This window comes from Orcinus orca, chromosome 5 (assembly GCF_937001465.1).
Source record: "Orcinus orca chromosome 5, mOrcOrc1.1, whole genome shotgun sequence".
Classification (NCBI taxonomy): Eukaryota; Metazoa; Chordata; class Mammalia; order Artiodactyla; family Delphinidae; genus Orcinus; species Orcinus orca.
In genome coordinates, this window is record NC_064563.1 from 109224909 (window position 1) to 109369087 (window position 144179).

The window sequence follows — 144179 nt, forward strand, 5'->3', positions numbered from 1 at the left end:
ATCAAAATTAGATGCAGAGGCCCTGTACAAAGATGGATGGAATTAGAGCTATCATAGATGCATAGACTACAGTTTAATGAATGTTTTTATTATCACTATCATTATCATATTTGCTGAAAAATAACGAGAGGAGTGCTGATGCAGGACGAGAGGCATTAATCAAAAAATCTTGGATCAAAACAAAGAAATACTGTATGGTATCACTTCTGTGTGGAATCTAAAAAAAAAGGGGCTGATTTTATAGAAACAGAGAATAGAGTGGGGATTTACAGGTAGGGGCGGCTGGGAGAGGAAATGGGGAGATGTAATGAAAGGGTACAAACTTTCAATTGTATGACGAGTAAGTTCTGAGGCTCTAGTGTGCAGCATGATGGCTATAGTTAATAATACAGTATTGTATACTTGAAATATGCTGAGAGTAGATTTTGTATCCTCACCACAAACACACACAAAAAGTTAACTGTGTGAGATGGTGGATGTGCTAATTATCTTGATCTTGGTGATCATTTCACAATGTATATATATATCAAATCATCATGTTGTATACTTTAAATACATACAATCATATTTGTCAATTATTTCTCAATGGAGCAGGGGAAAAAATAAGATGCTCTTTTAAAAAAATTCTTCAGCCAGATGTTTTTCAAAAATCATAACCTGTTTTATTTGAGAAATGTAATGTGAAGCATATTTCAAATATTACATAACCCTCCCCAAGGGGTTTGGGTGGCACCATGTAATAAATCATATTGATATTTACATTAAGTGGAAAAAGCAGACTATAAATAGTCTATTGTCAGATTAATTCCAGTTTTGCCATAAAATAAGTTAGGTTCAGGTCAGGTTTTGCCCTTCCAAAGTATGTTAAGGTAACTCTTGGTTTTCTGAGATTTTGATTTTCAAAATTGCACACAAGGCTTTGTGGACTTAGCTGGGAGCATCGTGATGATTAAGAGTGACATCTAGTGGCGGGCACGTTGATCTGCATACAAATAAATATTTGCTAGTGGTTTAAATGCTGATAAAACTTAAATTTAATCAAGCAATTACTCAAATACTGTGTGTCTGGGAATATAAGAATAGATAATTTCCCCCTCCATAGAAGAATTCTTAGTCTACTAGTGGATGGAGTCAAATACAATATGATCAGTGGAATGGGAGAGACTCACAGAGGAGAGAGGCCCTTAGATGAAGTGGTTAAAGAGTTTCTGGAAGAGAAGACACCTCAGTGAGTTCTTGAAAGAAGAAAACGGATAAGACCATTTCTACAAAGTAAAGTCATAGAGGAAAGCAAAAGCAAGAAATCAAATTGATCCAGGAATTGATTTAAGACAAAGTTAGATAGGGCAAGGGGAATGATTCATATATAGTAAAATCCTGAATGCCAAATGGTAAACATATTTGTTGATTTCTATTTTTGAGTATTCTCTTTAGCTTAATTTCATTGCTCTTTATTATCAACCCTTCATAGAAAATAAAATTAAAACCATATATTATGTTCTATATATATCAGTCTCAGAGTTTTTGGAAATAGAAAACTTTTATTTAGAAATAATAAAAAGTAACATTTTACTTTATTTTATTAAATTTATTTATTTTTGGCTGCATTGGGTCTTTGTTGCTCCACCTGGGCTTTCTCTAGTTGTGGTGAGCAGGGGCTACTCCTTGTTGCGGTGCATGGGCTGCTCATTGCAGTGGCTTCTCTTGTTGTGGAGCACAGGCTCTAGGCACACGGGCTTCAGTAGTTGTGGCACGCGGGCTCAGCATTTGTGGCTCATGGGCTCTAGAGCGCAGGCTCAGTAGTTGTGGCGCATGGGCTTAGTTGCTCCCAGACCAGGGATCTGGGATGTGGGATCTTCCCAGACCAGGGCTTGAACCCATGTTCCCTGCATCGGCAGGCATATTCTTAACCACTGTACCACCAGGGAAGTCCCCAAAAGTAACATTTTAAATAATTAATTATTTGCAACCAATGCTATAAACTTCAAAATTATGATCAATAATCCAGGTATGAGTATAAAATGGGCCTCAATAAGAGAGGTAGCCAGATTATTACATAATAACAAATCACCATCAAGTAAGTTACTCTACTGATAGTGTCATAAATTCTTATTTCATAATTTGTCTTATAACTACCTCTTCTTTTTTTCCATTTTATTTGCTACCACTCTTGTTGAATCCCATTTTACCCTCAATTATTTTGAAATTTTGTTATGATATTAGATATTCTGACTCATGTTTCCCAAATTATAGTTTTATTTTCCATTTTCAGTATTTTCCCTATTTTATTTCTTTTTCTATTTGATTGAGAATCTCTAAGGTCACCATTCATGGAACTTTGATTGCTTTAGTTAGGACTCTGCCTGCCTCAAAACAGAATGACTCAGAGCCATTGCAATTCAGTGGGTCATTATTAAGATAAAAGAGAATTTGCCATGCTCCATTCTCTAGGTATGAGCACACTACCTGTATGTGGACACTCTCATTCACACACACACACACACACACACACACACACACACACCCCAAACAAGTGCAACTTTAATTTGATCTAACAATATTCACACTTATTAGATGTATTACAGTCTGATATTTTCTAATCTATTTCTCCTTTTTCTTTTTCTTTTTTTCCCTATTTATTTATTTATTTATTTATGGCTGTGTTGGGTCTTTGTTGCTGCGCAGGCTTTCTCTAGTTTCGGGGAGCAGGGGCTACTCTTCTTTGTGGTGTGCAGGCTTCTCATTGCAGTGGCTTATCTTGTTGCAGAGCATGGGCTCTAGGTGCGAGGGCTTCAGTAATTGTGGCTTGCAGGCTCTAGAGCGCAGGCTCAGTAGCTGTGGCCCATGGGCTAAGTTGCTCCGCAGCATGTGGGATCTTCTCGAAGCAGGGATCAAACCCATGTCCGCTGCATTGGCAGGCAGATTCTTAACCACTGAGCCACCAGGGAAGTCCTCTCCTTTTTCTTTTTCTTTTATTTTTACTTGTTTTTTAAATGCTATCACGGCCCTCTCTGTTGATTTCATAATACACTAATATATCCTGATTCGGAAAATACTGCTCCAGAAGAAACAGTAATTTGCTTGGTTTGGGGTTCAAAAGAGAGAGGTCAGAAAGAGGCCTTATTGAAGAAAATAAGTCTTGACATTGTCCTTGAAGGATAGCTGAGAATTGATTGTACAGAATAGGGCAGCATCACAGAAAAGACCAAATTTTAAAGACAAAAGGGATTACTTTTAAAAACTAAACAGATAATAATATTTGGCATATAACAGGTTTTAAAAAAATATTTGAATGAACAAACCCATGGATGTTCAAATGTTTAATTTTTAGGAATTAATAAAAGCGATAGAGAAAATTCAAATACACATACTCCCACAAAACTCCAAATGTAAATATTTCAGTTCAATTAAAAATATTGTTTATCTCTAGCCTAATTACAATTTGTATGTAGTTACTTCTATGATACACTTTTCACAAAGTGTGAAATCAGTGAAAAGAGAGGATTGGAAAGAAGCATAAATCTTAAAAATTCAAAAGAGAAAAGCAATCCTTGCCTGACAATTCTTGAGAAGGATTAAGAAGAATGAAAATACTCCAAAAGAGAAAAAGGAAAAAGTCAATTGCATCTCACTCTACTTATTGACAAACCATTAAAATCTTAATAAGATGAACCCTCTCCAATGGCCTTGAGGAAAGGGTTCTTCCAAAATAAGGGCATTTTTATCTCATGGCATAAGAATTTTTGAGACTCCCAGAGTTTTAGCTAAAAATCCTGCTTTGATTATTAGTTTTCATTGCCTTCCCTAACAACGAATACAAAATGACATCAAGATTTGGAATTTGATTAGATTTCTACTATGCATTCTGGGCAAACTATTTCCTGGTGATAGCAGGATATCAAATTGAAAATGACCAATAACTTCCCTAGTATTCAGGTCTAGATCTCAAATATGTCTTGCTCCTACTTCTGCTCTAACCAAGTTAAATAGCTGTTCTTTGACTTGAACCATTCCATCCATTTTACTAGCATGTTTCCCCCATGTTCTGCCTGTTGAAATTCTAATTATGCTTCAAGCCACTTTAATGAAAGACTGCTGAAGCGCTTCTTGCATAGCATCTCTAGGCTTTTGCAGTGGCTTTCAAACTGCCCTCTCTTCCTTCCATATTCTTCCACTCAACTCACTCCTCCTCCAAACCACTATAATCTGTCATCTAGAGAGTCAGGGTTAAGGAATGAGCACTGAGGGGTATCCAATTAAAAGCAGAAAGAAGAGAGGAGGAGCCAGGGTGGTGGGATCAGTAGGGATCTAAAAGGAAACAAAGGCTTGATACAGAATCCAAGCAAGGAAGGCACTTAAAGCATGTGATACCAAGAACGCTATGCACTGTGGATGAACGAAGGGCAGTAAGTTCAACAGAAAAATGGGAAATGGGGCTTCCCTGGTGGTGCAGTGGTTAAGAGTCCACCTGCCGATGCAGGGGGCGCGGGTTCGTGCCCCGGTCGGGGAAGATCCCACATGCCGCGGAGCGGCTGTGCCCGTGAGCCATGGCCGCTGAGCCTGCGCGTCCGGAGCCTGTGATCCGCAACGGGAGCGGCCACAACAGTGGGAGGCCCGCGTACCGCAAAAAAAAAAAAAAAAAAAAAAAAAAAAAAGGGAAATGGAGCCGGACTGCAAGGAGATGAGGACTGTCTCTTCATTCCCACCACACTTCCTTGGTGCCAGTCTTTCTACCATGCCATGTTCTGTAGTTACCTGTTCACAGACCTCTCTCCATGAGAGTATGAAAGCTTTATGAGAAGTCCAGCTTTGTTCACCTTCTTAATCCCTTGTGTGTGACAGTACATATGTATTTCATTTATTTGGATTTCTATTAACTTCAAATCACTTCTTCATTAATTTTCTCAGACACACACTTTGCCCCATTAATGACCCTCACACCCAAGCAACTGAATAGGGCTGTGCAAGTTAGAGCAAGAGCAAGATCATAGGGTTTTCAGCACAGCTCAGAGGCTGTAGCAACTCTATCAGAGGTCTCTGATTACTTTTTCTTACCCCTGAGGCCATGTGCCTCATCATAAGTACAGTGAAATATCAAAGAATATTTTTACGACATCTGCCACTCACTACTCATTAGTTTCGATTAAACATTTTTTCATTTGTGGAACGATCAAAACTATAAATTTAGCCAATATTTTGAGACCTTATAAAGTTTTTAATTCACATCCATCAAAGAGGGGATGCAATGTTATCCAGCTCTTCTATAACTGAGAACATTTTTATAATTGTTTTAATTGGAAAAACTAAATGTAAGTTGGTTAAAAGCCTAATGAAGATGGCAGTAAAATAGTCTACAAAATATCTATTGTGGAGTTGAAGAAATAAAGCATAGTTATCTAAAGCCATGAGTTAAACAGAAAAAAGAAGGAAGCAAAGGAAATTGAAGGCAAATAGGCCAGACTGGGAGTGAAATAATAATTTTAGATGAGTGGGTCTTTTCCAGTTCCTTGCATATGTAATTTTTAAATACAGGCTTCATGGATGTTCCCTTTCAAATGTTTTATAACAACTAAAAGAAGTTCTTAAAGTATATTCCCTTTAGATATCAAGACTTTCCTCTTTTTTCTTCATACATGAGCTTCTATGAAATTGCTGATTAGTAAAAGAGATGCACTTTCATTAGCCTTTTGATTGCTCCTGTTTGTTTCTCATCTTGGTGAAAAGTGGGATATGATTCATGCCCTGATCAGCTTCTTTTACGTCCATTAAAGTTCAGCATCATGTCATTGCGTTGGTTGTTGGGTCATGGGATCCTGATGCCTTTTAATTCCTCTGCTTTTCCCTTTAGGTGAGTTTTCTGTGTACTGTAGCTTGCCACTTGTCTTTTTATATTCTTTGCTAAGTAGAAATCATACAGCTTGCACCTACCCTTCTCATTTTCTTTGGATTGGCACCCTTTTATTTAATCCTACTTTGTACTGATATTACAGCATCTTTTATCATTTTCCTTACGGCTTTTATTTTTGTTTTTATACACGCAAGAATATTACTGGGCCCACTTTTCATCAATTTTGTGACAGCCCATTCAATAATTCAAAAAATAATCTGATGACTACCTGAATATGGCTTTTGTAATTCAACGAATCTTCATCTTCTTAATGTGGTCTTTCTGTCATTTCCTTTTAGGTCTTATGGATTTGGCTTCAATTCCTTTTGTCACTTTTTAATGTTTTAAAGAAATAGCTATCTTTTTACCAGTGTCAGAGTCTGTGTGTATTCAATAATCTTGCCTGAATTCTTTCCTTTTCAGCCATGTTCTCATTAAACTGTAAAACACAAAAAATATATATTCATGTAAAAATCACGGTCTTCCTTCCTCTAATGGAAGAGATATTAGATATGCCTGTCTCATAACATCATTAAAAATTTCTACAACTATACAATCTATCAGTGGAAATCAGATAGCTAATATGCAGGTGGTGTATAACCCCAAATCAGTTTTTGAGATTAGAAAAATATAGGCATTTATAAAAACTAAATATTTACCCATACTATTAATTTAAAACTTATCTAAGAAACTCAAAGCCCATCCTTTCACCCCTCCCAGTTCCACCTTTCAAGATTACAACTGATAAAAGTTGTACTACCTTCTCCACTTTCTCTTCTACTTATACAGATGTGTGTGTGTTCATATACCTACCAATATACATTCATGTATGTATGTATATTCATATTCTACTACTTATGTAGGATAGTATTACAAGAGGAATTGTTGGACTGTGAGATATGTATTTTTGTATTTCTATCTATCTTTTCTCCAATATTTTCTAATTTTACATATAAATATATGTGTAATTTTGCCTTTCTCATATTTTTGTTTCCCAAATTGTATTCTCCCTCTTTAAACTTTTAAAATACATGAATTTTCACCAACTTTGCTCCCATATTGATTTGTGCTAACTCCTTTCCTTTTCATAGGAATTTTAATATCATCCATGCTTTATTGATTCCTGCAGCAATAGCCTTGGCATAGTTTTCTGCATATTAAAATCCAGTCCTTGTTTCTTCTCACCTTCTATCACTGTGAATGTCATATTGTCAAGGAAAGCCATGCCCACCCTCGGTTTATCTATCAGTCTCTGTCCTCCCCTTTTTTCACATTTATCCTTCATTTTTACCACTTCTATATTTGCTTGAGAATGATTCTCATTTAGCTAAGAATTACATGAACAGGCTCATTTCTTTAATTTCCTTCATCTGTCTGCACAGAGACCACAGTCACCCCTGGCAGCCGGTGTCCATGTTTAATCAACCATTTAGTGAAGAAGGCATTTGGAAGATGAAGGTTATAATTAAACGTTTCACTTTACCTGCCGTGGCTTTGATTACACTGGGCCTTTGGCCAAATCACCCCCATGAACTCGCTTTTTGGCAGTAATAGGAAGGTAATATCTGTGGAACAGAAATAAAACTGTTGCTTTTCCTCAGCATCCTTGAAAATTCAGACCTATAAACCATTCAAATGGAGCTTAATGTCCTGCTAAAGAAAAAAAATCTGTCTGTGAAACTCATAAGATTCAGGTCAATATATGTCCTTTTTAAAATTTTTTTTTAACTGCACATATATTATTTTCCACCAACTTTGGATTTTATATCTTATAAACAAACAAACTAAAAACATTTCTTATAGGTTCACCTTGCTGGATTTTAGTTCTAATGCTTGTGTAATATGGATTCACTTTCGAAGTCCATATTATCACTCTCTGGACTGTTATCTTTTTCTCTTAATACATGAACTATTTCCCCAAAGTTGATAAGTGGAAGTACCCTTTACTTGGGCAAGAATGCAAACAATTTTCTCTATTTTTTTTTTTTTTAGCATGTGCATGTTACCCTGCCACCTGCACACCTGCAATTTAAAGTAGGTGACTCTCATTTTAATCAAGAACACAAAATGTTTGAACTCCAGAGAGTCATTGAGAGATTAACTGTCTTATTTGATAATGGTGGGAGCCATCAATTTAAGATCAAGTTAGGGGCCAAGTGTCTTTCTGAGATAGATAAAACAAAATGCATGTCAAGCAGCCATCTCTTCAATTTTCTAAGCTTTGCATTTATATAACTGCAAAGTTACACACCAAGATTATTCACTTGTATTATCCTAGAAATGACTTTAATAAACGGTAATTTAAATAATGCAATGTAAAGAGTCACTCAAGGAAGAAACTATTTCTGCATCATCTACTAAAATACTCTCATTTCTATCTGACCCAAGGCATATTGTTTTATCTAGCTAAGACACAAATTTCTAGGAGGCAAAATTAAAGTCTTAGATGACATTACTTTTTTCAGCCTTTTTAATGTTCACCTTCTATTATTCTATAATGTTATATATTGGGTTGGCCAAAAAGTTCGTTCGGGATTTTCTGTAACATGTTACAGAAAATCCAGAACGAACTTTTTGGCCAATGCAATATTACAGATGCTCCATTCAGACTAAAAAAACAGGGCAAAATTTATATATTCTAAAAAACTGAGATGCTTCCTTTAATCAGACAATAGATAGAAAATCACCCACTGTGCTTTCTCTCCCCCTTGACTGTTACAAAACTCTCAGTCAAATTTTATGTTCAGTTGCTATGGTTTCCTTATAACAGTTTCCTGGCATAATATCTACCAACTCTTTAATTGGCCTAATTTTTACTTTTTCTAATAAATTTTTCCTACAGTATATGTATTTTATTCTCAGCCACCTCAAATCTTTTGGAATTTAGATATGTTATAAATATGTATAAACTTCGACCATCCAGCCGTATTGTTTGATTTTTAAAATTTTTTCTTGCATATTTTTGCACAGATTTTTAAAATTTTTGCCTAATTAAAAAATTCTATATTTTCAATATAAAAATTTTAGATAATTCAAAAAAGTACACAAAAGAAAATTAACCATTAGTTTTCTGTAAATTTTGTGGTTGTAAAAAAACATTAACCTACTCAAACAAGCTAAAGCCAGAAGGGACACTGTGGACAGATACAGGGACTTTCATGAAACCTAGAACAAGAAAAGACACATGAAGCTTTCAAGGGAAGAGTCAGGGGCTATAGGGGTCTCATTTTCCCTGTCTGTTTGTCAGCGTTATCTCCTTTCTCTGTAGATTGGCTCTTGCTGCTTTAGTACACATATAAATGTAGAAAATAACTGAACCAGTCTTAGTTTTATCACGAATTCTAGTTTCAAATTCCCAAGGACAGAGGATTTAGTGGCTTAGCTTGGGTCAGGTGCCCACCAGCAGATACATCTAAAGGCTAGATCTTCAAAAGCAGCTGTGGGTAATAGATAGTTTTCAAAGAAGAGGATATGAGTGGTTCAACTAACTCTCCAAGGGATAACTAGAATCCCCAACCTCCTTACTGTATAAATCACTGTTTATGTACATTTTCGTAGGTTTATTTTTTCCCTAGGGTCATTTTATGAATGTAAATAAGTAAGGTCTGGATCCTACAATGTCCACTTAACTAGAGCATAAACGTTTTCTTTTCTTATCATTAAAAACATACCAAAAACACATTTCAGGCCACAAAGTTTTCTATTACAGCATAACAAATTACTTCAAGTACAGCAGCACAAATTTATTAGCTGATGGTTCTGTAGTGCAGAAGCCCAGGTTGATTTACCTGGGTTCTCTGTTCAGGGTCTCACCAGGCTGAAAGCAAGATGTTCCTGGATGGAGCTCTTCTCTGGGATAATTCTCTTCTCAGCTCATTTAGGTTGTTGTTGGAATTGACTTCCATGCCGTTGTAGGACCGAGGTTCCCATTTCCCCGCTGACTCTCAGGGGACCTCTTTCAGCGACTGAAAGCCACCCCCAGTACCTCTTACTTGGCCTGCTCTGTCCTCAAAGCCAGGAAGTTGAACTCCCATGTTCCTGGGATGTTTCCAACTTCCTCTTCTGCTCTAGAATAAAATAGAAAACTCTGCTTTTAAAAGGGCTCATGTGATTAGATTAGGTCCACCTGGAGAATCCCCCTATTTTAAGGTCAGCTGGGACCCATATAACATAACATAATCCTGGAAGTGATATATCATCATACTCAGTTTCCAGAGATTAGGTATGAAATGTTGAGGGCCTACCAACATTAAAAAAAAATAACAGGATTATTTTAGAGAAGGGAACTTTTTTGAAAGTGATACGACATTTTATCAAGGAAAAAAAATGCAAGAATTTTCAAAACTATGCTAACAATAGTACTATATTAACTATAAACTTGTTTCACTGTAAGACTTTATAATGAAGCTATAAAAGTTAAAACAGATAACTTTGGAAATTCGGTGTAGGGACAATCAAATACAACAATACAGTATAAAACAGTGTGCAGAGAAACAGGTACAAAAATGTATCAGGATTTAACAAAACACAAAGAAATCACTTATGATAACTGAGTAAAATCTGTATTTTAAATAAACGGTTTTCCGAAGACTGAGAAGCCATTTGAAATATTTAATGAGTGAAGCTTTGTCCCTACTCACTGCCTGCATCCAAATAAAAATCAACTCATGTATTTATTTATTCAACACACGTTTTTGAGTACTTACTTTTTGTCCAGGCTCTATCCTAGGCACTTGGGATACAGTGACAAAGATTTAGAGCTAAAACTAGATAGAGTAAAACATTGCTTGATCTTCTTATACTTTAGGAGGAAAAAAAAAAAAAACTTTCTATGGCTGACACTAATTCAAGAGCCAAAAAGAAAAAAAAAAAACTATGCAAATAGTTTAAATTTCTTCTAGAAAAAAAAAGCAAATCAGGAATGTAATTACAAGGTACAGGAAACATCAGAATGGTAAAAATGTTTCCAGCCTTTATGAAAAAGGAATAATTTCCTAGGTACAAAAAGTTTTTTTAATAGAATATGAAAAGACTAACCAAAAAAAAAAAATACACAGTAACACACTAAAGAAGGTCAGTTTCACTCATATTTAAATAATGCAAATTTTAAAAATAAGATGCTGCCTTTTACTTGCTATATTGGCAAATATTAAATCATCTGAATGTGTTAGTTTTCTATTGCTGCTGTAGCAAATTGTCACAAACTGAATAGCTTAAAACAACATACATTTATTTATTATGTTACTGTTCTAGAGGTTAGAAGTCTGAAATGAGTTTCACTGGGCTAAAGTTCATCTTGGCAGAACTGTGTTCCTTTCGGAGACTTTAGGGAAGAATTTCTGTCCTTGCCTTTTTCAGATTCTAAGGCTGCCCGCATTCCTTGACCCATGGCCGCCAGCCAGCATCTATATCAGTACAACCACTTCTTCCCTCCTCAATTCTCCTTCTCTGCTCCTTTCACTTATAAGGACCCTTCTGATTGCATGGGTTCCACCTAGATAATCCAAGACAATTTCCCATCTCATGATCTTTAACTTGATCACACCTGCCAAGTCCTTTTTGCCATGTAAAATAACATATTCACAGGTTCTGGGGATTAGAACATGACATCTTTGGTGAACTATTATTCTGTCTATTAGATTGCTAGCACCCAAAAATGAGAAAGTTGTGAGGAAACAGAAAAAATTGATGCAATTTCTAATAGATCCATTTCATAGCCCTCAGATTAAACTTCCACAGAGTCTCTGACCCCATAGTAAACCATACATCCTCCTAGTTATGAATCGTACATCCCTATTATAGAAAGTATTCAAAAAATGAGTACAAGGAAGTTTAGTACAGCACTGCTTGTAATAACAAAAACTTGTAAGAATTAAATACCCACTGATCAGGAATTCATTTAATAAATTGTGATATATCCATGTAATAGTTTTTTATTGTATATAAAAAAATATTGTGGTATATCTTTATATCGTAATTTAGAAAATGTTTGAAATACAGAATTAATTGCAAAAGGGAAGTTAAATAATTCTATGATCTCAAATCAACAAATTGGACTACATCAAACTCAAAAGCTTCTGCACAGCAAGATAAACAATTAACCAAATAAAAAGTCTAAAGAATGTTAATTTCTGCTGCACAGCAAAGTGATTCAGTTATATATATGTATACATTCTTTTCCATTATAGTTTATTACAGGATATTGAATACAGTTCCCTGTGTTGTACAATAGGATCTTGTTATCTGTTATATATATAGTTGCTTGTATCTGCTAATCCCAAATGCTTAATTTATCCCTCCCCCACTCCCCTTTTCCTTTGATAATCATGTTTGTTTTCTATGTCTGTAAGTCTGTTTCTGATTCATAAATAAGTTCTTTTGTGTCATATTTTAGATTCCACATATAAGTGATATTGGCAAATGCCATTATTTCTTTTTTATCTTTTTTTTTTTTTTTTGCGGTACACGGGCCTCTCACTGTTGTGGCCTCTCCCATTGTGGAGCACAGCCTTCGGACGCGCAGGCTCAGCAGCCATGGCTCACGGGCCCAGCCATTCCGCGGCATGTGGGATCTTCCCGGACCCGGGCACGAACCCGTGTCCCTGCATCGGCAGGCAGACTCTCAACCACTCTGCCACCAGGGAAGCCCCATTATTTCTTTTTTTTTTATTGCTAAGTAATATTCCATTGCATATATGTACTACATGTTCTTTATCCATTCATCTGTCGATGGGCTTTTAGGTTGCTTCCATGTCTTGACTATTGTAAATAGTGCTTCAGTGAACACTGGGGTGCATGTATCTTTTCAAATTATAGTTTTCTCTGGATATATGCCCAGGAGTGAGATTTCTGGATCATATGGTAGCTCTATTTTCAGTTTTTTTAAAGGAAACTCTATACTGTTTTCCATAGTGGTTGCATCAATTTACATTCCCACCAGCCTTGTAGGAGGGTTCCCTTTTCTCCACATCCTCTCCAGCATTTGTTATTTGTAGACTTTTTAATGATGGCCATCCTGACTGGCGTGAACTGGTACTTCATTGTAGTTTTGATTTTCATTGATTTAATAATTAGCCGGAGCATTCTTTTTCTAATATGCACAAAGACCACCTATGGGGTGGATGCAGCCCCTAGGCACAAGCAGAGAGTGCCATTATGTGATTTAGGAAAAGACACCTGTTGTAGGTTGAATTGTGTCCACCCAAAAAAGATATGTTGACATCCTAACCCTTAGTAACTGTGACCTTATTTGAAAATAGGGTGTTTGCAGATGTAATCAGGTTAAGCTGAAGTCATACTAATTAGGGTGTACCCTAATCTAATAGGACTGGGGTCCTATAGGAAGAGAGAAATTTGGACACAGACACAGAGGGAGAATGACAACAGAGGCAGAGATGGGAATGATGCAGTTGGGAGCTGAGGACTGATGGCCACCACCAGAAGCTAGAAGTGGGAAGGAGTTCTCCCCTACATCTTCCGAGGGAGCATGGCCCCATCAACACCTTGATTTTGGACTTCTGGCCTGTGGAAATGTGAGATAATACATTTTTCTTGTTTTAAGTCATACACACACATACACATGCAGAATTCCATGATCTCATTTGTGTGAAAAAGTCCTGTTTATTTTACATACTTTTCTAAGGTGCTCTTTTTTTTTTTGTCATGAGCAAGAATTACTTCTATTACAAAAACCAAGTATAACACACTGTTATGTCTCTCACATTTCTTCACATGTTGTTAAGCAGAGCCATTGACGACTTTTTGTGCCAGACTATTCTTTCAAGGATATGTGTATAGCGAACAGCCTTAGAAGACAGAAATAATGTCTCTCTCCAAAGCACAGGGCAGGTTTACTTACTGTCAGTATAATAAAGATAACGTCTCTCTCTGGTGCAAAGATTGAGCCACTTTGCTTGTAGTCTCCTTATAAAAGATTGAGGTTTCTCAAACTCTGGATTCTCCAGTTATTGGAAAAACTCACTGCATGTTCAGCATCTACCTGTGCTAACCTGTACCTCATCCCTGTGGAGTGGGTGGCGGGAAGGGGGGAGAATCATTGATGCAAACATAATGCTCATCCTGCTTCCTGTGCCTTGAGTAAAAAAGTCCTTTGTCTGCAACCCCAGTGTCTTGTGCCTTCTGCCAATGTCCATGAAACTGTGGCAGGCTAAATTGTTAGCTTCCAAGTTTAGTAAAATCCCTTCATGGTTCTTGACAGAAAATTTAATTAAAATAAGATACACAAAATTGGAATTTGTTACACAAAAACTGACTTTATAAATTAAACAAAATATAACATTTGATATACAAAGTTAAATGAAATATACAGGATGATCAAATTGTCCATTAGGAGAGGAAAAAGAAGTATTTATCATCCAAGTTATTGCTGGTATTCCAAAAGAGGTTCACTTAAAATAGTATCTGACTTACTGTAGCACATTTTTGTTCGAATAGTGTCAGAAACCAACATCCCCACCTTCTAGCACTAGACTGGGGAAAAAAAAAAAAGAACTATGTTGTAGTAGAATACGATATATCAGTATAGTATTTGAAGAGTAGTAATATAATAAGCATCAAAATTTCATGTATTTCTACAAAAAAGACAATTCAGATTTTGGGGAGTTCCAGCAACAGATTCTTAAAGACTAAGCTTTGGGAAGCAGTCATTCTTAAAAAGCTATTTACAGAAACATCAAACAAGCAGCAGACCTTTTAGTATTAACGTCATTTTGTTGAATAATTGGCATTCTTTGCGTATTTAAAAAGCTTTCTGCTTTTATGAATAGTAGTAACATCCAGGAGTTGAGAGAATTAGAATTAAGTGGTCTCATTTACAATCTGCTTCCTTCCTCATCCATTTTACAAATTCTCAAGAACCTACTTAGGACTTTTTCCACTTGGCTGGTGCCAATCTGAGAGAAAAGGCACAGTTTTTTTCTTTCTTTTTTTTTTTTATTCAAGTATAGTTGATTTACAATGTTGTGCCACCCTCTGCTGTACAGCAAAGTGATTCAGTTATACACATATATACATTCTTTTTTATATCCTTTTCCATTATGGTTGATCACAGGATATTGAGTATAGTTCCCTGTGCTATACATTAGGACCTTGTTTATTCATTCTTTTTTTTAATTGGCGTATAGTTGTTTTACAATGTTGTGTTAGTTTCTACTGTACAGCGAAGTGAAGTAGAGTTCTCTGAAGGCTCAGTTTCTTATTCTCCACAGGACAAAAGAGACTAAGCATAGCTGCTGTGAATCGGGGTTCAAACTCTCCTCTGATTATGAGGACTACAGATTGTTTGTGCTTTTGCATGGGGTGGGGGGCAGTTGTCTGCAGTCACTGATTGAGCGAGCCCTCTCTTTCTCTTTTTCTTCAGCTTCTACTTTTTTGAGTCAGATCATCTCCCTCCTTGGTCCAAAGCCCCGCACTCGAAGATGGCCAAAATCTTACAAAGTCTTTAAATCACTTATATGGTCCTACATGACCTGGCCACCCCACTCCGCCTTCACTTCCATTTTCCCAAAAAGCAGAGCCTGAGACAAATGCTTATAAGCAAGAAGTTTATTTTGGGAAGTGATTCCACAGAAGCAGAGCGAGGGAACTAAAGACAGTAAAGTGGGGACGAGAAACCTGGCCACGGGGGTATTATTGAACTGGTTCTCTCTATGGGCAACTGCAGCTCCATCCTGCCAGGCCCTTCTGAGGTCATGGGTCCTCTGTACCTACGTGAGATGGGGGATGCTTTATTCACCAGTAGTCACACCCCATTCATCCTGGACTGCTCCAGAGGATGGTACCTTGGCACTTCCAGGTGTGCTTAGGAACAAGCAGAGCAGGACAGGTCCCACAGGCATCCTCCCACCAGGCAGCCCTAGGTGCACAATGATACAGCCCTAGGTGCACAGGGATAAGACAGAGAAAATGTTAGGCAGCACCCACCTCCCTCCACCCACAATAACTCTCTGAGCACCTCTCTGCTATTCTCCCCTCTTTGGTGGTCCTTGACCAAACCAGGTACCCCCTGCCTTAAGGCATTTGCTTTAGCTGTTGTTTCTGTGTGAAATGCTGTTTCCCTAGACTTTCTCAAGTCTTTGCTCAGACTGCATCTTCTTAAGAACAGATACTGACCACTCTCATTACACAACATGCCCTTCCCCCTCTGCCCTACACCCCAAACTGCTGGAAAAAAATTAATAAACAGAAACCTCAGTTAAATAGATTTTGGGGACCAGAAGGGGGAGCTCTCACACCCTGTAACCATAGCACAGCCCCAGAGGAAGAAGTAAGTCTCCCACATTGCCAAGGACTCAGCCAATGAAAAGTCACAGCCTCTATGTTTACTACAGCCCTTCCAACTTCCCTTTCCCCTTTGTAAGTAAGTGTTCTTCTTCCTTTGTCACGCAGGGATTTGCAGACCCCAAGTTGCAATTCTCTACTGATCTTGACTAAACCCATCCTTGCTAGAGAAATATCTGGCATCTGTTTGTTTCAGGTCGACGCTCTCAACACCCCACACCTTCGATTCCTCACAAACTCAGTCTCTAAACCCTTCTCCGTTTTCTTCTTTCCTTAGCAATTATTACCTTTATTTTTTGTTTGTTTGAATTTTATTTATTTTTTTATACAGCAGGTTCTTATTAGTTATCCATTTCATACATATTAATGTATATATGTCAATCCCAATTCATCACACCACCACCCCCTTTATTACCTTTAAATATACCGCATCACTTATTGTTTGTGTTTATCATTTATAACTTGTTCTCTCATCCCCAGTCTACAGAATGGGAGCTGTTTTGGGATCTTTGATTTATTCACTGATAATCATATTTCAAGCAGTCTCTGAGAGCAATTTCACTTTTTTGTTTCATATGTTTTGATTCAGATAAAAAAAATGACACTAAAGATAATTACTCAGGTTCAAAAAATGGAAATCAGGGCTTCCCTGGTGGCGCAGTGGTTGAGAGTCCGCCTGCCGATGCAGGGGACACGGGTTCGTGCCCCGGTCCAGGAAGATCCCACATGCTGCGGAGCGGCTGGGCCCATGAGCCATGGCCGCTGAGCCTGCGCGTCCGGAGCCTGTGCTCTGCAACAGGAGAGAGGCCACAACAGTAAGAGGCCCGCGTACTGCAAAAAAAAAAAAAAAAAAAAAAAGGAAATCAAGGGACCAAAGGGCCCACCTTTTTGCATTAACTATTAAACATCAATGCTCTTAGAGGAGGTAATCAAAGTGTTCAAGATTAGAAAATGCTAGTGCTTAAATTTAAAGCAATTTGCACCTTTATGAAAATTCTAATGGCACCAAGTGCAAATCTCTTGTAATTTAAATTGTTTTCTCCTTATAATAAACCATAGGTCACTTGATGAATACTTAAGGTTAAAAAGGTGACTGCATAGTCTAATAATAGCTAACCAGCAGTGGTAAGGAAGTAGTATCATGAATTTTGTTTGAAACTTTGTTTAACTAATTTAGAAATTCCTCATTTTTATTAACCTGCTAAACAGAAAACCCAATATAAAGATTGTCACTCTTTCTTTGAGAAAACTCGTTCCAATGATTTTGTGTCCTTGGATAAGCTTCATACATTGGTGACATTGGTCACTATATTTTAAAAACAGAAGCAGCAACATTTCCAAGGTGACAGCCAACATTAAGAAATTGTCATGCTAAACAGTTAAGCATAAGGAGAAAAAAAGATGCAGAAATTTCAGACCTGCTTCATGTTATTTTCCCAAGGGAGAGCAGTGCTAATTACAGTGTGGTCCACAGGCCATGCCAGGTCCGCTGACTGCTCATCACGGTGTTATGACAATTGAGAATAAACATTTGGAAACTCTTGTAGCAATTTGTCACTGCAGTGATATCAGAGTACGTTATCATTGCGCTAATAGAACTGAATAGGGCATAGAGTAGTTTGGGTCAAACTTGCCTGGTGAGTTGCATTCGGCACCAGCAGTGTAACTAGTCATGCACAGTAGGACAGGTATTGAGTAGTAGGACACACACTCCGGAAAAAAAGTCAGTAAATAAAACTGGTTCCTCACCCCCAGATAATTTGAAAATTCTGCTCTAGAGGACTTATTATTCTCTAGTCACTATATTTGAATTTTTCATGGAAAAAAAAGTTCTCAGTTAAATTTTGAAGTGAAGACTGCCTTTGATTTCTTCTTTGTCCTCTAGCTGGGACACTGTCCCATTCTGCTGATGTCTACACTATGGACAGTAAGTCTCTACAACACATTGACCCTGGAGAAATGATTAAATGATTATCCCCAAGAAAGTCTCTAAACTTTTTTTTTTTAAATTTATTTATTTATGGCTGTGTTGGGTCTTCGTTTCTGTGCGAGGGCTTTCTCTAGTTGTGGCAAGCGGGGGCCACTCTTCATCGCGGTGCGCAGGCCTCTCACTATCGCGGCCTCTGTTGTTACAGAGCACAGGCTCCAGACGCGCAGGCTCAGTAGTTGTGGCTCATGGGCCCAGTTGCCTCGCGGCATGTGGGATCTTCCCAGATCAGGGCTCAAACCCATGTCCCCTGCATTGGCAGGCAGATTCTCAACCACTGCGCCACCAGGGAAGCCCTAAAAAAGTTTTTATAATCTTCTACTGATAACATCAAGAAAGATCTTTTAAAAAGAAAAGAAAAAGGAGTGTATTCTTTTAACATAATTTACAACCATTTCTCTCTAATTTTTAGCAACCACTCAGCCTCTGGACCAGTGATGACAAACTCAAATTCTTCATGGAGCCAAAGTGTCAGAAAAATTATTCAAAACTTAGAAACAGGCAAAAGAGATTCCTGAAAGTGCACTTTTGATCTTGACACTCTATTTATGGCCTATTTTACCCCTATATAAGTAGAGAGATTAACTTATACATTTTTATCCAATACAAATGAAAACATTTCTTTCTGGGAAATGAAAAACCCCAAAGATTTATTGCTCTGAAAGACATTAACCAGTTACATATAAATCAATAAATCTTTGGGGTTTTTCACGAGTGTCTCTTATTTGCTAATAATCACATTTCTTTGCACATAGCACCTCTATTTTTCAAAAGCCCCTACATGGTGAGGGTTATTTTATACAGACGGTCCCTGACTTATGATGGTTCAATTTACGATTTTTCAACTTTACGATGGTGCAAAAGAAATATGTATTCAGTAGAAACCATACTTCAGATTTTGAAGTTGATCTTTTCCTGGGCTAGCGACATGTGGTATGATACTCTCTAGTGATGGTGGGCAGTGACAGCTCCCAGTCAGCCACGCCATCACAAGGGTAAACAACCCATACACTTACAATCGTTCTGTCCCCATACAACCATTCTGTTTTACTTTCAGTACAGTATTCAACAAATTACATGAGATATTCCACACTTTATTTTTATTTATTTATTTATTATTTTTTTTTTTGCGGTATGCGGGCCTCTCACTGTTGTGGCCTCTGCGTTGTAGAGCCCAGGCTCCGGACACGCAGGCTCAGCGGCCATGGCTCACGGGCCCAGCCGCTCTGCAGCATGTGGGATCTTCCTGGACCGGGGCACGAACCCGTGTCCCCTGCATCGGCAGGCGGACTCTCAACCACTGCGCCACCAGGGAAGCCCCCCCACACTTTATTTTTAAATAGACTTTGTGTTAGAGCTTTTTCCGAACTGTAGGCTAATATAAGTGTTTGGAGCACGTGTAAGGTAGGCTAGGCTAAGCTATGATATTTGGGAGGTTAGGTGCGTTAAATGCATTTTTGACTTAAGATATTTTTAACTTACAGTGGGATTGTTGGGATGTAACCCCACTGTAAGTCAGGGAAGATATGTAGGTAGAAAATAAAGAAACAGGAAGATTTACCAGCTTGATCCCAGTGACATTATTTATAAATAGAACAAAACTTCAAACTGATCCCAGTACACCCAGGTGGGTTCTGAAGCTGGCTTGACCTAGACCTTGAGAACTGATTATATATATCTCTTCCCAAAGGAGTATACTTGAAATCAGCCATAGTTGGAATATTTACACTACAGAAATTGGCAAACACCAGGACTTTTTTCCCCAGAAAGTTGGTTGTTAAACATTTACCACCGTACCATTGAAGGCAATATATTACCTCCTACATAAAGAAAAGGAAAAACCTGCAAAGACCGGTTGAAGTCTTTCTGTATAGGGTTTTAATATTGCTTATATCTTGTTTAAACAACACTAATTCATTAGAGTTTAGTTAATTTCCAAAATTTTATAGATTGTACCAAAGATTACAGTCAATAAATATTTTTTCTCATTTCCTGTTAGCAAAGAAGATTGAGTAATGGCTTATTTTCTCAGTCAAGTGAAGGTATGCCATTGTGGATTTTTGCCAATTTATGGCTTTTTATAAATGCATCCTTACTCTAATTTAGTCTCTGCCTTTATGTTGCGTTCTGGAGGAATGTATGAACTGAAATGGCTGGTGAAGCAGGTGCAACAAATGACACTAGAGGGATATCAAGAATTCCTCGAGAAAAAGTCATGCTGGGTGTTAAAATGCAAATTTTATGAATGGCCAGGGCAGGTGAATGTTTCAGGAATTGGTGGAGAAAACAGATGGCAGCAATAGCTTATTAGGGATCACTACACGTTGCCTTATATTGTAAGGGCATCATAAAAAATACTACAATTTGGGCAGAAGTAAATAACGCATGAGTGGAAGCTGAAAAGAACTATGGCCAAAATCTCAAACCCTGAGAAGTCTATGAGAAGGAAACACCAACTGTTCTGAGCAAATCTCTATAAGGTCTACACTCTAAAGATATCATGTGGACCATTATGAAGATCACACCCACCTATGATGAGTATCATCTGTTTATAGTTTTAACATTGTTATGTGGACAAGGAGACTTTGATACAGTTTGCGTAAGAAAAAACATAAGTTGCTTTGAGTGTTATTTTTCTCCTTAGGAAAGGAAACAAATTGAGGTCACTTAAGTGTTACTTAATGTTGTTAGTTGTCCTGGTTTGCCCACACTATAACTTGGCATTGTACTTCACTGAAACAGTCACCTGTACATATGGATAAGCAGAACCATAGGATTGCATTTCAGTTATTAAGAAGTTTGACTTCAAATATGGATGAAGTAAACTGAGTATGCTTTACAAGGAACCCAAAAGTGTCCAAAAGGTTAAATAACAACAGTATCAAGCAACTGAATAACAGCTTCTTAAAGGAAGCTTAAGATATTCTATGGGACATTGTATTAGACTTTATTTAACATATTTTGGTTAAAATGAAAATTTTTATTTTGGTGGAGAAAGAGCCATTGTGCAAAGAAGTAATGGAAGTCACGGCATTAATATAAATATAAAAATACTCCAATCACATAAGCAGTTTACGGTAATAGTTAAATATATTGTAGTAACTTATTATCATGTGCTGTCCACGTTTCTAAGCAAAAATCAGTTATAAAGCTTAGACCGTAGAGAGGAAACTCATGCAGAAATAACTGTCCTGCAATGTTTCATCAACTAAAGTGTTTTTAATTGTAAAAATAATATGTTTTTTAAGTGAATATATGTATGATTTTTAAGTGTTAAATAGTTGTCTTAGAATTTGAAGAAAACAATGGGAATATATGGAATGACGTACTACAAACTCCATTAATTTGATCCAATAACTTGAAAAACAACAAAAACAACATAAGCAGGGTATGTACAATGGGACAAAAATCAGGTTGACCTCAAAATGTATCTGTGAAATATCAAACAATAGAAGAAAATGAAACAATATCTATAAAAGTAAAAAATGAATGTTCAGTCATACATCACCTAGATGTGATAAAGATGCAAATATAGAGATCATTTTAATGATTAATTGCAATAAGGCCTGCTACAAACAGTGAAAAGTGAGTAAAAATTAGGAACCTATTATCCAGGTTATTATGACTGAAAGGATTTGGCTTTGAACATTAAATCAAGCAAATATATAGACCTAAACTAATTCATTGTAAATTCTCATGCCAAGTGAAATAAAAACTGAAAAAAAAAAAAGAGGAAATTGGATAATGATTAAATCCTGAGTTAAATTAATGAAATTATGTAAAGGGATAGGAATAGAGAGGGCACTATTATTCCAAAAGATGAAACAAAACTGCTATATTCAGAATCTTTCTTATAGGAGTTTCAAAATGATTGTTATACTTTTACACTTATAAGAAAAATTGGAACATAAAATAAGAAATGCAAATTTTATACTTATAAGAAAAATTGGAACATAAAATGTTTAAAGCTTTTTCATAAAGAAATATTGAGACATTTTGACAGCAGAAAAGGGCTCCTAGAATTTATCATTAAGAAATAATCCCAGGGCTTCCCTGGTGGCACAGTGGTTGAGAGTCTGCCTGCCGATGCAGGGGACACGGGTTCGTGCCCCGGTCCGGGAAGATCCCACATGCCACGGAGCGGCTGGGCCCGTGAGCCATGGCCGCTGAGCCTGCACGGCCAGAGCCTGTGCTCCGCAGCGGGAGAGGCCACAAGAGTGAGAGGCCCGCGTACTGAAAAAAAAAAAAAAGAAAAAAAAAAAAGAAAGAATCCCATATACAGAAAAGAAAGTGCATAAAGATATTCAGAACTATATTATTTTCACCAGCAGAAACTTAGAAACAAACTCTTTAACACTAGGGAAATGGTTACATAAATATATTTATCCGTAATATAATTTAATAAGTAGCCATTAAAAGTGATGGTGAGAAGTAATTCAAAATAATATAGGGAATGTTTAAAATTTTGGAAGAAAAATTTATGTATATGTAATATATAGGTGCATGCACCCACACACACACACACACAACACATCACATACACTAAAAAATCAGCTACCTAAACTCTGTAAAATGTATGTTGAAATAAATACAAAAAAAATTGCCTCCTGTTTGTGTAATGGCTATGGAACTCTAGGCTGTGTTTCCTTTCTTTAACACACACATATACAGACACACACAATAATCATTATGTTCTATAAAGTCATTGTGAATGCTAAATTAATGACTACTGGGCTATTTCTCCTGGGGAATATACAAAGTTAGGTCCTATAAGCCTCTGGTCACAATATTTTCATCAACCAAACAGTACATAACCTTGCTTTACGTGTTTCTATTTAAAGGCATATTATTTGATATATATATTTCTTACAAATAATTATATGCAGTATTTCTTTGTAATAAAACAGCAGTTATGAAAGGTTTAACATTTCCCTGATTCTGGGTACATGACTGTAAATTTCTTTGGCTTTCAGCTTCACAGTATTGATGTCCAGGACACCTTTTTCTAAAACCTTTTTTAAATTAAAATATATTTGACATATTGTGCAAACTTACGGTGTACGACATGTCAATTTGATGCATTTATATATTATAATATGACTGCCATTGTAGTGATAATTAGCACCTCTCTCAAGTTCCATAATGATCCTTTCTTTTAGTGCTTTTGATCATTAAGTATCATTCTCTTAGCAAGTTTGATTATTATAACGCAATGTTGTTGTCTATATTCACTATACTGTACATTAGATCTCTGGGGCTTATTTACTGCTCGCTTCAAGTTTCCACCCTTTAAACAAATTCTGGCCTGTTCCCCCAATGCCCATTCCCTGGTAAACACCATTTTACTTTCCATTTCTATGAGTTTGGCTTTTTTAGATTCCAAATGTAAGTGATACCTTGCAGGATACATTTTTTTTAATCAGTTGTCATGAATTCACAAATAGAAATTTTCTATTTTTCCACAGCATAATCAAGTACAATAGGTGTTAATTTAGTACTTTGTGGAGCAGCCTTGCATGCAAATAAATGCATTTTTTCTTCTTTTCCCTGGATATGTCATACTGTTGATTCATTAACATTGGACTCAAGGCTGTTAGCACTATGACTCATGCCTGAAGGAAGCTTATCCAACGCATGAATTTTCTCCCCCGTAAGACAGGTCAGTCTTCCTGTTCTTATGAACATTAGACAGCACTTCAGCCCTATGCTTGGGGCCCATTTTAAACAACAAATCACCAACAAAAAGCACAAAAATGCAAAAAACATGGCACTAAATGAATTGTGAAAAGGGCACTTGTTTACAGAATGAGAGCTGGAACAAGAAGGTAGAGTGTTACCTAACTTGACTCACCTGTGTCTAGTGGGGTGAATCAAATTTCTCCCATTCTGCACATGTCCACAAATGATCTCCAATGACTGTGAAAGCACCAGGAATATTGATTTGAGGGTTACCAAAAAAGTTAGCAAGTAAAAAACTCACAAACATAGAATCTGTGAATAATGAGGATCAAATATGTGTGTTTGTGTGTGTGGGGGGGGCACATATATGGCTTAGTTTTTTGTAGTCATATGTTTTTGTACCTAGAAAATACAACTGGCTAAGAAATAGAAGTAATAAAATAATTTGTCTATAAAAATCATCAGTTTTCTTGTATATGAAGAAAGAAGTCCCATTCTTGATGTCAAAAAAATGATAACATAAATCACAGCAAGATCCTTTTTGACCCTCCTCCTAGAGAAATGGAAGTAAAAACAAAAATAAACAAATGGGACCTAATGAAATGTAAAAGCTTTTGCACAGCAAAGGAAACCATAAACAAGACCAAAAGACAACCCTCAGAATGGAGAAAATATTTGCAAATGAAGCAACTGACAAAGGATTAATCTCCAAAATTTACAGGCAGCTCATGCAGCTCAATATCAAAAAAACAAACAACCCAATCCAAAAATGGGCAGAAGACCTAGATAGACATTTCTCCAAAGAAGATATACAGATTGCCAACAAACACGTTAAAGGATGCTCAACATCACTAATCATTAGAGAAATGCAAATCAAAACTACAATGAGGTATCACCTCACACCAGTCAGAATGGCCATCATCAAAAAATGTACAAACAATAAATGCTGGAGAGGGTGTGGAGAAAAGGGAACCCTCTTGCACTGTTGCTGGGAATGTAAATTGATACAGCCATTATGGAGAACAGTATGGAGGTTCCTTAAAAAACTAAAAATAGAACTACCATATGACCCAGCAATCCCACTAGTGGGCATATACCCTGAGAAAACCATAATTCAAAAAGAGACATGTACCACAATGTCCATTGCAGCTCTATTTACAATAGTCAGGACATGGAAGCAACCTAAGTGTTCATTGACAGATGAATGGATAAAGAATATGTGGCACATATATACAATGGAATATTACTCAGCCATAAAAAGAAATGAAACTGAGTTATTTGTAGTGAGGTGGATGAACCTAGAGTCTGTCATACAGAGTGAAGTAAGTCAGAAACATAAAAACAAATACCGTATGCTAATACACACATATGGAATAAAAAATTTTTTTAAAAAAATGGTTCTGAAGAACCTAGGGGCAGGACAGGAATAAAGACGCAGACGTAGAGAACGGACTTGAGGACACGGGGAGTGGGAAACGTAATCTGGGATGAAGTGGGAGAGTGGCATGGACATATATACACTACCAAATGTAAAATAGATAGCTAGTGGGAAGCAGCCACATAGCACAGGGAGATCAGCTCGGTGCTTTGTGACCACCTAGAGGGGTGGGATAGGAGGGGTGGGATAGGCAGGGTGGGAGGGAGACGCAAGAGGGAGGAGATATGGGGATATATGTATAACTGATTCACTTTGTTATGAAGCATAAACTAACCCACCATTATAAAGCAATCATACTCCAATAAAGATGTTAAAAAAAAGATAAATGGATTAAAATTCTACTGTTGGAAATTTTATTTTTAAAATTAATATTATTTTTTATCATTATAAATTTAATTGGTTAACTTCAGACAAAATTACTAATAATTTCTTTAGAAAAAATTTTTAAATGTTTTAAAGAAATCTGGAAAAATGTATATGAAATAGCCAAGTCATGTTTTCAAAAGAGGAATATAAAATTTCATAGCAAACATTAACACAAATTTTAGTCCACAGTAGCATAGACAGAAAAAAATGGAGCATAATAGATAAACCAGGAACACACCTTACCATATATAAGCACTTAATAAGTAATGAAGAGACATAGTAACTTAGCTGAAAGAAAGAAAATCAGTAAATAGTGTTAGGTTAATTGTCACTCTTATTTGTTGATGTGTGTGCGTGTTTACACATATATTTTAGTTTTTTTTTTTTTTTTTTTTGCGGTATGTGGTATGCTATATGCGGGCCTCTCGCTGTTGTGGCCTCTCCCGTTGTGGAGCACAGGCTCCAGACGTGCAGGCTCAGCGGCCATGGCTCACAGGCCCAGCCGCGCCGCGGCATGTGGGATCTTCCCGGACTGGGGCACGAACCCGTGTCCCCTGCATCGGCAGGCGGACTCTCAACCAATGCACCACCAGGGAAGCCCCCCAATTCCATTTTTAATGACAGTAAGTTGATCGTGGTGAGAATATTTATTCCAAGAAAATTGGCAAATGCTACAAATTACAAAATTAGAGGTTTTTTCCCCTAGAAAAAACGGTGTTTAAACACTTATCTACACACCACAACTTATACCTGTGTAAATGATATCTGTGTTATAATATCAAACATTTGGTATAAACATGAAATTAGAAATTGAGAATAGTATGGGGATATAAGATACTAGGTGTTGCTATTTAGGATATAAGATACTAGGTGTTGCTATTTTAGGCATGTGAATAATCTAGGGTAGTGACACTCAGCTCTGACGACACATTAGAATCATATGAGACGCTTGTTGGGACCTCAGTCCCCCAAAGCTTGTGATTTAATTGGTTTGGAATGCGGCCCAGGCATCAGTGTTTGTTTAAAAGTTCCTGAAGTGATTATACTGTGCAGTCAGATTGCCCTAAGGTAATCACCAGTGTTCTCTACATAATTAAGGAACTTTGCCTTCAAAATTCCCATTTATGCTGAGATGTGTTTGAGTCTAAATTTTTGTTTAGTTTTAAAAGTTGCACTTAAAAATTCCAGTTATAGTACCTAGGATATTTACAGATTGACAGGAGAGAACGTAGTAAATGAAGGAGCTTAAACTATGTCCTTTGGCTATAAAAAATCCAATCTGCTCCTTAGACTAGCAAAGAAAGCTATGAACAAAGTGGCTCTGATTCTAAGGCTGGTGTATGTAATTTCCAGATCAGTAGAGGGGAAAACTAGGAATAAGGAAAATTCAGCAATCCAGCAGAAACCACAAAAGGAGAAAAACAAATGATACATAGAAATAGCAGTGTTTTCAGAAACACCAAGATCATGGAGATAATTCCAAATACAATATAAAGGACCGTAAATATAAATGAACTAAACATGACCATTAACAGATGAAGAAGACAGACTTTATTAAGGAATATCTCAGTTATATGTTAAATATGAGAGATATAAGAGAAATATTAGCCATTTGCTTGTTTTTTCATTATTTCAAAAAATTTTTGCTGAGGGCCTGCTGTGTGCTGGGCAGTATTCTATGTTCTAGCAGTGCAGCCATAGATTAACTGCCCTCTTGGAGCTTCTGTTCTTGTAGAGTGGAGGCGAGGTCAAAAGATGAGAGACTATCAATAAAATAACAATGGTTTATAGTATGTTACTGGGAGCAAGACCCTTGCAAAGAATTGGCCTGCCTGGGAGCCTGCCTGGATGTTCAAGACAAGGAAGCCTGAGTGGGCAAAGGAGGCCTATAGATGTGAATGAAAACTATTGCCTGCTGTATCAGTAAACAAAGGACGTTGCAGCCATCAAGCCATCACTATAGCCTCCCCAATGGTGAACCCTGAGGGAACTCAGGATGGAGGCAGGATGCCCCCTCATCTAGCAGTCAGCTGCTGCAACCACCCCCGAGGGTGCACCTGAGGAAACTCAGTTTGAGAAAACACGGACTACTGGCTACAGATAGCTGAGGTGCATATCAAAGGAGTGATTTCAGTGAGCCCAGACTCTTGCATCTTCCCATACATAGAAAAGCACTAAATTCCTTAACTTGAAATATCTTGTTTTCTTTAATTAACAGTAATCTTTTGATGTTCCGACTACCTGGTCTTTATTGCAAAAACTCCTATATATCCTGGCTCCCCCTTTGCCTCTTCAGAGCAGTTCCTCAGAGTGATCTGAGAGTCCTGTCTCCCAGACTTAAGTCCTCAGTAAGTCCACCCAATAAAACAGAACTCTCAACTTTCAGGTTTTTTTATTTTTTTCAGTTGACAGAGATGAGGTCACAGAGGTATGACCATAGTGCAGAGCTTTTTGAGTCATTAAAAGGATTTTGACTTTTATTCTGAATGAAATTAAAAGCCACTGGTGTGTTATGAGCAGAGGAAGAAGCTGGCTTATAGTTTAAAAGAAACCCTCTAAGAGCAATGTTAAGAATAGAATGAGGAAGGACCCACCAGTTAGGAGGTTGTTGCATTGGTTGATGTGAGAAAGGATGGTAACTAGGCCAGGATGGTAGCAATGGATGTGCTAGAAGGTAGAAACTACAGGGTTTTCTGACAACTGTATGAGAACAAAGAGGAATCAGAGATGGCTCTGTTACTTATGACCTGAGGAACTGGAAGTATGAAGCTGCCATTAACTGAGATAAGAAAGCTTTTAGGAGTTGCAGATCAGAAAGGGAGGAGGTAAGATTTGAGTTCAATTCACTGTGAACTTGATAAGAACAGTTTCAATGGAGATTAAGGCTGCATATAGCAAAGTTGAAAAGGATGAGAGAGGAGGAATTAAAGACAGTTTATGCAACACTTTCAATAGTTTTACTGTAAAGAAAAGAAAATGAATGGGGCAGTTGGAGGGTAAAGTAGTGTCAAGAATTTTTATTCACGGAATATACAAGAGCATGTTTGTTTGATGATGAGGCAAACCTTGTTGTTGACAAAGGAGAGAGGACGCACTTGCTGATAAGTACAGACAGATCTGTAAGGCAACTGAAGTTTAAAGTTCAGGGGCCCTCATTCTCACTTTTTCCAGGGCCCTGGGAGGTGCCTTAGCAATGGATTGACATTTGCTACCCACATTGACTTCCCATCCATCCACACTCCCCTCTCATTAGATGGTATTGGAGGGGCCACAAGCATTTTAGGGACCAGGCTAAAGGAAAATAAAACTGGAGGATACATTTGCTTTGAGTTTAGCAAGGTATATTTTTGTAGTTCCCTGTCACTTCTATATGATTTGTTGTAGAAATGGCTTCCAGATGTTCCACCTCCTAGTCAACCATAGTACTGATTCACCTGGCATTCTGACAAAAAGATACAGAACCAGAGGTCACATTTCAATTATCATGCAGCCCCAGAGTTGTGTTAGTAGTGGGTGAGTAAAAAGTTTACAGTGGGTGGAACCAGAAGTTAGCCTTGGAATATACAAGAAAATTCTCGGAAATTCTTGGAAAATTCTTCAAATCATCAGGTGTCTAAAATTGGAGGTGGAGGATTTGCTTCTCACTGATAAATAATCACAACACAAGTGATTTCTTGTCTGGGATACACTCAATAAGTCAGAATATAAATCTATAATTGTACTATCCAATAAAATTATTTTTCTTATGTTTATATATTAAAGCAATATAAACTATTTCTGAAGAGCCAAACTGTTTCAAAATTTTTCCAATCATATCAAAACAATAATTCATTAAGTAAAGATAATTCATTAGAAAAGATTTTCTAATAGAAGTAATTAATATATTTTTGTATTATTTCAGAATCCAATTGATAAAAAGGAATGAATCATATGAACATAATGAAAATATTTAAATTTCTTGAAGATTTACCACAAAATAATGATATTGATTAAAAAAAATAACATGCACACTGTAGCATGACATCAATAACAAACAGGTTACTGTTATCTACTCAAAGAGTGTTTAAGCTTTGTCACTCACAAGAGTGAAATCTTATAGCTCATAAGTTAAAAAAAAAAAAAAGATTTTTCCCAATTTGACAATAATCCTAAAAATTTACAACATAACCAATATTTAAGTTGAAATAAAATTTTCTAAACTCTCAATAATAAATTCAAATTTTAATCAACAATATTAACAGAATAATTGGAGTACCATACTATTCACTCTATAGAATAAAATTATACAGATCTTATCATATGAAGAGACAATCAATGAATATGCAACAAAAATATGGGGTAAAAGAATTACAGTAACACATCAGGCTGTTAATTAATAAAATATATCATTTTTTCTGAATTAAAGATTCTTGTAGTATTTCCACATTTTTTATATTTGATTGAAATCTGTGATTAATTAATTAATTTATTTTATTTATTTTTTATTTATTTATTTTTTTTGCGGTATGCATCCTCTCACTGTTGTGGCCTCTCCCGTTGCGGAGCACAGCCTCCGGACGCGCAGGCTCAGCAGCCATGGCTCACGGGCCCAGCCGCTCCGCGACATGTGGGATCTTCCCAGACCGGGGCACGAACCCGTGTCCCCTGCATCGGCAGGTGGACTCTCAACCACTGCGCCACCAAGGAAGACCAATTTTTTAATTTTAATATTCACATTTATACCTAATTTATTATTTGCTATTTTGTACTGCTTTTCCTAAAGAGGGCCTCCAAAATTTATAAACTCAGGCCCCACAAAACCTGTATCTGCCCTGTTGGCAAGATGACTTGGAGCAGTTCAAAGAAATAGAATTGAGAATGTGAGAAAAGTGCTTCATTCACGGCAATTGAAGAGAAGGTAGAGTACATGAATGGACATGCACGGAAGGAAGTAGTAGAAGAGGTGGTGGAAGCTTTTGGAAGTTTTCTGTTTCCCAATGAAAGAGAAAGCAAGTTGGCTTATCAGAGAATGAAGATGAGAAAGAATGCATTAGAAGTTTGAGTGAGGAAATGGCATGAAATCAATGTCAAACAGAGTGGGAGAGTGAATGGACTGGGGAAATGCATGGTTCCTGAGCAGCACTGAGAGCTCACTTGAGGCTGGTGATTCTGAGTGTCAGGTGAAACCACTCAGCCTGGTCTTTGGGTCTCCCTCTCCTGGGAGGATGAACGGAACAGGCAAAGTGGCTTCATCTGTGTGCTTTCGTCAAATGAGAGAGAAGGGCAAGATAGTTGAAGAAGTATGCCAGAGAGTATCAGAATGCTTGATAAGAAAGTTCCTTTGGGTAAGGAGGGGAATGAGGACATAGGAAAGTGAGGGACAGTAAGAAATAGGGGTATTGATAGATTATAGCTCTTCGCGGGGCTTAAACAATGTTGGAGTTACCGGAAGTATAGTAGGTGATATATGGAAAGTTGGATATTTTGATAGAGATAAATGGAGATATTACCATCACTGCTAATAACATAATCTAATAAATGCCCACTAGTGGGGGAGGTAGGGTAGAGAAGAAATCGAGGAGCTGAGTGGCCAGTATCCTAGAATCAACTGTCAAGTTGATATTGAAACCAATACGATTTATGTCAGGAATAATGTTGGAGAGAGTGGCAATGAGTTCAGGACTCTATTTATGACAGCAATAAGGAGGGAGAGTAGATGATGTACTTAGATGGTGAGACATTTGAAGCTGAGGAGGTTTGGGGAGGTGGTGAATAACTAAACCGGAGTGAAGAACAAGGGGAAAATCCCTATCCCTGGCCCAATGACACCTGAGGTTTGGAAAAGAGAACTTGTATGCTGCAGAGGAAGTACTGGTCCCATGGGACATCAGTAGAGCATGAACGCCACAATAAAGGAAGTAAAATTATATGATAGAGAAAAATTAAAGAAAACAAACTGTGATGCTATATTAATTAAGCCCAAACTAAGGCAAATAAACAATGCCAGGGATGATTTTAAAACTTTTCAACTCCATCTATGCCTCTAGACGTTGCCATGATGATATTTCCACACAGGATTTGAAACTAGGGCCCAAGTCACATAACTCTCATTTCTTGTCTCCAGAGATTCTACCTGGTACCCACCACTGCACATCCTGGAAGTGTGAAAGAATTAACACTGGTGTGGCCACTCTTGACCAATGAGGATGGAAGTGCTTTTGTTTCCTGGGCAAACTGTTGTGAGATGCAGCACAGATAGCTCAGGACATCCTCTGGAACCTTGCATTAGGTGTCAAGACTGGTGACCAACCCTACAAAGCATCCTTGATTGGCTTTCCCCTTTTTTTTCACTCTGCTTGTCCCTCCCTCTTGCTCCCTGGCATCACCTCCAAATAAACCACCTGCCTGCAAGCCTTTGTATCAGGTTCTACTTCAGAGAAAGCCATGCTAAGCATGTGATTGCAATATTTTGTGGCCAGTTAATATACATACATGAATGTGTATGTGTGTATGAGTGTATAGATAGAAATAGTTCTTAAACAGGTCTTATTGTGATCACTTCTGTGTGATTTGTGTGCCTTTATAAGTTTCAAACACTTAAGAGAACCTGAAATATTAGTCATACAGTTTCAACTGCACATTTAGGAACTTTGATTAAATGTTTAATAGATTTATAAACTCAAAATATTAAACACTAAGCCAGGTAATGACAGTCTCTCTTTGTGTAGAAGACCCCTCAGATATTGAAGATATTGCAACAATTCTAATCATTTTTTAAGGGGCCCAGGGAAATTCTAACCTTTCTTGGGAATTTATAAGAACCCTGGAGATGAGCAATCCAGGAAGCTGAAGTGATGGGTCCTGGGCCTCTGCCTCAGAGCATCAGAGCAACATAGCCCAAGCCCTTAAAGGATCCTGAGGGGTGGATGTGCTGCTCCCGGGGCTCCCAGCCATTCTATGTTAAATTGGGTCTAGGGTCCCTTCTAACATATGCACACCTCACTGATCCTGTCCCTTTCTTAGTGTTTTGAAAGTCTAAATTTTCTGCTTCCTTGGAGTTTATTGATGAATCTCCAACTTCAATAGCATCATGTTGTGTATTTTCCCCCAAAGCCTCGATATTTCTTTTTATTCAACTTATTTTTCCTTATGCAAGGAAGTGCAGAACAAAGATTCTGAAAGCTGATTATATATTTAAAAATACCAAGTCACTTAATATTTAGCTTAAATTCTGCTAAATCAATTTAGGCCATAATATGAAAATATATTTCCTTCTGATTAAAAAAAAAAGCTTTTTCTTGCTTAAAAAGATAAAGTGGAATATATGTTATTTCTCTTTTTGCATTTCAGTGAAGGTAGAGAAAGGATGTGAGAAGTAATGACATGGTATAATTTATATGTTTATAATAATAACTCTGGATTATCAAGAAAATTGTAAATTTTGTTAAGTATTCTGTTTTATAAAAGCACATGTCTAATGATTATTATTGGAATCATTAAATATTTTCAATTGTCGAAAGAATAATAAATGTCATTAATCAATAGCATCTGCAACAAAAACAATCCTGGATCAAAAAAAAAAAAAAAAACCCAAAACCTGGTTATACTTCTTCTGAGAGAGAAGAGACAGTTAAAAATTTTCTTTTGAGGGCTTATTCATTCATAATGGCAAAAAACCCCAAAAGGTGTGTGTGTGTGGGATGCTCATTAATCAATTAGACAACATGTTACTAAGTAATGAATATTTTTTCCTATTTTGGAGTATTTCTTCAGGAGAAACTCCCAGACGTGGAATACTGAAGCAAAGTTAGAAAAAAAGTGCACTGTTTGAGACACGCTAGCAAACTGAACTTCTTAAGGTACTCACAGAGACCGATAAAGACACCAGTTTGTCTTCATTCTAGCCGGCACTGTTTTTTAAAGTTTGCTGGTTTAATAGTGAAAGTAAAAACTGACCACACAACCACTAGCATCCTCTCTTACACCCACTGATTTTGGATAATGATATTCTGTAATTTTCCTAAATTATGTTGTCAAAAAGTGGAAGCATCCCATTGTTTGTGCACAGTTCTCGTTAGAAACAAAAATTATTTTTCAATTATATCATCATCCATTGAGTATAGCCATCTGAGCAATTCAAAACCAGGGAGTCCTCATTATCTGTAAAAGCCAAGTGTAATCAATTAAGTTAAATGTTTCAGTGAAGCTGAAAGAATTGCCCCCTAAATATTTATTTTGATTACTTGCCAAGAGTATAATATATACATAGCTAAGGAGCCAGTTTCAGAATGAAAACCCTAAGCAGACCGGTCTTTCTAAATCTTAGCATCAAGCAGTTAATGATGACCACAAAATTTAATTAGTATCAGTCAATATTGACTAATAGTATAAACAGTAGATTCAAATGATTCAACATGTTGGGTAATGAGTAGCAGGAAGTTTTCTCTTTCCAAATCATGAAGTGCAAAGTTAAGTCCATGGGAATTACAGCTGAAACCACTTTCCTGTTAGTTCCACATTTAAACAGTACTTTTTTGTGAGTGTTCCTGTTTATCTCCATCTGGCCAAGATGTATGTATATGTTGAAAGACATGCAAAGTGTGTCTCTGAATTGTTCCACTCTATGCCTATAGAAAATCTGTATATGTAACCTTGATCTCCTTTTCGAATTTAGGTTTCTATATTCAGTTACCTACTGGCTGTTCTTAAGAGAATCAAATTCCAAATATTCAAAGTTAAATTTTCATCTTTCCACCTATACCTTTGCTTATGCCTACTGTTCCCTATCTCACTGAGTGGCTTCACCACCCTCCTAATTGCTTAATCCAGAAACCCAGAAACTCGATTACCATCCTTCTCCCTCAGATTCAGCCTATATGTTCAGCTGATTACCACCTTCTATCTATTCTAACTTCATGCTGTCATCCAACATTTATTGAGGATCTAAAGTGTGCTGGGCCAGTGCTTCACAGACTTTAATGTGTATACAAATCACCTGAGATCTTGTTTGGCTACTAATTCAGTAGTTCTGGAATCCTGCGGGGTTTTTTTGTGTGTGTTACTTGGGCCTCTCACTGTTGTGGCCTCTCCCGTTGTGGAGCACAGGCTCAGGACGTGCAGACCCAGCGGCCATGGCTCACGGGTCCAGCCGCTCCGCGGCATGTGGGATCCTCCCAGACCGGGGCACGAACCTGTGTCCCCTACATCGGCAGGCGGACTCCCAACCACTGCACCACCAGGGAAGCCCCGAATTCTGCGTTTTTAATAAGTTCCAAAAAGATTCCAGTGCTGGGGGTCCACAGACCATACTTGGAGTAGCAAGATCCTAGGAAATCTTCTAAGAGCCCAGATGCTACCGTGACCCAAAGTTCCTGGCCTCAAGTAGCTTACATTGTAATGAAGGGAGATGGAAAATGAACAGATATATCTGAGGAAAATAAGCATTATGAAAAGAATAAAGAGTAAATGGTACAGTATAAAGAGGGAAGAGAGTGCTAGTTAAGCTATTTAATAGGGTGGTCAGGGTGAACCTTTCTGCTAACTTGACATTTGAAACTTCGCATAACAAGTAAAGGCAGAAAAAAGGATCCCAGACAGAAGTTGTCTGTCTCCTTCTCTCCATCCCTACAGCCTGAGTTGAAGTCCCCTTCATTTCTAGCTTGGACCACTGCAGAAGACGTCCTTCCACTTGTACTTGTCTCTGACCCATTCTCTACACCATTTCCAGAATGATCTTTCTAAAGCATAACTTTAATCATGTCATCTTCTAAAACTCCTATTGGCTTTCATTGCGCGCACTATAAAATATGATTAAACACTGTTAACCACATTGCATTAGCCTCCTCTTTTCCAATGCTAGGATCGAACCCGGGCCTCCACAGATAAAGCACCAAGTCCTAATGACTGGACCACCAGGGAATTCCCTGGCTGAGTACTCTTAATGTACAACACATTCCTTTAATGACTGCTTGCTGTGTCATTGCCATTTTGTAGATCCTAACCGAGTCTTTTCATGCATTGTTGAAATGCTCAACTAAGTAAAAGACATTTTTCCCTTCATCAATTTCTGTTTTTACAGAGAAAATGGAGACTATTTCAACTCTGAATATTTGCAACAAAAGCATGCAAAACTGTCCTTTTTTATTGGAGTATAGTTGATTTACAATGTTGTGTTAGGTTCAGGTGTACAGCAAAATATGGAGAAAGAATCTAAAAGAGAATGGATATATGTATATGTGTGACAAAATCATCCTTTTATATTTCAAATTTTAATTTCTCTAAGAAATGAGGGCAATAACTTTAGAACTTGTTTAAACATGTGCAAATTCCCAAGATCCCTATTTGCTATGAGAAAATATTTGACTTGGTTGTTAGTAAGCTAGAAGCATACGTTTTTCTCAAATATTAAAATTTAAAGGAATGTCAACTATAGATATCTGATTTATCCTTTTGAAATTATTGTTTCATTTACTTGTGTTCATGTGCTTCTATCTATGATTAACTCATGGAGTTACAGCCCTAGTAGCCAAAAAGAGAATTGATGATGCATACATTCTCAGAATCTTAAAATCAATCCATAGATGCTTTATCTCCTCACATATAGGACAAGTTTTTCTGCATGAAAAGCATGTACAAAGATGAGAGCGCTGGAATACTGAGACCCTTCAAGTCCAAGGTAGTCCCTATTCATGTCCACTCAGATGTTAATCCACAGCCATTTCATGTGGGATACTGGTCAAGTCAAAGAAAGTCGGGTTCTTTTTCTTTTGTGGTTTTCCTATGACTTGGCAATTTGAATATAGGACACTAAATATATTCTAACAGAACACAAGGGTTGGAAACATTTGAGTTGTATAATGCAGGGCTCAGAAACTCAAAGGCTGATGTGGGTCAGACTAGTGTTTCTTCTTAGGAAACTTCCACAGAATACCAAAACGAACTATGAAGAAAGTGAACTTCTACTTCAAATACCCTCGGCTCAGAATTTTGGGCCCTTTCCCTGCCTCCACTGCAGTCTTTCCAATTCACTTTCTCAGCAATGTTCTGACACTATAGTTTAATTAAATAATGTTTCAATTGTTTTGCAAAACTTAGTGGAATAGAAGAAAAATGATTTATTGGTTTCATGATTTTTTTGGATTGGCTGGGTTCAACTGGACAGATCTAGGTAGTTTCAGTAGAGGTAATTTGTGTATCTGCCTTCCACTGAGAGCTGGACTATAGCTGGGTATTTAAGATGGCCTCAGTTACATGTCTGGTACCTCAGCTGGGGCAGATGAAACTTCTTGAGATTGACTGGTCTTCTCTTCCCAACAAGATTCAGCTTCTAACATGGGGCCCAGCTTTCCAAACAGCAAAAGTGGAAGCTGTCAGGTCTCTTATGCTCTTGTCCCATACTGCTATAGGGTCACTTTTGCCACATGTTTTGGGTCAAAGCAAGTCACATGGCAACACATATTAAAGGAAGGGAATATGAACTCCATCTCTTGAAGAGAGGGACAGCATACATGCACAGGAGAAGTTATTTCTGTCGCCCATTTTTGCATACAATCTACCCAAAAAGAATTCTTTTCTATAAGTATATTAAATTTCAACTTTATTTCTAATTATGAAATAAAAGGCATTACTGTGCTCTGTTAAAGAAATTCCAAATGTTATCAAATTAGTAGCAGAATTTGTTAGCAGTCATGGATGCTTCCTGGAACCATCTAATCAAGATATAGGTGTTACAGACTGATTATCTGTGTTCCCCCAGAATTCACATGTTGAAGTCCTAACTCCCAATATGGTGGTATTTGGAGATGGGGTCTTTGGGAGGTAATCAGGTTTAGATGAAGTAATGAGGGTGGGGCTGATGATGGATTAGTGTCTTTATAAGAAGGAAAAACAAGACCAGAGTTTGTTCTCTCTTCCATGGAAGGACCAGAGAAAGAGCATTTGTCTTCAAGCCAGGAAGAGGGCCGTCAAAACCAAATCTGTTGGTACTTTGATCTTGAACTTCCCAGCCCCCAGAACTGTGAGAAGTAAATATCTGTTGTTTAAGTCACCCAGTCTATGATATTTTCTTATAGCAGCCTGAGCTAACACAATAAGTAGGGCTAATCCTTCATCTAGAAAAACACTCAGGAATTTCTGCAATAACAACTCCATTCTTCACTATTCATGTATAAAATCTAAGTGACTTTTACCACCATCAAATTTCAGTAACAAGCTTCGTGATTTTTTCATGACTTATAGATTAATATAAGCTGAAATCACCAAAGATAAAGTCTCTGGCTTATGCAGAATATCATCATGTATTTGAGAGCTGTTGCTGAAATTCAGTGGCTTACAGGAACAGCAACAAGATTATACATTATAATATATGTAATAGATATTACAAGAATATTTATTTTTCTTGTCTAAAGATCTATGGGGCAGCCAGGGAAGCTCTGCTTCAGGCTGTGGGTCAGCTGGACTGGGCTCCGGTCTGTGGACTGGGTTCCGGTGTTCTCCACAGGTCTCATTCTGGGACCAGCAGCTATCCAGGGCATATTCTTCTTTTGAGAGCTAGTAAGAGCATAACAAAGCAAGTAGAAATGCACAAAATTTGTTAAGACCTTGTAAGACCTACCCATACTGCACTTGCTGAAACAAGTCACTTCACCAAAGCTAACATGCATGGGATGTTACAGGGCACTGTATTTCACAGACTCAAGGTCACTGCAAGTCACATGCAGAGGAGAGAAGTAAAGAACAGCAAACAATATTCCCATCTACCCACAGCAGGACAAATCCCATGACTGACCAAATGTAAGGACAAAATTAGAGTGACATATATGACTACTGATGCTTAACGAGGTGAAGATAACCGATGTTCGTAACAGTGATCTTGAATCATCTAGAAAACATTGCATAATGTTCAAGAATTTTAGTTCTTTAACAATCAAAATGTTTCTAAAACATTTTTAACACCAAAAATGATTGTCTCTAATTTCACAAAAAATTTATTTTTTGTTGAACACATCCTATTATAGTGCCATATAATTGACATCATTGTACTTAATTAAAATTTTCTTCTTCTATATCCTATTTAAGTCTATAATTCCTGTACTCCAAAATCATATTGTTCATTTTTTCTCTATATTCACACTCTAAAACTGTAGTAGAGCTGAACTTTAAGAAAGAGGTATTTTCTTTTCCTAACTTCAATTTAATCTAAGGAAATCCTAGAAATGTATTCTAAAATAAGCAAAGCATAAGCAATCAAAGCTGCCTGGCACTTCCACTCTATCATACTGAAGCAGCATTTAAAATGCTTTAACATATTTCTTTCCCTTTGAATTTGTAACTGTTAGAGAAGGTCATCAAGAAGACCTGAGTGCCGTTTGACACTCGAACTTGACCTGGGCACTTGGAGGCTCCTCCCCCATCCCCTGTCCTTGGAATGTAAGTTCTGCCACTAGGAGTTGCTTCAAGGACATAGCCGTGAAACAGTAATGTGTTGTTAAGACCATCTGGATGGTTTATGTGACTGAATCCAGTATTAAGGCCTCAATATAAACTTTTATACATAGATTCTGGAAGGCGGGTGCCAAGATCTACTCATCTTGCACCTGCCCAAGACAAACATCTTTTGTATGTAAATTCCCTTGCTTATTAAACCTGCCACCTACAAATCTGGAGTGATCTGCCTCTTTCTTCTGTCTCTCCTTACCCTCTGTGTACAGGGGCCAGTTCCCACCTGGGAAATTCCCAAGGTTGCAAACCAAGAGCAATGTAACTCAGTGTTTAAAAAATTGAAATGCCATAAATTTCATTCCAATAATAATTCATTATACATTTTACCAACCTCTTGAATGTTCTTAACAATTGTGGCCCTTGAAATTAATGTTCTTAACAATTGTGGCCCTTGACTTGTCTCTTTTGATATGCTCAGATAAAATACAGTTATGCCTAAGTACAATCATACGTTGTTTTGCACTTCACTTTATCGTGCTTTGTAGATACTGAGTTTTTTGCAAATTGAACGTTTGCGGCAACCCTCTTTCAAGCAACTACCTCAGTGCCATTTTTCCAACAGCATTTGCTCACTTCATGTTTCTGTGCCATATTTTCATAATCCTCCCAATAGTTCCAACTTTTTCGTTATTATTATATTTGTTATAGTGGTCTGTGATCAGTGACCTTTGATGTTACTATTGTTTTGGGGCACAACGAATCACGCTGCCCATATAAGACTGTTAATCAATAAATGTAGTGTGTGTTCTGACTACTCCACTGAACGGTCCTTCCCGCATCTCTCTCTCTCTCCTGGGGCCTCCCTATTCCCTAACACACAATAATATTAAAATTAGGCCAATTAATAACCCTACAACGGCCTCTGTGTGTTCAGTCAAAAGCTAGAAATGATTAAGCTTAGTGATAAAGTCATGTCCAAAGCCAAGATAGGCCAATAGCTAGGCCTCTCGTGCCAAACAGTTAGCCAAGTTGTGAATGCAAAAAATAAAGTTCTTGAAGGACATTAAACGTCCTACTCCAGTGATCCCATGAATAATAAGAAAGCAAAACAGCCTTATTGCTGATATGGAGAAAGTTTTAGTAGTCTGGTTAGAAAATCAAACCAGCCTTAACATCTCCTTAAACCAAAGCCCAATCCAGAGAAGACTTTAATTCTCTTCAATTCTGTGAAGGCTTAGGGAGGTGAGGAATCTGAAGAGAAGAAGTTTGAAATGCGCAGAGGTTAGTTCATGAACTGTAAGGAAAGAAGCCATCTTCATAACATAAAAATGCAAGGTTAAGCAGCAAGTGCTGATGTAGAAGCCACAGCAAGTTATCCAGAAGACCTAGCTGAGATAATTAATGATGATGGCTATGCCGAACAGCAGATTTTCAATGTAGACCAAACAATCTTATATTGGAAGAAGATGCCATCTAGTTCTCTCTCTCAAGAGAAGTCAGCGCCTGGCTTCAAGACGTCAAAGCACAGGTTAACTCTCCTGTTTTGGGCTAATGCAGCTGGTGAAGAAGTTGAAGCTAACAGTCATTTACCATTCTGAAAATCCTAGGACCCTTAAGAATTGTGCTACTCCACCTGGGCTGTATAAATGGAACCACAAAGCCTGAATGACAACACATCTTTTTATAATGTGGTGTACTGAATATTTTAAGCCCACTGTTGAGAACTACTGCTTAGAAAAGAAGATTCCTTTCCAAATATCACTGCACATTGACAGTGCACCCAAGAGCGCTGATGGAGAAGTACGACAAGATTAATGTCATTTTCCTGCCTGCTAACACAACATCCATTCTGCAGCCATGGGTTGAGGAGTAATTTCGACTTTTAAGTCTTATTATTTAAGAGATACATTTTGTAAGGCTATAGCTGCCAAAGATGGTGATTTATCCGATAAATCTGGGCCAAAGTAAATTGAAAACCTTCTGGAAAGGATTTACCATTCTATATGTCATTAATAACATTTGTGATTCATGAGAAGAGGCCAAAATATCAACATTAATAGGAGTTTGAAAGAAGTTGATTCCAACCCTCATGGATTACTTTGAGGGGTTCAAGACTTCAGTGGAGGAAGTAACTGCAGATGTGGTGAAAATAGCAAGAGAACTAGAATTAGAAGTGGGTCTGCAGATGTGACTGAATTGCTGCAATCTCATGATAAAACTTGAATGGATGAGGAGTTGCTTCTTATGATGAGCAAAGAAAGTGGTTCCTTAAGGTGAAATCTACTCCTGGTGAAGAGGCTGTGGAGACTGTGGAAATGGCAACAAAGGATTTAGATTATGACATAAACTTAGTTGATGCCGCAGCAACTCCAACCTTCAGCAACCACCGTCCTGATCAGTCAGCAGCCATCATCATCAAGGCAAGACCCTCCACCAGCAAAAGATTATGATTCGCTGAACACTTAGATGATGGTTAGCATTTTTAAGCAATATTTGTAAATTAAGGTATGTACCTTGTTTTATTAGACATAATGCTATTGCACAGTTAACAGACTACAGCATAGTGTAAACATAACTTTTATATGCACTGGAAAATCAAAAAAATGTGACTCACTTTATTGCAATATCTACTTTATTGCAGTGGTCTGGAACTGAACCAGCAATATTTCTGAGGTATGGCTGTATTTAAAAACTAGGGAAAATTGTATGACAAGCTCTACTAATATTATTTAAATGATATTTCATTGAATTGAAAAGTTATTTCTTTTGGAAGGGGGAAAGGAGGAATTTAGTTACAAGCTATAGGTTTTTATAGTCATAATGCAGTCATTACATTTCTATAAAATATAATATTTATTGCATGAATTATTCCTTATAAATTAGACACAAATTTACACTGTAAGTTGAAATACCAACAAACGCCCCCAAACTAAAGTATATATTAACATATTCATAGTAAAACTATAACAAACTCTGAATACACATACACGCATCAAAGTCATGCAAGCTATTTCCTTTGTCTGGAATTTTCTTTCCTTATCTTGCCAAAATTGTGAATCTTACTAGTTATGAACAAGTGGATTCCTCACCTTTAAAATTGTTACTAGGGCTTCCCTGGTGGCGCAGTGGTTGAGAGTCCGCCTGCCAATGCAGGGGACGCGGGTTCGTGCCCCGGTCTGGGAAGATCCCACATGCCGCGGAGCGGCTGGGCCCATGAGCCATGGCCGCTGAGCCTGCGCGTCCGGAGCCTGTGCTCCGCAACGGGAGAGGCCACAACAGTGAGACGCCCGTGTACCGCAAAAAAAAAAAAAAAAAAAAAAGAAAAACAAGTTGTTACTAATAATAAAGCCTCTAAATTTAGTTATCTTAAACAATGGTCTTTCATTTCTCTGAATTCCTAGAGCATTTATGGACTGTGGCTTCTCTTTTAAATTTAGCTGATATTGGTTTGTATTTTAGTTATCTTTGTAAGTGCAATGTCTCTCCCCAAATACTATACGCTCTTGGATGTTAGGAACTGAGTCTTAGAACTGTTTGTATCCTCTGAGCCTCACGTGGTATCCATTTTGATTATTGGAAATCCGAGGAATTCATTACTGATTAATGAATTTTGAGGCTTCTTTAAATTGTATGACGATCAATAGGGAGAAATCACAAATACACATGCACATACATTATAATTGTACTTTTGTTTATGCAATCTCTTCATGTAATTTGAGGGAAAACATACACATAAAATGTGTATTTTAGAGCTAGGTTGGTAAATTCGTTTTTTAAAGGGCCAGATAATAAATATTTTAGATTTTACAGGCTATATTATCTCTGTTGCAACTGCTCAACTCAGCTGTTACAGTGTGAGAACGCCCACAGACACTACACAGAGAAGTGAACAGAGCTATTTTCCAATAAAACTATATTTACCAAAGCAGGTAGTAGGCTAGATTCTTCTGCCCAAATCTGGAAGGATTTTCTAGTGTGTTGTTCTAGAGGGTTGACCAGGATATATTAAACCAAAAAGCATACATCTTATTTCACTTGTACTTAGGGCTACGGAATAAATTAACCAATGTTCACTCAGAAGAGTTTATTTTTCTCACATACTCCCTGATATTCAGCAAATTTTATGCTAGCAAACAAGTTTAATGCAAGTTTTGGTATTGCAAAATTTGAAAATACTTTGTAGTACAGCATAATTTTCTTTGTTTTGAAAGTATATTCCCTCATGTATCTATGGTTTCAGTGGTAAGATTATTTAGATAACATAAATGTTGTTACATTTTTCTCAAAAATTGAAAGAAACAATTAACATTTACTCATGATTCAGAGTTCATTTTAAACAGTTTAATCACAGAGTATAATTTTTTATTAATTAATAAATACATTTGGGAATCTCTTAAATAAATACCACTCTAAGGTTTATTCCTGGCACCAGGAAAACTGCACAACTATCTTCCTTCATCCTATTTGTTCTAGAAACACATTCAATGTGCATTCTTTGTGCTTCTCTTTTGTGTGACTCCAGATTTTCTGCAGAAAAGGGGATAGACAATCATCTGTATAATTCATAAGAAGACTTGGAAGTCAAAGTTAAGCTTTGACTTTTTACTTACAGTTATTACTTTAAAAATATTATTAGCTTTGCGCAGTGGCAGTATCGTAGCCAATGAGGTTTATCCGAGGCGCGATTATTGCTAATTGAAAAATATTATTAGACTTGTTTTTGTAAAAAGTTTATTTTCCTGACAATAGTCAATAGTCCCAGATAAATTTTAACAATCCCTTTTGTTTTCCTGGCTCTAGATGTGTGGTAGTGCCACCTGCTGGTGTACTTGAAGCAAATGTCAATATCATGAACCAAAAAAAAAAATAATCTACATGGTGGACATAGTATAAAAATGCATTAGGCCGATGCAGGGGACACGGGTTCGTGCCCTGGTCTGGGAAGATCCCACATGCCGCGGAGCGGCTGGGCCCGTGAGCCATGGCCGCTGAGCCTGCGCTTCCGGAGCCTGTGCTCCGCAGCGGGAGAGGCCACAGCAGTGAGAGGCCCGTGTACCGCAAAAAAAATTAAAAAAAAATAAAAAGCATTAGGAAGAGCTAGAAAATTAAATAACCTTGAATACTATTTGAGGTGCATAAAGTTACTTCACCTAATTTGTATGTATTTTATTTTTTAAAGATTCATTTTTAAATACAGTAAAATTTTTCATCTCAGACCTTTAGCAAAGTGTTTTTTATAATTGTAAAACTTTCTAAACTTCCTAATGAGGAGTTTACAGCTTTAGCTACTAAAATTGTTTTTTGTTTGAAATTTTTATAAAATTTCTCTATACTTCTCAGCTTTCTCAAACAGAATATTCAAAACACAATTAATCTGATGCTTACTCACCAATGGCAAGCATGCCCTCAATCAACTTTCCACTCTATTTCCCAAGTCAACTGATGAGTTATCACTGCCTGACAGAGTATTTCATAATACTAGCCACTCTGTTTCCCTCCAATTTTCTTTTTATAACCTCTTGTATGCATGGAAATTACCTAAACAATAAACAACTTTTAAAACTGCTTTTAAAATAAAAATGTTAAACAATCGGAATGGAAGTATTAGTATCAGCTTGCAAAAAAGCTTGCAATTTAATACTAGAGTATTTGTAGAGGGAGGAGAGAAGACAGATCTCTACCTTAGAAAGTTTTAATTTAATTTTCTGTAATAGAGGAAGGAACCAAAAGTTTTAGCACCACGTATGAACTCTCAGCAACTGACTCTTTCACTCACCCCACTCCTTCAACATCTTTTGAACAACCATTAACTGCTCTTTTCCTGGAGCAGAAAGATAAGTAGAGGAAAAATGGCAGAGCAGATTCACCCTGAAGGTGAATAGCGTAGCAGACAAGTTTATATAAATGTAGTAGTTTCCTCAAGTCAACTTTCTGAGCATTTCTAGAATCCCCTCTGGCAATCATCCCCCATTTAGTAAATATCTATGCCTCATCCCCCATTTAGTAAATATCTATGCCTTTGTGCTGCTGTCCAGTTACACAGTGACCACCACTAAAGTATTGATACTTGGGACATTTACGGTCTCCATTAATGCAGTCATCAATATGTCATCAGCTTCCTTGGACCAAAGACTATGGTATCACTCTCTGCCTTCCTTTTGCTACGTGGCTCTCAATATTTTTTGCTCCCTTTTTAATAGTCAAATTTTAAGTGCTTTTGCCATAAGCTACTTTAAATTCCCTTAGAAATAGTCTAGGTATAAAGATTAAACATATTCAATAAATAAATACCTGTTGTGGGGTTTTTTCCCTTGAAGACCTTTTTCTAAAAAAATTATCCATAGAACTAGTGACTTAATACATTCCTGGTTAAGGCTTTGCATGGTTGACCCTTTTCAAAACTTTGCTTAAACCAAAAGAAGTCATATGAATGTGAGCTTTTTATCTACCTGATATGTTAGTGGCAGGTTATGGGGAAGAAACAAGGTCTTGTGGACCCCTGGAAGTCCACAATTTGTTTACTGCTTTTAGAACCCCAAATCAGAGCTGACCCTATGGGAAGTTAACGGTAAAGGTGCCAGGACACATCTCATCTTGGTTTCTATTAGCATCGCAACCCATTTTGACAAAAAAGAATCAAGCAGAATTTTCCAAACTTCTGTAGGCTTGCCAATGTAAACCAAATCTAATGTGATTTCTATAACAAAAAATATTTAATGCTTTGTAATGCTTATATGAAGCATTAAATCTACCAAAATGCAGCAAAGCCATGCATTATCACCTATCACTGTGGAGACACATTACTTGACCTGAAAAGAGAATGCTGTGTATTGATTCAAAGCATTAATCTCCTTTTAAGGAGAAAATTCACGCTCTTGTCCTGTGTTGCTTTATTATTAAACAGTGGTCAGTGCTGGCCATCTGCTTGACGAGCAACAGGAAAAGTGACTAATTCTATTTGACACTAATTTGTTGAGGATTTGAGTTGGCACGTCATTGAGGAAGCCTTCTTTCCTTTCCTTAAAAACTTATCTCTTTATGTAAGTTTGCTAAAAGTACTTTTTCTGTCTCTAAAGAACTATTTTAAGAGATAGTTTTAGTCTGAATTAAAAACTTCAGCTTATCCCATTACACTTAAAATTCTAAGCCTGTCCTTGGAGACTGACTAGCCCATCCTCAACACCTCGCAATGTAGAATCTCTTCGTGAAAAACCACTCTGTAGGAGTAAAGTGGATACCTTTTCAAGATGCATGGATTACCCAAACTAGCAGAATGAGATTTAGTATAAATGAATACTAATTTAGTGAGAAATGTCTGCATATATGACAGAAGGTTATTTGCTATAAGGAGATGATGACAAATTTTCTGTTTGTGTGTTATTAATGCTTATTGTGACTAACTAGTGGTTGTAGATTAATTCAAAGATAGGAAGGTTAAGTGCAAGAGTGCCTATAGTAGCGAATGTCCAGTAAATATCCTGATGGTCAAACACTAAAACTTGGGACCTTGGAAAGCACACTAAGTTTTTCCCAAGTCATAAAGATCCTGCACTAGGAAACACAAGGACTCAAGCATTGACCCTTTTGCCTACCTAAGCTGTGATCAGTGCTGGTATAATTTACCATGCTGGATACTGACTTGGTATGTAAAGTTTTAACACCTAGTTATATTACTTACTATGGAGATTATAGGTAAATATAGAATCCACCAAACTTAAAAGCAATTTATGACATTGTGGTAAACAACCCTTGATTTTGAAATGACTTACGTGTTTTCTCAAGCGTTTAAATCAACTTGTTTGCAGTTTAAAACCGCCAACTCACCTAAGTAGACACGCACATTAAAATAGTAAAAATTATTATGTTTACCATGAAAGTCAGTATTTAAGCAAGTTTCTTATTAATAGTTACTTTAAAAAATATTTTGATGGAATATTTACAAGATGGAGAAATGTGACAATGTTAATTAATTCTTCCCTCGAACAATAACTGTGCATTCTATAAATATGCCTATCCTCTTTCTGACATCTGTGTCAGGACATTTCCTGAGTTACATTTGACATAGGCAATGCTTTGGCAATATTTGCAATTTGAGAGGAAACTGCCAAAATGTTTCAAGTAACCACACAGATGACTTGAGTCATACCTTAGGGAAGAGGATGAAAAACCAGCTTTAGACAATGTTTCGTTCTAGGCACACATTTGTAAGATCAGATTGTAGGATATTATGATAACATTGGTGGTCTGTTTCTTTTTTTATTTCAAATCCTTTTTCACTACAATGTTTTGCCTTAAGCTTGTGTTATCATGAAAGCATCTATTGCCTAGTTCTACTATAAGATTTGCAGTTCTCCAGATGTGATATGACTTAAGATATTGACAAGCAGCAGAAGTAATCACATATCTGATCATCTGGAATATGTCACTACCCGTGTTAGTGTATAAACTTGGAAACCATTTATGGACAGATTATGGAGAATTCTTTATCTTCAATATAATACAATACAATTTGTGATATATTTAATATGTGCAGCTAGTACATTCAGTTTTACATTTATACTCAAGTAATCTTAGTTATAATTTTACTTTAAAGTCTACTTTAAACTCTTTGAAATCCTAAAATCAAAACATTCTGATATAATCTCATAGGTTGTATACTTTCTATGCATTTTACATCTTCCAGTTCTGGATAGGGATATTACATGAACGAAGGTATTGTTTTTACAAATAGTAAGAATAATTCAGCTAGCCAATAATCTTGAACACTGATGATTAATAGCTGTATTAGTTAGGGTTCTGTAGAGAAACCAAACCCATAGAATTATAGTGTGTGTGGGTGTGTGTATTTAAAGGAATTGGCTCCTGTGATTATGGGGACCAACAAGTCTGAAATCTGTAAACATCTGGCCTATTGGAAACTCAGGCAGGAGTTGGGATTGAGTCATGAGGCAGAATTTCTTCTCTGAAATCTCAGTTTTTACTCTTAAAGCCTTCAACTGATTGGATTAGATTGATCACATTATTAAAGGGTCATCTCCCTTTCTTAAAGTTAACTGACTGTAGGTGTTAACCACGTCTATAAAATACCTTCACAGCAGCCCCTAGATTGGCACTTGATTAAATCACTGGGTACTACAACCTAGCCAAACTGCCATAGAAAAAGAACCACCACAGAAGCTAATGGAATTAATTTCTCCTTATTACCATTTTTTCTCTATTACTTTTCCAAAACCTTTGAATGAAAAGACAAAATGGCATCGTCATAAGGGGAGGTTGCTACTTTTGAAAAGCTGCTACACTTAAACGGTTGTTAAAATGAAATTACTTCCCTTAAAGAATGAATTTTTACTCGCTTTTTGTTTAACAAACTGGTTTGGGCAGAAGTGAAAAATAGAGAGGAGTAAATGCTCTGAAAATGGAATGACTAATGTAAGAGACAACATTGCAGAAAGAAAGAAGAGTATGTTTTTGAAAGAAAGAAGAGTATGTTTTTAACAAGTTCAAAAAACAGAAGTTTTAAAAGAGCAATTATTCAAATGAAGGACCTGAACTGGTTAGTGATGTGAATTATAGGACATATACCCTGTTTTTTTCCTAATGTATAGTTTTTTCTTATTGGGGCAGTAGAGATTTGGGAACATTTAGTTAAACCAAGCAAAATCTTGAGAAATATATGAGTTTGTTTCACTTTCTAAATAAGGATTTCTAATTCCTACACTGCACAGATGGAATTCCTTACACCTGCTCTGCATTATTATGATGGTTTAATTCAACTGGCACTCTGCATATGTGCATGTTGCAGGATTCACCAGTGCAATGTCTCTGAGACAGATATTGTGAGCTTTCGTCAGCATCTCCCAGACAGTAGATTGATTTACTGTTAGAGCACAGGTAAGAGAATATTTCTGATACTATCACAACCAACAACAAAAAACAGACAGCAAACTACCAATTCTCCTTTCACCCGCATTGCAACCCCATTCTGCCCAACTTTCTTTCCTCTTCCTCTTCTTCCTTTCATAACTCCTATGCTGCAACCACATAGTTGGCTATTAACAGGCATGACAGATAACATCTATAGACCCTTTTTAGAAAAAGAACTGTAGGCCTAGGTTAGACGACTCCTGAAAAACCTTCTAGAACCAAGAGTTTATCATGTAAGGAATCTGCTGAATTCTCAGCAGTCTATATAACTTCAAAAGTCCCTTATTGCTCTAATGTTCCTAAGCAATGTCAGCATGATTGTGCCCATCAGACATTTTTAATATTTCCTTCCTGAATGGTAGCCTTCAAAATAAGTTATATTTATATCAATGGAGAGGGAGGATTGATGAAATTGCATATATAATAATATTCACATTGAGTTTGATATTCTTCCATGTTGGTCTCTTCAGATCACAAATTAAAAGAGGTCAAAAAATAATTAAATAGTTGAAAGGTCAAAAAAAATGACCAATAAACAAAAAAATAATAAACATTCTCATTAGTAATGAAAAAGAATCAAATTAAAGAGCAATAATCAGATACTATATTCTTTCCATCTCTCTATACATATTGTTCAATACTTCAAGGGTATGTTGAGACCTTCACACTCATAAATAGCTAGTCAGAGTGTAAATTTTAAAATCCTTTACAGACTGTAATTTAGTAATCTCAATTACCAAATTACAATCCTTAAAATATTCCTCTTTTGAAGAACTCATTTTCATAACAATTCATTTTTAGTAGTCTAGTCTAAAGGAGCAATCATAGATGTTAACAAATGTATACAAAGATTTTCATTGCAGTATTATGTGTAATTTGTCAAATATTGAAATTGTCCTAAATGTTCAATAATAAGTTAACATTAACAAATACAATAATATAAAGGGAACCCTCTTACACTGTTGGTGGGAATATAAATTGGTACAGCTACTATAGAGAACAGTATGGAGGTTCCTTAAAAAAGCTAAAAATAGAGCTACCATATGACCCAGCAATTGCACTCCGGAGCATATACTTGAAGAAAACCATAATTCGAAAAGATACATGCACCCCAATGTTCATTGCAGCCTATTTACAATAGCCAGGACATGGAAGCAACCTAAATGCCCATCGACAGATGAATGGATAAAGAAGATGTGGTACATATATACAATGGAATATTACTCAGTCATAAAAAAGAACAAAACAATGCCATTTGCAGCAACATGGATGGACTTAGAGATTGTCATATTGAGTGAAGTTAGTCAGACACAGAAAGACAAATATCATATGATATCGTTTATATGTGGAATTTAAAAAACGGTACAAGTGAACTTATTTACAAAAGAGAATTAGAGCCACAGATGTAGAAAACAAACTTATGGTTACTAGGGGATGGGGGCGGGGGGGAGAGGAGGGATAAATTGGGAGACTGGGATTGCCATATACACACTACTGTATATAAAATAGCTAACTAAGAAGAACCTGCTGTATAGAGCAGGGGACTCTACTCAATACTCTATAATGGCCTATATGGTGAAAGAATCTAAAAGGAAGAGTGTATATATGTATATGTATAACTGATTCACTTTGCTGTACACCTGAAACTAACACAACGTTGTAAATCGACTGTACTCCAACAAAAATATTTTACAAACTACTATAAAAAATACAATGATATATGATGAAACATTATGTAGACATCAAAAATATCTTTTCAAACTTTTTAAAAATATGGAGAAATGATCATACTATTATATAAAAAAGATGATATAAATATATATTGACAGAAATTATTAACCAAATTATATTTGACAAACTAAACAAATATTTCCTAATGTTTTTCATGTCTCTTCTGTCTTAGTCTTTCCTTTGTTATATGGGCAAATGTCATTTGGAAAAGAAAAGGCTATGAGACAGGGGACTGGAATGAAAGAAGTTAAAAATAGCCTTTCTGATCGCCAGAGAAGGGGCCCATGGTTAAAACAGTTGCTATTATTCCCAACATGCCAGACCTTGTGCTTTAACCAAGCACCTGACTTTCTAATCCTGCACAGAGAAGAAAGAAACCAATGCAAAAGCATTATGTTAAGTGGTTTTGCATCAATTATATATACACATATAAGATATGTAATATACAGTATAAGATATATAGTATATATAATAAATACACATATGTATATTGCAGCTATACATGTATATCTAAGGTTGTAAAAAATAACTAAGGGGTTTTAGTTTCTTTGATCGTTATTTTCCTTTATCCTTAACATTTTTGTTTGCTAATAATAATATTTAATTTTACTCTTAATAAACTATGTACATGTGTGTGTGTATATATATATATATATATATATATATATATATATATATATATATATATACATGTATATAAAATCTATACTACCCTTCTCTCCAGGGATAGAAAGTATACCTGTCTAAGAGATAGCAGGCTTGTGCTGTAGAGGTGGTCTTTGTTAAGGATGTGTGAAACCCTGAAATTACTGGGCAAATAAAATAGGTTATAATTAAAAATTTATGTAGATTTAAAATTAGATCTCAAATACTAAATTTAATAAAAATTTACATAACTATCACAATCTAGTTAATAAAAGGAAGAAACATACCTGTTCATTTTGATCAATATTTTACAAAACAATATTAAAAATCCTTCAATCCCTAAGGTAACACAGGCAATTCTTGATAATGGTTAGGTTGTTTTTATTTTGTTCCCATTAAGCTTTAGAAGGTGAATGTCATTGCCCTCTTCAATGCTTTGCCTGTGTTCTTAGCCTCTCAGTCACAAGCTGTCCCACCAGGATGCCCAAATTAAGTATTCCCACCATCCAATCCTAAAGTCCAAGTCAATGTATATCTGTTGTATGTCCACTTGGGGTTCTGTTCTATATAAATCTGACAAGTTATGGTTATGATGGGCCATAATTATGTTTCCTCAACCATGCCCGAGATGCATCACATAGAGCCCTATATCCCAGTTTACCCAGTTCACACCTGTTACCCAGGATAATTTTGAATAGAATCTGTTTGCTTCTAAAGGCTGTCCATATTTGGATGATAAATTATATGGTCACCTTAATCATAAAAGAAAAGGACTATTTGAATAAAGAGATAACCAGTGCTTATTATCAAAGACCTGTCAGTAGAGATAATTATCAGGGAGTAAGAAAGGTGTGGTCAGTAACATAATGTAAGCAGCTATATTAATTAGCCTTCATGTATGACTTATGTCATACATGACTTATGACTTATGACTTAGTGTCAGAAATTGAATTGCTCGGTGCATCATGATGGTTTACTCATCCTATTTTTGTCACTGATAAAAGTAACTTTTTGAACTTTGATTTCCTCATCTGTAACCAAGACTAATATCTCCCATACTAATTACCCAGAATGGATTGTGTAATTTAGTAAATTATTTACCTTAAGTTCATTGGAAGAGAAAATATGCAACATTATTTTACAAAGATTTGCCTCTTTTGGTCACATCTGCTCTGGTTACTTCTATTTTTAATTAATGCATCTCATTCTTTGTACTTTCATGAAGCATTATGCTTTATTCTGTATCTTCCTAAGAAGGCTGATTTCCTTCTAACCAAAGGGGTTAAGTTTGATTTTTTTAAAAACTTCCCATGAAATTATTCATTTCATTTTCAAATATAATCTTTTAGATTTTAATACTAAATATTAATTGAAGAAGGTGTAGATGTTCTTTCTATAAGCTATACATTCAGTAAATGGGATAATACAGCATCACAAATGAACAGTTAAAACCAACAGATGTCCTTATGCCAGCATCTAGCTCCTCCAAATGCAACGGATGAGGGGTCAGGGAGTAGGTGGAAACAGACATGATTCTTGCAAATCTCAAAGGTGTAATTTAGAAAATGTGGAAAAAACATTATTCTAAAGAAAAATACACATGAAGACATTTTAAAAGGATTATATAATAGTAATATTCTTTTCAGTTTTCTTTAAAGAATTATTCAACATGCTCCATCTCCTCTCCACATCTCAGATTATTTCTTTGCTTATTTACTTGGATAAAGTTACATTTGGGATTTTTAAAAGAACCAATATTTGAAAACAGTAGTGTAATTAGGATATTCCTCGAGTGGCCATGCAGACAGGAGGGAAAGCTGTCCCGATTGCTCCCTGCGTTCCCTCCAACATCCTCTGCTGCTTTTCTCGTTTGGTCATAGAGTTCTGCCAGCCTAATTGCCTTTCCTCCAGTTCAATTACTGCTTATTCTTCAAAGCTGGATTCCAGCCTCAAATTTTCCATAAATAATTTTCATAATGACTTCAACTTGAACAATATTCACAGTCTCCTTTAAGTAAGTCTTAGAATTTAGGCTAAAATACTTTTTGAAGAAGTTCATTTATATTTTTCTTCTTACTTTTTCCATATTTTCTTTCTCCGTCTTCTCTTCCCATCTCTTCAAGTGCTTCCATGACTTTTATGGCAAGGCTTTCTAGGTTATGTTTCCAAAAATCTAAGTACTTGTGGGGGAAGGGAGATGGGAGCCTTCAAACTCTTTGGGCTAAGAGAATACAGTGGTGTCGGTATTGAAGAGGAGACTAGCAGACAACTCCTTGGCAGGAGCCAAGGACCTCAGGAAGGATGGACACAAGTGCTTGAAGAGGTTTAATTCACACCCAGCGCTTCTGCACCAAAGATTTCTGTTTCTCAATAATGGCAGAAGTGTAACGATGAAGGCCTGAAGTGACCATGTAGATTGGAACAAAAAGTATCTAAACAGTAACCAGTGTGATCACATCTTCAGGGACTAAGGACCCCTGAAAAAAGAGCGGGGATGTAGATTTTCAAGAATGTCTTATATTACATTTCCCACAAGCCTTATGAGATGGGGGTCTTTGAGTGTAAAAAGACACTACTTATAGAAATTAACAAATATAGTCTTTCTTGTACAGCTGAATTTCTGAATGGAAATGTATAGATGCTTTGAAATTGTTTTATAGAGCCTCGTGGGAAGAAGTTATGTCCTATCATGATTCTTCATATTAAAGTAGAGCTGGTGGGAAGCAGTTTCTTACAAATTTCTTGATGCTTTAAGTCTCATCCTCGTACATCAGCTTTAGCGTTCAGACACCTCGGTGGTAATTCCAGGTCTGCCATTTCCTCATTGTGAGAACTCGAAGAAGCTGTCTAACCTCTCTGGACCTGTTGGATTTGATCTCTTGTTCTCTACAACATAGATAAGGCAGAAATCTCAGATCCCTTCCCCAGAATTGTGTTTTCCAACTTCACTTTTGGTACGTGGTTGGGTGGAGAAGGAAGTCTTTTAGAAGAAATATTCATTGAAGTTATGCTCTGGCATGTGATTGTTGTTTTTGAGAGAACTTGCTTTGCCTTGTAGATGCTCCATTCCCAATGTCATAGGTACTGTTTTTCTATGTAGCAGGCAAGTGTCTCCTGGAGCATGACACCTTCAAATGCACAAGGTGGAGATGGGTCCTTGTGGTGAGAGTGGAGAGGAAGGGAAACATGGAACAGGGACCGCCCAAAGATTTGTAGGCTCCCATCCAGAGCAGTCTCTGTAAGGTTTGCTTTTTATGAATATCCCTACCTACACCAATTACCACTCAATTTCTTTGCTTTCCTCTACTCCAAATTTCTTTTGAAAAGTCTGAATTTCAGCTTCCAATTTCCAGTCTCTCTTTTACTCTGTTACTAAGTGATCCAGCTTTATATTGGATAACTGTTGATTTTTCCTGCCCAATGTCTTTATTTTCTTCTTTAATTAAGCTTCAATTTTTTTTTTGGATAGCTACACCTTTTGTTAATTGTGTGACTATATATAGTTTAGTGTGGTCACTAAACCCAAGGTCCCGACTATTACTAAGCAAGCATTCACTTTACCATACCAGCAACACAGGTCTGGTATAGATTCACCAATGTATTTATCCTTGTTTGTTTCTATTATCTAAAGATTTCTTTTTCCTTCTTTCTCTTTCTTTCTTTTTTTTCTTTCTTTCTTCCTTCCTTCCTTTCTTCCTTCCTTTCTTTCTTTCTTTCTTTTCCTTTCTTTATTTCATCTTTCTTCTCTCTCTCTTAGTTATATATGTTTAGAAAACTCTTTATTTTATGCAGCATTTCCATTTGTTGCAGAAAGTTTTCTGGGTTATATGAGTGCCATTCTTTCAGAACTGAAAGTATTAAAATTAGTGTATTTATGGTGATTTTGATATACAGACCTTTATATATGTATGTAAAGCTAAATCTGAAAGTCTTTTCTTTAAAAAAATCCTTTTATTTTTTCTTTAAAATTTCCATCATGAGATTAAAAAATCACCTATAAATTCTACTTATAAGACAACATTTTTAAAAATAATAGACACTTTAATCCACGTGTACTTATTTGATATATGCTCCAAAGTGAAGCTCTTTTTCCAACGTATTTTTCAAAAGGGAGCCAAATGTCACAGGAACATTTATTAAATAACTCTTTCTTTTCCTACTGATTTGTAAAGGCACCTACATCAAAAACAAAATTCTCACATTGATACTTGTATAAATTATTTTGAAATTATTAGTAGAATTTGACAAATCATTGTAAATATAAAAGATTAAAAACTGTCTTGTCAGAAAAGAATTTCGTTTTAATGTTTTTAAGTTAACAATCTTACCTTCTCTGTTTTATGTTTCAAAGTGTTACAAGTGACCTTTTACAGGTGATGGGTATTGATTTGAATATGCTGATGAAATCGCTTGGTTTGCAAGATGTTTGATAAAAAAAATGAAACCTTAAACTACCAACTGTGTTTGAACAGATGATGTTTTTCTGCTTAATGCACCAATATTCATTAAACAGAAGTATGTGTCCAAAGTTCAGGTATGAATAAAAATGAAATGGATTTTCTTGGTGCTTACATGTTAATCTCCATTAGGTCATCGTTTCTCAATATCTTTATGATTTGTACTTTGTTCTTCAATATAAAAAGAGCAATTAAAATATTACAAAGCTTCCCTGAACTCTGAAGAACTTTTGTTCTCATTACTAATCATTTTTAAACTGGAATTCTGTAGTTAGCTTTACAAACTTACGTAATTGGCTAATTCTAGGAACTTGTTCTATTCCTATTTTCATCCTTCTTATTTCCCTAAGTTATCTCTCCAGATTATGGATATCAAATACAAGTAAAGGATGTACTAAGAAGAATAATTTAAAAAGACAAAATTCTTTGTAATATTTTACATGGTGCTTACTATATCAGAATTACTTGAATTAGATGATGTGGTATATTTATATTTTATATCTATCACATGTGAAGCATGACCAGAGTTTCCTGCTATATATGTCTCATGTATCTGTTCCTACCTACCATTACACAAGATTCTCAGTGGATCTTTTAAACACATGACATATCATTAACCCTCTCTGGTCCCTTCATCTCCCTTCCCACAACTCCCTCTTGCTTTTCCCCTTCACTTTTCCCCTCACCCTCTCCAACCTATTTGACCCCTTGGAAAATATGTAGAGTTAAAGTAAGGCAAGTAAGAAACATGTTTATTTCACTGTGTATCAACTAGTCAATACCTTTGTTTATTAAAGGGAAACGTATTTTGCAAAATAATTGTCATGTGTTTTTTATATTCTGTAAATATTATCAATATTTTAATCACTCATCATTCATGATGTCTGATTCATTGACTCAATTTTTCATTAGAAATAGAATTATTATATTCACTTTAATATATAATGTATTTTTAAATGATCTTATTTCATACAGTGAAGTAATTAGGTGATTCTGGCCATATTCAGTTTCATAGATGACTCCATTAAAACTCACTTTTTAATTTTCATTCTTCCATGATCCTAAGAATATCAATGTCTTTGGTTTTATGACATTTATTGGTTTTATTTATTTTATCTGTTCAACTTTATTGTCATAAACATTTCCAAGTCAGTTATTGTTTTACTAAGATTCATTATTTATCATTATTTAAAATTCAAAATTTAGCTAATCTAGCTTTAAAAAATTCTGTCAAAACACCTTGTTTACACTCTACATGTTCTCTGAGAACCGTGGGAAGAACAGCTTTATCCTCAGAGATAGTTCCTTTCTTTAATGTACAACAGAGTGGTTTTCATTTGCAGAATCAATCTGGTTCAAGGCAGGTGTCTCAGTGAAAGAAATTCTAATTTTATTTACCCTTTATTGAACCTTTCATTTTTTCTTAATTAAACTTCTAGGCTCCTGTCAGGAGTAATGTAATTACCTTCATTTTTATTCAGAGACCTAAGATCTAGGCAGCTAATTATTCATAAAAAATATATATGTATACACATACATACACAGGACACAAACGTATATGGTTAATTGCTAAATTGTTTTAATCTGTTCTCTCCATTTTCCCCTGCAGAAACAAATGTACTTTACTTGCTTAATAAGACACCCAAGAAAGAATTGAAATTACCTCCACATACTTGTTCACTTACTACACTGAAAGAGTTCTTGTACTGGATGAAAATATATGTGGAGAGATTAAGATTTTTAAAGTAAGTACAAGTCAGAATATTTAGATATTTCTGTGATAGTAACACTACAAGAAACATAAAGGAAGTATTTTCAACTAAAGAAACATAAATAACAAATTTACATTTAAAATTTATATATCTAACAATGTCGGGAAAATATAGAACAGAGATCAGCATAAAATCACTTGGATATTGTTAAAATTACACTCAATTAAGTAACATATGCTGGGGTAACATGATATATTTCAAAACACTTAGCACAAATGGGTCACAGAGTAGATGTTCAATAAACAATAATTGAATCTGTATTCAAATTAGAAAACATTGTTTACAATAAAAGAATGTTCTTTCCTAATAATTGGGCACTAACCAGAAATGTGTGCCTGTGAGCCAAGAGCAGCCCTCAGAACTATTCTTAAATAATGACCCCCAGGCACTGGGGGTTTTCAATAAATTTAGATACACTGCTACTTAGTTCTCCCACATTCATCAAGCCATTCATTTTTCCCCCATTTTAATCAGTGACTGAAAATAGATATAGTCACATCTCATTCAGAATAATATAGATTTATGAAAGTTTAGGTTATTAGATCTGTTTCTCAAATGATCACACAAATTTAAAAACACTTTATCTGCTCATGACATTGCTGCCTGATAAGTAGGAAATATAAAAGCAGCATAAACATTGTAGTAAAAAAAAAACGAAAAACAAAGCATAGGATAAGCAGAAGAGGAGTAAATGGTATAGATAACATTTCAGGAGAGGTAGTCTTAAAGCAGAACATAGTATTAATTTGTCTTCTGAAAGCCTTCTAATTCTTCATTATGATCTATAATGCCTTGCTTACCGTCACTTTAAGAACATGTTTTTCTTCCAGTTTTATTGAGGTATAATTGACATATAGTACTGTATAAGGTTAAGGTGTACAGTATAATGATTTGACTATATGCATCATGAAATGATTACCACATTAACTTGAGTGAAATATTTTTTAGCAAATGTTGGGAATCACACATAAATAACTGAATTTTTTAGTTGACATATTCCAGCCCGCCTCAAAAAGAACACAAAATACTGAGGCAATCCCAAATAATCAAACTTAGCCTTTGATCTCTATCAGAGGAAATGAAACACCTTTCTTTCTCCTACTTTGCACCCCTGTTTACCTTGTCCCCCTTCTACAACCCCTACATTAGATTATCTTGTGTCCTGAACTAAGCCACAGCCAGATGATTATAATTAAATAATCTCACTGCAGTTACTAAGGAAAGCATTTGCTTCTTTCATCTTCAGAGATACCTAAATGAAAAAAGGAGTCAGACTCACTCGGCACAGTATCAATTAATTTGCTGTGTTCTGTATACATTTCTTGTTACACCACATGATATCCTTGTGTCACCCAATAAGACTACTAAGGAGCTAATCTTTTTTTTACACCATGAGTATAAGGAATAACAATATAATTTCTAATTTAGGTTCAAATAGCAAACACCTCTTGTGAAAGATTTACTCACTCCAGAATGTACCTCTATGCATCATGTATTAACGCTGTCTAATGAAACTTGGAGCAAAGATGTTTTCCAACTAAGTTAATTCAAGTGCAGCAGTCCATTGTTTAGACAAGACTTACTCTATTAAGTGAGTGAAGCAAATAATAAATCTACCCATGAACTGTAGTACAACAGGGATATGGCCCTTGTGGAAGAGCATCATTCCTAAGTCAATGTCTCACCTTGACATTTATTTTCCATAAGTACCAAGTTTACCCTTTAGACAGCATTAAGAAAGCATTCATCTTCAGCAAGGCTGCAAGTCATTGACATTATCTCTTCCTTGGGCAATAAAGAACCTTGATTTCTGGAAACGAAAGAATTTAAGCAAGAATAAACTGCATAATGTGCACATTCGTTGCTGCTTTCACAATCAACAAAGAGCTAAATATGACATGCATGACTGCTGCATGTTTTGAATAATGTCAGCTTCCAATGTAACAGAGTTTCTTTTCAAGACATATGTCTGTATAATCTTTTCTTTAAAAAGTGCTTTGAGTAAAATCTATCGTCTTCTCAAATGTTGAGTTGTGGGAATACTACATTTTATTGTCACTTACACTAACTGAATAAATTAATTTAGATTCATTTTCATATCCTGATGGGAATCCCCCATCTTAATTCCTTCTCCTCTCTCTCTCTCTCTGTTTACATATAGAGAGAACATATGTATATACATATATAAATTCTAATTAGTTCAAAGTGATTTGAATTACAAATTGGTAAAGAAAGAATATTAACATTAATTGAACATATTGAATAGGGTTAAATTATTTAGTAGTGCCAGTCCATTACCCCACAAGAAATAATATCTATATTATTCATGTAATACACCTGGGAACTAATATAGGTTTATACAGAGACCCATATGCTGAGAAGGTGAGAATACTACATCTTGTAGAGAATTAGCTCTTTTTCCATGTTTTCTCCCTGAAGTCATGTGACAAGCAAAAAGTCTAAATATAAAGATACGTAGAAAGAGTCAGGGAACTATAGTTAATAAATCTCAAAATCAATACACCTTTTCCTTATACAATAAAAGGCAATATTATGTAGCTTGTTTAGGCTTTAAATGGATGGCTTGGATTCCTATACCATCTCCGTTACTTACCGTATGACTTTTGGTAAGTCTTTAACCTCTCTATTCCTCAGTTTCCCAGTCTGTAAAACAGTGCCTAGGTTGCTGGATTAATGTGAGGATCAAAGAAAATAATTACCATAAAGCACATAGGCTTAATAAGCATAAATGTTTATTTTAAAATTCACATATTAATAATTCTTAACATTTATAGAGAACTTACTAGTATTATCTCCATTTTATAGAAAAAGTAAACTGAGACACTGTAAGGTGAAGTTACTTTCCTGTCACTTCATAGCTATTAAGGTGTCAAACTTGAGCTCAAGCCCAAAGATTTTGGCTCCAAAATCTATCTACATGCTGAACTATTACTTTATTTCTCAACTCATGCAAAAATGTAGAAAAATTAAGAAAAAAGATGTGAAAAAGAAAAAAAGATTTCACTTCTATTATCTGGAGACAAATAGATTTGAGTATTATTTCCTAATAACGTAACAGCAGTTTTTCTGGGTTTATATATTTTTGTCAAAATGTGATTATTCTGTCAAAACTCAGTTTATTTTTTAAAAAATAATTGTTTACTTAATTGAACAGAAGCTACAGTGAATGAACCAAACTAACAAATGTGCCTCACCAAGACGTCTGCTATATTTTCTATTATTACCTTAACTTGAAGTGGATTTTTCTTCTTATTTATCTGATAGTTTTCAAATTATGCTATAATTTTCATTAGTATCTAAGAAATTATAAATGAACTCTATTGCAGCATTATTTACAACAGGCAAGATATGGAAGCAACTTAAGTGTCCATCAATAGATGAATGAATAAGATACGGTGTATGTATACAGTGGAATATTACTCGGCCATAAAAAAGAATGAAATTGTGCCATTTGTGACAACATGGATGGATCAAGAGTGTATTATTCTAAGTGAAATAAGTCAGGCAGAGAGAGACAAATACTGTATGATTTCATTGAGATGTGAAATCTAAAAAACAAAACAAATGAACAAACATAACTAAACAGAAACAGAGTCATAATACAGAGGAAAAACAGGTGGTTGCCAGAGGGGAGGTGAGTGGAGGGAGAGAAATAGGTGAGGGAGATTAAGAAGTACAAAGTTTCAGTTACAAAATAAATGTCACAGTTGTGAAATATATAATATAGGGAATATAGTCAATAATTATGTAGTATCTTTGTATGGTGACAGATGACAACTAGACTTATCAATGTGATCATTTTGAAATGTATAGAAATATCAAATCACTATGTTCTATACCAGAAATTAACATAGTGTTGTAGGTCAGTTATACTTCAAAAACAAATAAAACTCATAGAAAAAGAGATCAAATTTGTGGCTACTACAGGTGGGGGTTAGGGGAAAGAGAAATTGGTTGAAGGTAGTCAAAAGGTACAAACTTCCAGTTATAAGAAAAGTAATACTAGGGATGAAATGTACAACATGATAAAGATAATTCACTCTGCTGTATGTTATATATGAAGTTGTTAAGAGTATAAGTCCGAAGAGTTCTCATCATAAGGAAAAACATTTTTTTTTAATATTGCATCTATATGGGATGATGGATGTTAAGTAAACTTGTTGTGGTAATCACTTCATTATGTATATAAGTCAAATCATTATGTTGTACACCTTAAACTTATACAGTGCTGTATATCAATTATATCTCAGTAGAAAAAAGTTTTAAATAAATCAACTCTAGAAACATAATGCATACATCAGCTTAAAATGTTAAGAGGAATTTTTTAAGGCTCCAAAATAAAAAACAACAAAAATGAAAACAAAACTTCTAGACAAAAGAGAATTTTAAAACTTAAAATCACTAAGAAATGCACAAAGGAAAAGATCAACATATTTAGTTCATGGACAAAACATTATATATGTCAATATCCAATATAAATTTAAAAGACAAACAAGAAATTTTAAAAAATTTAATCATGAAATGATGTAAACAATGATAATTAAATTAATGTTTTAATATACTTAAAAAACACGTACAAATTGATAATAAAAATAAATATTAAGTAAAAAGGTAAAACAACATCTTTTATTAATGAAACAAATACATATAGCTAATATAAATATGAAAATATAACATATTAACAATAAAAATGCAAATTAAATTAATAAAATGCTATTGTCTTAAGTGACTAATAGAGTTAAGTGTTTAAAATTTAGTTTATTAATACCATTGAGAAAGCAACAAAAATGTTTAAGTTTTACTCTACTGAGGCTATTATGAAATTGCAGAACAGCATCAGTCACATTTTAAGGGTGTCTTCCCAGGTAGCAATCCATCCTTCATTGTCTACAAATGCCTGAACGCTTCCAATGCAACCCAATCCATTCACAAATGTGGACACAGGGAACCACGTTGTGCTTCTGGAACACAACAAAAGCCATGGCCAATCAGAATGTTTCTCTCATAAATGTAGACTGAGAAATGGCAAAATAGTCTCTTTGGTTAAGAGCTTAAGGTGTGATCTGGAGATCTGTGAAGTGGCCATAGATGGACTCAACGTAGGTTGTGTTGTAGAGAGTTAAAAAGTGAGAGACACAGAGTAAAGGAGATAGGAGAGTCAGAGAGATGTGGCAGATGGCTCTCATTTCCTATTCAGTCCCTCCCTATGGCCTGACCTCTGTGAGTTCCAAGAATCCTCTGTATCACCTAATAATAAACAATTATTTTTTGCTCAACTTGTTCCTGGTATTTGAAACCAAATCATAATAGAACAAATTGTTTGAAAAAGAAACTTGGAAGACAAGCCACAAACTGGGAAAAAATATTTGCAAAAGACATATCTGATAATGGATTGTTATCCAAAATATACAAAGAACCCTTAAAATTCAACAATAAGAACAAACAGCAACCCAATTTAAAAATGGACAAACGATCTGAACACTTTACTGAAGAAGATATACAGATGGCAAATAAATATGAGAAGATGCTCAACATCATATGCCATCAGGGAATAGTAAATTAAGAAAACAATAAAATACTACTGCATACCTACTAGAATGATCACAATCCAAAATACTGACAACACTAAATGCTGAGGAGGATGTAGAGCAACATGAACTCTCATTCACTGCTGGTGAGAATACAAAATGGTACAGCCACTTTGGAAGACAGTTTGTCAGTTTCTTACAAAACTAAACATATTCTTACTATACAATCCAGCAATCTTGCTCTTTGGTATTTATCCTAAGAAGCTGAAAATTTATGTCCACACAAAATCTTGCACACAGGTGTATACCCCAGCCTTATTCAAAATTGCCAAAACTTAGAAGTAACAAAATGTCCTTCAGTAGGTGAATGGATGAACTGTGGTACATCCAAACAATGCAATATTATTCAGAGCTAAAAAGAAAGGAGCTACCAAACCCTAAAAAGATCTGGGGGAAACTTACATGCATATTACCAAGTGAAAGAAGCCAATGTGAAAAAGCTATATACTGTATGATTCCAACCACATGGCATTCTGGAAAAGGCAAAACTATGGAGACAGTCAAAAGATCAATGGTGCCAGGGGTTAGGAGGAAGGGGAGAATGAATAGGCAGAGTAAGGAGGATTTTTAGAGCAGTGAAACTATCCTGTTTGATGCTACAATAGTTGATACAGGTCATTAAATATTTGTTCAAACTAGTTGAATACACAGGAGTGAACTCTAATGTAAACCGTGGACTTTGGATGATAATGATGTACCATTGCAGTTTCATTAATTGTAACAAATGTATCGCTCTGGTGCAGATGTGAGGTGGACCGTGCATGTGTGGGAGCAGAGTACATATAGGAACTCTTAGTACTTTCTGCTCCGTTTTGCTGTGAACCTAAAACTGCTCTTAAAAAAAAAAAAAAAAAAGTCCTTCGAAAAGCAATTAAAGAATGTTTTCAAGAACTTTAAAAATATCATAAGACAAACTCATAATCCCACTTCTAAGAACCCATCATAAGGAGGGATATTCAAAAAATCATATAGATAAATTGTAAAAATGCATCGTGTAAAAAAACCATTTTGGACAAAGAGTTAATTGCACTGTTATTTATAAAAGTGAAAAGCAAAAAGCAATACAAACACCCAACAATAAATGGCTAAATTGTAATAGAGCTATATAGTTCAATACTATGCAAAAGCAAAACTGTGTACAAAAACTCATTTAAAAATCTGATAAATTAATAATTTACAGTGCTAAGTAAAGATTATAATGGGAACATCTACTTCCTGGCTTTACACAGTTTTAACTGTAACAGTCTGGTTTCCACTTCATAGCATAAATAGTTAAAAATTTTTAAACCATTATTAAGGAAATTATGTCTAAAATTGCAATTTTAGAATTTTAGATGGCAAATACTGGTGAAGTTCTTTGTTGCTCTTCCAGGCAAGTTTTACAGTGCTCCTCTTTATCATTTGGTTCATATACTTTACCGACATATTCCAATGACTCAAACTATAGCAAAATTATTAGGGGCAATTTTCAAGTACTATTCTCTCTAAATATCATTTAGTTTATTTTTACAATTATTGATGCCCTATAAACTTTTAATTTTCTTAGCAAATCTCTTTATAAAAAAATTCTCTTTATAAACACATCAAAAAAATACTTTTTTGTATAGGTGAAGTCTGAAAATTACAAGAATTCTGCAAAAGTAAAATAAATACGTTTGATTACCTGTAACCTTCTTCTCTCATTAAAGAAGACAAATGGAGCTTCAAAGAGAATTCAGAATGGAAAATATGTCATTTTTACAATAAATATTTTCAGGCAATATCTCATGATTTGGGCAACCTTATAACATCTTTTTCCTACAAAATATTTACTGGTTAATGACAAGCGTTCAAATTTCAAGTTTTTGAAAGTGTATTCTCATCAATATCAACATTAAATTTAGCACAAAGCAACCAATTCCAAGGTAAATATTCCATAATATAAAATTTCAAAAATATCTAATGGAGCATAAGTCCTTGCTTATGTCAGTAATATCTCTGCCTGTCAGGTTACTTCTGGTTCCTATATTATCCCTAGTATACATAATAAAGGCAGTATTGCATTCATTCATTTATATGTAGAAATCATGATCATTGTGAAATCATTATACTGATAATTATCTTTGAATCAATTGTTTATAGTATATTATTTTTTTCATAGTCTTATAATGTCAATATATTTTGTGTGGAAAGTTTGCACCCAGTGCAGGTTCTGGAGTAGAATGGCAAAGATCAGAGGCTCTGGCACAATCAAGGTTAGTGAGAATGGTACAGATCTCACAAAGATGTGACATTTGCTGACATAACTGTAGAAAGTGACTAGAATAGTGTTGACATCTAGTAAGAGCTCACTAAGTGTATGTTCTTGTTGAATAAATTGAAACCAAGGGAAAGATACTATCACTAATGTTCATCTTCTCTACAAATTACTAGAATTTTATTTAGTATTTTATCATTTTCTATTTGTGATATAGTAAAAATTCAATTGTTTTTCAGAATTATATTGAGTGTGAATCACTAGTTGGCAATATATTCATTCTCACATTTAGTCTTTTATGCTTCTTTCAATTTAAACTTTAAAATTCTGCTTCTTAAAATTATGTAGCGTGTACTTCTCTTGTTTTGTTATTTTTCAGATTTAATGAGGTTATGAAAAAAAGAAAAATATCTCATATGTATAAATTTATCATTTTGTTAGTAGCAAAAACACACCTAGTGTTTTTCAATTCATTGTAGTGTTATTTCTTTGAGGGCACTTTTTTTTTTTAAGCTCTTGATTCCTTTCTAAAAGGTCTGAATTACTGAAGTTGTTAAATAAAGTTTCATATTTCTCCTTGGCCTTCAGTCTGTACCCAAGAACCAGCTTCCCCACTTGGGCATGGATTATGTTTGGGTAAGAAGGAAGACTGTCCAGATTGATGAAGCAATACCCCTGGGAAAAGACGATTAACATGTATAAAGGGATTTCCCTGCAGTATAAATACCAGCACGCGTCCTCCTGGTGCTCAGAGCCTCCCTGATGTATATATGCAGGTAGTGAGATTTGAAACGGCCCTTTGAGATGGTGATATAATAAAACTCTGACTTGAGGAGCAGACTTCTCCTCATTTTTCTACTCTTTTGTGGGAATGAGTTGCCAACCTTTTACTTCGGCTGATACCTTTATACCTCTGAATTCTGAGTCTTCTGCAACTCTGCCTCTGATAATGCATCACAGCGCTGCCGAGTGCCTACCAGTCTCCAACCACGCCACCAACGTGATGTCCACAGGTACTGACTCCAATAACCGTCTACGTGTGGCTGGGCCTAACATGTCAGGGTGGACGCTTTGAATCTTGTTAGTTTAGAATCTCATTGCTTCTTTTATTTTCATTGGTGTTAAGTTAAATATTCAGGATATTGAAGAGGTCAAAATGCCTAAGAAAATTTTCAAGAAATATTAGTAAGTGTAGTAATTTCTATTATTGTTGGTTTTACTATAAAAAGAGATCTGTTTTCTATATAAGTAAACAGTGAGTCTGAGATTTATTTGGTTTTTAGATTACATTTACTACCATGTCTAAAAACAGTCATACACCTCACAGTAAACACAACTGAATGATTCCAAATACCAACAACAATGGGTTTCAAAGAATAAAATAATTAAGTGTTTAAATACTTAATTACTTTAATTACTTAAATACTTTAATTTAAAGTATTACTTTAAATACTTTAATTTTTAGCATAATTAAAAACTCAGAAATCAAATCTAGAGGCAATATAATATTTAGAGCCCATGGACTGAGTTGAATTTTCTCAAAATTGAGTTCTGAAGAGACTTCAAAGTTTTTATATTTTCTTATATAACTTTCTTAAATGAAAATTAAACTTGAGAATTCAAATATATTGTCTCAAACACAACCAAGCAAATAAGTATATTTTTTTAATGTGTCCACTTTTTATGCAGTAACAAAGTGTTTTGAAGTTGATTTATAAACAGTCTTGAGTTGAGTAAATGTCTTCTGCTTAACAGCACTTTCCACTTGTTTTAAAAGCAATCTAAATATGAACTAAATTTTATACATTTAAAAATCAAAATTTGAGTTGATACATTTATATGCTGATTTAAAGTATTTTAGCCTTATCTTTTGTTATAATTAAGCAGCTTTCAAACTTATACGTAAGTTTAGCATTAATCTTCAGCTGAATTTTAAAGTATCTAGAGATCATATATTTAGACTCTGGGAAAATTATTAATGTAGTGATTTTTTATATACTAAACATTCTCAGAATTTAATTTAAAATGTACTAATGAAAATATCCTCAAACATATTTTTTGGAAAATGTAATAAAGTATTTTTATCAAAGAGGTGTGGTATAAATAAATTTAAACAACCATCACATAGCTAATTGTATATTTTACATAATAGGCATTTATATAGGTTGGTGATGAGAAGGAAAATGCATTGTTTGCTTAATCTACTGTGTGTGGATAGTATTTGGCTAGAATAAAAGTAAAATTTGGAATTGAGGTTAAAATTAAGCAAGTTTAGGTCAAAACCCTATTTATTTATTTAAAAATAAGTAAATAATGTATAAATAAATAATTTATAACTAAGCTATAAATATTTATAACTAATTTATACATAATTATAAATAATTATGTATAAATAAATAATTTAAAAATAAATAAATAGTGTATTTAGTAAGTTAGCCTACCCTTTTACACTACTTCCCCACATCAGAAAGACAAAAGGTATTTAAACCTTGGAAGTAAAAACATTCATAATCAATAAAAGTGACCTAACGTGTTTTAAATAACAATAACATTGATTTTTATAATTTTTCCATCAAATTGTAATCATATACATCTAATTTTCTAAGTAAGGAATTAAAAATAGTGATTATAATGAGAAGAGCACTTAGATATTGAATGCGTTTCATGTTTATTTGTTTAATTTTGGAATGCATAGTAATCATTATAAAGTAAAATGATTTCAGTTCTCTCTGTGTCAGTTGTAAAATGAAAATTTATGCAGATATTTTAAAATATTAAAAATTGAGTTATAGTTAGAGAAAATATGTTTTACGTTCTGAAGAAATTTTGTCTTTAATCGGTAGACCATATATTTTCAAAGGATTCTAAATCTATTCTTTATAATATCTCATATTATTCAAGAAGATAAAACTTTATTTATGAAAATCCACCACTACATTCAGGATATCATGAAAAAAAGCGAAAATAAAATACATAAGAAAACGTTGGCTAGTGATTTTATTGTCAGTAGTCCATTGTTATTCATCTTTAAAGCTTGATAAAAGTTTAGTAATTCAAATTTATACTTTCAACATATACATTAATTCAATGAAACCTATAACTATTTATAAATGAGGTTAAGTTTATATGCTAGGTTCAACCTTTATAAACCTCAAGTTACTCAACAATCAATGAACTTATTTTTTGACCAGCTTCATCATTAGACTTGTTGAATTAATTGTGTGCATGAAGAAAACCTACAACCTCAAGGTTTCAACACCAGCCTAAATACATCGTACATTGTCACAGGCTTTTCATAAGCCTCTGAACTTAGTGGGGTTTTTTATTATTATATCCAGTAAAAGGCTAGTGGCTCTGCCATTTCCTCTTTGATAGAAAAAATTTGTTAGGTGAATAAGCAGAAGTAAAGACTGATCAGGAGTTGATTTCTGTATTCATTGTTCCAGAAAAAGACCAGAATTATACTATGTTATACAAGAATTTTAAGAAAGTATCCTCTCGTCAGTTCTTTGCAATGTCTATATTGAGTGGAACCTGCGAGAATTCGGCTACTTCCGATTAGCCAAGTTTCAAACTGGTCAATCACCCCAACACAGAGCACAGGATATAATTAATGAAGGCTCTAGTCCACTTTGATGATTCATGATCTCATTATTTGAGACAAATTTCAACCTCTAGTTTTAACCTACTCATCAGAGAACCGCCCCCAAATGAGAATAAATTATTGGCATATAACTTTAAGAATAGCTTAAACGTGTACTTTTGAAATGAAATGAATGTGTCTTGAATCCTCGTACATTTTCTTACCAGTCCCATCTATTTTGTCTTTGATCCAAACTCCTAAATGTTTGTGCACATATTTCTTGGTGACAACATTGGGAAACACAGCAACAGGACTTCATTATTCTGTTCCTTCCTGTCATTATGGAAACCAGTCATCGACCTATGGAGTGATGGCAGGTAAGAAAAATTGTCCTTACATATAAGATTGAGTTTGGGGACACTTGGATGGATTTCCTGGGTCTGAGGGAATCTTGACCAGAGTATATCATGAATTTCAGATCTCTTAACCTTGGAAATGCTGGTAAAACCACCGCTTATTGAAATGTTCTCTGATCTGTGATGTCTTCAGAGACCATAATAGTTATACCTGATTGCCCCTATTCTACCCAGCTCTGAGCTGCTATGCTTCTTAACTCTTGTGTTTGCTTTGTATGATTTTTATTTTAATTCTCTACTGCCAAACTGCTCATTGTCACTTGTTTATGCCATTAGTGGGCTTGCCTACAGTAATAATAAGGTAGCTGCTAGCCTTATGTGTCTATTTAAATTTAGATGTAAATTAACTAAAATAAGGTCAAATTTAAAATTCAGTTCCTCAGTTGCACTAGTATTTCATATTTCAAGTGCTCAGTAATCTTACGTGGCTACCAAAGCAGATAGACCAACCTCTAGAGCATTCTCCTCACCACAATATTTCTTCTGGCCATTTGGTCCGTAAAGATAAATAAGACATTGAAGGCTAAGAGTGATTTGCAGCTGCTTTAGCAATAGTTGAGTCTTTGGCAGCCCTGTCTGAGATGCTTCTGGGTCTTAGATGAGATTGAAATAGTTGAAGTTACATATCTTTTTTCCCTTTGAATGAGTAAAACATCACTAGATCAAGATAAGCTACTTGTTTATTGACACTTGCATGAAGATATTGATAGCACATTTCTTAAGGAAAAGAAAATATGACCTAAGAGATCCACTCATTACAAAATTCATGACTTAATTTTAGGATATGGCCATAGAAACAATTTTGCTGGGCACAGAAGTTTTTTGGGGGTATCCCTTAATCTTTTATATTTATTTCTGCTGCAGGGAGAGAAATACTGTGGGTAACAATAAACTACCAAGGATCTATGGGAGAATGTGAGTGTGTGTGTTTGTGTGTGTGTGCACGCTTGTGTGATATTGAGAAACTCTGGATAGAGAAATCACATATTAGGGAAATCTTTTCTTGTGTTTTGTTATCCAGAGTAGGTAATAAAACATCAAATATGGATTTATGCTTATACATTTGAAATAAAATTGAACAAAGAATTTAGTTCACCAACCTTTCATTTCTCAGAATTTCTCAGTTTAAGACTCAATAAAACATTAAAACTTTAAGATAAAATATTTCAGAACAAATTAGCTTCTTTTACCTTCTATTAGGCAGCATTCTGAATAAACTAGTATCCTCACCTTTATATAAAATGAAAATTGATGTTCTTAATGGTTACCTGTAAATCCTAATGTCTCTCTTTAATAAGTAAGAAATAAAGAAAGCCATATTTTTCTTCCTCTTTGAAAACAGATCATTTATGATTCATATACGTAGTAGTTAATCAGTATTCATGGTTAATGAGAACAGCCCTTGATGATGAACTATTTTCATTATAAAATAGAATAATATGCATTTAGCCACTAGAGGTGCACGCAGAATTCTTTCTGTGGCCTCCACCACATTTTGATTATGGAGACTGGAAATAACAAGCTCATGGCCACGTGCTGCCCTTTCTTGGAGGAAAAAGGCCTTGCTCTTCCTTCACAGTAAGTTCCAGGAACTCCGGTACAACTATAGGCTCCCTCTATACCCAGCAAGTGGCAGGAATGGATTGAGGTTGGCACAAAGATAAAACCAGCCACAGACCAAATACTTTTAGACGGACTTTGCTACCACCTCCCTCTCACCAGATCTAGGCCAGTGTCTGTGGAGTTCACAGCAGGCCTGAGAAATCCAACACCCTTCCAATTTCCAGGATTGGAGACAACAGGCCCAGGTTCACACTGAGAGTTCACAGGCAGCTCAGATTGTGCTGGTACAAGTTTCCCTGGCAGGCTCAGCAAACTCTCTTCCTCATTAAAAGTTAAAAAGGAGAGGCCCCTGGAAAAGCCCTTTAAAATGATTCAAAGCCTGGGTTGGTGATAATCACGAGAAAACTTGCCCTAAGATTTGGAGGTATTGTTGTAGTCTTAAAACAAAGTTAAATATATTTTGTCACTGAAAGAAATATTCACCATAGCAAACATAGAGATTATATTTGAATATTTTTTGAGAGGGATATCATTAAAATATGGTGTGCTTTATAATTTGTTACAATGTCACTATTTTGACATATATTTGGTAATTAGCCTTTGCATCATGGCCGATTAGATCTCAGAGAATCTGAACCTTTCTGCCATCATCCCCAGAGAAGCTACACAAATTGAGTTGTAAAACACAAGAATTCAGAAGTATTCAGGAATTCAGAAAAGGTATAAAAAACACAAGAGAAACCTGGCAATGTCATTTGAATTTTCTGAGAAGTCTCAAGGCGTTCATCAAATCAGCTGCTTCCACACAATCCACAGAAGCGTTTAATCATCAACAAAAAAGACAGATGCATTGTCACATACTCCATATAAAAGCGAAGCTGCAGAAAGAACCATATTTCAAAGGGTGTGAAATTGCTTTATTTGAATAAGGTTATTTTGTCACTATACTCTGATGCTTACATTTAGTTTGAGCATTTCATTAAATTAATAACCCATCGGAAGACAAGAGCTATAGCTAATATTTTGTTAAGGTTGGTAGGGAGGATTCTAATCATCAGATGAATTCACTGTGCTTCATAGACCAGGTGTGGGCATACCAAAGAGAATGACTGATTGGATGAAATGAATTAGCCACACCAGGAACTAATTACAAACCTTGTTCAAGTCAGCATCTCCAAGTGTCAGTCTCTTCATATCCAAGTTGCAGTGGGTACCACAGGTCTATCAGAGTTGAGTTGTGGCAACTTTGTACCAACTCAACCTGGCTTTCTCCTTGATCTTCTCTTCAGATACATTCTCAGTTACATTTCTTCTTCTGTCTCTTTTCTCCTGAGAACTTAGATAATTCAACAGCCTACAGTATAGATAATAGGAAACAGGGAATTATAAATGGTATTCAAAAATCTCTTCTGGAAAAACACAAAATAAAGCAAAATAACAACAAAAACCCTTCAAAACTCTGATTCCTGGGTATCTGACATTGTGTCTCTTCTCCAGTTTCTAAAGCTGGGTCCAAGTTAGAAAACAAGCTTAATGAGCTGCGTACTTTGTCCACCGTCCTGTGGAAACTGGGCAAATCAGCTACATGGTAATGATTGATAAATCCAGCAAGGTTATGACATAATGGCCACCCAAGATGTGCTGTAAGAGTCCTTGCTTAAAAATGAATTTTATCAGGAAAGCAAAATAGCTGATATTGGAGAATTAATCAAGAAGATGGATGTTCTTTTCTTATGAGAAGTGGATAATAAGAGAAAAGACTAGTATGGCTGCAAGTGCCCTTTACACCTGGGCTAAGGCAAAGGGTAACAGAAATCTGTTTGACAGTGACATAGAGAAATAGTCTACTTTGGGTCCATCTCTTCATTCTTAAGTTGTCTTTTTTTTTTTTTCTGTTTCATTTTTTTCTTTTATTTAGTCTTACTTTTCCCTAACTTATTCTGGTTGTGTTGACAATAAGGGAAGGAGTAATTCTGACCATCTTTTGCCTCTGGATCATGAAAGGACTTTCAGTAGCACTGACTCTATGTATTTTCCCTAAATTTTGTATCCTCTGTCTCAACTGCACAACTCGGTGATTGTAAAGCAGCCACAGGCAATATTTAAACAAACAGGCATGGCTATGCTCCAAATCAACCTAATTTATAAAACCAGGAAAAGGACCCTGTTGTACATGAATAGGATGTACAAATGCACAAAAGAGAAAAAAAAATCACAATTCAAATTTATGATTTGTTTCACGTTGTCATGCATGAGGACAAAAAAAAACCAAACAGAAATGGAGATATTCAAATGTACTTTGCTGTTCCAGTCTACAGCAAGGTGGGTGTAATTTACTGTGTCCCTTTGCTTCCCCTGTTTGTTCTTTTAAAGCTTCATAACCTCAGAGATGTTGTCAGTTAGCATCTGGCTGAGCCACGTGATGCAGAAGAGCCCCCTGCCCTGTATCACAGAACCTTGAGTCAGGTCCCCGCAAGGCAAGACCATGGCCTCCCCATCACCTGCTTTAAAAGACTCACCTCTGTTACTCTCCCTCCTCCGCCACCCAGATGTACATGCAGAGCAGTTCAGAAAGGCTGTGGTGGATTAATCTGCAGTGTGAAAATACATCTTGGGCTGTAAAGAATGTACAAACACTTCCAAGATATTTAGGTGTGCACTTGTTCTAGGCTTATAGACAATTTTGCTTTAGCAATGCTTTGGAAATTGTTCATGAAACTTCTGCGGCACACGACTCAATGTATCTTATTCTCCTCCTCCCCAATCTGACTTTTCAATAATCCAGGCTTTAGAAAAAAATTTTAAATATCTTGTCATGTATACCATACCAATCACTCCCCATTTTCTGCCAAATATAGGATCATATGATAGAAACCACAGGTTGTTTGGCTGTGCTTGTGACTGTCATGAATTTCTGTTTAAGGTTAGCTCCAGGAAAACCGTGTCCTTGTAGATAATTGTGGATACTTTCAATTAACGGAAAATAAAAACATGTCACACATTGTGCTTTCCTTTTTCCTCTGGATGCCAGACTTTTGAACATGGTATTTTCTGTGTACTTCTTATGGACTCATGTTCAAATTTATTTGTTAAATGTGCATTTCTCCAGAGTATTTATAATGTATAAACTAGCTTTAAAATTTTCCAGAAATAGAGATGGCACACTTCCAATATTTTATTAAATAAATATAATACTTTTGTGTGAAAGCGTTTGTTTAATGTAACCAAATATGTTTAAGATGCAGAAATCCTTAAAGTCATTTGATTTCCCTGAGTACAGACTACCTGAAAAATGGACTGATTATTTTGATGTGGTTTACTGCAATGTTCATTGGAATTCACTTCTAGTTTCAACTGTGTAGTGAATTCATCATAGCACCCAAGAGAGAGTTATTTAACTTGTTTTCATTCAAATTTTAAATTGTGGGTAAAAAATACATATCTTTTCTACTTCATTTGTTTATATAAGGATAAGAAGATGACAAATGTAAAATGAACACAGCATGGAGATTTGTAGCAGTGCAACTATTATCAGCAAGAAAAATTGAAAAGAGTGATCAAGATTGCTAACAAATTCAGACCTTTCTGCATCTCATGTAAACGATATGCAACAAATTACTTATGTGAAATAAAAATAATTTGACACAGATTACATGAGTTATCCAAAGTGCCTTAAAATACATTAAATATGCAAAATAAAACAGCAGCCTGATTTGTCTATGTTTTTACTGTTTCTCAGAGTATTTCATCATTAAGTGTAATAAGTGGCATTGCTCTTTCTGAATGATGAAAGAAGTGAAGATTTTTTCATATGTGTAAGATTCAACTCTGAAAGCAAAGCAAAAGAAAAGTCTTGAGATAAATATTAAGTAAATGTGAAAATAAAAGTGATCAGTTTTCTTTTTTATATATTAGTCCTTTCTTTTAGTTCAACTAGCAGAAATCTAAAACTAATAGAAAGCTAAAAATGAACCCTAAAGGTAATAAACATTAACAAATTGAGTTATGTAATAAATTAAAAATTGATATTAAAAAAGAATAAAACTGGATAATTTTGATTTTTAGAAGTAACATTAATTGCTCTAGACAGGAATAGTTTCTTTTGTATATTTTTTACATCTGTGAAATGGCTAAATTTATTTTATGCTATTTTGTTTAATTTCTCAATTGCGTGTGTATTTTGCTTCAGAAAAGTAATATAGTCTACTGGAGTACACTATATAATTACATATTCTCATGTAAATAATATAAGCCAACAATTTGCTGACTTACACTATTCTTTGCTCATTACGTGTTGATATATTAATGTAAGCTTTATATATCCTGGCAAAATACACTATTACTCATGTCTGACTTGTGAATGTATTTATAGAGAAATTATAGGTAGCATAAACTTGATGTATTTTTTCAGTAAGTTTCTAAGAATGATTACTGCAGGTATTCTGTAGTCATTTATTTTTAGTTTAAATACTTATTTGTACTCATAAGAAAGATCATTAATTATTGCATATTTTATTTACATCAAAATGTCTTGGTTATACAGGTGTCATTTAATATAAATTAAAGTTAAATCTCTATGAATAAAAATGTAAAGTACTGATGAAGAAAACAAAAATAAAATGTGCGGGAGTTTGGCTTATACAATCCTCTCACCCACGCTCCACGACTGAGGCAGACTCTTCTTTCCAAATGAAGAATGAAATCTAGAAGCAATTAAAAAATTAAATCTTTTAGTTTTTGGGGATTTATTTAACTCACTAAATGGATTCAATGCTTCATCATTTATGGGTGATTACCTATCATATCTAGAACTGCACCTTTCCTTGCCACTTATTTTTGCTTCCTAAATAATTGTCAAGAAGTGATTCCATTATATTTTATACTTTTCAAGAACTCTTGTTGCTGACTTTTTAATAGAACTTTAAAAATTACTTTTTGTTAATGTCTGTTGCTTGTTAATGTCAAATCTATTTAAACATATTAATGCATTTTGTGTTCTCATAATTTTATTTTTACCTGCCTTTACTAAATTAAGCATTTACTGAAAAAACAGTGGGGTTTCTTAATAATGTAAAATCAATTTTTCAATCCTACGAAAACTTCCCAGCATAGCCTTTAACCACGTGCCTGATTATAACAAACATCATAGATTATTTGTTCAATGAATTAAGAAAACAGAGATGAATATGTACATTCTGGTTAAAGTTGAACCTCAGATTCCCAGGAATAGATGTCTTTTAAGAGAAAAAAATGATGGAAAACTCACACTTCTGTGAAATTTGCTTATTTCTATTTTAATTATTTGCAAGTCCCTGCTTCTTCCCTTTGGCTTTGCAGTATCTTTGTTTTTGCTGCTCCCAGGAAGGTGGAAAATAAATCATCGCATTTATACTAAGTTACTCTTCTATTTCAGAAGACTGAATGTCAGGTAACCTTTCAGAATTGAGACTGGCTGTCACAATAATCTTATGGGCCAAACTCTTGCATGTATAGAAATGGGGGATAATTACAAACGGTCCTTTCCTTTTCTTGCTGTTACAGGGAGCTTAGCCCCTTGTCTTTATAAGTTTCCCGACCACACCTTGAGTCATGGCTTTCCTCCCATGCACCAGCCTCTCCTGGCAGAGGACCTCACAGCCGCTGATTTCAAGCAGGAGCTCAGGCGGAAAAGCAAGTTGGCTGAAGAGCCAATAGACATGGATTCTCCGGAAATCCGAGAACTTGAAAAGTTTGCCAATGAATTTAAAGTGAGAAGAATTAAGCTAGGTATGTACTTGTTATGAGCAGTGCGGCACACAACCTGCTCTGCAAATTCTTACTCTGTTACTGTTCAGTCTCTTACACTCTGCTCAAAAGTCCAAGACAGTTCTCATTCTACATATCTACTGTGGATGTAAGTTACTCGAATGATGACACACCTACAAAAACCTTCATTTCCCTGTAAATTCTTAGTAGCCAAAATACATAGATTTCTAAATTAATGGTACTCTTTTTCAGAGATAAGTTTTGAAGTGCCTTTTTTACCTATATTTTTTTTGAAGAGATACCTTTGTATGATTCAAAGGCTAAAAAGGTATAAGTGAAATATATCCCTTCTGCTTGTTTTTCCTGTTTATCAGTGTTGTGTGGCCTTCCAGAGGTATTTTATGCATATACATACAAGCAGATACATATATTTCTTCATACAGATTTTTTTTCATTTAACTATTTGTTTTGGAGAGCTTTCAATATTAGTTTTTTAGAAGCTTTCTGTAATGCATCTGCCAATTTCCATTTTATGAATATACTACCAGTCTCCTGCTGATGGAATTTGTATGGCCTTTAATCTTATGCTACTGAAAACAATACCACAATAATTAACTTCATAAATGTCATTTTGCACCTATATAAATACATGTGAAGGGAAAGTGTTAAAAGCAAAATTGCCTGATCAAAGAGTATGTGTGTTTGGAATCTCGATAGATGTCAAATTGGTCTCTGTGGAAGTTGTACCAAATTTTACTACCGCCATAGGTGTCTCTTTTGCCACCCTTCAGAATATGAGCTCCATGAAAGCAGGAGTTTTTTGTACTTTGTTTTTTGTTTATTTATTTCTTTTTTGTTTTCTCCTTAGGGGCATATCCTCAGCACTTAGAACAGTGACTGGCACATAGAATAAAAAAATAGTTGTTGAAGGAAAAAGATGCTTAAATCTTTTGGATCTTTGCAAATCAGATAGGTCAAAGTGGTGCCTCATGGTAGTTTCATTTTAAATTTCTCTTATTATGAGTGAAGAGTGAAAGATGTTCTTTCATGTGTTTGACAGTCATGTGTAATTCCTTTTCTGTGAACTGTCTGTTCTCAGCCTTTGCTCACTTTCTATTGAAAAGTGTTTTTAATGTAAATAACCATAATAATTAACCTTGATTTTAATGCATGAAATGTATTTTTTAATGGATTGAAATGATGGTGCAAACTTTTGCATTTGTGAAATGAGCCACTGGTAATTTTTAATGATATTTATTGATGGGCATCATATGTAATCATTTTGTGCATACAGGTATATAGCCTTAGGCCCTGAATTAATATGTAGTAACTATTTGTCATAAACACGCAGTAGGCATCTTTATAACATTCATTTTCAATTTGCTATTTATATTGCTGTGAATGTTTCAAATTCTATATTGATGTCTTATATCAACTTGTATTCTAAAAATGTTTGAGACAATCTATGAGAACTTTTTGCCTGGAGATAGAAGCATTACTGAATGATATCATAAATATGCTTGGAGGTATACATAAAATATTGTGTGATCAAAGTCTCATAATAAACATGTTTTTAGGGAAAGTAAACACAATTCTTAGTTTTATCCTCAACATGTTGAATCTTTCACTCTTAAAGTTGAGATAAAAATATTTATGATATACCACCATGTATTTTATGCATTATATTTAATATACTATAGATTTTGAGTATATATCATCAGATGTTTAATAAAAATGATTAAGAGAGAATTTTTAAATGTCTTCTAAAGTGTTTATGACACATCTAACCAATCTGGCTAAAAATTATGAATGGCAGATGTTCCTACATGAATTCTTTTGACTTCTAAAAAAGTAATTTATTAACTATAAGGAATTTTTTTTGAAATACTGAACAATTCTACACTGAACCTTACTGTTATTCTAAGTTGCCAACCAATATATGGTTAAAAGTGGTAATTGACAAAGATACACAAAATTGTACAATAATGGACCAAAATGAATGCTTCTTGAAAAACAAGTTAATGGCCTTTGTTGTTTTTTCACAGGATACACCCAAACAAATGTTGGGGAAGCCCTGGCAGCTGTGCATGGCTCTGAATTCAGTCAAACGACTATCTGCCGATTTGAAAACCTGCAGCTCAGCTTCAAAAATGCATGCAAACTAAAAGCAATATTATCCAAATGGCTGGAGGAAGCCGAGCAAGTAGGAGGTACTAAAGTTGTTTCTGGAGACTCAGTGATGTTCTAACCTGAACACAATGCCTTCCCTTGGTTGGATTAATGCTAAAGTGAGAGGCTTGAAGTTTGGTTTGGTTTTGCTTTTTCTCTTTGACGTGAAAAATAAATATCTTGTTTCATCACACTAAAAAAAGCAAGGCCAGAGCGAGTGTAAAAATAAGTTTACTGGGAATGTAAATTGTGAGAGAGTAAACGGTATACGGAGAACTTCTAGACAATATGGCATAGGTGTGAAGTGGTAAAATGATTCTTTTTAACACATCCAGATTGTTTTGCCTCTGGGCTATATACGGTAGTAATTATACATGAATCATTTTCATAACCTAATATAAGTGTAGCCAGAGCATTTGCACACACAAGCAATGGCTAGATGAGCAATTTATTGTGATAAAATTATCTACTTATATTAATGTCAAGGCTGGATAAAGAGCAAGGTTTGAGAGCATTCAGAGCAAGGGTTCCAACCAAAAGTAGGGATATGATTTAAAAGACAATTGTTTTTGCTAAGTTAATATTTATTTCTGTGTTAACATTTTAATCTAGGGCTTGTAATCTAAAATGATGTAGACCGCAAAACTTTAAAACAAAAATGTGTGGTAATTTTATTTTGCATTGTTTTATAAAGAAAATTTTGAATCCAAATCTGATAGTTAAAATAAAAAGACTTACTTTGTTTTTGTAATTATTCATCTTTTCCCCCTCACAGCTTTATACAATGAGAAAGTGGGTGCAAATGAAAGAAAAAGGAAACGGAGAACAACTATCAGGTATACTTTTGAGCTATTAAGAGTTACTGGAGAAGAAAAAGATATTTTACAAATGGAATGAGCATTTAAGCATAATATAGATTCAATATAACATAAAAATGAATAGAGTCAATTGAGAAAATAAGATAGGTGAAAAAGCATAACATTTAATAAATTACTGGTGAGATATAGCTGGAAATTTAAAATCTGATGGAAAAATATGTATTGTTTGATTCAAGAACAGTTTTACTCTGCAAGTTTTGGATAAAACAGAAACTGGACAATCACTTCTAAATAGAGTGACCGTTTCTATTGTCCTTTTTATTTTATTTTTTGCGGTACGCGGGCCTCTCACTGCTGTGGCCTCGCACAGGCTCTGGACGCGCAGGCTCAGCGGCCATGGCTCACGGGCCCAGCCGCTCCACGGCACGTGGGATCTTCCCGGACCGGGGCACGAACCCGTGTCCCCTGCATCGGCAGGCAGACTCTCAACCACTGCACCACCAGGGAAGCCCTCTATTGTCCTTTTAGACATAATTCTTGCTCTGGCAGTATGGTATCTATGTTATTACAAATAACAAAACTAGTCATCAGTATTTTAGCTGCTTAAAGTTCAAGGTAACTCCTTGCATTTCAAGCCAGATTGTTCATTGATCTTTTTGTAATTTCCATGAGGCTCACAGAGGAATTGCTAAAATACAGTTTTTGTTTTAGTGGGTTAGTTGTACACAAAACATTTCATTTATTGTAAATAAATGATTTCTGGGGGACATTTAGAAATGCCTACAGAATTATTTCCTTCTCAGTAAGTCAGTGCCCTCTTGTGGCACAAAGTGGGATAAACACAATGTCTGGGTTCCCCTACTTATTTCTTCCTGTGACTCTGGTATAGGTAGCCTACGTAAGACTAGCAAGCATCCAAATGTTCAACAAACTGCACATTTATCTTTGTTGAAGAGCTTTGAAGGTGTTTTCGGAGTCTTTAAATTTCCTTTTTATGTTAATATTTAGGAAATTTAACCTAACAATTTTGATCTGCCAAAAACATCCCTAAAAATATCCTATCTCCCTTTCTCTCCTGTCAACTCCCCACCTCCCAGTATTGCTGCTAAAGACGCTCTGGAGAGACATTTTGGAGAACAGAATAAACCTTCCTCTCAAGAGATCTTGCGGATGGCTGAAGAACTGAACCTGGAGAAAGAAGTAGTGAGGGTTTGGTTTTGCAACCGAAGGCAGAGAGAAAAACGGGTGAAAACAAGTCTGAATCAGAGTTTATTTACTATTTCTAAGGAGCATCTTGAATGCAGATAAGATTTCCTATTGTGTAATAGCCAGTTTTTCTATTTTTCATTCCTTTCTCTTCTCCAGCCAAAATACAAATTCCTTTTTTGGTTAGCTTCAAAAAAATCCTATCAGTAACTTTTGCAGAAGCTTTTCTTTTCTACTTTAAAAATAAATACAATTTAAATTATATTGATGAATTATTCTCAGAAGCCACGTTGTACTTTTTAAGCCAGAGACTAATAGGAATAAAACAGTGATTCTCTCTCTCAATATATCTCTCCCTCTCTCTTTATACACACACACACACACACACACACACACACACACACAGGGGAGTGGTCTTTTAAAGTTTCCTTTTCCAAAGGCTGTGTATTTGCTTTTTAATATTTTAGTCAGTAATGTCACATAAAGAGTATCACCAGAGAAGATCCAATTAGAAAATTCCTTAACTGATGTCCTGCTTACCATCAGCTCTAATAGTTTGTTTGAACTAAATTTTTTTTTAAAATTTATTTATTTTTGGCTGCATTGGGTCTTTGTTGCTGTGTGCGGGCTTTCTCCAGTTACGGTGAGTGGGGGCTATTCTTGTTGTGATGCACGGGCTTCTCGTTGCAGTGGTTTCACTTGTTGCAGATCACGGGCTCTAGGTGCACAGGCTTCAGTAGTTGTGGCACGTGGGCTCAGTAGTTGTGGCTCGCGGACTGTAGAGCGCCGGCTCAGTAGTTGTGGAGCACGGGTTTAGTTGCTCCGCGGCATGTGGGATCTTCCCAGACCAGGGCTCGAAGCCGTGTCCCCTGCGTTGGCAGGCGGATTAACCACTGCGCCACTAGGGAAGTCCTGAACTAAAAGTTTTGCACTTAAGAACCACAGGGGCCTTTGAATTTTATTATTGCATTTAGGAATAAATCTTAGAAGTGACACCATTGAAGTTAACATTTAGGGCATAGAGCCCAAAGAAGTGTTTCAAAAGAAATTTGTAGAAATATTGTTACGTTCTTTTTATTCTTCCCAGACATTAGCTTTTTTGATGTTTAGCTTTAGAAAACATGCTTTATTGATTCTTGAGCCCCACACTGCTATTTCTGTAAGCTGTAAAAGTGCAAGGAAGATGTCTGGCTTGTTTGCTGTTGTTTCTCCAGTGTCTGGGAAAGCCTGTGCTCACAAGGGGCATGCAGTCTTTGTTAAATGAACAAAGGGGTGTGCTCTTAACAATGGCTACAAACTTGAAGGGAGTCTAATTTAATAACATAACTTATTTTTGAAATCTCACAACCTAGAAAATCATCTGGGGTCCTATCAGAAAAGATGATAATTTTTTATGTAATTGGTTAGAATATGATTATTAATAAAAAAGTTTACTATATTGAGCTTTTCAATTCAGAGAGTTGTACCTTGAGGGACATATTTATTTAATTTATAAGAATGTGCACTGTACAGCACAGGGAATATAGCCACTATTTTATAATAATTTTAAATGGAGTATAATCTGTAAAAATATTGAATCGCTATGTTGTACACCTGAAATTAACATAATATTGTAAATCAACTATACTTCAATTTAAAAATAGAATGCACTTCTTTAAAACTTATAGGCAGAAGTAGACTGTAATGTGATAGCACTATCAAATAATGACTTTGTTTTGCATTTTGAATGTCAATCTGCTGGCAATGTTTATCTAACTTATTTTATGGAACAATTAGACTAAATTTTTTTATTTAGAATGCTTACTAAATAAACTATACTGTCCTGTCTCTTGCTTTTTATAATATTAATAAAGACCAAGCATTATACAGGTCATAATCTATGTAGATTATGTTTGTGCACATATAATCAGCATTAACTGGATGGCTGAAACTTTGATGTATCATGAACAACAAAAAAAAATAGTTTTCATGGGATTGACATATATACAGATATGTATAGATAACTGAGAACCTGCTGTATAGCACAGGGAACTCTACTTCATGTCGCTGTATGGTAGACACTAGCACAACATTGTTAGTTAACACAACACAACTATATCCCAATAATTAAAAAGAAATAGTTTTCAGTGGCCTGATCATCCATGCTTAAGCACACACCTAGCACCCAGGAGGTGTTAAATAATATATATAAATAATATATATATTTACTATATATATATAAAGGTTTTTCTTATTTGAGAGTAAATTCCAAATTATTCAGCTATGTGGATTTACAAGTACTTTCTCTTGATAATTCACCTGCTTAAAGCATACATTAGCTGGGGGGAGTGATTCTTTAGTTTGCAAAAGGCAGGGCAAAGTGTACATACATATATACACACCTAAAAATACATATATGCATGCCTTTGGAACTTTCAAATAGAAGCAAATGTAATGCAATATAAATCTAGAATAGTTTTTGCATTTAAAATCCAGACATTTTGCACTTAAAATATGAAACTGCTGGGAATGTTTTATCTGACATTATATAGCAAAAAGCATGTATACATGCTTAGTCATCATTACAGATGTATGTTTAGATCATATTATCAGACATTCATTTTGAAGGTCATTCTTTGCAACTTTAGATACAATTAGCATTGGAAACCAATTTTTCTCCCTGAAAATATTTTGAATCAATACTTAATATTGAAATAGCAATTCCTTAGTTATTTAGCTATTCATTGGTTGTAAATGCACTGGTATTTGCTATTAACTCATTTGTATAAATGAGTTTTGAGACTATATTTTCTAACTATATTGATAGCATTTTAACAGATACTGGCCTTTTTAAAAAATAGAAAATGGTTAATGTTATTTAGAATCCTAAACTGCAATTAAACAAATGACAAATGTGATTTGCTGTGCAGTATCTACATGTTCATACATTTGGGAATAAACGTCAAAAGCTGACTTTAGCCACACAGGCTTTCCAGCTCATGTTTTTGTGAGCTCTTCTGTGGTAAATCTTCAGGAATTCAGTAGAGTTCCACTAAAATGGGAAGATCTGTCACTTAGCCATTGGTATACTCAATTTTACCCTGTAGAGGTGGTTGAGAAACTCATTCATGTAATTTACCTTTCCATATCTAATGGTGGAAGTATTTATTTGTTAAAGGAAACATTTTCAGTGTTTGGGGACAGAGGGGTGTGTGTGTGTGTGTGTATGTATGTGCATGTGCACGTGTGTGTGCGTGTAGTGCGTTTTCAGGCTCTTAGGAGGATGGCTTGTGGGGGAGGAGGAAGTGTGTGTGCTGTTCCAATTGCAGGGTACCTCAAATCAGACTTCAGGATGCTCAGGCTTCAATCCAATTGACTCTAAGTTACAGGAATGGTCTTAAATACCTTTATGGGACTCAGCTTCTACAGAAAGGAAATTGGAAAAGATCTAGTTTTTTGTAGCTGCAAAACCCTATTCATGTAGAGTAATGGCATCAAAGGAGAAAGTCATCACAGGTCTCTTTTCAGATCTGCACATACACTATTTTAACATGGGAGTGTCTGAAATAGGGGTACATGTTTAAATTGGGCCCACTGGGATCAGGCTAGAAGTGTCACTACTGGGCTAGTAAGGAATGCACATGTGGCCAAGGGGCAAGGGCAGGCTTCTCCTAAAGGCATTCATTACAAAGAATAAAATACACATCACTGTGCAGGTCAAATAACATAAAGCTCACAGGCTACTAGATTCCCCACTCTGGTCTACAAGGTCACTTATCTTTTAAAAACAATTTTAAAATTTATTTTATTGAAGTATAGTTGATTTTCAATATTGTGTTAATTTCCTGAGCCCATTTCCACTATCCCTGCCATGACCAGGTGCTCCTCTCAGAGCACAGTCTGTGCAACACAGTCATGTGACAGATGGTCATTTTATGTTTTCTAAGTTGCGTATTGACATTTTTGTACCACATTCTACTTCTCTGAGACTCAGCAATCTCCTCCATCCATGACTTTTACATCCAGTAATAGAATAGGACATTGGGCTGCATCCCTTTCAGTAACAGAGAAATTGCTATATTCCTCTGCTCTCTTTCTACTGGCAAACTTTTGTTTGACTACAGCTGTTAAAGAAATCCTTTTGCCAAAAGTAGGAAATCAGGGAAATCAAGTTTAAAAAAAAAATCAGTATTTTCATTAAACTCAGTGTGTAAGAATCCTTATTTCCTAATCTTAAGGGTCTAAAAGGAAATTTTATTTTTAGCAAAGGATAGCGTAACATTACAAATTTATAGTGACTGTTCGTGAAAACTGCCACTAGAGCATTTTATAAATGTAGCCAAATCAGAATGACTCTACTTTTTCCTTTGGATCCCAAAGTCTTCTGTGGCATCCATTTTTGACTGAAATTTAAAAAATAAGCTCTAAGACCTATCTGTTTAAAAATGGTTATCCCCTGGAAGTTCTAGGAAAGAAACTGTCAGATAAATGTCATGTAAAACCACCAATTCTTAGACTTACTCCATTCACAAACATCAGTCTTGTATCAGCTGCTAATTCTTAAAAAGATAATTATTGCTAAAATGTAAGTAGCAGAGTTATCTAATTTTTCCTTCCAAGAAAGTAATAAAAATCAGTCTTTTGAAAAATTACCAGATATGCATAAAACTTTTAACTTTAGCAGAAACCAAAAATAGAGTTAAAGGAAAAAAAAGCGTAACAGCAATAAACCTTTATTGGGATTTTTTTTTTAACAAAATAATTTTAAAAACAAAACCCCCCACATGTAAACAAGAAAGTAAACAAGAAAGTTAGTTAGATTATTATGTACATCCAAGAATCAAAACAAGTTCTGGGTTAACATTCCATAATCCAGTAAAATGTTTTGACCCATCAATGTTCAGGGTAACTGCATTTAATATTATCAATAACGGAATCTTATCTTTGAACATTATAAAATGGTTTATGGATTATAAACTGGAAAGTTTAGGTTTTTGTTTTTCCCACCAATCCATATGCCACATGTCTACTAGTCCTAAAATGTATTGATGTTGTCCATATTAGTCCAAAATATCCATTATCCGAAATTAACCAGGTTACACCTATCTGATCTCCTCCAGAAGTTTTTATGGTGGGATGTGCTAGAACCCATATATGACAACATCATTTTTCAAAGCTAACCTAATTCTAAATTCTAACTAATCTGCCACTTCTTCACTTATTCTCACTTTCTATCCATACATTAAATACCATAGCAACTTTACCTTAAAAAATGCAGCTAATACATTAATACACATTCAGGCAGTAATTTCTGACAAAGTTATAGTTTATTTACCAAGAAAAAATGCTAATTTTTAAAATTTAGGTTGAGTACTGTCATAGTAGTGTTATTTAACTGAGAATGATGGCTTCAATTTAGAGGGTTCAGTGTACTCATTAATACAGTTCAAAACTAAGGAGATTAAATTATAACTCATATGGAGAAAATCTAAGTTCTTGGAAGAAAGATCAAAATATATTGTTTTATTACTAAAAAATGTTATTAATTCAGTGTCTCTTTTTGCTAATTATATTTAATTTACTTTTATAAGCTTTACAAAAAAGAGCCTGGATAATTTTTGTAAAAGGCTTCAATTTGAGTTTAAAATGTAATTCTTTTCTGTCAGTTAAAATGATTTAAAGATGTGCACAATATGTTTGTGCTATTTAAGGCAGGTGCCAAGCACATTTTGAAAGGTAAGACACTTACCAACTAGAATGTTCTCCCAAAGGAAAAAAAAAGAAAAGAAAAGCTCATAACAGTTTTTGTTTAAGACAGATGTTTAAATAGCACTCTTCTTTTAGGTAATTTAAAAATAATTTGGCAGGTGAACCACCTATGGTCATAACACATATCGCTTACAAAGGACAAGTTAACAGATACAGAATTAATGATATACTTTTAATATTTTTACAGGTCTCTTTAAGCTGGTGCCTAGTGGCTTTAACAAGATTTGTATTCAGTGAAAAAGATTTAGAACATAAACTACGCTAAGTAATGAATATAATTTCTCTATGCCATGCAGAAGTCAACATTTACACATCATCACTCCTAAACAGTTTTAATTAAAATCCAAACTGTTCCCATTTTTGCATCATTGTCATTCTTTGGCAAAAGATTCAAAACAGCCATGGGTTAGGAAACAACTGTTTACTCATGGTCTTCATTTTTGCAAAATAAATGTGTTTTGTAAAAGGAAATCTGCACTGTGCCTGGTTTATACTAAATAATTATAATAGGCAAAATATAATGGCTTTTTTGATTAATCTACTCCTAAAGCTTTAAGTTGCCGTTCAATCTCTTCATCGGAGATTGTAGCCTTTGAAGTAGAGGCAGATGGTAAGCTTCGGGCTGCTGATGGAGCTTTGGCCATCTATATTAAAGAGAGAAAAAGAGAAAAAATGTGTATTATCAAACTTTTGGGATAGGACATAAAGGATGTGCTGCAAACCGGTGTAATTTACTTTTCAAACAAATATTAAAAATATACAACCTAACATAAAGGAAAACTTAAAACAATTAAGTGACACAAACGATAGAGAAAATATTTCCAACTGAGAGAATAAGACATTCATACCTTTCCAGAGATTTCAATTCCAATTTCATCAAGAACTTGATTCACAATATCTTGGCTTTCTTCTTCATCATCAGAGCCATCAAAGATGTCATCAAGTGTGTCATTGACTTGAGAGGAGGGGAGGAAACAAAGCAGTTACTTTCAAACAGATTTCAGGTTAGGTTTATATTTTTAGAAAAAGGCCCAACTATGTAATTTACACAGTACAAATAAAATTTATGAATAGATGGAGAAAAGTAAAGATCTTAGGTAGTTTACACTTAAGTAGAACAGAAAAAAAAATAAACAGTTTGTGATAAATGGAAAGGTAAATGATTATAAAGCTTCAAAGGGAAGAGAGTATATCCACCTGGGGGGAAGTAAAATGTGAGATGGTCCTTGAAGAACACACAGGATTTAACCAAACAGAGATAGCGTAGTGTGAGCAAAGACAATAGGGAATATATATAAGAAAGAGTAAGTTCCTCTGTTTATTTAAGATGTATAAATGGAAAATGGTTGAGAAGGAAAGAATCAAAGCAACTGGCCTGTGATCATTACTAACATGATCACCGGGAAATGCCCCCAGAGAAAGGAAGACAAATAACCTAGTCTGATCTCTCTGTAAGCATGCTGCAAATTGGGCTCCTGGTAAACAGACTAATATTTGCTAGCAAGAGAGTCCTTGTTTATGGAATGCTCCTAGCAGGCTGTTTTTGCTTTGGTATTGCTATAGCTACTATCTATGGGTTTATATCCATGATTCCCTAGAAAATAACATAAAAGGTAGGTAACCATCTGAGGTATAAATTTAATATATTTCCTAAAATGCTCTTTTCAACATGAGATGATAAGCAGACCTATTGGACACATCATCTCTTATGCTAGGTCAAAGAGCTTATGTCTGATATGGAAAGAAAAGATTTGGAGAGTCATTTGGGATGTCCACCACTCTCCTTGTTTTGCATATGCATCTTAAGAGCCTGTATCCTTGACATTGCTACTAAAGCTTGATATTGGTTAAGATCTCTGATTTGTATGAGCACGGTTTGATAATTTAATTTTTTGTGTTAGTTTAATAGTATAAAGTCAATTGGAAAAAGCTAAACAGCTAAAGGCCAAGAAAGTGGAATATCATCTCCGAAGAAGTAAAATGAATGTTAAGACTTTAATTACAATCTCAATTCTTCCACTTAGTACCTGTGCAACTTTGGGGGAAGTCACTTTACCTCTCCGGGCCTCAGTATTCCACTGACAAAATAAAGGGGCTTGACCTGAAAATTGTTTCTGATTTATAATGTAGGATTTTATTTTGTAGTCAGAAAGAAGCCACTGTGGGAATATGATCAGCACACTCAGAGGTAAGCTTCTAGAAAAATAATTTAGCAGTGATACTCAGATTATAGTGAAGTAACAAGGGAGGTGGGGAGTCCAGGTCAGAGTTTATAAGGGCCTGAATGCAAAACGACTTGCAGAAAAAATGAAAGAAAAGGATGGAGGAGAAACACCAGAATGGTGTAATCAGGATGTAATAAAAATTTCCCAAAGATCTTGTTTCCAAAATCTAAATGTGAACAAGCGTTGGAGCAACACTGTACAATATAAATTCTAATTGGACAAAGACATGTCCATTTAAACCTTGAATTTATCTTTGGGTGAAAATACTAATGTTAAAATACCTTACTGAAAAAACAAGTAACCACCAATAACTACTATTCTTTCAGACTCACTTTCAAATTACTAAAACACAAACAAGAACTGTGACAGATACAAGTTTTAAGTACGAGCTTATTGATTCTCTTCATTATAGCTTAATGGAATAGTTAATCCCTCTGTTAAGATCTGCCCACACCTGTGCCACCACTGGAATCCACATAAACATATTAGATACCGTGATCATTATATAAATGACAATTCCCTCAGTCATTAAAAATTCACTAATGATGTCTTCGAAAAATTATATTTTTAAAAGTAAAGGTTCAAAGTAAAAACTAAAGTAAACAATTTTTGGAATTATCAAAGATACATGTACAGTATCATTAAACCTTAGAAGGAAAATAGATACTCTGAAATAGAATACTAGAACAAAAGTAAATTTAGTAATCCTAGTAATTTAATTAGATACTATTTTATGCAATAAATGCCATTAAATTAAAATGCTAGCAGATAAGCAGAACTAAACTGGCATATCCCAACATAGTTGTAAAACAATTAGAAAATATCTTTGCGAAATAATGATGCCAGCTTTGACATATACAAATAATGATTCAATGTTGACCAGGGTGTTGTGAAGGGTCACTCATTTATTATCGGTGAAATAAAGATGGGTATGGTCCTTCTGGAAAAAGTCTGGCAGTATGAATCAAAAGCTTTATAAAAGTTAATACTCTAAGAACATTGAAGAAATTCAGACAAAGAAACATATTTATCAAAGGATTATCAAATACATTGAACATTTTAAAACAATCTTATTGATCAATGTAAGAATGGTTCAATAAATTAGGGTATATTGATGTTACATAATATTAAAGCCATTAAAAAAAATAGACTTCAGAGAAAATTCAAGGTAATGAGTACATGTTTATGTTATACTACTGTTTTTTAAAGGCAAGGTAAGATTCAAAATTGTCCATGTTATATTATCTCATTTTATAAGATATGGAAAAATATAGGAAAGACATATACAATGTTAACCCTAACTATATCTGGGTGGTGTGATGATAAATTTTTTTTATAGCTTTGTTCATTTTATTCCTCATATTTCCACCACAGCCTGTAGTTTATACTCAAAAAGAAGAAAATTAAATATTAAATTTAGACTCTGGAAAGGGAAAAAGAAAAAAGAAAGAACTCTGTTATCTCTACCTCCAATATAAATAGATTTTCTATAGCATGAAATATATACATTAAATTTATATATAGATAGATATACATTAGATATTCTATAGTATGAAAAAATAAAAATATATCTTCTATATATATTTATAGATCTTCTATAGTATGAAAGAATCAACACAACTCTTAAACTATCTAACTTATACCAGGAAGAGTTATTTTATTCACAAGTTGGTTTTGGTCCTCTAATCAACAAAGTAAGACTGCTGAGGCCAATATGGCATAGAAATATGGCATCACATATTTTATATTTTTCCTTCAGTTAAATGTTAATAGAATTTTGAGCCTTATATAAAAATACAATGAAATTACAATATAGTCATCTATCTAGAAGGAAGCTGTATCATTTCTTTTCTCATCATTTGTGCCTTCGTGGATGAGAATATGAGGTTGCTAGTAAATAAACTTGCTAATTCAAAGAGAAAAACCTGTAAATTTCATTACAAGTTATTAAACTTACTCATTTCTTCAGTCATTTCCATTTTCATGTTTTCCTTCTGGAAATTCTGCATTGTTTGTAATGTCTTTTGTGGATCCATCTTCTTGTTAACTGCCTGCATTGTCTAAATATATGAAAAGATTCACGTTAGCTACATAATTATGAAAATTTTACTATGGAGTAAGTCCAAAGGGAGCACATCAATAAAAGGCAGGTTTCTTAAAGATATTCTACCATAATCAAACATAATAGCGTTAGTATTCTAGAAAAAAAATGAAATGCTCATTTGGAAACCATCTGCTTAACATCTATATAATAAAGACAACTGCAAAAAAACTCATCTGAACAGTAGGCAAAAAATTATATAATAAAAAACACTGGGGCTTCCCTGGTGGCGCAGTGGTTGAGAGTCTGCTTGCCGATGCAGGGGACACGGGTTCGTGCCCCAGTCCGGGAAGATCCCACATGCCGCGGAGTGGCTAGGCCCGTAAGCCATGGCCGCTGAGCCTGCGCGTCCGGAGGCTGTGCTCCGCAACGGGAGAGGCCCGCGTACCACAAAAAAAAAAAAACACTGACAACATAAAATCCACTGCTACTCAAATGGGAAAACTACATTTGCCTATAATGTGGCAAGCAGGTAATGTCTAAATTAAAAAGAATTGTTTAATTTTTTCAAAAAATTTCAAAAGTTTTAATGTCTAAATTAAAGGATATACTAGCATACATATTTAACCTATTAATTCATTTTAAACCATGATTTCAAGAAATGTTCAAAACATTGAGTTTTGCAAAAATACGTGAAAAGAATTCTCTTACATTTTATATTCACAACTACTTTTGTTAAAAGAAATTAATGCCACCTAGTAAGGCCAAAATATTTTATATATTATTATTATATATGTGTCTGTGTATATATTATATGTAATATGTCAGTTTCAAAGATACAAAGCAAACACGGTCTTTTATGCATGCTGCAGCCAAAGTAATCTTTGCAAGTATGACACTGTACCCCCCCAACCCCCACCAGCCCACATATACCTAACTCTCCAGTGGCTTTGCATTTCTTTTAGTATTAAAAGCCAAATTCCATAATTGACCTGTGATACCAAGCACCATCTGAACTCTGATTAACAAGCCAGTCTCATTCTACACCACTGTCCTCTAGACACACTGATCTAACATTTCCTTAAATGTGCTATGTTTCCTCCTGCCACAGGACCTTTGCATATACTGTCCCTCACCTGGAATGCTCTTCTTTATTTGCTTTCACTATCAATACTTCAGATTTCAGTTTACATACAACTTCCTTAGGGAAGTAGTCCCTGACACCCTAGGTTAGAACAGATACCCCTGTTAAATCCTACTCACTATAGATAAAATTTTATTTATTGGTGTAAATTACATTACTTTACTCGCAAATTACATTACTGTTACAAAAATATACTAAAAACAACAAGGATGCTGACAGTGATAATAGAGCAGCTAATGCCTATATATATTAGCTTTCTGTGTGCCAGGCACTATTCTAAGCACTTTACATACAATATTTAAAGTTAATTGACATTTAAACCTAACAAGTCTTTATGTGCTAGGTATTACCATTTCCCCTCCATTACAAATGGAAAATGAAGGTATAGGAAGGTGAAATAGCTTGCTAAGGTCACAGAGCTACCAAGTGAGATCTGAACCTAAGTAATCTGACTCCAAAGCTTATGTTTTTAATCACTGCACTAAACTACATCTCAAATGGGCTGCCTTTTAAATAGACTTTAACCTATTACAGGTTAAGCCCTTGCCTGGTTTTGCTTTCCATTTCATCTCCATCACTTATTATAATTCCTACTTAGGGGACCTAAACAAATATTTCCTGAATTAATAAATTTCTGAGAAATTTAAGTGAAAACTAATTCATACATTGCTATATGGCAGGACCACATTAGGTACCTTTTCCTCCCCTGTCACATGCAGAAAATTGCAAAATGAGTAGTCTTCCTCCTCAACATTATTGAAACGTTATCCAGTCCAGGTGTGTGATCTTCAGATATCTTTTCCTCAAATTAGACAGATATTTAGTTCTGTCAATTTGGTAAAACCAAAAAAGGAAAAAAAAGTTTTTGCCTTTAACTGTGTTTTTCACTGTAAGATGACTAAGATTCCTAGAGAGTAAAAACTAACAGAACGAAGGTATATTGAAATATTCTGTTTTTTTAAGGAACAAATGTGCCACTGTACATAAGATGGGCACATTCTATTTTCATGTGTTCTGCAGTCTAAAAGGCAATTATACTTGGTCCTCATTATTTCTGGATTCCTTAGTTTTGAATTTGCCTACTCACTAAAATATATTTGTAACAAGTCAACACTTGCACTACTTTTGTGCTCACTTGTGGACATGCGCAGAGCTGCAAAACATCTGAGTCACCCAACACACGTTTCCAGCTTTGTTCAAGCAAGGTGACACTCTGCCATCTTGACTCAGAACTAATACTGTAAATTAGTGTTTTCTTTGCGGTTTATTTTGTGCCTTTGGTTGGTTGAGGGTTAAAATGTACTGAAGTGTGGTCTAGCGTTTCTAAGTGCAAGAAGCCTGTGACGTGCCTTGGATCAAATGTGGAAAAATTGGAAAAAATACAAATGTGGAAAAAATACATTTGTTAGATAAGCTTTTTTCAGGCATGAGTTACAGTGCTACTGACCATGAGTTCAATGTTAATGATCAACTATGATAAGTAAGGTGTCTTTCAACAGAAACATATAAAACAGGGTTAGGTATAGACTGGTTGACAAAAATTCTGATCAAAGGCTCACAGGAACCTAAGCCTGCATTTCCCCTAGGAGCAATGGTTTGATATTCCCTAATTCAGTATTCCTGACTTTATAGAACATAACTACTGCAAATAATGAGAATCAACTGTTATGTACTATTTTCCTAATATAAACCTGTACTTTCTCTCCTCTGTAACTTTTTTTCCTTTTGCTCTTCACATTCATATTCTTTCTTCCCTTTATTTAAAGCCTATTGATATTTAAGACGTAGGTCTTCTGAAATGTCTTTCAGATCAAGTATAATTGCCTTTTAAACTGCAGAACACATGGAAATAGAATGTGTCCATCTTATGTACAGTAAGTACTATTCAGGGATCTGTGCAGTTTACTGAAACCTAGTATAGACTGATGTATAGTGAGTTTCCTTGTCAGACACATCTTAACCTCCTCCCATCCCCGACTGAACTACATAAGATCTGTGAGGGCAGAGCCTTTGTCTGGAATTTCTGATTTCTCACAATTCTTAATATACATCAAAGAGTTCATTACTTATTAAATGTCTGAAAGGCTCATAGTCCTTTAAGGTCTATAGTAAAAATACTAATTTTTTTAATGTAAAGACTGTAAGTTAAACTTAAGTTCCTGATAAAAATTAACTGATAAATTCTTCTCACGATACTGATGTGTCCTTCTGACACATTCATGAAAATGAATCAAGAGAAAATTATTATTCAAATTATTATACCAAAACTTACGGCATAATGAAATAAGGCCAAAAATCTTAAAATGATGTTTTAAGTCAATTTTAAAAATTTAGAAGCTACATATAATCTTGGAACAGTGGAACTGCCCTGGAACAAAAATTTTTATATTAAAACAAATCAATAAAAGAATCTAGTAATATTTATCTGGATTATGTATTATAACTCATTTTATTAAAAATTAGAAAGATTCTGTAACACATATATATCAGAGGGTGCTTTAAATTTAATTTGAATCTAATCTGAATACTGACATTTAAATATCTCAGATAAAATCATAAAGCTATGGATATAAAGGTTCCCACTTACTTTTGCTGTGGTAGACATTGCTCCTGCCATCTTCATCTGGGAGTTCATCACTTTTGTTTGTGTGGACATAGACGTGACTTTTGAACTTACAGCAAAAGTTCTTGTTTTCTGTTTCCTTAGATGTACAAGCTGTTTGGCTAAAACTCTGCAAGCTTCTTTATTACCAATCTTGGCCATTTTCTTAATTTCTAATTCCTAAGAGAGGAAGTAAAAAGAGGGGAACAAAATCATTAAGGGGAAGTCCTCAATGATTTAAGAAGAATAGACTGAACATATACAATATACCATTTCACCCTGATTATGAAAAAAGAAAGAGGCTAGTATAAAGTCACAGAAATAGTAATATGAGAGGGAAATTTATTCTACATGTTTACATGGAAAAGAGAGAACTAGTACCTTCATCCAGAAACACAAAACAAGTCTACAAAACAGTACTCACATAAAGCCCAGAAGAGAATTTAAAAACTCAACCCAAAAGCAGGTAGGAAAAAAAGGAAAAAATCAAACGAAGAGTTGGTAGGAGATAGCAAAATAGAAGACCACAGTGGTATATTTAAAGCTAGTAATATAGACAATTATGTTAGGTGAAAAGATCCATCTCCATCTCAAATAAAAGGCAGACTGTTATATTAGATAAGAACATAAAGGCAATTATATGCTATCTCAAGAAACCAAATTTAATTACCAAAACAAAGCTAAATAGAGCTAAGTAAAAGGATAGAAGAATATATTCTATATAAATACTTACTAAAATCTGGAAATTTGGAGTGGTTACATTAACCAGATCAAAAAAACTTAAGAAAAAGGAGTATTACCAGAATAAAAAGGGGTATTTCAATAATAATAAAGGAATTAATACATAAAGGTGTCAAAACAATCCTAAATGTGTACGCACCTAAAACAGTACTTCCAAATTTATGAAGCAAAAACTGATAGAACTGAAAGGCATAACAGACAAATACATAACTAGGATGAGGGGTATCAACAGCTCCTTTCTTAAGTATATTGCTGTACTTGTTAGGACAAGTGGACAGAAAATCTGTAATGATACAGAAGATTTACAAAAACACTATCACCAACTTGACCTAAGCAACATTTACTAAAAGCTCCATCGCCAACAGCAGAATACTCACTCTTTGCAAGTGTACACTAAAAATAAAAATCACCAAAATATACCATATTCTGTAACAGAAAACAAGGCTCAACAAATATAAAAGGATTGAAATCATATGAGGTATGATCTCTAACTACAGTAAAATTAAACTAGAAAGCAGTAAGAAAAATATGAAAGGAAAAACAGAAGCAGATATCAAACAATGTGGTTTGAAATAAGTCATGGGTTAAAGAAAAAAATCAGAGGGGAAATGAGATAATATTTTAAATTAATAAAATGAAAATGCCCCATATCAAAACGTGTGAGCTGCAGTTAAAAAAAATTCTTAGAAATGTATAGCATTAGAGCTTACATTAAAAAAATGAATATCTCGTCAGCTTCAAAAATAGAGAAAGTAGAAAGAAGAGCAAATAAAACATAAAGTAAACAAAAGGAAGGAAATAATATAAACAAGAAATGTATGAACTAGGAAAGGAAAAAATACAGAAAATTAATGAGATCAAAGGCTGTTTTTTTACAGGAAATTGATCAAATTGATAAACCATTAGCCAGTCAGAAGAGGGAAAAAAACCGAGACAGACAGAGAGAACACACAAACGATAAATATTGGGAATGTAAAGGGAGGCATCACTTTATATCCTAAAGATGTTAAAGAATAATAAAAAATATTATAAACATGATGTCATTACCTTTTAAAATTTAGTAGAAATGGACAAATTACTTGACAGATGCATACTACCAAATCTCATTCAGAAAGGTAGATAGCGTGATCCATTCTAATCTATTTTCTAAAACTTGAAAATTTTAGAATTTAAAAATCTATCCACAAAGATAGATTTTTGTGTAGCTTAAAATCTATCCACAAAGAAAACTGCACTCCCAATGGCTTTACTGATGAAACCTATCAAACTTTTAAGAAAGAAATACACAAACCCTTCCAGTAAATGAAACAGTAAGGCACACTTGCCAATTCATGCTTTAAGGTCAGCAGTACTCTGACGTCAAAACCACATAAAGACACTATACAAAAAGATAACTACAAATTAACAGCTTTTATGAACAGAGATGCTAATATTCTTATGAAAATTTCAGCAAATAGAAATAAAAGTATTTTTAAAAAATTCATCATTTCCAATGAAGTTTATCCCAGTAGCAAAAGCTTGATTCAGCTTTGGAATTCAACTTTGGAATTCATCAATGATGTAATTCACTATACTATCAGACTAAAGAAGAACTACATAATCATCATCTCAACAGATGCAAAAAAAAAAAAAAAAAAAGCAGCACTTGACAAAATTAATTCCTGATAAAAACTCTCAACAAACTAGATACAAAAGGAACTTCCTCAACCTGAGAAAGGGCCTCTACAAAAAGCCTACAGTTAATATCATACTTAATGATGAAAGACTGAATGTCTTCCCCTAAAATCAGTAAAAAGAGGTTATAAACCACTTTTAACATTGGAAGTCCTGGCCAGTGTAATAAGGTATAAAAAAAAAAAGCATTAAGATTGAAAAGGAAGATGAAAAATTTTATTTACACAGATGACATGACTGTCTATGTAGAAAGAGATAATAAAATAGAACAGAATCCTCAAACAGGTTACTAGAATAAGTGAGTTTAGGAAGGTTACAGGATAAAAGATCAATATACAAAAAAATGAATGTATTTCTAAATACCAGCAACACAAAATCAGAAATCTGATGAAAGAAGCACAGGATCAGTATAATTACAAGTACAAATACTGCTGAGAAAAATTTTAATCTAAATAAATAGATATAGCATGCTCATGGGTTGAAAGATTAACATTGTTAAGATGCCAAATTGGTTCAATGTAATCCCAATCAAAATCTGATCCTTTTTTGTAGAAATTGACAAGTTTACTTTAAAGTTCATAGGGAAATACAAAGCACCTAAAATACCCAAAACAATTTTAAAAAGAAGCACAAAACTTAAGGGTTAATGCTATACAACTTTAAGACTTAATTATTAAGTGTTAGTAAAAACAGTGTGGTATTGGCTTAAAAATAGTTATATAGTAAAGCAATTATACTCTAATAAAGATATTAAAAAAAAAAGAATAGTCATATAGGTCAATGGAATAGCATAGAGTCAAGAATGAGGCCCACGTGTATTTGAACAAATGATTTTCCGCAAAGATGACAAGATATTTGAATAGGGAAAGATGTCACCAACAAATGATGATGGAGCAACTGAATATCCAAATGCAAAACATGAAGCTCTACCCTTACCTGACAACACAGTAAAATTTAATTCAGTAAGATTCACAGTCCTAAATGTAAGAACTGAAATTATAATACTTCTAGAAGAAAATCTCAGAGAAAATATTAGTGACTTAGGGTTAAGCAAAGATTTCTTAGATAGGACACTAAAAGTACTAAATCACAGAAGAAAAAAATAAATAAATTTCACTTGATCAAAATAAAAATCTTCTGTTCCTCAAAAGACACTCTTAGGGAAATAAAGGACCAAGCCAAGAACTGGAAAAAATAACTGCAAAACATATATTCAATAAAGCACTTGCACTCAGAATATATAAAGAACTCTCACAACTAAATAATTAGAAAACTTGATGAAAAAAATAGGTAAAATATTTCAATAGACACTTTGGCAAAGAAAATATTTAAATGGTGAACAGGCACATGAAAAGATGCTGAACATCATTAGTGATTAGGGAAATGCAATTTAAAATGACAATCTACTAAACACCACTAGAATGGCTAAAATATGAAGACTGTAAACTCCAACTATTGGCTGGGATGTGAAACAATTTTATTCTCATATATAACTGGTGGGAACAGAAAATATTATAGTTATATATATACTCTCATATATAACTGGTGGGAACAACAACTTTGAAAAATTATTTAGCATTCGTATACAGTCAAACATACATTTAACCTGTGATCTACCAAGCAATCCCACCCCTAGGAAACATATGTTCAAACAAAGACTTCAACTGAATGTTTATAACAACCTTTATCAAAATAGCTGAAACCTGGAAATAACCCAAATGTCCACTGGCTGGTGAATGGGATAGACAAACTGTGAAATGTCCACACAATGAAATAATATTCATCAATAAAAAGGAGTTAGTATTCATACATGTAACAACACTGATTAATCTCAAAATAATTAGGAATGAAAGAAGCTATATAAAAATGAATTCACTTTATGATTCCATCTATATAAAATCCTAGGAAATGTAAACTAATCTACAATGACAGATCAGTGTTGCCTAACTATGGAGGGAAACAGGGAGGGATGAGTAGAAGGGACTACAAAGGGAAAAAGGAAACTTTTGGTGATGATGGATATGTTCATTATCTTGACTGTAGTAATGGTTTCATGAGTTAATACATATGTTAAAATGTATCAAATTGTATGCTTTAAAAATGTACAGTCAACTGCATGTCAAGTATACCTCAAACATGCTGGTTTTAAAAAATATTTTAAGCAACATACATTTAAAAGCATAACATAAAAATACAGAAAGATAGCCAATCTATTAAAAAAGTACATTTATTATCACAGACCCAATAACAGTTAAAATATCAAGTAAGACACCTATGAGTTAACATAATTATTTTCTTGTAACACTCTCTTGTTTTCTAGGACTATTTTATCTTTGCTGATAACTGACAAGAAGGTGGCTGCTTTAAGCAATATTTCTTCCTAGGCATTCATGTCTTTCACAAACTGAAGAATATAATCAGCAGAATACACAATACACAGAATCCTGATAAAAGTCAGCAGAATGACACAGTAAACAAAGGTAAGCAGAAATTGCAGGAAGACGTTAAACGTCATTTCTTAGTAAAGTAAATCACTTACCACCTGTCGTGTCTTTTTCCTAGTTAGCTAATTATTCCAACACTGATTTATAAATTTGTTTGAAAAGTTAAACTGAAATTTAATGTTTTACTTACCAGCTGTTTTTCTTGTTTCTCTAAAGCTGCTCGATCTCTGATTATAGCCCTCTGTGTACCTCGTAACTCTCGATTCTGTTCCTTTATTACATCTAAGAGAACCACAAAAGAAACCTAAATGTATGAGCTGTAAAATCTTCTTCAATACCATTTAAAATACTGGACTCAGAAACCTCAATAAAAAAAAACCAAAAAAACCTTAAATTACAAGATGTTATTTTTTTTGTTTCAATTCAATATACTAAAAATTAATCAAATGTTAAAACAAATTATAAATATCGATTATATAAAAAAGTACAGAAGTGCAAATATGCTATAGTTTAGCCAAAAGTATATATAAATCACAGTAAAATACTCCCTTAGAGAACTGATTATTATACAATGTTTTATATGGCATATATATATATGTCATATGCATACACACATGCACACACACACACGTGCACACACACACACACATGCACACACACACACACACACCCTTCTCATCTCTCCTTACTCCAGTATTACATGAAATTCCAAGAAGGAAGACAAGCAATGTGTTTATTAAATCTTTTTTTTCTACACTAAATCATCATAACAGAGTGAAGCAGCCGACCTTCCAATGAAGCAGATCTGGATTTGAATCGCACCTCTGCCACTTGATAATTATATGATGATACCTTGCAAAGTTAGTTAACACTCTAAACCTCAGGTTTCTTACAAAATTAGGATTGTTGTTAAGGAGTAAATAACATACACAATGCCCTGATATATTGTAAGTGTCCAGTCATTGTTAATGTCTTTCTCATTTATCTCAATTCATCTGGATCCACCGGTCTCACCTTTTTGTTTAAAAGATTGTTTTTTGATGTGGACCATTTTTAAAGTCTTTATTGAATTTGTTACAATATTGCTTCTGTTTTATATTTTGGTTTTTTGGCTGTGAGGCACATGGGATCTTAGCTCCCCGAGCAGGGGTCGAACCCACACCCCCTGCATTGGAAGGCGAAGTCTTAACCACTGGACTGCCAGGGAAGTCCTAGCCTTACCTTTTGAAGAATTAAAATATTAGTCTGAGACTGACAGACTATCATTTGGGTTAACTGTTACTAAATAGTGATTTCTTCAAAGGATCACAGATATGGATAGTAATGCTTGCCAAAACTGAATCTTGTCAGGAATCTTGCTAAGTGCTTACATACAGTATACAGTATAATGTTCACAATAATGCCATGGAGTTGGTTTTTCTATTATTTTATATATATGAGAAAACTAAGTGTTAGTAAGTTTAAATAATGTGCCCAAGGAATCCAAGTGTTGTCTCCTGAATCAGTGATCTTAATCATTTCACTAGAGCACCTTTTTAGTAAAGAGGTAGATTTAAAACCACCACCACCACAATAGAAAGAATAGTCTCTTCATCAAATGGCACTGGGAAAACTAGATATCCACATGACACACACACACACAAAGAAATCGGACCCCTACCTCACACCATATTTAAAAATTAACTCATAAAAGATTAATGACCCAAATATAAGAGCTAAAATCATAAAACTCAGAAGAAAACACAGGAGTAAATCTACATGATTTGCGATTTGGCAACTGATTCTTAGATATGACACTAAAAGCACAAGCAGCAAAAGAAAAAACAGATAAACTGGACTTCATGAAAATTAAAAACTGTGATTAAAGGACATTACCAAATGAAAAGACAGTGTAGAAAATGGGAGGAAATATGGGCTTCCCTGGTGGCGCAGTGGTTGAGAGTCTGCCTGCCAATGCAGGGGACACGGGTTCGGGCCCTTGTCCGGGAAGATCTCACATGCCGCGGAGCGGCTGGGCCCGTGAGCCATGGCCACTGAGCCTGTGCGTCCGGAGCCTGTGCTCCGCAACGGCAGAGGCCACAGCAGTTAGAGGCCTGCGTACCACAAAAAAAAAAAAAAGAAAAAAGAAAAAAGAAAAAAGAAAAAAAGAAAATGGGAGGAAATATATGTAAATTATATATGAGTCTAGTATCCAGAATATATAAAAAACTCTGATAGCTCAAAAACAAAAGACAAACAACTCAATAAATGAGTGAAGGCCTTGAATAGACATTTCTCCAAAGATACACAAATGGCCAATAAACACTTGGAAAAGATGCAAAATATCATTAGTCATTAGGAAAACCAGATACCACTTCACATCTGCCAAAATCGCTATAATCAAAAAAAGGAAAATAAGTGTTGATCTGCCAGTAGGAATGTAAATTATTTCAGCCACTGTGGATAACAGTTGGGTGGTTCCTCAAAAAGTTAAACATAAAATTACCAAATCACCTCACAATTCCCCTCGTAGGTATTCACCCAAAAGAACTGAAACAAGTACCTAAACAAATACTCTCTACACAAATGCAGCACTATTTACAATAGTCAAAAGGTGGAAACAACCCAAATGTCCGTGAACTGATGAATTGATAAACAAACTGTGGTATATACATATAATATAATGGAATATTGTTCAGTTATTTAAAAAAATGAAGTACTGATACATAGTGCAACATGGATAAACCTCAAAAGCGTGCTAAGTGAAAGAAGCCAGTTACAAATGGTCTTTTATGATTACACTCGTATGAAATATCCAGAATAGGTCCACAAAGACAGAAAGCAGATTGATAGTTGCCAGGAGTTGGAGAGAGGGCGGATGGATGAGTCACTACTTAATGGATATAAGGTTTTATTCTAAAGTGATGAAAATGGTTTGGAACTAGAGATCATGGTTATACACCATTGTGAATGTACTAAACGCTACAGACCTGTTCACTCTAAAATGATTAATGTCATGGGACTTTCATCTCAATTAAAACAGCAGCAAAGCCAGCAACCGTTATCCTTTCTAGTGATGGAGCATCACAACTTATATTCTATACATTTCTGTTTTAATGATACTTTACTCAGAATACAAATAACGAATTACACTGAGTAATAGGCACCATACAAAGTGCTTCACAACAACCCCCAAAGGTAGGTACTATTATCTCACTTGTTTCAGAGGGGGTAATTGATATTTGGTGAGGTAATCTGCCCCAGGGAGAAAAAGTGGTAGGATTCACATACAGCCATTCTGATTCCAAGGCCTCTGATTTTAAATATGCTGTTACACTGTGAAGCTTTTAGGAAAACAAAAAGTAAAGTTATCAGAGACATAATCCTTATAAATATTGATCCATATCAATAAAAATACTGTTAAAACAGAATGAAAAACATTTCATGTTATTATATAGAATATAACTAATCAACTACAATGACTTTCTGAATAAAAGTTAAAATAAGATGCCAGAGCTCCTATATCCTACATACAAGACATCTATTTCTCCTCCTTTTCTTACTCTGTCTCTCAATGAAGTTATATTGGTGGACATCTCATGCTCAGGATTTACTAAGAACACATTCTATATGTTCCTTAAATATAAGAATATGAAACCATAAAATATCTATATGGGAGGAGAAAAGAGAGGGAGCTCTCTCCCTCCACCAACTTTCTTCTGGATGGGAAACATGTTTCATTTAAAAAAGAGGGAAGGAGATATTCTACAGACAAATATATCTGGGAAATGTTCAAGTTGGAAAAAAAAATAAACCGATTTCTTTGCTTCAAGGCTTCTAAGAACATTTAACATAAGAATATACACTGTCAATCTTTAAGGGGAGAATATGTGATAGATTGTTTCCCAAATTTATTAAGCCAAGGATCCCTTTTGAGAAATCTCTATTAAAATTTCTCAGATACAAATGTTTCATGGAGCATTGGTTGGGATCTTATTCTAAAATAACATGCCTTATTAGTTTGCTAGGGCTATCATAACAAACACCACAGACTGAGTGCTTAAACAACAGAAATTTGTTTTCTCCTAGTTCTGGAGGCTGTAAATCCAAGATTAAGGTGCTGGCTGGGTTGGTTTTTCCTGAGCCCTCTCTCCTTGGCATGCAGATGTCCACCTTCTTGCTGTGTCCTCACATGGCCTTTTATCTGTGTGTGCCCATCCCTGGTATCTCTTCCTCTTCTTATAGGGACATCAGTCCTATTGGATTAGGGCTCCACCCTCATGATCTCTTTTAACCTTAATAATCTCCCTAAAGACCCTATCTCCAAATACAGTCACATTAGGAGTTGGGGCTTCAACATACCAATTTTAAGGGGACATAATTAGGTCCACAACACATGATATTTTTCCTCTGACATCTACAGATTCATACTAAACAAAATAACAAAGAAAGCGCTCATTTCCCCTTTCAAAACAGTCATTAGCCTTTTCATCCTCAACATTTAAACCCTCCAAATTTTTATCTTTTGGTCTTAGTTCCCTATTTTGCCCAAGGCAATGGATTGGTATGAAAACATTCACCACTTATCCTACTATTTTAATAGAAAATATGCCCTAAATTTAAAACTATGGAATTACAAATGAACTTTTAGAGTACAGCCCCTTTGTATACTAAAAACTCCCTGAACTCAACTAGGATAAGATGAAATATTAAAATAATGATGACGGTCTCCTAAAGTTACAAAAGTACTGGGCTGAAAGAGAAGTCACTGTATTGATAAGTTGAATTGTGACCAGGTAATTGGCACAGTGCAAAGCACTGTGAAACACTACTGAAAGCTTTGACTGCTAAGATCTAGAATGTTATCCACATACATTTGTTTCATTAGTTGGGTGGCATAATGAAAAATACATTATTTGGTCTTTGGCTTGAGTTCCTGGCACAAAGGTCCTAAAACTCTTAGAATTTCCTGAGTGATAGAAACATCTTTTGACTCAGAGAGGGGTACACCTAGATAGCTTCAGGATGGGGCTGGTTACCAGAAAGTCCAAATATTTGATTAGAAGGTGGGCAATTTCAGCCCCATCCCTCAGGGGAGGGGAGTGGGGCCAGAGGTTGGGTTATAATAACTCTTAAACAAAGAGATTGGAAGAGCTTCTGGGTTCGTGAACATATTGATGTTCTGGGAAGGTAACATGTCCAGAGAGGGCAGAGAAGCTCTGAGCTGCACCCCTCACCCCACCCCCCCTGCATAATAACTTGCTTCCGTTTGGCTGTTCCTGAGTTGCATCCTTATAATAAAATGGTAATACTAAGTAAAGCACTTTCCTGAGTTATGAGTTGTTCTAGTGAATTACCAAACCTGAAGAGGGAGTTGTGGTGACACTAGAATTTATAGCTGGTCGGTCAGAAGTACTGGTGGTAATCTAGGACTGTGACTGGCCTCTTAAGTGAGGACAGTCTTGGGGACAGAGCCCTTAACCTGTGGTGTGGGGTCTGTGCTAACTCTAGACAGTTAGTGTTAATATTGAACTGAACTGCTGGAGACACCCAGTTGGTGTCAGAGAATCAGAGTAAAGAACAGATATAGCCATCTTTCTTGAAAAACAAGTAGGACATGAAATTTTAACAAAACATAATTTAAATAGTTTGACTTCACTTTTCTTAATTTTATGGAACTATGTGTACCATAACTGTCACTGTATATAAGAGAAGGAAAATAAAGAAAATTAACTACTGCATATTCCACAGCCTATTGTTAATAGACCTATTAATATTTAAACAGTTCTAGGCTATAAACCAAGAGCATCTAATGTTATACTAAAACAGAGTCATAACACTTTAAACCACATTAAGGTAAGTAGGAAAAGACAGTAAAATATTTTTTCATATGAGATGACAGGTATATCTTATAAAACAAATTACTCTTTAATTTTCTTTAAAAACAATCCCTACACTAAACCCCCAGTTGGTCTTCTAGATAATTCAGAAGGAATAACATGAGAAAGATTCTGAGACAATTTTAATGTTTTTAAGGCCAAGTTTATTTCCAATCATATTTATTTCTTAGTAGGTCTGATTGATTCCTAAGATTACAAGCTCTTTAAGAGCAAGGAACACATTTTATTTTATTTACCTATCTGTATTCCCATTTTACTTCGTGTCAACAACTATACCAATATATTAGTTAACGGTAATCTAAGGCAGCACAAACATATGTATCAAAATGTAAAAGGATTTGCCTTATAGTCATAATTTATGTATAATAAAATCTATTGGTTATCAAGAAAGATGGCTGATAATTTAACAAATTATCATAGTAAGATCTGAACTATGATAGATACCTTTCTACGATGGAAAAATGTAACACTGAAATAATCAGATGTTTCTAATTTTTTGCTGTCCCCTTTTCTCCTTCTGAGTTATGACCATGACAGAAATATGTGCAGGTACTGCTGACCTAGGAGAGACGGAGCACTTGGCTTTGCCTAACCTGTGCTTCCCTGTCCATCCCGTTTCCTCCTCTAGTAAAGATCACTCCCTGAACTCTCATATGCCAGCACTTCTTCTACCTCGTGGGGCACTGTGAAGTGTTTCGTAACAGGTGGCTATAGGGAACTTGCACAATGTGAAAATACATGGGAGTGCCTGTGGCGTGCTCTCTCTGTTACCATTTGGTGAGGTCCAGAGGGTCTGGGAACTCCCCCACCCACCACCCTCTCCTCACCCACACCCAGCACAACACTGAGAAAAAGCCACTCAGGCCCGCTCCACTCTGGGAGCTAAAGCCTGTCTCAGGCCTTTCAGGCTCTTTTTAACTGAACAAAAGAAGGCATGTATACATAGAGTGATAAGATCACTGATGCAAATTTTGGACTTAAGAAGATACAGACAGAAAAGCTCATTCTGTACTCTTTGGTTCTGAGCCAATAAGGCCTATCTGCTTACAGAAAAAAGAAAGAAAAAAGCCAAAAAATAAAATCTAAAAGAGCCTCTCATGTGGTCTAGCTCACTAGAATTCTCTACTGGGATTTGAGGCCAAGGCCCAACTTGAACTATGGCTGTCCTTCTAGACCCTGCTCATTTACAGGCTATTTGCATATCTGAGGCTTAAAGCAAAAAGTGGTTACCGACTGCAAATACAGACATTCATTAATTTGTGAGTAATATCCTCTAAAGTGCCTATCATTTGAGAAAAGGGAGGGGGCCTGTCTCAAGCTTTCCGGATAGTTCAGGATTACTGCCCCATGAGCGCTAAGGCACAACTCACCGACTGTACCACTCAGCTGGATTCAAGCTGCTCTCTTAGACAGCATCCGCGTACCATGTACTGGGTTTGCCACTTTACTATAAGGTCATGATGGACTTTTTAATCTAATATATTTTTTCTGCTTTTAAATGTATTTCTTCAGAGAAAAATCATTTTGATTTATGCAACTTTATTGCCTACCAATTACCCTGAGTCTAATGATCACATGGGTTGAGAAAGGAGCACAAAATGCTCCCACATCCTGCTTTACCACCTCCATTAACTGGGTTTTGGAAATCAAGATCCAAGAGGAAAGTGAGCTTCCTCTTCAGATTTCATGTGCAAGCTCTGTAAGCTAGTATCAATGGAAATAGTGGGTACTCTGGCACTGGTATAGTGGGACAATGGATATTAGATAAACCCTGATCATGGCTATGAACAGAAGAGCTGGGAGTGTGAGTTCAGCTAAAGCAGTCATGGTGGAGCTCACCAATGAACAATAAAGGGGGATGGGGGTCCTGGCCATTTGGGGCTATACCATTTTCTTAGGTTGATGAGGAGAAAAAAACTGCAAAAATGCTCCAAACTCAAAGGTTAAGGGGTAAGAAACAAATACTAAAGGCCAGTAACCAGAAAATACCAGCTCTAAAAGCCAAATTTACTCAGAGGCAGAAGGACAATGACAATGAGAGAGTGGGTGAGGAGAAATCAGAATTTGATATGCAAAGCAAACTTGTTTCTCAGGCTTTGGACATGATATATGAGAAATCAGGGAGAAAAGGTATCAGCTTAATTAACCAGTTTTAAACACATGAAAAAGAAAAAATAAAAACAAAAATAAATAAACTGTAGGAAACAGAAAGGACAGTACAGAATCACGCCAACAGCTTTACTCTATACATAGATCCACTTAAGAACAAGACTGAAGTTGAAAAACTCAGCAGGACTCACTTGGGAGGAAGAGGTAGAACACTAAGAAGAGAATAGGAGTCTAGCCCTAAGGTAGGATAAAAGGAAGCAATAAGGAATGTTTTTCCCCCCACCAGTAAAGTCTCAAAAGTCACTCAAGCCCTGAGGAATTCATTGAAATGAATTTGTTCATTATTATTAAAATATCAGTGTTTTCAAGAGCTGAAGGAAGGTTTTGAGATGTCAGCTGTTGGCACATCTTTGGGTCTTATGTGGTTCTCAAAGACACAGCCTTTGGCATCATCATCAATAACAGCTTCAGAAAACTGTCAAAGGGCAGTTTTCAGCTTAGATAAGTAAGGGAATGAGGGAATGACCCTTTGAAAGAACAGTCTCACAGATATATGGATGGACTTGAAGGTAGAAAAATGGTAGCATGAAAAGAAATACCAGTCTTTGGTATCATGCTTGGGATGGAGAAATACAGAGGAAAGATATTTTCCTACAGAAATATCGGTTCCTAGGCTTCTGAAAGGGCCTCCTGCCTTGCTGTTCTCTATGCCTAGGAGGTTCACGTACCAGATCATCACATGACTATTTCTTCTCAACATTCTCTTTTTCCCTCAAATGCCACATAAGTAGGGAAATCTTTTTTCATCACTCAGGTAACCACTCTCCCACACACACAAACAACAACAACAAAAACAGCAATAATGGATTTGGGGGGGGCAATAGAGGAAATTTTGAATTTCATTCCATATTAAATAATGTTATTGTATACTATTAAATTTTTTGAGAGTCATCATGGCATGTGGTTATACAGGTGAACATCCTATTCTTGGAAAATATTTGGTGGACTATTCAGAGATAGTTTCATTATGTCTATAACTTACCCTAAATAGTTCAACAAGAACCCACATGTGTGTATATAAGTACATATAAAGACATACAAACATAGAGGAGGGAGAGAGCAAATGTGGCATAATGTTAATAACTGGTGCATTTAGGCAATGCGAAAATGGGTGTTCATTGAATACTGTCACTTCAACTTTTCTGTAGATTTGAAATTGTTCAAAATAAAAAGAGAATAGTCTACATTCCTAAAAATAAACAAATAAATAAAAGTATGAAAAATTTTTGCTCAGAAAAATGCTCAGAAGAGAGAATGGTGCTCCTGAATTCCTTATTCAATTATTTTTCTTTGGTGTGCCAAGAATTTAGGGACCAAACAGAAAGTAATTTGAGTTTTTAAATATTCATAATAATAATCACTCTGGGAACACACAACACGCTAGGAAAGATCTGGGTACTTACTGTAGGTAGCACCATAAGAATTTTGTATTTTACTTGGAAGAAAGCAGAATGTTTCTGAAGGGGATCTAATTTATATAGATGGTAAATTTTATTCCTTCTTGAGCTATAAAAAATGTGGCATCACAACTGACTCTTGACAGATTTACCCAACTTAGTCAAAACTTCACAGGTTCTGAACTCTGGAAAACTAGCATACACGGATACCACCCCAATGAGGCAAAACCCAAGAAGCTTTGTTCCTCTACTGTCAGTAACATTACTCAAATTATCTCTAAACTTGTACTAAGGTTCAAGGTGAGTGGCGATAATATCGATGTAGATTATAGTAAGCTCTGGATACTGGAAACACAACTTTTGGTTAGTAAATGCTACTATTTTGGAATTTACTCTCTAAATTCTAAACTGCTGCAGCTATTTTCATTTATGCTGAAGACTCTCTGCAACCTTGCAAATGTGGAATGAAGGAAAAACTTAGAAAAAGCATAATCCAACTTTGGAAGTGCGTGAGGATCTACTTTGATTCTGGCGAATGCAAATCGGGAAGCAGATGGGAATTCTATGCAAAAAGGCATCATAATTTAAAATATGTCAGCATGAGAAAGAGTATGGTATATGCAGATGAATATGAGAAGTGTTCTTGTAGAGTAAAATGACATGGCTAGAAAGGAAGACAAGGACCAGATCAAGCAGGGCCATACATACCTTATTAAAGAGCATTCACTTGATCCTTTTAGTGCTAGAGACTCAATAAATGGATATATACCTAGGAGTAGCATAGTAAGATTTGGATTTCATATATATCAATCACACAGGCAACTTTGTATTGAGTTGGCCAAAAAGTGTCTTTGGTTTTTCAGTAAAAATAAAAGACACATTTTTCATTTTCACCGAGAACTTTATTGAACAACGTATTCACCATTTTGTTCCAGTACCTTCTGCCATTTTTCCGGCAACTTCATAATTCCATCTTCCCAAAACTTTTTATTTTTTTGAGAAAAGAACTGTTCCAGGTGCCTTTTACAGTCTTCCGGGGAGTTGAAATTTTTTCCATTAAGAGAATTTTGTAAAGACCGAAGTAAATGGAAATCCGATGGTGAAATGTCTGGTGAATACGGCGGATGAATCAGAACTTTCCAGCCAAGCTGTAACAGTTTTTGCCTGGTCATCAAAGTAACATGCAGTCTAGCGTTATCTTGATAGAAGATTATGCGTTTTCTGTTGACTAATTCTGGATGCTTTTTGTCGAGTGCTGCTTTCAGTTAAGTCTAATTGGGAGCAGCACTTGTGGGAATTAATCGTTTGGTTTTCTGGAAGGAGCTCATAACAGAGGACTCCCTTCCAATCCCACCATATACACATCACCTTCTTTGGATGAAGACCGACCTTTGGTGTGGTTGGTGGTGGTTCATTTCGCTTGCCCCATGACCTCTTCTGTTCTAGTAGCCAATCACATGCAGAAATACAGTCAAGAAGTTTTTTTTCATTAAACTTATGTGGAACCCAAACATCAAAGTGATTCACATAACCAAGCTGGGGCAATGGATTTTCAACGCTTGATTGGGATATTTTGAGTATGTTGGCTATCTCACAAGTGGTATAACATTGATTGTTCTCAATTAATGTCTCAATTTGATCCCTATCAACTTCAACTGGTCTACCGGACCGTGGAGCACCGTCCAGCAAGAAATCTCCAGCAGCAAACTTCGCAAACCACTTTTGACACGTTCGATCAGTCACAGCACCTTCTCTATACGCTGCACAAATCATTTTTTGCATTTCAGTTGCGTTTTTACCTTTCTTGAAATAATAAAACATAATATGCCGAAAATGTTTTTTCTTCCATCTTCAATATTAAAATGGCTACACAAAAATTCACCAACTTTGATAAGTCTTTTTTTTAAATGCACGCTGATATGACAGCCATTACACACAATCTAACAAAATTGTTTTGAATGAAGTTAAAGACAACTAAGTGCTACTAGAGCCATCTTACAGAAAAAGACAAACAAACCTTTTGGCCAACCCAATAGATGAATGATTTAAAGGCTATGAAGTTACAGGAAAGAAACACAGAAAAGTGATGTAGTAAAGTGTAAGATAAATGGGATCTGAATAAGAGCAAGGAAGATCATATGTGCCAAACATTTAAGAGGCAAAAGGTACAGGACTTGGTAATTAATTGAAGGTAGAGGGCAAAATCAAGAAGTGCCAAACACTAGAAGAGAAGAACCCAGTAAAGGAACTGACTTGAAGGAGATGGTGATGAATTCTGTTTGGGATCTGTTTTAATTTGAGGTATTTGGGACATCAAGGCAGAGATACTTAGCAAACTATTGGATATATTGGTCTGAAACTCAGAAAAATATATCTAGAGATACACAATTGGGATCCATCAGCACTTGGGTTATATCTAAAATAATAAGAGTTTAGATAAGATCATGTAGGGAGAGAATGTACAATTAGAATAGTGGTAGTTCAAGATGGAACCAAGAAAAATACTAACATTTAAAGGGCAGGTTCAAATAAGAAAGGAAGAAAGGAGGGAGGAAAGAAGGAAGGAAGAAAGAAAGGAAAAATGAAAGAAAAACATAAAAGGAAAAAGAAAAAGAGTAGTCAGAAAAATTTGAGGAAAATTAAGACAGTGTTATGTCATGCGAGCTGCAAGAAAATTTCAAGGAAGAAATTATTGTCAAAATCAAATGCAAAACATAAGCCCAAGAGACGATCACTAAAAAATGACCACTGGATTTGGTGATCTAGAAGTCATTGATGATCTTAGCAAGATCTCATTCATTACATGAGATGTAAAACAAACTGCTGTACAATGGGGGGCATCAGAGAAGTAAAGAAGTGAAGATAGGAGACACCACCACTCCTTCGAGAGGTTTCGATGAAGAGCAAAAAGAGACTGGAAAATACTTCCTAAGAAAATGCTGGGTTAAGGGAGAGTCAGGAAAAGGAGGGTTGTTTCCAGTTCTACCACCATTAGAAATTAAAGTTCTAATACTAACTCTGAGAGAAAAGAGTCTGCCTCTCAGATAAAAGGTAGGTGTACATGGTACCTACCAAAAGCTGAGAATTCCATGTACTTAGCAAGAACAGCAAAATTAAACTGTGCCACAGGCCCTCCAATAAGAAGAAATAACAATGATAATACCCAAAGAGATGAGGTCCTGGCTCTGCTGTAGGCCCGTACCCAAGTGAATTTAGTAGCTGTGTGATCTTGGGCAAGTTACTTAGTCCTTTGCCTCTCAGTTTCCTCATCTATAAAGTGGGGATAATAATAGTACTTATAGGTTTTGTAAGAATTAAATAAGATACTGATACAAAATGCTAACAGTACTGGCTTAGAGTAATACCTCAAATTTGTCTTTGGTGAGGATAACAGACAAAAAGTATATAGTGCCTAAAGAACTTCACTTTTTAAGAGGCATATTTAGTTGTGCATTCATGACAAGTCCTCATGGCATCCTGATTCACAGGTTCATAATTAGCTTCAATAAATAGGTCACCATTAGTCCATTTAGGAAAAAAACAAAAGAAAAACAAAAAACAAAAAAACACTGTAGATAAACACATTGCCATATGTATGCCTTATATATATATGTGTGTATAACTTATAAATCAGTAAAAGTACTCAACTGTAATTTCAAATTCAAAAGAATCTCTTCTTTAGCACTGAGGTACAATTCTCATTAATTTTTGTAACAAAGTATACACTGCAGAGACTTGTTCATCTTTGTGTCAAAAATGAATTAAACATAACTCTGAATAGTAATAAGTGCTCTAATGTTGTCTCCCTTTTTAATTTACATGTGCAGTATTCTTTAATGATATAGTATGCAACTCTTCTAGACAATCCAAAGAGACAAAAAGATTCAATTATTCTCCAGCTCTATAAGCAGTTACATATTTTCTTTTATATCAGAAGTCATTATTGCTGAAACAGATAAAAAGACAGCATACAGTAAAAGATCTTGTGATCAATAATCAACGAGTCTAAGGATCTGGGAGAAATGCATAAGAATACATTTAATTTCATAATATATAGCCTCATTATTGCTAAGAAGAATGCTGTCACCTTTTAAACAAAACACCTGATTTTTGATAAAACAAAGAATAAAAACATCAGTAAATATCTAGATCAAAATAATGAAAGTACAGGTCGACAGTTAAGATGTCATTAAGTGATCTGAACTGACATGATAATTTAAGAAAACATCAAGTATGCAGTTTGGTAGTTATAGTAAATGTACACAGTGGCCAAATTTATATTCAGAAATTTCACACACAGATCTTTAAGACAGTAGTATAGTTCCTGCCAAAAGTCCTTAGGATCTTTTTCTCGCAAATAAGTGTATTTAGCAAAAACATTATTTCTTGGATGAATTAACCCAACTTCAAATAAATATACAGTTAAACACCCTCACTGCACAGCCTCATTGTCTTTTTTTTTTTCTGCTCTATACTTCAAGTACAATAATCCCTAGATTGCCAAAAGCACCAGGAAGCACAGCACTAAAAATATAGAACTGATATTCATGTCTTTGTAAATATTTTACAGATATCAAGCAATTAAAGCTAGGATGTTTGGCTTATAATGTTAATTTTTAAAATTTAATCTGTAACATCACAGTAAGAAAGATGCAACCCTTTTCCTCTGTTTAGTAAATTCTCACTCTATAAAACTGAAACAAAAAAAATGAACCTTTTTTTCCCCTGGAGTACTATACAATGACTGAAAATCGTATTACTGGTACTGAAACACTGAAAAACTAAAGTGCCATGCTAAAGATTAAATAGGATTCTCAGGTAAAACACACATAAAACTCATTTCACATAATTGTATTACTTCCTATTCCAACTTGGTAGTTATTTCAGGTGTTGTAAGTGGTATTTCGCAGTTAATAAAAGGTCAATTTCACCCACTCAGAATAAGCAAAAATATTATTATGCTCTGTGATAAATTAGCGGTAAAATGACATTATGTGTTGAAGTAAAGGGTAGGGTGGCAGGGTAAAGATGATGTTTTTGTCATCCTCCACAAAATAATTGTGCTGGCATTGGAAAAGTCACTACAAAGGAATGAAGGAGTTACCCCAGGTCTGGACTGAGCACCCTGTTTGTACCAATCACTGTCTAGCTACCACTGCTCCTTTTGTGGCAGAGTTAGACCCTTACAAAGAAGTGATTCTTCGACTGAACCAACAACAACCTAGATTCAACATGTAATGAGAAACACGATTTTTAAATAACTTGAATGAATTTGATTCCTAGTAGAGTCAATGAAAGTATCAAGACTAATTAAACAGTTATATAAACACATATCACAGTCATTCCTTATAAATACCCATTTGTATATTCCTGTACATTCACTTCTTTCCCCCTTAACATGACATTGAGCTAAATGTCTGAAGCAATGCAAGTATCTTAAAATATAAACTTCTATGCAGATAATGCATACCATATCTCTTTAGATAGCAAAAGATAATCATAAGGGAGAAAAATCTACTATGAAAACTAAATCCAGGCACTTCCCCTGGATTTCTTTAATCTTTCTACCGGTGTCAGTCAAGAAGCATTTTTTTCACGTCTCTACTGATGGGGTGTTCCTAGGGCAAGACCGGCCCGTACCCAAGTTAATTTTGTAACAGTAGCCTATTACACCCTCCCCCACCTCAACACAGGTTTCCGGTTTGGATGCCCAGAAGTAGTACGGCTCCAAACTGAAGGAGCAGTAAACCAAGCAGGGGAAACCAATAAGAAATTCATCAAATCACCAAATCTAATGACACTCAAGGGTCAGCCGCATCCTGCCTCCTTGTATGCTCAGGATCCCGCTAAAGGAGAAACCTGGGGGCGGGGCTGTTAAGGACTATGTTATCAGAGAGAGGAAGCCAGACTGCCCAGGTGAGGTTGAGGTGGGGCGAGTCAGAAGAGATAGGGTAACAGAAAAGTGACGCACGAGGTAGGTCAAGTGGTTACCTGTGGGGCCACTTGATCCAGCCCCGCCCCCAGGGACAGCAAAAAGAATCGCGGCCGGAAGCCCGCAAAATACGCCGGGGAAAGACAGAGCTGGGCCCCTTCGGCCCGGCCTGGAACTCACCATCCACGGTTTTCTTCTTGAAGAGGGACGCCATGGTCAGGGACCGCGCCCGGGCAGCCCGGCTCGGCCCGGTCCGGCCCGCGACTGGGAAAGAACCGGAGGGAAAGGACAGGCCTTTGGAGGGCTCGGGATGGCGGAGCGGATGGGCAAGAGAAGAGGGCGGGGTCTCCAGATAGGACCCGCGGAGGGCGGGTATCCACGAACCCTGCCGCAGCGGAGTTGCCCTCAGCTCAGGTGACCGCGAACTAAGACACTTTTTGGAGAAGTCACTTGCAGGAAGCGCCTGCGCGATCTGCGCGCGCGCCTGCGTACTGCGGCGCCTGAAGCTGCAGCCGGTGCCCTCAGTTCAGCTGCTGCCCTCTCTCCTGCTTGCGGCGTCCCAGTGTGGCGAATCGTGCGAGGCTAGAGGTAGTAGCAGTGCGTAGGAGACTGCGGGCTGTGTCAGGTAGCTTCTAGGTGCGGGTTCCGTGCTGAATGCTGACAGAGATGAGCCTTACTTAGCGCTCTTCTTGCCCCGGAGAAGCTGGAAGTAAGGGGGTCCCCAGAATCCTAGGACAAGCGTGGGTCGTCCTGGAACCAGTTGATTTACGACCATCCCCTTGCTGTCTGTATCAAGGCATTCATAAGTGCAGGGGCTGGTGTTAATGCTGAGGTCCGAGCCCCGGTGGTGTTTGTCTCGGGAGTTCACGCTCTTTTGGGCCCTGACTTGCTCAGCGGTCTCTCCGACGCCACCCACGCAGCCCCCTGCCGGACCCGAGGCGCTCACTGCGGCCCTGAGCCCGAGGCTCTGACCACCAGGTGTGGGTCTCCAGGGATCAGGTTTCTAGGCTTGGGAGTGGCGGGGGAGGAAGGGAATGGGGAGCAGCTTCCTTAAGGCAACATTTTTTATTTAATGTTCTTGGCTGGAAACATGAAAAAAATCCATACACATTTGTTGTATACCGGTTTAAATGTCTCCAACTCTATTTCTTTAATATCTCAATTTCTTGTAATTGCTCAAGGAAAATTTATGGCTACACTGTGAACCTATTAGAATGCTACATACCTGTACATTGGTATTCACTGTGGAAAAAAGCTCCATATTATGTAAAAGGAAAAGCATAATGAATTATTTCAAGAATCCTGTGTATAAGTGTAAATATGGGAAATACTGTCTTTGGATCAAGACCTTGAGTTCATCGTTCATTTTGTGAGTGTGTGTGTCTCTCTTTCTGTGTTTACACATCTCTGTTTAATATATTATTTTGCTATTTGGAATCTTAATTTTGCTTTGAACTTTTTTCTCCCAATCTATTAGTGCTTTAAGCAGCACTGCCTTCCACAGGATGAAAATCATAGTACCTTTTTTACAAAGATGTGATTTATGATAGGAAGACACCTCAATAATAGTATCAGTATTATTAGTCACCTCTGGCTTTAAGAATCATGTCTCAAGGATTTTTAAGTATTTGGGGTAGTCAGACTTTCCTTCCCCATTTTTCCGCCCCTTGAGACATCAAAGCCCTTAGAGCCACTGATCATCCCGCTGTTGCTGCTAAAATTTAGCTAAGAGTCTGCTCATGAAAACTTTCTGAGAATAACATAGTTGTATGCAAGATATAATTACCTTACTCCTTCTCAAGTTATTTGAGATATTGTGGGAAGGTGAAGAAGTAAGGAAACAGGAAAAAAAAAAACAAAACCATAAGCAGTAAACAGCCTCTGCCCCCAAGTCCCGGCCTTTCTTGGGGTAAGCTCTATAGCAAAAAGGCGGTTTGCCCTGGCTGCCTGTTGTAATGAATAGCATTGAGCTGTGCTTGAGTGCCTGAGAGGCAATAAGCTGTGATGTGTTTAGTGATCGTATTCCTCCCTGATGCAGTCACCCTTGTTTTATTACTCCCACACAATCCCCCCCACTGACCCAATTGTAACAGTTGGGAAAATGCCAAAATACTTAGCAACCATATGGAAGACCCTCCAAAAGTGCACAGCAGGAGCTAAAGGCAGGGCTTCCTCATTACAATAAAGACAAAATAGAAATATGCAGTATTTAAGCTCAGCACTCAAATAGTTTAATTCTCCCCTGGTTTGAAGCAGGCTGATATGCAGCTGATAAGCAAACTGGCATCCATTCTGATTAGTTGCTGGCCAAACTACTGGTTTATATTTTGTAGATCACTCCTTATGGAAGGGCATGTACACTTAAATATAACTGAGACTTAGGACACCAAGGTACCATAAATTAGAATACAATGGTATTTTTCATTTGTTCAAAACCACCATCATCGCATACAAACTCACTGAATCAACAAGACATATATATAAGCATAGTGGATAGAGAAGATGTTTTAATGTTATTCTTTTTAAACCTCATTAAGAAATAATGAACTAATATCCTATGGTCATTATGACCCAATAATAGTCTTCCAAACTGCTCAGGCAGTGAAAAATATATTTGTTATATACCTAATGACACATACCATGTTTTGTGTGAAGAAACAAATACAGTTCCTCCATCATTTTCTTTTACCCGCCTTCCTACCAGGTTTTTCATCTTTTATCATTTACTTGTTACTCTCTGACACGAATTCCGACATGTGGGATTTTTTTCCCCACACGAAGCCATTCTCCAACACCAGCTGGGTGTCCTACGACTCAACTCAATTCTGACACCATCTACTCAGAGATATAGCATCAGATCCACAGCATAAGGGCTCAGTCCCAAAAGATCATCCTCACTTCAGGTGCCAGTCGCAAGTCCAGGTTGTTACCTGTGCTTCTGACCAAGCATCCATAAATCAGAGGTTCCTATGACCCCCCTCCTTGGGTTTAATTAATTTGTTAGATTATCTCACAGAACTCAGGAAACCAGTTTATTCACTAGACTACCAGTTTATTACGAAGGATATTAAAGGAATCCACAGCCAGATGAAGAGATACATAGGGCCAGGTCCTGAATGCAGGTTCTTTTGTCTCCATGGAGTTTGGGACCCAGGCACAGTGGCATGTGGATGTGTTCTGGTTCACCAACCTGGAAGCTCCCTAAACCCAGACCTTTTGGGTTTTTATGGAGCCTTCCTTACATAGGCATGGTTGATTAAATCATTGACCCATGGTGACTGAACTCAATCTCTAGCCCTTTTCTCCCCTCCAGAGGTTGGAGGAAGGAGACTGGAAGTTCCAACCCTTTATTCACATGGTTGTTTCCCTTCATGACCAGCCCCCATCCTTAGAGGCTTTCGAAAATCACCTTATTAACATAAACTCAGGTGTGTTTGAAAGGTGTTTGTTATGAGTGTCAACATACATTTATTGCTCTTATCATTTATGAATTCCTAAGAGTTTTAGAAGCTTTGTGTGAGAAATGAGGAGGGAGACCAAATATATATTTCTTTTTTATAAATCATAATAGCACACTTGTCCATCACAGAGGAACAGATGTTAGCTCGGTATAAGAAAAAGAGCTTTTAAAAGCAGAGCTTCTCTAAAATAGGATGGGTGCCGTGTGAGACAGTGAGTTCCTTGTCACAGAAGTGTTCAAGCGGGAGCAGGTTATTGTAGAAAGAATTCCTTTGAAGAATCAAAGGTTTGATTAGAAGGTTTCTAAGGTTCCTTTAAATTTTGGAATTTTATTATGAATAAAATATAGCTCAGGACAAATATCTTGGCATATGGTGTCCCATATCCTACAGGTAATACCATCAAATCTTATTGACTTCACCTTTAAAGATATGGGAAGCCAAAAAAATATAGCATTTTATGCTGGAGAGGGTGGGAAGAAAAGGGAACCCTCTTGCACTGTTGGTGAGAATGTAAATTGATACAGCCACTATGGAGGTTCCTCAAAAGAACTAAAAATAGAATTACCATATGACCCAGCAATCCCACTACTGGGCATATACCCTGAGAAAACCATAATTCAAAAAGAGTCATGTACCACAATGTTCACTGCAGCTCTGTTTACAATAGCCAGGACATGGAAGCAACCTGCATGTCCATTGACAGATGAATGGATAAAGAAAATGTGGCACATATATACAATGGAATACTACTCAGCCATTAAAAGAAACGAAATTGAGTTATTTGTAGTGAGGTGGATGGACCTGAGACTCATACAGAGTGAAGTAAGTCAGAAAGAGAAAAATAAATACCGTATGCTAACACATATATATGGAATCTAAAAAGAAAAAAAATGGTTCTGAAGAACCTAGGGGCAGGACAGGAATAAAGACACAGACGTAGAGAATGGACTTGAGGACAGGCGGAGGGGGAAGGGTAAGTTGGGACGAAGTGAGAGAGTGGCATGGACATATATACACTACCAAATGTAAAATAGATAGCTAGTGGGAAGCAGCCGCATAGCACAGGGAGATCAACTCGGTGCTTTGTGTCCACCTAGAGGGGTGGGATAGGGAGGGTTGGAGGGAGACGCAAGAGAGAGGAGATATGGGGATAAATGTATAGCTGATTAACTTTGTTATAGAGCAGAAACTAACACACCACTGTAAAGCAATTATACCCCAATAAAGTTGTTTAAAAAAAGATAGCATTTTACCATTCTGAATCATCCCAATCCAAGTAACCTTCATCTTTCTTCTAGATCATTACCATCTATGTCAAGGTTCCCCAACCCCTGGGATACCAGTCCACAGACTGTTAGGAACCAGGCCATACAGCAGGAGGTGAGTGGCTGGCGAGCAAGCAAAGCTTCATCTGCTGCTCCCCCATCGCGATCCCGAACCATCCCCCCAACCCGCCCCCGTCCATGGAAAAATTGTCTTCCACAAAACCGATCCCTGGTGCCAAAAAGGTTGGCGACCGCTGATCTATGTTATTTTTCTGTTTCCATCCTTACCTCACTCTTCTTTTGTCGCAATATAGAGACAGAGTGGTCCTGTTAAAATGTGAATCAGAGCATCCTGATGATGCTTATCTGTTTCTCAGAAAGAGATCAACATAATCTCAATACTTATGTCTGGACCACACATACGTATGTGAATGTGTACCTACACACACACACACACACACACACACACACACACACATGTTTTACAGATTGAACTTCTGTTATTCATTCGTTATATGTTCAAAATTTTACCATCCAGATTGCCCTCCTAATTATTTCCCTTCATCATGAGTCACTCACATGGAACATAATTGTTTACATGCGATCCTAAAATTATGCCATCTATTACCTCCCTTGTTCTGTACATGGAATTTCTGATAGCACTCTCTTCGACTGCATTACCATTTTTGACTATCATGTTCTTTGAAATGCGTCAAACTTTTAGTCAAGTAAAACTTTTAGCATTTTTTAAAAATATAAATTCCTACTCAGTCCACTCATCCTATTCTGGATTATGGATAATATTAACCCAAATACAAAAGTTTTCATGCATCACTAGAGACATCCATTCATCTTTGTATTGATTCATTTATAAGTACTTCTGAGGCATTGTAGCTATCTATGAATCTATTTATACAAAATCATCAAGATTTTATTTAATTTTCATTTTTAAGATCATTTTGAAGATTTTTGTAATCTTTATTAAGACAGAAAAACTTCTGCTGATATCAAGGTACAATATGCCTGTTATATCACATTTTATCAGTTATAACAACCATAAAGATAAAAAAGATGAGTTGAGTTTGGCGTAATTTATTCCAGAGGAAACAACATTCACTCCACATGCTCAACAATTTGTTTTTCGAGTATTAATAAAACATAATTTAATAATCTATTTAAGAGTGTTTTCTGAAGTATTTTATAACATAGTTTCCTCTTTGAGAACCAGAATAGTTGCCATTCTCCAGTCTTTTGCTGACATAGCCTATAATTTTAATGGACACCCTCTTTTACTCGTTTGGCTGTTATACAACATCATGGTTGAGAGTGCTGACTTTGGACATAGACTGCCCAGGTCTATAACCAGCTCAGACACTTTCTAGCTATCAGACATGGGGCAAGTCATTGAACCTCTCCATGTCCATTTCATCACATGTAAAATAGGGATAATATTAGTACTACCTTCAAATGGCTGTTGAAAGAATTAAATGAGCTAATATATGTAAATACTCAGAGTAGTGCCAAACACATATTAAGCACTATAAGATATTATGTCTCTGTGTTAATATTCCTACACCTTACCTTTCCATGTTTCCTCAAGAGTAATCACTTCACTCTGAAATTCACTAATCTGTAATAGAGAAAATATAAATCTTCGATTTGTGTTTAATAATTCTGATTCTGGTTACCTTCATTCTGTCAGTCACCACACCTTACTTATCCCCCAATTAGCCAATTTCCTTCTCCTTAATTAAAAAAAATCTGTTTTTCTTGTCTTTGATTCTATTATATTTATAGAAGTTGACTTGTTATAGGAATATGTGTCTAACATTAGTATTTATTATATTGGGAGGATCCATTACAGGTTTGTTTGTGTTCGTCTCTTCTCACCAGCATCCCATCCTAAGCTCCTTGGATTCAGAGAGACTATCCTGTCATAAGCTTCAATCATTTCCTGTTGGAATATAAATATATCAATATTTAGTCAAAACTTAATAATGCAGTAGCATCTTCTATTACCTGTGTTTCTGTATTTTTAATGCCAAAGGGACATAATGTATATTTAGTACATTTGTATTAACTTGACATACTCAGTTTCGAGGCTTTATATATATCTGAAAGCAGCCAACATTATCCATCCCCATAAACAACATAGATCTAGACGGCCTGGTTCTGAGTCAATAAATAACCCAAGGATTAATGTGGATAACCCCTTTTTTGTTTCCTGTTTCACTTAGGTTCAAATTTGAGCAGACCATAAGCTGTTTTGCTATTTCACTAACTACCTTACACAATACATTCTGCCTTATATTTAATAATGCTACAGTACAGAATATACACACTATATTCTTACACACTATATCTTGCCTTATACTTAATAATGCTATGGAAAAATAACATGTCAACTTACGTAGCATTAAAAATTATTTTAGAGACAGAAACTTAGGACAGAAAGAGTCATCGGCAAAGTTAAAAAATCTCTTATTTCTTAAGAGATGTAAACAGTTGAGAGAAATAAAAAGGCTTTTCAAAGTCATATAGCTAACAAGGTGTTGAGTCAGAAAATGTGAGGACAGACTCCTTTGGTGAGTTCATAGTCAATGATGCTGACTCTGTTTGTCAATTACCATGTGACTGTGACTGAGTAGGTTGTGTGTGCTCAGGGGGCAGGACATCAAAGAGTGTGGACTGTCTAAGGTTGCTACTTCCCACATTTGCTCACAGAGAAATACAAGGTTTGATTTCAGGGCAAGGAAAGTTAGAGAAGGACCTCCTGTTTTACCTTTACTTCCTGGTTCCAATCTCTTGTCAGGGCTCAACATCTACACGTGGATCCCCCTCTATCAACTTCTCCAAATTCAGTGCAGAAGAGGCAGCACTTACTCCATCTGACTAAACAAAGGACAACATTCAAATGAGATTATCTCAAACACATAGATAATTTTTGTCCATTTCAAACCAAATAATGTATGCAACATTTTCCCATATTTTAGCATGTTCACCATGTTTTGGCATTAAAATTTCAAATTTTTCCTATAATTTCTGCCTCCATGCTTTTAGGGTTCTAGAAATTCACCTCATTTTTCTCTTTGTCAAATCTTGTTTTTAAAAATATCTGCCATAGAGAATGAGTCAAACAAGTCAGACATTCAGTCAATGAAAAGCTAAATGAGTAGCCTAAATGTGTATGGCCGCACATCATTGGTTTTACAGTCAAAAAGAGTTCGTGTGTTATTTAGAATATGTAAAAACATGATCCTTTTTGAAAAATAAACTAAACTTTGCCCTGAATTTCTCACAGTGTTAATGGAGTTGCACATGAGTAAATCAAGGCAGGATTTGTGCCCCCTAGCACAACACAGCATATGTATATATTGGTGGGAGTATTCTTGGTGCTTTCTCACATCAACTGTAGCAGATTTCTAGGAAAGGGAGTAAAAGACATTTGGACAAATCCTGACATGGGATTTTTCATTGGAACAGACTTGGTTTAATACTTTGTTCCAAATTCTTCCTTATGGATATAGTGCATATGTATTTAATCAAATTTTATTTAATTGATATTTAATTTTGGTCTCAAGCTGCATTTATAGTGTTGACAATCAACATATTTAAATGACTGACAGCCTTTTCCTTTTATCTTCCACATATGTCTGGCAAAAAAGGTTTCAATAAACATGTATTACATCAAGTCAACAATATTCAATCAACATTTAGCATATAATTTAAATACATTTCAAAAATGCATATTGGAGTAATGACACTCAATTTTATTGTAAGAAAGACAAATTAGGTAGAACTAGATCAGAATGCTCAATAATTTATTCAGTCATTTATTTGTTCATTTGTTCATTCACTTATGCTAGACTTTTAGAGGTGAGAGGGATCTTAAAAGTCATCCATTACAAGCTCTTCATTTTACAAATAGATATCAGGACCCCATAACAAGCAATTGCTGAAGCTCACAGTTCGTCAGTGGGAGTTCTACAAGGAACCCCAATGACTCAGATCTCAAGTCAATGCTTGTCCTGTCCTATAGATATGTCTTAATAAAGGAGCAGTAAGGACTTCCCTGGTGGCGCAATGGTCAAGCGTCCGCCTGCCGATGCAGGGGACACGGGTTCGGGCCCCGGTCCGGGAAGATCCCACATGCTGCGGAGCGGCTGGACCCGTGAGCCATGATCGCTGGGCCTGCGCGTCCGGAGCCTGTGCTCCGCAATGGGAGAGGCCACAACAGTGAGAGGCAAGCGTACCGCAGAAAAAAGAAGAATAAAGAGACAATCTGGAAGGCAGTCTCTGAGAAATCTGCAGGCATTTTTGATACGTTTACACATTTTGGCTTATGAAGAAATAACAGAATGTTCCCACCACTTTCAGTGCCCACGATATAATTCATGTAGCTCATTGAAACAGGTTGTGTAAATATGAGAGACCAGCCCTTTGGATAAGCTCCCCATTCTCTTAGGTACATTTGAGCTAGGAATTTTCTCTTTCAGCAAATTATTTCTGCCATTCAAAACTGAGATTCAGGAGAGCACTCGTAAATATTTTTATAAGTATATTCTGATTTTAATGAAGACAAAAGTATTTTAGATCAGAAGCATAAATGTCAAATTTGAGATCGATCAGTCCCTGAAAGGAATGATGCCAAAATGGGATTGTGATTATGGAAATGGGATTTTCTGAAGCCCTATCTACAATCTGCTAAAGAAATTAGAAAGTGATATAGGTAATTCCCATGAACAAGTCAGGATGTACACAGGTACCCAGCTCATCTTTTAATTTCTAAGCCGTCAGAAACAGTTCTTAAGTCTCACAGTTCCCTCAAACCCAATGTAAAGTTATCCAGGTTAGGGTGGTGAAATAGAGATTGGGAGAAAGTACTAGTATTTCTGTGGGACACATTCTTCACAGAAGAAGCAAAAGGCACAAAAATGAAAAGGCTTTAATTTACTTATTAAATTAAATAATTTTATTTAATTAAATTATTTAATTTAATAAAAACTAAAATTTTTTAATTTTACCTCAATTAAAATTACGAAGGTTCTTCCAGAATATGGTTTAAAATTACGAAGCTTCTTCCAGAATATGGTTTGACATAAAACAAAAAGTTTTATGTCAAAAGAATGCCAAATGACAAGGAAGACTTTTCCAAAATCAAGTCAGAAATGTTGGTCAGATAACTTATATGAATACAAATATAAATTATGCTTAATCTTAGTCATTTTAGTAATATCTGACATTACAAGAGAGGGCAGTTTCTTTTTCTGCATTTTGCTCATAACCCATTACGTAATAAAGCAGATCTAAGCACAGGGTTGTGTTACTAAGGGAGGTTGGGGACCCTCCCTTTGAGGGTCATAAATATAGTTTTCCATCTGCTGGAAACTGTTTAGGGGAAGCACGCCTGAAGTCAGGGGGCTGGATCAGATGATCTCTGGGGGTCTCTGCCAGCCTTTTGAGTCTTTGAGAGAAATTTCTAATCAGCATGCTAATGAGTACTTTAAATTTGTATTCTGGTTTCCTTGAAGATAATTACCAGAAACACTAAGCAGAGAATAGCATTTCTAAATGCCTGTTTCAAATAAGCAGAGAAAGAAGAAAGAAAAAAACGATTCTTTTTCAAAAGAAAAAATAGAGGTAATAAAATGTGACCCACTTGATGTCAGCGAAGGCAATTACCTGAGAAGATAGTATGGTTCAGTGGTCTTGTTAACGTCTGAGAAAGTCCAAGGTTGCTGGATCTTTTCCTTGTTCTTATGATGTCTTGCTGTGTGACCCAGGGCGAGTCACTTGACCTTAGTTTCCTCATCTGAAAAAGCAAGACCCCAGGAGTTGTGCTTGATTACCTGACTAATATCAAGCTACAGGAATTAAATGAAGAATGGAATTTCATTTTGGGCATCATCACTGCTGCAGAGATGACAGATGGGAATCATATGAATTAGGTTAGCCCCTGCGCTTCATTAACTGACAGAAAAAAAGTCTGAATGACATGGATGGTAAACTACACTTTGAAAACCCTTTAAGAAATCTTAATTTGGATATTATATAGATGATAAGTACAGCAAAGATGTATTTTGATTTCTACCTTATGGAAAATCAACTGTAATATTATTCTATATGTTCTAATTTAGTTACTCCAAAATTGGCCCCAGAAAAAAAGGCATGGGAAAAATACATACATTAGGCCAATATCTTTTCTTCCCATACCTAGTTTTTAGAGGGGGAAAAAACTTTTTTATTAATATTAATGTGTAGCTGCTTTATAAATAAGACCAAAAATGTATCAGTCCAAATTATTTTCCTCCTTATGTACTCCTTTTCTTTACCAGTAGTAAAATAAGTTTAATCTGAATTTTCATATGTTTCTGGCACAAAACATCATTTGCCTTGGGTGACTAAGCTGACAGGTTTCCAAACCTGGTACATAGGGTTAAATGCTTAGCTCCATGTTATTTCCAACAACACATTTCCCCCACCAGAGATCACTGCTTGTTTTAACGAACATGCTCCAAACAGAAATCAAACGAGGAAATAATTAAACTTATGCCTAACACAGAAGATGATGATTTCCAAAATCAGCTAAAACTTATCTCTGAGTACTACTGATAACCATTATCTACATTTTAATAAACAATATATTGCCATCACAGTGAAAGAACCAAACCCATTCTGAAAAAGTAGCTGGCATTTATAAAGATTACAATTATATGCAGCCCTTTGTTCACAAACAATAAAGAGAGGGCAGGGATATCACAGGAAATACTGCTCTACATGAGGTTTGGGGAATCATAACTTCTGGTTCTGACTCTGCTATTCAGGTTTTAGATGGCATTATACCTTAGTCCCACCATCTGTATGGTATGAATAATCATATTTCTCTAACTCACAGGTGTGTTGTAAAGAATAGACAATAAAAAGTAACTCTGAACATATAACCATTCTCAGAGCCCAGATCATAAGGAAAATAAATGGTTGAGAGATACAAAGCAAGTGAGTTGAACTTTCTAATAAAACTCTGAGAGTCACATTTAACCCGATAACAAATATATATTCTAACAGTGTTTACCTACCAAAATTTTTATATGGCTCAATTTTCTCTACAAAATGTGCATGATTTGGACTTTGGCATTTTATTCCAAAGTCTGTGAGGAACAACAAAAGAGAAAAACACAGCCCAACCCTACATTGTTTTGATATCTCTTACATGAGGGATCAGCTAATGGTACCTTCTCCCTGTAAGTCTATGCAGTATTTAATATCGAACTACATCTTTAATTGAAAGATTGAACTACTTTAGTTGAAGAACAGGGACTAGGGAAACTGTTAGGAGTTGAAGAAATGCCTTTTTATTCCAGGTATTGGCACTTATTAACATGACACGGGCAAAATGCCCAGCAAGACTTTGTGTTTCTTTCTTCTAAATTTTGAATTCCAAGGATACCAAATCTATATTCCAATTTAGAGCAGATATTTACCCCTAGATATTCAGAGACACTCAGAATAGAAAGGTTAGAGTATACATATGACCATTAAGCACGATTTTTGCTTATTAGTGGGTTATTTGCAAATATAGGAAAAATCATTGTGAACCAAGGAATCACCCCCGGTGCTGACTTCTAAAAGCATGTTACTAAATGTATATTACTAAATGTTATTAAAAGCCAATTAGCATCCTTTGGTATATGAGAGAAAGGTAACATGCTGACTTTCTTCTCTTCATGCTTGAAAGAACATTTCCTATCTCTGCTGCCTGATAAACACTTTTTTGTCTTAACTCCTTTACCCTCCATGGAAGAAAATCAGAGCTTAGAAATGTGGAGGTGGAAGTTGTGTGTCTCCAATTCCTTTCTTTGTATAACTTTCTGGGAAGATTTTGTTCTCAACAAACCTTTTTTTTTTTTTTTTTTTTTTTTTTACCCTTCTCCCTCAATTTCTTCCTTTTGTGAAACTTGAGCTTCATCCAAGAAAAATAAAATAAACAACACAAATAAATAAGTTGAGGATCTGTGGTTTAGTGTTAGGAAAGTCAGAAGGAAAGAGAATTTCACGGATGGGTAGTCAAATCTGTGAAAATCACATACAGTAGATGGAAAGTATGGGGCAGAGAAAAAGGCCATTTGATTTTGTGATCATCATTGGTGACCTTCAGAAGTGCAGTTTCACTAGTTTAGGAACAAAAGGTCAAAATGCTTAGAGATAAAGAGCAAATGATTGTGAGAAAAAAAGTGGAGTCATTGAATAAAGAATACACTTCAAAATTTTGAGAGTTAAATAAAAGGAAGTAGATTGTTTTCAAGATTCTTGAAATATAACCTCACAGCATCTGGTGGGGTGTGTGTGTGTAAGTCTGGGAAAACTCTTTTAGTTGGTGGACCCAAGCATATTTATGGAAAAAGTGAGAAATGCCTTCATGTTTTGTACATGGCTGTCTGTAGTCCTAGCCCTATCAACCTTGAATAGGTGCCCATGAGCACTTTTACTTTTTTTTTCATCATTCATAACTTATCTTTTTCATCCTTCTCATCTCCTCACCTTCCAAGGACCAAGGTCAAGAATGTACCTTGAACTCAGGGCAACAAATTTGGTTTTGGGGTTTCATCCTGTCCTGAGTTTGGAATAGTTTAGAGCATCTGGATTCTTTTCAGTGTAACATCTAAGAGGTAAACATTTCTTTACTAATATTGACAATCTTAAAGGAAGGAAGTGCACAAAAGGAACAGGAAACTTCTATTCCCCAATGAGTGTATTTATAACAACGTGAGAGCTCCTTGTGGAGCCAGAGATGAAAGATGGTAGCACCATTGTTTGTCGAACTGAGCTGAATCTACAATCATCTGTGGTGTTTATCTATGTCACTGATTTGCTAGAAAGATCAAAGGAAGGTTTATCTTTAGAAAGGAAAAGGAGTATCTTTGCCTCTGAGATTTAAGAAAAAAAAAATAGAGGCTGGATGAGCTTTAAGGAAAAGTGAACAAGTGAGCACATACATAGCTTACTTATAACATCTTGATTCTCTAAGTGATGAGGAAGTAAAGTCCTCTACTGAGAAAGAAGTAAATGGGTGGAATTGTGAGTAGACAAAAAAATAGAGAAGTTTTGGAATGGTCACCTTGCTGAACTCCCTAGAATTCAACAATATTTTGTTGTTTATACGGCATAATTTTTCTAACGATTGATGGCAACTTAAAATCAGTGCTGGCTAAGTCTTAATGTAATTCCTATTTCCAGCACATATGAGAATTCTATCATGGCTATCCATATTGTCACTTAAATTGAGTTATGTGCATTGCTGAAAATGTCATCAAGATGATTACTCTGTGATTCAGCATTGAAACAATAAGTTATTTTGTACTTAGAAAGGCATGGAAACAGAGCAGTGGGGCATGAATTTGATATTAATGAAGCAAATATTCATCAGAGTAGGAATGAACACAATTCTATAATTTCTTTCAAAGAACAACCAAAAGTTTTAATGAAATCCAAGAACATAAGACATGCATATTTTTATTACTGAGATGTTTGTAAAAAGATTGGCAATTACACACCAGACAATGTAACTGAAGGAAAGAGAAATTTCCACGTACCTCAGCGTAGATGAATGAACTTTCAAATCAATGAGAAGTTAGTGTGACCAATGCAACTGTAACACAGGATTATTTTTACAACATGTGATTCAGTTGAGTCAAACAGGATAAACTGGTGAATCCTGCAACTCTTTGACATGTCCCCAAATTAGACAATAAATACCAAAGCACTAAGAAGATGAAGATCATGAGGCTGGATGAAGAAAGGCAATGTATCACCATGAAGCTCTGCATAATTGCCAATGGCCAAATGTTCCCTCCGTGTTGCATTTTAACCTCAAAATATTTCTGAAAACTATCTCCTCAAAAATGCTACTCTATATTTTCATGCACATACATAAATGCATGTGCACATGCACCTACACACACACACAGATGGTTGGAAAATGACAGCTATTAGACTGGGCATATGTTTTCTGAAAGAGACACCTAGGAACCTTTCCTAATGAGTATCAATATTTTACTTCTTGATTTATTTAGTGGACATGCATTGAAATAGTTTAAACATAAACTTACCCCAAACTATAATGACTCAGTTGTTATTGCTACCAGTATGAGTGGACAACTGCAACCTCATGATTTTTCAATCAATTAACTATTTAAGGACTATTTAAAAAAGGGCATGAGCCCTTGTTTCTGAAAGAAAACTATTAACACCTGCTAGCAAGATTACTGAAGTGTCAGATATCAAAAACTGCCGAATGAGAGTCAAGAACTTAGATGAAAATCTTGAAGAAAATAGTGAAGATGTAAGACATAACCATGCATCAAAAACACAGTTAGCAGGACGGAAGATGATAATTAATATGAAAAAATGCTCATTGATGAAGGAGTCAAAAAAGAGTAGGCTCTGAAAGTGAACATTTCAGGAATTCCATACCAATTGAAATTGAGACTTAGAAAATTATGTGTCCTCCCCAAAGTGATATAGTTTATTATACTTTTCTTTAAATGCATGCATAACATTATATTTAAAAAATTTTACATCTAAATAAGTCTAAAAGAGCTCTTTCAACATGTGTAAAATAAAAAAAAATACATAAGTTTCAGGAAAGCATGTCATATTTTAATTGACAGAATTTTTTCCTTCTCAGTTGCACATAAAAAATGGTACTCCTGAGAACTGATGGCATCTTAGATTAAATAAAGGATTATAACAGGGATTTTTACAATGTTATTTGTCACTTTTTCTACGTATTCTCACTCATTCATCCATTTGTGCAACCCATAATAAGTAGCAATTTTGTTCTAGGAATTCTACAAAAACTAGGGATAAAAAGTCTTGTGATTAATGTCTTCATAGTCTAGCTGGGGAGAAAAGTAGAAGTAAATAACTGTAATATAATGCTATAAGCACTATATTAAAGTATTACAAAAAATGCTATTATTGGAGTAACTATGAAGAAGTCACTGGCTCTGCCTTGGAGATTCTGAGAAAACAGAAGAGAGACTAGGGATTAAATCATGGGTAAGTTTTATTCGACAACAAAAGGAACATATTTTGAGTAGAGGGAACAAAATATGCAAAGATCCATTGGTAGTGAAGTGTCTGAGAATATTCAACAAATAGTGCGAAGGTCAGAGTGACAGAAACACCAGTATCAGAGGAACTTAGAGGGATAAATTGGAACCAGATTTTGAAGTATTTTGTTTGCAATGAGAAGATTGTAGTAATTGGAATCACTGAAGACTTTTTTCCCAGCATTTGATTTTTTTTTAAGATTTATTTATTATTTATTTATTTGGTTTTTTTGTTTTTGGGTTTTTTTTGGCTGCGTCGGGTCTTCGTTGCAGCAGACGGAATCTTTTCATTGAGGCGAGGGCTCTTCGTTGTGGCGCCCGGATTTCTCTCTGGTTGTGGAGTGCGAGTTTTCTCTCTCTAGTTATGGTACGGGGTCCGGAGCGCGTGGGCTCTGTAGTTTGTGGCACGCGGGCTCTAGTTGAGGCGCGAGAGCTCAGTAGTTGTGGCGCGGGCTTAGTTGCCCCGCAGCATGTGGGATCTTAGTTCCCCGACCCGGGATCGAACCCTCATCCCCTGCATAGGAAGGCGGATTCTTTACCACTGGACCACCAGGGAATTCCCGATGCATTTTATTTTCAAATTTATTTTTATTTTGGTAAAGTATACATGACATAAAATTTACCATTTTAAGTGTACAGTTCCATAGTATTAAGTACGTTCACGTTGTAGTGCTAACATTGGATTTTTGAGACAGTAATTTTGTGGCAGGTAAACTGGAGTGCAAAGCCACTAGATAAAGAATGAATTGAGGGGCTTCCCTGGTGGCGCAATGGTTGACAGTCCGCCTGCCGATGCAGGGGACACGGGTTCATGCCCCGGTCCGGGAAGATCCCACATGCCGCGGAACGGCTGGGCCCGTGAGCCATGGCCGCTGAGCCTGCGCGTCCAGAGCCTGTGCTCCACAACGGGAGAGGCCACAACAGTGAGAGGCCCGCGTAACGCAAAAAAAAAAAAAAAAGAAAAAGAAAGAGAGACAGACAGTGTTAGCATCAAGAAAGGAAAGTATTTCAAGTGACAAGAGCATCTAATGGTATCAAATATTAATACTCAAACAGGATAAAGCTTTTAAAATAGTTCATTGGATTTGACAATTAGGAGGTCATTGGTGAGTCTAGAAAGGGCAGTTCTATAGGATAACTGGGGATGAGGTCATATAGTGAGTTGAAGAACAATAGTAGGAATAATAAGACTATGAAAGAATAAGAGTAATGACAGATAATATTTATGGAGCACTTACAAAGTGCTGGGCACTGTGCAAGTCTTATGTAACATTATGACATGTAATTGCCCTACCAAATTTTCACAGTAGGTATTAAAATTTTATAGACTTAAAAAAGTTACATAACTCACAAGGACATATAGATTTCTATAGCCTTCTATAAAGGCAAAAGCCAGGTTTATACTACTTTATATACCATTGACAAGGAGTAAATAGAAACTTAGGATGTTTACAAAAGTAAGTACAAAGTATTGTTTCAAGATTTTTGACCACAAAAGAAAGGAAGGAAGAAGATGAAGGAGGTAGTAATATTGAGGAAGGTTTTTTTTTTTTTGAGGGGTTTGGGGTGAGAGGCAGAGTTGTTTTTAGATTGAAGACGACTTGAGTTATTTTAATTAGTTAAGAAAAACAGAGTTTCAATAATGCAAAAGAGAAAGAGGATAATTAGAGGAATGAGAGCCCAGAGAAGGAAAGAATAAAATTTCTAGTTCATGGGTCAAAGGTTTACTCTCTGAGAATAGGAAAAATCTGAACTCACAGAAGGAAAGGAAAAAAGAATGTGTAGCATTATATATAGATAACTGAGTACGGTAATGGAGTTATGGAGTTATTGACTGATACTCATCTTTTTTTTTAACAGAGTAGGATATGTTTGAGGATTTGAAGAGTATAGTAAACATTTACAACAAATGTCTCAAGGAACTGGAAAATAAGAGTATTATAATAGTAAGCACTTTATTGGTGCAGTTTAAATTAGAAACTATAACTTGCATGAACTCCAATAAACATTTCCGTGTGATTCATCATTACCAGTGTGTAAGGCATTGATAATAGAAGAGAATTGAAGGTGGTTCTTGTATTGATACATAGATAGTGACTGGTTACTGAGGGTGCAGCAGAAAGATGAGAAAGGGAGAGAATTCAGGAAAGCGGTGAAAGTACCACTAGGGTGAAATCAGCACAGAGCTGCTAAGCAGGGTGTGGTTAATTATAGAATTGCTAGTTGGTGTCAAAGCAGAAATGCAGTGTAGACAAACAGTGAGAAATATGAAATAATAGGTAGTTGTGAGAAGAACACCAGAATTTCAGAGTTTAAGCTTTCAGGATCACCCCTGAGAGTTGACTAGTCCTAGTGTTCCATCTTGAAAGAATTTTGCTGAAGTAGGAGGAATGAGAAATCCCCAAGTTAAAATCATGTCTGGTAAAGTAAATAGAGTTTAAAGAATTTGAATTTTACTCCTGGTTGCGTAATTCTTCCAGCATATCTTTCAATAGCAGCTTTTTTTTTTTTACATCTTTATTGGAGTATAATTGCTTTACAATGTTGTGTTAGTTTCTGCTTTATAACAAAGTGAATCAGCTATACATATACATATGTTCCCATATCTCTTCTCGCTTGTGTCTCCCTCCCTCCCACACTCCCTATCCCACCCCTCTAGGTGGTCACAAAGCACCGAGCTGATCTCCCCGTGCTATGTGGCTGCTTCCCACTAGCTATCTACCTTACGTTTGGTAGTGTATATATGTCCATGCCTCTCACTTTGTCACAGCTCACCCTTCCCCCTCCCCATATCCTCAAGTCCATTCTCTAGTAGGTCTGTGTCTTTATTCCTGTCTTACCCCTAGGTTCTTCATGACATTTTTTTTCCCTTAAATTCCATATATATGTGTTAGCATACGGTATTTGTCTTGACAGAGAAAAGTAATTCTCATGAATACAGCGCTAACAAAAACACACAGATTCCTATGCCTAACTTTTGATTTCCTGAAAAGCGATCCTTTTTCCTCTCATCACTCTCTAAAACAGACCTTCTACTAGTACACAGGACTGAGAGTAATACCCATTGGACCACAAATTCTGGTTAATGTGGCTACTGCTGTTAATCTACTTCTAGAAGCCTGTATTTTCCTCAAGGTTAAAGCTTGGATCTATGAGAACAATAACCATTGCTCTTCTCCAAAGGTTAATCTTTGTGTTCATGATCAGTCACTGAAGATTGGCAATCATTTTTGAAGAAATGTGCTCATGGTTGCCTACCTCTTTATTCCTAAGACCAAGCTTAAGCATTTGCGTAGTATAAATTTGCATAATGTACTCCATCAGCATTTATGTGATATTTTATTATTTTATCTCTTCTATTGTTTTCTCACCCTTTGCTTGTAATTGTTACATTTTTTAAAAAAGCTTATTTCAATGACAAAATCCTCCAAAGATGGAGCATAAACAAATATCCATGTCTACTATTTTAATATTTTACTATTTAGATAAAGTTCTGGGAGATTTCTTACTTAGTTGCATCTGATTCACATTTTTTGTCTCAACCAAAAGTATAGAAACTATCTGAACACTGAAATCCTTATCCCATTAGCTAACCTCTATTTATACATTTTCTTCAAAATTAACTTACTTTATATGTAAGCAAGATGGGCTCTTATCATGCATCCCGACCAGTTCAAAGACTACTTATCACAAAATCTTTCCTGATTTCCCCAGGCAGAGTTAATTACCTCCTGATCTCAAACAACTCTGCTCATGTATGTCATTTATCATTTATCACATTGTATTGTGCAATCTGTTTATAGGTCTGAATCTTTCTTTAGACTTTGATCCAGTTGAGGATTGAGGCTGTCTTACTTATCTTTGAATCCAGAAAAGCAATAAATGTGTGACTCAGATTCTATGTAGTTCAAAACAAGTCTTTAAACGTTTGAGTAACAGTATAAATTATAAAGGAAAATTGTACAAATCCTAAGTGTACAACTTGAAATGACACCCCAGAATCTTTCTCAGTCACCTCTCACTCAGGGGGACACTGCAGAACTACCCTCATGACCCCTCAGTCTAAAACCTTCCCCTTGTCCAGTAGTAACCACATTCAAACTTTTAACATTATAGATTAGTTTTGTAGTAAATAGTAAGAAAGTATTTTATATAGTTTTTGTGATCTTATTTAATTTTGAGGTAAATAAATTTGTACCTTCTTTATTTTTCCCTTTTATATATATATATATATATATATATATATATATATATATATATATATATATATATAAAAGCACAAACTGATGACAAGATCAAGACCAAGAATAATTCAAATTTAACTATGCCAATAAAAGTGTCAAGTAGTGTTAATAATGCTTATCTAATTTGAACACTCAGTTTGTATGAGATACTAAAAAGTAGGTGACAAGCATTTATCTTCCAGGAACAGAGAAACAGATACCCCCCAGTATGATGGTGTTTGGAGGTGAGGCCTTTGCAAGGTAACTAGGTTTAGTGAGGACTTGAGTATTGGGTCCTTGTGATGGGATTAGTGCCCTTGTAAGAAGAGACACCAGAGAGCTTGCTCTCTCTCTCTCTCTCTCACCTTGTACACACAAAGAAGAGGTCATGTGAGCAGCCAGTGAGAATGCAGCCATCTGCAAGCCAGGAGAAGATCTCTCACAAGAACCAGATCATGCTGGCACCCTGCTCTCAGATTTCCAACCTCCAGAACTATGGGAAATACATCTCTGTTGTTTAAGCCACCCAGTCTATGGTATTTTGTTATGGCAGCCAGAGAAAACTAAGACAACGGTATTTACAAATGTTCATGGTATTTGGACCTTAAGCTTCTTGTGTATGCATAATGGTATTTCAGTTTCCCAGAATGTGTACAGGAAATGTACATGAAGCCAAGCTTTGTCTTGCCACAGCTAGTATGTGTATCATTTTCAAATTTTGCAACTGAGAGTTCAGCAATAGTTCCTTTTTCCAATGTTAATGATGCAATTAAACATTATCAAATTTAGATTAGGTCTTGCACTTAGAGCAGTAGTTCTCACTGAGGGTGATTTTGCCCCTCAGGAGACACTCTTGGTTGTCACAACTCATGGTGTAGTGTGGAGGGTGCTAATGAAATCTAATGGCTAGAATCCAGAGATGCTGGTAAACATACTATGGTACATGGACTGGTCTCCCACGACAAAGAATTATGTATCTCTAAATGCCAATGGTGCCAAGGCTGAAAACATCTGCCTTAAAAGAAATTTCCATAGAAATAATTTGACTTTATGCTAGCTTGTTATTTGTTGGATTTTTGTGATGCGTAAGCTTTTTTTTTTTTTTTTTTTGTGGTAAGCGGGCCTCTCACTCTTGTGGCCTCTCTCGTTGCGGAGCACAGGCTCCAGACGCGCGGGCTCAGTGGCCATGGCTCACAGGCCCAGCCGCTCCACGGCACGTGGGATCCTCCAGGATCGGGGCACGAACCCGTGTCCCCCGCATCTGCAGGCAGACCCTCAACCACTGCGCCACCAGGGAAGCCCCTTGCTTTCCATTTTTAATTTCAAGGGAGGATAATATAAATTTAGGGAAACAGGGAAATTAAACAAGAAATACCTGAAGAAATTCAGGAGCTAAAAATGTGGAAACATCAGTTCTCATACATTCTATCTTGTAAGTTTCAAGAAAGGGGCTGCCTTGATTTAAATGTGCTTTGGACCATACTCAGTTCCAGGTAGATGATATTATTTACAATAGTAATTATGGATATACTGAGGCATCAAGAAACATTGTTCACCTCTTATTTACACTACTGCATTTTATTTCATGAACTATGATACTGCATTCTAAACAATTATTTTCTTGAACTTCGATTTAACTATATTTTCATTCTCTGTCTGTGAAAATTAACAATATTTGAAAACAACTTTTCTAGTGGAAAGGTTACCAGATATAGCCTACTCTTTAGAGCATGAGTCGTAGAATATTCCTATACTTGAATGTTGTATTTGGCTTTAAAAAAAAAATGGTTACATATAAGCAGTGACTCTTTATATGGCTTTGCTGAAGGTAAAACTCCAACCAGTGGTGTCACTTTGGTAGAAAAATGCTGCTGTTTACTGCTTATTATGCTTTACAATAAGGCATGTATAGTAGTAAAGAATGAGAGGAGGAGAGAAGCAAAGAAAGAGCAGCAGAAGAGACAGATTACATGGGGCTGTGTATATTATCACCCTGAAGTCAGTAGGGATGGCTGCTAAATGCTCTTACAACTGTAATAGCCTATCTCATGTTAATTCTAGCCTGAAGCTTCCTGATACTTCTTGTTCAGAGATAATGGGGACAAAACTACTCTTTTTTTTTTTTTTTTTTCTTTTCTGGTTGAACAGCAGATTTTTTTTGTCAAGGACATCAAATAAATCAAGCAGTCTTTGCAAACAGCAATACAAAAGCCTTTTGCTTTGTAGGAATTCCCAGTAATAACATGCAAGAGTTATTACCCTTGATACTTAGTAGATTTTTTAATGGCTAGCAATAATCGTTTTGATTGAATATTGGCTTATAATAGGCTTGTAAAGGAATTCAAGCACCCTTAGCTGCTTTCAGCTTTAGCTTCACGTGCCTCAGGAAAATCCTTGAAACAATAGATCTTGGAGTCATTAACATGGAAATATTTTATAAAAATGAAAGTTAATACCTATTAACCTCAAAAGTGAAGCCAATTAAAATGGACTCCTTATATTAATTTTTAATACTTTAATATATTAGTGATCATTTTCTTTGAAAGAGGAAATTATTTTATGGCAAGTTGCAGTTTAATTTTCTTGGACATTCAACTTTTTTTTAGCAAAGAAATTTCATAATTTTCATAATTCCTGGTTTACAAATCAGCTGGGAATTTATACGCTTAATGTCTCTGTAAATATTCCAGATTCCTTCAACTGTTTGGGAAAAAAATTGGGATGTTTATTCAATGAAAATATATTGTTTGAAATATTGGAAAGCAAGGTTGTTTTAATATTTTGTTTCATATTTATGTCTCCTCAGAGAGGATGCTTATAGGCCATACTTCGTTTTACTAGACTTTGAGAGTAAGAAAGAAATACTCCAGAGGCTAATCTACTGAAAAATATGTGAAGTGATTCTACTGTCAGGCTGCAGAATCCACTAAAACTCAGCTTCCACAGCATGAAGGACTGCAAGAGAAGCAGGTGTGAGGCCAGATTGGACTCTGAAGAATTATGAAAAATGATTTCTTACTTGTTGTTTTATCGCTTCCTAGCTATCAGGGCAGGATAGTATCAGTCATGGGAAAACACACTAGTTGAGACCCTGGAGTGTTTCTGCCCAAAGGACACCACAGCATAAGCTGGGGGTAAGATGGCTGCAAATTGAAAGGTCTGCATCTGCTACTCTTGGCTTCCTTTGAAGGTAAAAAATGACAGAAGTTCTTACATCACCAAGGAATTTCCATTATTATCAGTTTTTTTAAGACACTAAAGAAAGCACTCTGAACTACTCTTGCTACTTTCCCATGCAGATTTTAATATTTCTTTAGTTTTCACTGGTTGATGATTTTGATTCTATTGTATATGTGGAGTATTGAAATGCTTACTTTGTCTTTACACTATGGAAAGAGTTCATTGCCTTCTGGAACACACAGACTCGTACCATTACATAAGCATTATTAGGTCAGGAAACCATACAATAGGCCTTTAGCTAATAGTTCCTGAATTAGTGAAGAGATGCTCACATATTCTTGCACATTTAAACAGACCACTTGATTAAAACAATGTTGAAAAACAAAATAATTAAAGACCAATTGGTTATGATTTTAGGGTATACATTCCGACTTATATGTACAAAATTAATGGCAATGACCCATAATCAATATAATATGTAATTTAAGTGATTTTCCAGTGCTGGTGTTGGGTTATTCCAGTTCCTTTATTGATCACAAGGGCACATTTGTGATATTGACTTCTGGGCTGATGGTAGGGTCTGTCATCTTAACATATAAACAATGGGGTAGGGGAAATTAACTGCTCATGGTGTAAACCAAACATAGGTCTTTAGACCAATTAGTATCATATTCCAAGTAGGCATTTAAACATAATATTAAATTCCAGATTATCCACAACTTTCATATAAATGAGTGATCACCTGTCCTAATGCTTTTCCCTTTCCAGGCTTAGATCACCCACCCTTCCTTATTGTCTTTTCCCTGCCACTCTATAACTGTCTTGGGACTACTAGCCTCCTTTCTCTCCACCATACACCCCTCACAATGATGTCTCAAGCTAGACTCTTCGCTGACACCTGCACTAATAGCAGAGTAGATTATCTACTCTTCTTAATTATCTCTCCCACAGCTTGCCTCCATTAGCTTGGAAAATTGACTGTAGGTATAACATTCATAATCAGAACATGTGCTATAGAAAAAAAAAAATTAAGGGAGAGAAAAAAATGAATCTTTAGTTTATAAGAGATTAGCTGTGTGTGGTGTCATATATATGGTATCTGGAGTTTTGTGGGGAGCATCTGCTTTTATTTTGCTGGGAAAGTCGTTAAGAATTTGGAATGAGATTTTTCAAAGGATAGGAGGAAGTGTTGCATAAATTTTTCATTGAGAGGGCATTCAAGAGAGAGTTTCAGTGAGGGAAAATTGTTGCACTCTCATAGTGAGAAGACTGGAAGCAGCAAATGATGAGAACTGAAGAACAGAAAGATTGGCCGTAAGTTACAGAGCTGCCGAGGAGGCCTAGACAGGGTGAGCGGGTGAATTCAGTGGAAACTGGTCATCAGCAGAGCAATCGTGGAAGAAGAAAAAGATTTTTCTTATATTCTTTGAGTCAGTCCTATAGATTACCCCTGTAAGTTTTGTTCCTATGTAATACGTAGTTATCCCTATTATATGACTGACAAATTCAAGTATTAAATAGATTTAGTGATTTCCCCATGTTGACAAATAATGAGACTGGAATTTAAACCCGTAGAGTATGATGCTTGAGGATGTACTGTGATTCAGTAGGCTATTTGAAACATTTGGACTGTTTCTAAAAATCATAGCTCAAAGTTGCATTGCTTTAAAAGCAAACAAATAAGAACAGCAAATACAAATAATATGAAATGATGACTACAAGTCTGTATTACCTTAAATACGTAAACAGTGAGTATAATATATAGGAGAGTGAAAATGAAAATAAATTCGTGATTTAGTTGTCAGAGCACTTTAAAAGTGAAAAAAATCTCAGGAATGCTTAAATTGAAAACAGGGTTAGAGAATTGTTCAGCTGTAAATAATAATCCAGCACTTTATCTTTCTTTGTGTTAGATTAAATAACAGTTCAAACTTCTATAATTTTGCATATTTTCAAATTAATTCTCATAATAAAGATAAAGGTCAGTTATATACTTACCTGTCATGAGCCCCTTAGATGACCTAAGACTTCCCGGTATATTATTTTTGAGGTTTTAGAAAAAAAGGTGGAATTTTGCTCTCATACTTCTTTGGGGTTGACCTCACAAAAATGAGTATTCACAAAAGAAAGGACACGTTGAAGTGATTTATTAATTGATCTGGTGTGAGGTATAGTGGTCTAAAGTTTTTTGGAAAATTCAGATTTCAGCTTGCTCTGTTTGTTCTCATGTGTTTGAAGCCGGCAGGCTTTCATTTGTGTTTCTGCTGACTTGCACATTTCACACAATAGGCCTTGTTATTAAGGGCCTGATCATGGTCAGTGCAATTTGCAGCGTTAGCTAATTTTTGAAACTAGCAGTGAATTTGAAATTAATTACAGACTATTTTGGGTTTATTAGTGTCCGTGAAGGGTTTTATGCCTGTTTGTTTGTTTTTAATTGAGTAGAGGGGACCAAAATAACAAAGGCTGCTTTCTCTTAAATGCAGAAATAAAGTGGTGCAATCTTCAGCTGAACCAGTGATAATAGCAGTGGCAAAGACAATATAAACCAAATGATTTGGCAATGAAAGAGCATATGCATCTATCCTGTTTGCTATTTGTACATCCCAAAGCATGGAATAAGAGGGGCAATGTTAAATTAATTAAGTGACCAAAGCCAAGAAAATAATACAAGTTTTGCAATTTCATGCATGTTTACCAAAAGGGGTCAAAGTTCTAAACATTCCATATAATCAAATAATTTATTAGGTTTGTGAGGTTAACTGCTTACAGCTAAACAACTTGTAGCTTAATTGCTTCTCGTACTAGAGTAGAGTTAGAAATGTCTTTCTGCACCCTATCCCCAAAGCAGGAAAACCCAGCCTCAGGCACTCAAAGTGCTATACAGGAAACAGTAGGTAGCATAAGTCAGCCATGTCAAATTAATGTTGCTATCCTGGGAACATAGATAGCATAATGAAGGAAAAATAAGGACATTCAGGAGAGAGAGTCCTTCAGTAGGACATCCCTTCTGTTTTTTATTTATGTGCAGAAAATAATGATTTATGTCCCATTAAAAATAATAATATTAGGAGTTTTGGATTAACATATACACACTACTATATATATAATAGATAATCAACAAGGACCTACTATATAGCACAGGGAACTCTACTCAATATTCTGTAGTAACATATATGGGAAAAGAATCTGAAAAAGAATGGATATATATGTATAACTGAATCACTTTGCTGTACACCTGAAACAAACACAACATGGTAAATCAACTATGCTCCAATACAAAATAAAAATTAAATTAAAAAATAATATCCTGAAAATTAATTTTGAGAGACTAGGTATACATTTTAGATTCATTCGTTCATTCTTCTACTTTTTTTAATATTTGGTTAATTCTCTGTAGTAGCTCTCTAAGTTTCCAAAAAGGGTAGAAGGCATGGAGCATTGTGGAAAACTTGAGCAAGGAAATATTGTATTGAATCTGGGTTTTGTGTGTAGAGTTCAATGTATAAATCTCCTTGTAAGGCAAGTCCAAGGCTGCTCTTTGCTCCTGTGGTTTAAAGCCACCCTTGCTCTTGTTAGATGATAGATTATCAGCAGAGAGGAACAGCAGGTTTGAATTCACAATGATAGATAATGTGCTGAATAAAAGTGTGCTCTTGAACTTGGTTGAACAGCCAGCCTCATCACTTGAGACATTTAAAAATACACTGGATAAAGAGAAAGAAAATGCCCTTCAGGGAAAATCATTTCTTATATGCATAGATAATCTGTCTTTTCAAGATTTTGTTTTGTATGAAAAGTGGAACTAATGATATACCAACAGGAGTCTGAGAAATCCTTAAACTCACAGAAAAGAGCTGACAACTGTGGTGTGAGTGAGGAGAAAGGTGGTCTGTCCTCTAACATGGGGCACGGAGTGACAAGTCCAGGATGGGCTCAGCTCTACCCATTGTTTATCATTTAGCTGAGAATACAGTGGCATGCTCTAGGCCATCTTTTAAGTACCATTTCTGTAATTCACAGAGAAAAAAAAGGAGCTAGAGGTAATTCATGCAAATGATTACGAAATGATCTAAGAGAGTGAATAGAGGGGATTTCACTTTTCCATGACTCAAGAAGTGATATTTTGACACACTCTAATGACCTGTGTGGAAATGTTCTCTTTGAAATACTCAACAAAATACATAAAGTACTGATAAGTAAGAGTTTCTAAATCACCACTAAGAAAAATACTCAAAAGAACATTTCTCAAACTAAGTATCATATGATTAATACAATTTAGAAAATTATGTTTATTCAAGTACTAAAGTATTAGTCTATTTTCAAAACAATCTTGGACACAAGCACAATGGTGATTAAAAAAAAAAAAAGAAAGAGATGGAAAGCCATCTTACTCCATTATTTGTTTTAATCAGCAATAGCAAATGAGATATGACCTGTTCCAGATATTTGGATTTCTTAATGTGTTGTAGTAAATAGATTGTTGCTCATATTATAATAGATTGGACTCATTGCCTGGGGAGGGGGACGGCATTATAATTAAAATATTGCCAGCGAGTTATCAGAGAATATTTCCCCAGGTTCTTTTTTTTTTTTTGCAGTACGTGGGCCTCTCAATGTTGTGGCCTCTCCCGTTGCAGAGCACAGGCTCCGGATGCGCAGGCTCAGCGGCCATGACTCACGGGCCCAGCCTTTCCGCGGCATGTGGGATACTCCTGGACCGGGGTACGAACCCGTGTCCCCTGCATCGGCAGGCGGACTTTCTACCACTGCGCCACCAGGAAAGCCCCTCCCCAGCTTCTTAAATTCCTTTAACCAGAGAGTTCATTAAGTTTTATGAACATTTATTTTTTACCATTGAGGAAACTTTTGAGGTTTTGACGTTTTCTTTCCCTTTCTGAGAGACACATTAAGGCATTTTATATTATCTGTTCAAATACATAGTGTATCTGTGGCTAAGAAGAGGTTAGTTCTATAAAGAAGAAACTAAATGCTGCAAAGGTATGTCATCAAGTTTTTGTATGTCTTTGGATATTGTATATAAATACATTCTGTAGAAAAGTTTAAAGTCAGTTCCTGGGAAAGAAAGTTTGCATAAGGGAAAATTGTTGTGTTATCTTTACCTGATCCCCAAATCCGCCTCTATCTCCCATTCCCACTTTTCACAATACCAACTCCAGTTTCTTTGCCAAAGGTAAGGAGAGTTTGTCCAGAGTAAGGATCACCTTGCTCTGTCTCATAAGGATCACCTTGCTTATCTAGGGCAAGGAGCACCTTGTTTTCCTGATTCATCCCTGGGCTACTCTGGCCCACTGCAGGGTTAATGACTAGAATTGGGAAGGTGTAAGAAATAGAAAAGAGCGTACTGACAGGCACAGGTGTCATCTAGTGACGATGCCTGGGAATGTTTGCTCATACTGATACTCCCTGATTATCCCTGGGTTCCTCAGGTACATGCCTTGCTGGGGGCCTCTGATTACAGTACCTTTAACGTGGGAAATGCTGGCCTCGAACAGTCCATTCTACTTATGATTGCTCCTTCAGGACCCTGGACACGCAGAGGGCCATCCCTCTGTTGGGGTCCCTGATCCACCAGGCAGTCATCTATGTAACATTTAAAAGGGCTTCAGCCTGAACACAGAGCACCTCTTGACCACAAGTCAAGGAGGAACAGATCCCTTTCTTCTGCCTTTAATTAAGTTTGCTCCCATCGTAGCCTCTTTATGGTGCCGTCCAGTCCATGCTCTCTGGACTTTTTCAGATATGGTTCCGGTACCGGCTTCTGTACCTAGCAAATTTCAGTGGCCAAGTGTTTCTCTTAAAGACTCTGCCACTCAGCTTAGGTCAAGAGGAAAGAACCACCTTTCCCTCACCCAGTGCTTGGGAGTGCACGTGCATATGTGTGTGTGTGTCTGAGTGTGGAGGGAGGTGTTTGTTAAACCACTTTAAAATTTCCCTGCAACTTCAGCGGAGAAGTGGGTGATAGGTGGAGGG

At 35.6% G+C, this 144179-nt stretch overlaps 2 protein-coding genes and 1 pseudogene across 3 annotated transcripts; 2 read left to right on the forward strand and 1 right to left on the reverse strand.

The window, feature by feature from the left end:
• Nucleotides 1–43709: 43709 nt before the first annotated feature.
• On the forward strand, nt 43710–43827 carry LOC117202429 (uncharacterized; annotated as a pseudogene).
• A 22325-nt stretch (nt 43828–66152) lies between these two features.
• POU1F1 (POU class 1 homeobox 1) lies at nt 66153–81313 on the forward strand. 2 transcript variants are annotated; one of them, XM_004272645.2, is made up of 6 exons: nt 66153–66462; nt 69338–69409; nt 76553–76777; nt 78802–78966; nt 79701–79761; nt 80841–81313. In XM_004272645.2, exons 1-6 carry the CDS (start codon nt 66321–66323, stop codon nt 81049–81051), a joined length of 876 nt encoding a protein of 291 aa, XP_004272693.1. In that variant the 5' UTR covers nt 66153–66320; the 3' UTR covers nt 81052–81313. The 2 variants fall into 2 exon arrangements, with proteins under 2 accessions (XP_004272693.1, XP_004272692.1); XM_004272644.2 differs by having other exon boundaries at nt 69260–69409; nt 80841–81051.
• A 4316-nt stretch (nt 81314–85629) lies between these two features.
• CHMP2B (charged multivesicular body protein 2B) lies at nt 85630–115413 on the reverse strand. Its single transcript, XM_004272646.3, has 6 exons — nt 115126–115413; nt 99759–99850; nt 94695–94889; nt 90880–90982; nt 87546–87652; nt 85630–87341 (listed from the first exon to the last, which is right to left on the reverse strand). The coding sequence occupies exons 1-6, from the start codon at nt 115157–115159 to the stop codon at nt 87231–87233; spliced, it is 642 nt and encodes a 213-aa protein (XP_004272694.1). The 5' UTR covers nt 115160–115413; the 3' UTR covers nt 85630–87230.
• Between the last annotated feature and the right edge of the window lie 28766 nt (nt 115414–144179).

Coding starts and splice junctions, on each gene's coding strand:
- CHMP2B (XM_004272646.3), bottom strand. CDS start 115,159: ATGGCGTCCCTCTTCAAGAAGAAAACCGTGGATG. Junction 90,983..94,694: donor CAATGTCTACCACAGCAAAA/GTAAGTGGGAAC, acceptor TCATATATTTAG/ACAATGCAGGCAGTTAACAA. Junction 87,653..90,879: donor GGAAATGACTGAAGAAATGA/GTAAGTTTAATA, acceptor CCTCCTCTCAAG/TCAATGACACACTTGATGAC.
- POU1F1 (XM_004272644.2), top strand. CDS start 66,321: ATGAGTTGCCAACCTTTTACTTCGGCTGATACCTTTATACCTCTGAAT. Junction 76,778..78,801: donor AGTGAGAAGAATTAAGCTAG/GTATGTACTTGT, acceptor GTTTTTTCACAG/GATACACCCAAACAAATGTT. Junction 79,762..80,840: donor AAACGGAGAACAACTATCAG/GTATACTTTTGA, acceptor CCCACCTCCCAG/TATTGCTGCTAAAGACGCTC.